The sequence below is a fragment of the Dryobates pubescens genome, chromosome 4 (genome assembly GCF_014839835.1).
Source record: "Dryobates pubescens isolate bDryPub1 chromosome 4, bDryPub1.pri, whole genome shotgun sequence".
Classification (NCBI taxonomy): domain Eukaryota; kingdom Metazoa; phylum Chordata; class Aves; order Piciformes; family Picidae; genus Dryobates; species Dryobates pubescens.
In genome coordinates this window covers 39,263,468-39,398,937 of record NC_071615.1, presented here as the reverse complement: position 1 = coordinate 39,398,937, position 135,470 = coordinate 39,263,468, and the positions used below count along the sequence as shown (strand labels likewise).

At 41.4% G+C, this 135,470-nt stretch overlaps 3 protein-coding genes across 5 annotated transcripts; 1 reads left to right on the top strand and 2 right to left on the bottom strand.

The window, feature by feature from the left end:
• Nucleotides 1-21,168: 21,168 nt before the first annotated feature.
• Nucleotides 21,169-78,499, bottom strand: BZW2 (basic leucine zipper and W2 domains 2). Of its 3 annotated transcripts, none has more exons than XM_054161150.1 (12): nt 78,399-78,499; nt 58,168-58,232; nt 53,133-53,309; nt 51,730-51,833; nt 48,171-48,236; nt 41,760-41,895; nt 38,417-38,526; nt 35,614-35,784; nt 35,003-35,149; nt 30,234-30,372; nt 23,144-23,266; nt 21,169-21,488 (listed from the first exon to the last, which is right to left on the bottom strand). In XM_054161150.1, the coding sequence occupies exons 2-12, from the start codon at nt 58,223-58,225 to the stop codon at nt 21,460-21,462; spliced, it is 1,260 nt and encodes a 419-aa protein (XP_054017125.1). In that variant the 5' UTR covers nt 58,226-58,232; nt 78,399-78,499; the 3' UTR covers nt 21,169-21,459. The 3 variants fall into 3 exon arrangements, with proteins under 3 accessions (XP_054017125.1, XP_054017126.1, XP_054017123.1); XM_054161151.1 differs by lacking the exon at nt 78,399-78,499 and adding an exon at nt 77,862-77,994; XM_054161148.1 differs by lacking the exon at nt 78,399-78,499 and adding an exon at nt 75,378-75,399.
• ANKMY2 (ankyrin repeat and MYND domain containing 2) lies at nt 78,380-100,108 on the top strand. The gene is made up of 10 exons (XM_054161147.1): nt 78,380-78,490; nt 81,637-81,701; nt 88,484-88,622; nt 90,405-90,503; nt 93,031-93,191; nt 94,324-94,538; nt 96,069-96,204; nt 98,296-98,424; nt 98,837-98,978; nt 99,521-100,108. The coding sequence occupies exons 1-10, from the start codon at nt 78,424-78,426 to the stop codon at nt 99,742-99,744; spliced, it is 1,377 nt and encodes a 458-aa protein (XP_054017122.1). The 5' UTR covers nt 78,380-78,423; the 3' UTR covers nt 99,745-100,108.
• A 3,153-nt stretch (nt 100,109-103,261) lies between these two features.
• Nucleotides 103,262-123,067, bottom strand: LRRC72 (leucine rich repeat containing 72). The gene is made up of 9 exons (XM_054161278.1): nt 122,826-123,067; nt 121,238-121,333; nt 117,784-117,853; nt 113,763-113,844; nt 113,326-113,439; nt 109,254-109,343; nt 107,079-107,243; nt 105,547-105,574; nt 103,262-103,727 (listed from the first exon to the last, which is right to left on the bottom strand). Exons 1-9 carry the CDS (start codon nt 123,065-123,067, stop codon nt 103,565-103,567), a joined length of 1,050 nt encoding a protein of 349 aa, XP_054017253.1. The 3' UTR covers nt 103,262-103,564.
• Nucleotides 123,068-135,470: the final 12,403 nt, after the last annotated feature.

Here is a 135,470-nt window from a genome sequence, read left to right as displayed (position 1 = left end):
ATTGTCTATAATCGGTGTCCAAATCCCCTGTGTAACCGAACAGAAACATACAAGGTTTTACTTTGCAAAGGCATTAAATTTTTCTAGAGTATTATTAGAGTTTTACCAGCTATTCATCCATATATTTACTTCTCAGGCTTTTTGTTGTCATGTTTTCACTGCATCTTGTTACATACTTCTGTCTGATTATTTCCTTAGTTTGGGGGTTAAATATTTGTACTTAGAGGTAGTGAAACAAAATCTTTCATCTCTCAATAATTTCCTACTAGTCAGTACTAGGTTTCTGTTGCTGTTTTTAATTGTCTTGATAGGTGTTGCCATGGGCTGGACTCTGCTGTATGATACGTTATAATAAATGCACCAGATCTAACAACTGCCAGCTCCTTCAGCATGTACACGTGTTGCAGGGTTAGTGTCCTAGATGCTTACCTTTTGCTGGGCTTCACTGAGAGATACAGAGGCGAGTTCCTAAGGGTACATAGCACGGTAGTTTTCCTTCAGTAGGGTTTGGTGCCAGAGAAGTGATGGTCAGTAAGCAGAGGAAGCCGCATCTACGTTCTGATGCGTTCACAACAATTCTCAATAGGAACTTGTCATCAAAACAATTTAAGAAGGAAATGCTGAAAGTGTTTTGTTTTATGTAATTTGGCTGGCTGCCAGCTGCTATGGGAAGCCACGGCAGGCTAATAATCCTCGCCAGCAGTGCGACAGAAAGGGACTGAACAGCAGCAGGCTTTATCTTTCCTAGTCTGTCACTCAGATACTTTATTTTTTTTTAAACTTTTTTTTTTTCTATGCTCTTTGATATTTTGCCAGAGTTCTGCAAGTAAATATAATATGCTTTGCTTTTTTTTTCCCTCCTGTTTTGTTTTGTTTTGTTGTTTACTGGTGTATACCTACCTTTCGGCTGCTAGCCGGGCAACAAATTAAAATTCGCCAGTATTTGTGACCACAAATTAAAGCTGAATGCTCAACAGCTGCTGAAGCTTCCACTTTGTTTCTAAACTTCACAGATGTAGGCTGTGTTGCTTTGTGAGGCAACAGGATGAGTGAAAAATCTGCTGTGGTTTTTTTTTCCCCCTGCTAATTAAACTGATGATTGTTGTGGCTAATTTGGTATATTGGGAATGCAGATTTACTGACTGGAGCTATTGCCTTTACTGGACATCTCTTGGGCAGAAGTCTGGCAGAGCGTAAGCCCAGTATAAGGTCACTTTCTTCGGCACAGTTTCACTAGCTGTATTTAATTTTGTTGTAAAGACTGGTTTCAGAAACTGACTGATACCTGCTCTGCAGGAGAGAGTATTTTGAGTGTATGCACTTCCCTGAACACAAGAAACCACCAGCATATCAAATGTTTTTGTTGGATTTTGTTACAAATACATCTAAAGTTACTGTACCCTTGTTCCCTTGGCTATAGTGCTGAATTATTAATATTATCATCGGTTTGCTGCCTTAATATAAGATCTGTTTCTCCATATTAATTATTAAAGGCTATACCTCCACTTTCTTAATTAATGCTGGTGTTTCTCATTAAGAGATCACAGCCTTTTGTGAGCAGGAAGTACCTATTATAGGTTTACTTCTTCAGGTAGGCATCTAACCATCTCTAATGCAATTTGCTTTGTACCAACTTCTGACCATAAGCTCTGGGGCTTATGCCAGCTGTGATGAATGTTACTGGGGGTCTAGTTCTCCCACCCCTGCGTTCCCCCTTCACCCCTTCCTCATGGTTCTGTTCACAAGAGATATTGGTATAATATGGTTTGGATTTAGAGTAATGATTTTGCTGTTACAGCATTCAGCTGCCCAGGCTGCTGTAATTTCTGGTAGTGGTCAGGTGAATATCTGTGCTCCTATTCCATACTGGGCTGCAGAATGTAGCTTGTGTTCTGGTTAGAACTAAATTGGTGTCATTTAAAAAAAATCAATAATTACAAATTTTTAACTATAAAGAGACTCTCTTGCAGTTGGAGAGAAATCTTTCCTTCTCTGTAGGGAAAGCATAGTGTTCATTTGTTGGTTTGGGTCGAGGTTTTTTAAGATTACTTAAATAGCTGGTCCAAGTGAGGATCTCACATGTTTGTCTGCTTACCCTTTGTCTCTCTAGGGCACAAATCCTGCACTCCCATCTGTTGCATGAATCCAGAGCTGCCAGACATAACCGAGAGCAGAACATGCCTTTTCCTTTTCTTCCCTCACGTTTTCCGATGATTTTTTCCCGCTTCCTTGCACAGTCTTTGTTCTGCCTTTCAATGGCACTGCTGACAACGGGAGGAGCTATGAACAGTGTGAATTAGTTGTTCTTTCATGGGAAACTGTGACAGGGGGAGAGTACAGTGGGCACTTGTAATGCTGCTGACGTGCACCGGCAGACAGTACAAACGTGTACAGGGAAACCCTCCTGCAAGGAGAGCGGGGGAGAGAAAACTCAAGAGTTACTGGGGCTTGACGCTGACATATTTCTTGCTAGTTAGAAGAGCTTCAAATTGGAGACATTTGGGTAGATTACTCTTCATTTTCCTGTTAAAATCACAGTAGCTGAGCTGTTTTCAGGAGGTTTTCTGCATGGGGCCTTCTGCTGCAACACTCTGAATGCAAACTCGGCTTGCAGGCATAGCTCTTCTCTTTGTGATCCCACATTATTGCTGCTGGTTTGTATTGTTTATTAGGTGCTAGAAGTCTTAGAGTCTGCATCACTTCTAAGGCCCAGATTTGAAATCTGAAGATTCAAGCATATCTTTAAGTTCTCTTAAATATATGCTATTAAAAGACAGTGTGACCTTTTTTCTTACTCTCTACTATTTCAGTGTGTCTAAGACATTGTAAGTGAAACATTGTTTGCAGAAATTGATTTTATTATTTTTTTTATTGCTTTATTTTTCCCAGGTTTACAATCAGCTGTTAACAGCAGTTAAGTAGTTCACTTCACTCTTGGTCTTGTAAGGTCATTTTTCTGTCCTTATTTCTGTGAAGTCTCTCATGTACATCAAATCTGGGGAGGGGGAAAACAGGGTTAAAAATATTTCCAGGTGTTCCCAGGAGCAGCAGTGCTGTACTTGTAATTATTAAAATTAGACTTGAATTTTTACTTTCTCTTCTTAAATGTGTAAGCCAAATACTTATGCTAGAAGGAAAAATAAACATTGTCTTGCAGTGGAGTTCATACAATTTAGACTCACAATTGGGTGTGTTAAAACAAATGCAAACTCCATTAGGATTATAAAGAAACTGGGAATACATCTTGCACAGTTTTCTTCTCTGGCTACACTTGTCTTGGTATTTCTTTTAAAGTCTAGCATCATTTTTTTGGCTTCCTTTGAGACACTATAGGAAAACTGCAAATTGACAGGGTTAAAATCAGTTATTTTGTACTTGTTAAAGGTCTCTTCCAACCTGGTTTATTCTATTCTATTCCTATGATGATGCAGCGTTAGGGAATTTCACATTTTCCTTTTATGTATGCAAAAAGGTCCTGGGGAATAGTTTTTAAAGCTTACTGCATCAGCTCTTAAAAGCAAGCCAAGCATCTGCTGTCTGCCTGTATTGTTTGCAAAGTATTCATTGTATACAATTGACATTTTTAGATGCTGGGATGAAGGTAAATAATGTATGTGCACAGAGGGACAGGGTTGCAGCTAGCTTATCTTGGAGTACATAAAGGACTTGTCCTGCCTTGGTTGACCATGAAAGTGTGTTCCTGTGCTTGGACTGTTAAGTGTGTCTGAAGATCGATACTGGCCGTAGGATCTGTGTTATGATCAACAAAGTCTGTGCAATAAAATGCTGTTTATAATATGTGTATGATCAGATGTATCTCTCCATGGAAAGTAGGTTCCAGTGTCCAGCCTTTTCTTGTGTCACTGAAAAGGGAAATCTGAGTCATTTTGGTCACCTGAGCCATGTCACTTATTTAGTCATGTCAATTAGTCACTTTAGCTATCAGTTACACTGCAGGTAGAGTATATTGAGTCAATGAAACATATACTTAAAATATTATCTGCAGTAATAATTGAGATTGATTTGCCTTTTTTTTTAATTTATTTTAAAGCTGGTTTCAGTGCAAATATCCTGTAGGGATGCCCCAATTGTTTACTGACTTGTTTAGTAATGAATTGGCTGTGCCATGGTGTTTGCATGCAATGATGAAGTTCTCTCCACTTCCTGGAACAAAATCAGTTTCCCAGCTGAAAAGTAGAAAATCCTTGGAGCTGATGAGCAGAAAATTCTTTAAAAATAGTTACTGAGTTTAGCAAGACAACAGAGTAAGAGAGTTGATAAGGAGATACCCAATTTAATGAAATGACAAAATTGATGAAGAACTCCCCTTATTATGGTTGGCTGGAATACAGGAGGGGGCGGATGGACCTTGAAGAGGGGAGGATCAAACAGGGACCAAGACTTTCTGTGAAATACTTCTGCCATTCTTAGGTAGATAACCTTTGTATAGATAGGAAGCACTGGGGCTTTCTGTGAAATATCAACATACCTCTGTCCTTTTAGATAGACTTTTCACATATAAGCCCGTGCTGAACTCTCTGTTGTTACACAGGCCTTTGGGAAAGATCCCTCTGTGTCCAGCACTGTAATAAAAGCATAACACATGAAACCTCCTGAGTTTCTTGTCCTTCTCTAAATCACAGCAGTGCTGTTGTGCTTGTGCCATTCAAACCCCAACCTTAAAGAAGCCTTTTCTGGCTCCAGATGCTGAGTAACTGTGTCATGACGTGTAGCTCTTGCGTGGATGTTTGCTGCCCTGTAGGTAGACACACAGGGTGTCATGTTATTACATATCAATGACCGTTACAAGCCAGACACAAGAGAGGTGATTCTGGCATAGAGAATAACTTCTCTGTGTTGTCTGGGTCAGAGATTCTTCTCTGCAGAGGGGGAAAAAAAAATGGACCAGATGGTATGGAAATTTTATTTATTCATATTTCTTTTTTTTAAGCGATGTGGAGTGATGTAGATTGAGACAGGGAAATTAGGACAAGAAAATAGACCATTTTAAGTGCAGTGGCTAGACAAAACCCACAACTAGGTCAGAAATTAGCTCCTCCAAAAGCACAAAGACGTGGCAATAGATTCGGTTTAGTAAATCTAGCCAGTGGGTTTGAATGACTGCTGATGAAATAAGGGTTCGTTCATTGTGCTTCTGGAAAGACAGGTGCTGAATGTGTTCTTGAAGAAACTTTTAAGAAACTGCTTGGATTAAGCCTGGAAAGTTAAATTGCTGTTAGAATACTACCTAGAACAGAGACTCTTTTCAAGCAAAAGCAGCTACAGGCAAGTGTGAAGCCATTGTTCAGGACAGAGTGGCTGGATATCCAGCCTCGCTTTCCAAGCCATTCTTTATAATCCCTACTGGATCTGCCATGCAGTGGGTGAAAATAACATTGGAGTGTAACAATAGCATGTCTGCTTGTTCATTCAGTTTATGTCCACATCTTTTGAATCATCCCATGAATAGCATTTGCCAGACAAAGGATAGACTTGGTGAGATTTGTCCATCTAATGTTTATAGACAGGTTGGGGGGGTGTGGAACTGACAAAACCCAAAGAAGGACACTGGCTTTAAAGGGAAAGTGTGTTTCAGAAGTTAGCTTCTAAAAATAGTAAAAGAGGACTAGAGGAAATGCTTACAAGCTGTGTCAGGGGAGGTTCAGGATGAATATTAGGAAATATTTCTTCACTGAAAGAGGTCTCAAGCATTGGAATGGTTTGCCTAGGGCAGGGGTAGAGTCACCATCCCTGGAGGTGTGCAGGCAGCGTGTGGACCTGATGCTTAGGGTCATGGCTTAGTGTCCACCCTTTGGTGCTGGGCCAAGGGTTGGACTGGATGATCTTTGATGTGTCTTCCAACCAGATATGTTCTGTGATTCCATGGGATTTTCTGAAGATCTTAACAGTCAGAATTGCTTTTTGGCACATTTAAATTTCATTTTATATATTACAGAAAGAACTGGAGGTTGAAAATAGCACTATAATGATACTTTGAGTAGTAGCACTTGAAAGGCTTGACCCAAAGTCCAGTCCTTCTGTTCAGGACCAGGATTTGATATTTGTTTTAGATAAGTTTAGAAGAGGAAAAAGGATGTGTTCTAGATCCAGGAAGCCAAGTGGTCTAATATTTCCTGCAGCCAAATCCCAACTTATTTGTGCTGTTACATACAAGGCATTTGCATGTCTCTAAATAGTTGGGTAACTGCTGGGAAGGTAGCCTCTTGAACAGTGTTACCTTAGCCTGTTCTCATGGGAACTGTGTCAGTACAGTGTGCTGGCTCTTGCTCCACTGTCACATCTGTTTCTCAGGTCTGAAGTAAAATCAGCAAACTTCAACACTGAATGTCTGTTAAGACGACAACTCTGTGACTAACAAGACATGGTAATGCCTGTGGACTAACAGTGGGATGTAAGCAGCAGGAGAATAAATAGTTTTCAGATTAACTACAGTTTTATTGGTATTACCTCTGCTGCAGGTTCTCGTTACCATCGCATCACCAAAGTTTTCATCTTTTTCAGATTGAGGTGGAATCAGTGTGAGCCTGAAGAGAAAGAGGATGCCATCTGCCAAACACCCTCACAGATGATTCCCTGAGAGAGTTCCAATGAATCCTGAAGTAATCAGCGAGCATATGCTAAGAAGCAGAAACCCAAAGTGTTTACAGGTACATAGAGCAGTAGAGGGTGGTCCAAGCAAGACTTCCTACTGTGGGAGCAGAAGGCTGGGGAGAAAGTGTGTGCACTCTAGAATTTATGAATGTATGAAAATTAACAATGTGGCAAATATGAATATTCATAAAAATATCAATAGCTTTTTATTAATAAGGAAAATTGCCCCAAACATATCAAGTAGGTTCAATGTGTGGCTGGAATATGTATTTACAGTGGCACTGTACAATATTTAGGCAATATAACAAATGTTAATGATTTTAAGCAAACCAGGAGGAATAACTGGGAAAGAGAGGATTCCCCAAGGCAAAATGGCACTCGACCACGGGGGAAGCCTCGACAAGAACCATTAAGCCAAGGAGGCAATGAATTAATTACAAAGAGTTCTACCCCAAATAGGGGGGTGCTGCTGCTGCTGTATTAGCCGTTGAGGCTCTTGGGGGCGCTGTTGTTGCCGGCAGGAATGCCATGCGATCTTTGATGCTGGTCTGGCTCCAGCGGGACAGCGGGCTGGTTATGGCGCTGTTACCGTGACAGGCTCTTGCATCTTCCTGGGTAAACTGAGGCATGGCTCGAATTCTAGTTGCAAGGGGAAGCAAGGCTTGGATCTTAAGGCTCCTGGCTTCTCTAGCTTACAGTGAGTAGGGCTTGTGGCTTCTATCCCAGGTCTTGGACCAGGCAACTTGAGGCAAGGTAGATTCAGGCAAGACAGGTCCAAGCAGGCAAGGGAAGGCAACTAGAAATCAGCCTGTATTTATCACTTGCCCAAGATTGAACTGGACCAATAGGGCAACCAAAGCCAGCAAACAGTTACCCAATGAAAAGGGACTCTGCCAGGCTGTGGCCATAAAAGGCAGAAACATAGGACTGGTCTGGGATAAGCAGTGGCCAGTACATGTGCTCTTACCCCAAAAGGAGACTTGTTTACCAGACATGTTGGGTCCTGTCCTTTTGTCCCTTTTTCAGCGTTACCCCAACTCCTGCAGCAGGGAGGGGGGAGAGGGTGACCATGTCCAGACATTCCAGGACCTGTCTGGGTTTGTGCTGGGCCCGTTTGGCCATACCATGACAGTGTGCATCACAAAGGAAGCTCGAGCACCAAGGTTTATATGTAAGCTGCTTAGCTCAGTGCTTGTCACCAGGTCTGTGTTGTCTGTCACTGTTCATGCTCTGTGTGAGAGCTGTGACAAGTTGTGTGGTGTCTTTTGCAGAACCATGGAGAGAACACAGGTTGGAAGGGACGCCTGCACATCATCTGATTGAACTTTCTGCTCAAAGCAGGGCTAATTCCTGAGCCATAACAGTTTGCTCAGGAGGGTGTTCAGTCAAGTATTGAACATCTCTGAGAATGGAGGGACATAATCTCCAGTGCTTGAGTACTCTCACTGTGAAAACTTCCATTATCAGGATTAACCTTGTTGCAACTTCTGGTCATTGTCTTTACTTTGCTGTGTCCCTCTGAGGAGAGTTTGCCTCTATTTTAACTCTATCTCCTTTTGGAGAGTGAAAGACAGCAGTCAGATCTGCCCCCCAGCCTTCTTTTTCTAGGTTAAATAAACACAGTTCCATCCTCATTTCTACATCATTTGGTCAGGAGCCAGAGCAGTTCCTTTTTTCTCCTGTGACATTATGAGTTGGCATTGTTCTCTGACTTCCTGCCAAACTGGGATGGATCATTTGTGAGAGAATAGAGACATTTGGTCTAATCCAGCAAGCAATCCCCAGGTGAAAGAAATGCACAGGAAGATGAGAAAGGAAACAACAGATACACTCAATTTTGGTATTCTTCTGTGGTTTCTGTAAAGCACAGTCAGCAATCCCACCTTGCTCCATCAACATGTCTTGTCTGTAGTAAAGTTACCTGCTGTGGTCCTGTGATGTGAGAATCTTTCACAAATGGGCAACTTGGTTGCGAGCAAAATCTTGAAAACATGAGCAGTAAAAGACTCAAAAATCAGAAGGTTAAATGTAAAGAACCCAGTTTCTTTCCTAATATCAAACCTTAAACCAGCATCATGAGTAGTCTAGAGACCTGCCTTACATTTTGAAGCACTTGGGTCAGCAATTTGTCTTTCTTTTAAATCTCTCATTCCTAGAACAACCTAACTTCTTTTCTTGGGAAGAGGAGGCCTAGAGCCATGAGCTGCTGGGAATGTGAGTGCAGTACTTTTGAATGTGCCTAAGGAGCATACAGAAAAATCTACATCTCTATCCTGTTAGGAAAACTGCCTGCCACTGCCAGCCACTTCTGCTGCATCACCACCACCCTCTGTGGGCAAGCTGGGAAGCAGTTTCATTGCTTCATCTTTTCACCAAAAGATTATCAGGCCCTTACATAAAAATGTGAAGCAACTTGAATGCTCGGGAATGTGTTCATCTATGGGCAGAGCTTGTTGTATTTCAGTAGACTTCTTGCAAGCAGATAACACTAACAGTGAAGAGGTCCTAGTAACTATGAAATTGAAGAAGCAAACCTGCATTGTTGCTTGGAGTGTCGGGTGATATCCAGAGTTTGAGAGCAAGCCCCTGAAGTCTCAGGTTTATTCCTTCTTTGCTCTTGAGCTGTATGTCCAGCTCCTCTACAGCAAGACTTTACATGGAGTGCATTTCTGGCTTTATGTAAGCTAGGCAATATATAGGCTTACACATTTAAACTTAGCTTCCTATTTTATCCTATAGGTTAGCTGTTTATTGAGTGTACTGCCAGTGCTTTCTGCTATCGGTGTCCAAAGATCTGCATCAGGGACATTACACAACCTACCACTCAGATACTGATATCTGCAATATGTAATTAATCCCTTAAGCACACAGGAATTTTCTGTCAGTTGAATTTGCTTGTTACCATTTCCCCAAAAGAAAGATAAAGGTGATAAGTCATGCCTTATTGTCCTGGTTTTGCTGGGTCAGAATTACAGGCCAGCCATGGGCTTCAGGCCATTAGCAGTTTGAGTCAGCCAGAGCAGCTGACCAGAGTTGGTCACAGGCGTATCCCAGACCATAAACATCATGCTCAGTATAAAGGGGGAAGTTTGCTGAGAGGAGAGGAGCCTTCTGCTAGGGTTACTGCTGATGTTGTTCCTACCCCTGCTCTGGAGGACTGCTTTCCCCTTTAACGTGAGTGCTGTACTTTTGCAGGGCTGAGTGTAACTTTGTATACTTTCTATTGGCACTGCAATCACTTTGGCTGTTCCGTTAAATCAATTTTCATTTCAACTTGTGGATCTTTTCTCCTTTTTCCCATCCCCTTTCTCTGCTGGGGAGGGGTCACTGGATGATGGAACAATTGCTGTAGTTTAGCCTCAGATACAGGCTAAATGTAGACACTTCTCTTTCACCAGTTTCTTCCAAGAGTTGCTGTTTCTTTCTCTTGTCTGGCTTTCCAGGCTCCATTCCCAGTTTAGGGTTTGCCCTTTTGAAGCTGTGGTTTTCCATGTTTCTGGTTGGTGCTGGTCAAGGCAGCCATCAATCAAAAATGGTGTGACATGAATTAGCCAGATAGAACTTTTGGATTGTTCAATGTTTTCTATGCAGTTGCTTTTTTTCTTTACTGTTTACATGGAGAGTATTCTGCCAGTGTGCTAACACAGTTTCCACTTAATTATGTACTTTTGTATGGGCTAAGGACCCTTGTGCAAGAGAGTAAGAGCAGCAAATGATAAGGGATGAAGAAAGGATACAGTGGATTTTATGCAGTTCTAGTCTCTAATTATTTCTTTTAAAGAAAATCAATGAGTGAAGAATCCCAAAATGAGACAAAATTTTCAGTGACTACTTTCTGTGAAGTACACTGAATTCCAAGCAAATGTCAAGGGGCAATCTAAACACAATTCTGCAGAGAGTTTTACCTTATGATAGATTTTCAAGTTCAAAATAATTTGTTTACTCCCCAGTATGTGCTGGAAAGCATTTTTGCCACAGGCTTGTGTTTTATTTCCACCTTCTATGTATGAGTGAGAGATGCCAGTGCTGGAAGCTACCAGCCTGTCACCACAGGTGTGGCTTGTCTTCTGAAAGTGCAGTGAAACTTGGTTTCCCTACGGAAGTCCAAGTCATGGCACCTTGCAGTATTCTTGGTGCTGCTTGTTGTGTGGATGCCACAAAGAAGGTAACAGTTTACAAAGCAATAAGTGGGATGCTGCTGAAAAACAAGGCTGCTTCAGCAGGAGCGATCCATTTAAAATATGAACCTACCTTTTAAAGGATCCAGCCTTGAACGAATACGATGCACTCAAAATAAAGTGCTCTTGAAGGCTGCTTTTCTCCAGGAAATATTTCTTCATGTGATTTAGCAAAAGCAAGTAATCAGTTGTGCTAGGAGCAGACAGATCTGGAGCACTGATCACCTGTGAGTGCACTGCAGGGCTTCTTTTCAGCCATTCATTGGAATTGCTGGCATGAGTGATAATAGATATTAGGAGTGCTATCAGTTTTTACAAGCAATATTATGATAGAAGCAGGGTAACAAAAATCAGGTAGGCTTTATAGCTCTGTCCTTATTTCCAGTCTCAATTCTGGAGTAGGAGTGGACTCAGGTCTCTTTCATCTGTTTCTCATTGCTGTGTCTGTATTGAAGCTGAGACTCCCAACACTTTATCCCCTTAAGTCTCTGCTGTCAGAATTCATGCAGTATTTTCAGGTGACTTGATGTCTGCCTTGAGTGTCATCTCTGTGAACCAAAGGAAAGAAAGGCCATGGGTCTAACAGGATGTCCTGGAAGGTACATTAACAAGCCAGCTAAACCTGTTTGGCCACTGCCTTTTCTCCTTCTTCCCCATTGCAGGGTCCAGGTTTGAGGTCGAGTGCCGTGAAGGCTGCCTGGAGGGGGTGGAAGCTGGCCCCCGAGCCTCACGTTTCAGAGAGGTGACTGCACGTGTCAGAGGCTGTATGAGAAGGCTTGTGCAGTTTTTCTCACCATACAGCATTTTGAACTGATTGGTGGGATTTGAATAGATAATCTGCCCTTGGGCTGTTTAGTTTTCAAAAAGGGAATTTATAGGAGAGATTTCAAAGCCCACATCTTATTTATCTTTCTTATCTATCTTTATCTCTCTCTCCTCCCCCTTCCCGTTCATTAATGGGATTCAAGGCAGTGACAAGCACCTGCTTCATGCTCCTGTCTTGAGGGCAATCAGCTTCTTTTGTCCTAGCAGCATAGTGTTTGAGTCATAGATCTCCACCACAGCAGCATGCTCTCCCACTCTCTCACTTCCTCTAATTTTGGATACTACCTTTTGGATTATTCCTTCCTTTTGGATTACAAGTATGAACTCAGAGCAGCACTTTGTTCAGCAAAGGGTTTGGTAGTTAAAGGCGGTTCGTGAGTAACTTGTGCTAATTACCATCCCTGGAGGTAATCAAGAGGGGATTGGACATGGCACTTGGTCTAGTAGTCATGAGGTCTCAGGTGACAGGTTGGACTTGATGATCTTTGAGGTCTTTTCCAACCTTATTGATTCTATGATTCTAATTTACCTGGTTATTTCTAAGGTGTAAAGCCTGTTTACCTGTTGCTTAACTCTGTTGTGGTTGATCTCGCCACCAGAGGCGGCGTTGTCATTTGTTTTTGCACATATGAGAGTTTTCTAGTTTGTTCCTCTGTATTCCAAGTTCTGATTTTCCTAGACTGTTATTCCACTGTTTATTAGCATCCTGTTGTGTGAATCAAATTGGCTCAGGAAAATAATTGTTGCTATTTAATAAATCATATTCATATTTTACCATATTTCCAGCTCATCAATTTGGTCAAGAACTACATCACAGGCAAAAATAAAGGCAAAAAAAATAAAGGCAGGAGATCCCTCAAAAGTAGAGAGTTCACACCAAACACTGGGGAAATCCTGAACTGCAGAAGCTGCTGAGACAGTTCCTCTTTCAAATTATAGGCCTCCTCTTATTTGACACTCCTGTGTCAAAGGTATGTGCCTTGCACTAACCAAGTGTCATCTGCACCTCTGTAGAGCACATTTGATCTTTTGATTCAGTTATTGGTTTTGTTTTGGTTTTGCTTGGTTTTGTTTTGTTTTGTTTTCACAGATCTTTATCAGATCTGTTTAGTAGTATTTTACTGAGTTGGGTGATTTCAGTTTGGGGTTTTTATTGTTTGCCTGTGAAGAAGAATGTATTTTTGCATGCTACAGAGGGCTGGTAAGAGGTGGGTCAGTAACATAATTACACTTCCTCAAAATACCTACTCCAAACTTTGCAGTAGTTTCTGGCTCTGATGCCTGCGTCTTGGGGGAGTGTCTGTATTTCCAGTGTTTTCATTTTAGGAGGTAGAGTGAGAACCACTGGGAATTCTAGAATATCTCTGGGTTCCTGATAATTTCAGTGACTTCTTGTGAGAAGAGTCAGCATTAATTGAATCATGGAAACAAAATCTTGGCTTAAATGTCATCTACAGCGCAGTTCAGACCCTCCCACTGTTGTAGGACTTCAGATGGAAGGTTGTTGTTCTGTTGCCATTTTCTTATTTGAGTTTGTAGAAGGCTTTTGTGCCTTGCCTCTAGTTTACTTCTAGATTCCCATCTATACTATTAAAGTTATTCCTAATGGATTCTTCCCTTGGTATGGGAAGGAATTGTCCTTTTCCTTTCCTCTCTGCAGTTTGGTATTCCTAAAACCACACTTCTCCTCTGCCTAATTCACGTTAAAAAATCAGGGTTACTTTGTGACATCAGCACCACCATGTGTTTCTCTGCAGTCAGCGGTCCATATCAGCTTACAGCTGTTTGGTGCAGAAGTGCAGTGCATGACCTTGAGTCATGCAGTTATCCTGAATTCCTTTTCTAGCCTGTATTCCTTTTCTATCCTGTTTGTTGTATTCTCTACTTCTCTCAGGACTGGGACTTCTGTCCCTTTCTTTCCACTGTTTCCAGGTGCTGGTGTTACAGCTGACAAGGCCTATTTGGGATTTCTGGAGACTGCATCCCTATAAATCTGGCCACTGTGATTGTTTTTAATACTTGATGCAGATTCCTCTGAGGATCAGAGGAACTGTGCCAGCAGATGTGGTTCATGTACTCTGCTTCCCCTGAACGTGGCAGGGAGGCTTTGAAGGCTGGAGGGTGACCAGAGTGAATCTGAAGCAATAGTCCTTAGTCCCTGTCTCAGACCCTGGGGAGGGGAAGGAGGTATCCCCCTTCCTTCCCTAAAGCAAAGGGCTGCAGGAGGTGTTGCTGCACAGGTTCTTTGGCAGCCAGGAGGACAGATGGCTCTCATTGCAGTTCCAGAAGCTGAGTCTAGAGTGGTAAAATGTTTTCCCAGTCTTTTTGGAAACCTGTGCCAAAGTGCGAGAGGAAGGTGAGCTATTGCAGCAAGTGAGAGGTGATCTGTCTGGAAGCAGAAGGTGTTTCCTTGTTAGATTTATTGGACTATGTGTGTTTTGTGAAGGGAGAGAAAATTCAGAATATTCTCATCTTGGTACAGGAGGAGATACCAACAAGGCTGATTTCTGATCAGAGGCTTTCTTCTGAAACGGCTTGGCACAGTCAGAGGTTTCTGGATTCGCTAATGACTTAAACTCAAACCAAAATACAGGAGGTATGAAGACTTTGATAGCCAGAAGAAATATGACATGGTTTCTGTTAACCCCAGAATCCTACTGCTTTGATGAAACCACAGAAAAATACTTCTGCTTTCAAAATAAGGCAAAAGTGGGATCTTTCAGGTCTGGCCATGCTCTGCTTCGTGACATGCTCACTTCTCCTGACATGAGAAATTTAGGGAAGTGTGGTTTCATCCCCAGGCTCTTTCAGATGTCTTTGCATTGGCTTTATCCCAAGGGCCTGTGTTGTAGGGACAGACAGGGACTGACTTGATGCAGAGATGGGCACCCAGCCATATGGTAAATACCATTTTTTCCCCAGCTACCGTAGTCCTGTGTTTGACCCTCGAGCAAAGGTGGAAGAGTCTGAATCTCCTATATCTGAACTTCTTTAGGTCATCAATACAATAACAGGGAGAGATTGTGGTGTCTTTTAACCTTTTCTTCTACTGACATGTCTGTCTTATTCCACAAACTGTAAACTATCAGCCTGCCCACTTCCCTTTTCAGGATATCTCTTAGTATCACAGATGCCATCTATTTTCTCCTGGGTGGTCTGACTGAGTCAAATCTAACTAAATTAGTTCTCAATTGGTTTTTATTTTTTCAAGGCTGCTGCTTCTATTTTAGCCCTGGAGAATTACTGATGTACTTGAAAGCTTATTGATTTTTCCCAGCTACAATAGTGAGTCTAATAACATAGGTCTGCCTACAAATCTTGTTTTGGTCATATCCTTGGATACTTTCACAATGCTGTTTTGTTATACCTTTTGGCATAATTCACGGCTGTCAGTGTTAGGCAAACATCCCAGCAATAACTAGTAATGGTATGTAGAGAATTAGGCCTGTCAGCAATGTTTCTGAACTTCATTAAGTAACCAGAAAAATCTCAGGCAACTGATGTGCTGGAAGAGGCTGCAACACAAAGCCATCTTAGCATGATGAAGTTGCCATGATACAGGCCTTTGTTAGTTCTGGGTCATAGCTTTCTTCCTTTTTTTTCTTTTATTCCTGTGCTTTCCTAAATCAGAGAAGTTTGGTGTTCATGGATGCATTTATCCTTGTTAGTGAAGTTCCAGAGCAGCTTGCAGTTTCCCTGCAGTCTCATAGGGTGAAGGGTGCTAGTCTGTATGGAGGCAGACATTTGAGTCTTGTAACACCATCAGCAGAAGTGCAAGTGATGAGTGTAGGATGTGGTGGCAGTTGTTAATGTTGAACTGTTAAGTGAGATACTTGGACTGAGGTAATTGAGTTTCTGGCAGCCAGCAGCCATGGGAGTGACAGATCCAAGTACTAGAATGTTACCTGTCAGTCTGCAGCTGTGTCATTTTAGCAGTTCCAGCCTTTTTCCTCATGCTGACTGGGAGAAGGTGGTTGATCTTGGCATACACAGTCCAGCAATGCCTCTCCAGTGCATAGGGGACATGTACTGTATGTCTGCAAAACTGAGCCATCTGTGTGGTCCTGCTCAGTGCCTTTCCCTCTAGCAACCCTTATGGGAGAGACAGGGAGGAAGCAAGAATGTACTCTTCACTCTCCTTCTTGTCTGGATCACCTCAGGTGGGTACTAAGGATGCTGGTCTCCCAACATGGCCTCTGATGCCCTGGGACAGCAGGGAGCAGTGGTAAGGTGAGGCTCCAGCTTGCACAGCTCCTGCTTGAAGCTTCTGAGGTCCCTTGTAAGCTTCAGGCTTTTTTCTTGCAGACAGTATCACAGTAACTACTATCACAGTATCACAGTAACTAAGGTTGGAAGAGACCCCAAGGATCATCAAGTCCAGTAACATGGTTAATCTGAAAAGAAGGCCAAAAGGGCCCAAGTGTCTGAAACCCTTGGTAGTGAGCTACCAGGTCTCTGTGGGAGGAAACTGCAGCCACTGTTGTGCTGGTAGTCAGATTTCTGTCAGGAAAAAATAGCAAGTGGGCAGGTCATCCGGGACAGCAGGGCAGCAGCTCTGTGCCAAAGGTCAAATATAGGTTATGTGCACAGCCTGGGAGTGCTTGCCTGCCTGAATCATATCTCCTGCAGGTGTTGGCATAACTTCCCCTCCCCAGAGTTGTTTCCATTTACATGAAGCCTGTGTGGCTGGTAAGGAGCAGGAATTAACTTTTCCTTAAATATCATAGCATTAAACCAAAAGCCTGGTAGAAAACTGGAAGAAGCCAGCCCTAAAGAGTTGCTGTTGTAGTTTGAGTTGGGTGCCCCCCTGGTGCATTCACTTCCTGTGTCCAGAAGTCCAGCCCAGAGGGATGGACACAGGAAATTGTGTATTTCCTACCATAATTCTTTGCACCACTATAAGATCCAGTGCGGAGTCTGGCACTTCCTCTTTCCTTCCCTCTCCGAGACTTGGTAACTGGGGGAGAGATCTCCCGGCCATGGGCCTGATTGGGCCCAAGGCCACAGGGGGATGGGCAGTCTCAGGCCTGGCCAGCTGAGACTAGCCCAGCAGAGGGAGGGGGAAGAAGGAGCCCTGGGGATTTTGGATGCACCCTCAGGTGGGGATGGGATCTTTCTTTGTCACTGCGCTTTGAGTTTTCTGTAACATTCACTGCTTTCTATTTAAACTTTCATCACCTTTGCAATCCGTTTGCCTGAGTCGTTATTTCTGCCTGTGGTGGGGAGGGGACCTGCCCCAACCCATTACAGTTGCCTTTTCCTCCTCTGTAATAAAAAAATGTGTGGTTTGGGGGGAAAATGATACTCGAGTAATTTGTCCTTAATTTGGTTCTTAATAACTGGGACAGACTGAGGCCGCTGGTGCAGCAGGCATCCAAGGCTTGCTGCGTTGTGCCACGAAGCGCTTCCTGCTGCTGCTGCGTTTTCCAGCAGATGGCTCAGCCAGCCCGCAGCCAGCCTCCCCATGCTGTGACTGCCGGTCCTTCCACAGGTGCGTTTTGTGATGTCCTCTGTGTTTTACACCTTTTGAAATCAGCCTGAGTTTTACATTATACAGAGAGGTAGTTTGAGCTACACCCAGCTGAATATTTCAGTCCCTTAGAAAACTGCAATTTTGAATTTAAAACCTTTTTAGCAATAGTGGTTCTGTACCTGTAACATCTCAATAGTTCCACTTTACAACTGCAGAGTTTGTGAAGAGGTGGTCCCAGCTCAGTTGTGGCTGGCAAATTTATTTTGAGTAGTATCAAAGACAGCAATAAAAGGCCACAGCAACCCCATGCAGAGCTACAGGCTGGGGTCAGAGTGGCTGGAGAGCTCCCAAACAGAGAGCGACCTGGGGGTGCTGATTACAGATGCCTAAACATGAGCCAGCAGTGTGCCCAGGTGGCCAAGGCAGCCTATGGCATCCTGGCCTGCATTAGGAATAGTGTGGCCAGCAGGAGCAGGGAGGTCATTGTGCCCCTGTACTCTGCATTGGTTAGGCCGCACCTTGAGTACTGTGTCCAGTTCTGGGCCCCTCAGTTTAAGAAGGACATTGAGACACTTGAACTCTGGACACCAGAGAAGGGCAACAAGGCTGGGGAGAGGCCTTGAGCACAAGCCCTATGAGGAGAGGCTGAGGGAGCTGGGATTGTTTAGCCTGGAGGAGGCTCAGGGGTGACCTCATTGCTCTCTACAACTACCTGAAGGGTGGTTGTAGCCAGGAAGGGGTTGGTCTCTTTTCCCAGGCAACCAGCACCAGAACAAGGAGACACAGTCTCAAGCTGCACCAGGGGAAGTTTAGGCTCAAGGTGAGGAGAAAGTTCTTCACTGAGAGAGTCGTTTGTCATTGGAATGGGCTGCCCAGGGAGGTGGTGGAGTCACCATCCCTGGAGGTGTTCAAGAGGGGATTGGATGTGGCACTTGGTGCCATGGTCTAGTCATGAGGTCTGTGGTGACAGGTTGGACTTGATGATCTTTGAGGTCTCCTCCAACCTTAGTGATACTGTGTGATACTGTGAAGGCATACAGCTAATGCATCACTCTTGCTTTTTTGAAGTGACTATCCTACTGTCTCCTCAGTTACTGGAGATATCTACATGATGTATTTCCCCTTCCAAAGATCAATAGCTGTTAAACAAAGAAATGCTGGCATTCGGTAGCCCTTGATTGCCACTTGCTCTTTGCTGTTGTTCCAGTAAAGCCAGATACAGCCAGAGACAAGTCCTTCACAACCTGTGAGCTGTGGTTTATCCAAAATGTTGATTGTCCTGTAGAAAAATCTGTATTATGTGCTAGCTTATTGGTTTCTAATGACAAAATAGCCTACTTCATTAGTTAATTGTGCTCTTTCAGGCTTCTCTCCCATAGGATATAAGCCCATCCCTTCTGAACCTTACAAATCTCATCACTCTTTTTGTTCATGTGGCTTTAACTCTGTTTGAAGGGAAGGATGCAGTGCTTACAGTAGGGTACTCTTTAAAGAGATGGATTGGAGCAGTGGGATGTATCGGCAAGCTGACTTGCTGCCCTAGTCATTCTGGGCCACCAGCATGGTCAGAGGTGTGGACAGCAAAGTTGGCGGGGAATAGGGCAGGAGAAGACTACTTCCAAAGTAACTGGACTTGTGAGAAATAAAAGGGCAGCAGCTACTACCTGACCAATTGCTGTGTGAAAAATAGTGCAAGTCAAGAGACAGTGTTGAGTTTGCACCCACAAGGCACAACCCAGGATTCCAGAAATTCTGATCCCAGGTGCTAGATGAGTATTCCCACAATGTCAGACCTCTAGCTCTGGGCTTGAGGCTTGCATGCATGAACAAACCTGCCTGTTGGCTCTAGGTATGCAACCCCCTAACCAGGTCCCAGGCAACAGAATTATAAATGGCATCACATCAAGGCACAAGGGGAATATAAAGAAAGCAGAATAAGTCTTGAGAAGTTTATACATTTGTGTATTTCAAATTTCACATGTAAATTTCAGATTCCACATATCATGACTTCTTATCATAGATTCCTAGAATGGTTTGGGTTGGAAGAGACCATGAAGATCATCTAGTTCCAACTCCTCTGCCATAGGCAGGGACACCTTCCAGCAGATCAGGTTGCTCAAGGCCTCATCCAGCTTGCCCGTGACCTCCCTGGGCAACCTGTTCCAGTGTCTCACCACCCTCACTGTAATGGATTTCTTCCTAATACCAAGTCCAAATCTGCCTTCCTCAAGCTTAAAGCCATTCCCTCTCATCCTATTGCAAGCTCTTGCAGAGAACCCCTTCCTGGCTTTCTTGTAAGCTTGATTCAGGTACTGAAAGGCTGCTATAAGGTCTCCTCGGAGCTGCCTTTTCAGTGTTCTCCAGGCTGAACCACCCTAACCCTTGCAGCCTGTCTCCACAAGGGTTCTCTAGTCCTCTGATCATGGCCTTCCTCTAGGCTCACTCCAGCATTTCCATCTCCCTCTTACGCTGGGGGCACAAGAACTGGATGCAGTACTCCAGGTGGGGCCTCACAAGTGCAGAATAGATGGGGACAATCACCTCCCTCTTCCTGCTGGTCACACTTCTTTGGATGCAGCCCTAGACACTGTTGGCCTTCTGGGCTGCAAGTGCACATTTCCAGCTCAGTTTGAGTTTTTAATCAACTGACACCCCCAAGTCTTCCTCCTTGAAACTGCTCTCAAGCCATTCCTCACCCAGCTGGTATTTGTGCTTGGCATCATGCATGTTTTAAAGACAGGGCTTCTAAAATGAGACGGGTTTACCTTGCAAAATTTAGCCACCACCAATATCTGAACTGAGCAGAGTATATTATTCTACTTAACCATTTGAATCAATTTTGTACATGCAAACAGCAGACTTGTTCCTGTACATTTTCTCTCTTTAACTGACCGAATCAAGATTTTCTGTGGAATGTGCTTCATCTATCTCAGGTTGTATGGGAATAAGGATTAAGACAGTGGTCCCACTTAACTGTGGATGCTATTTAAGAAGTATGAGAACAGTTTAGTGACATTCTTGTGTAATTTTCACTTGGAAAGTTGTAAAAATGACAAACCAAATGGGTATGTATCTAGCAGGCAGTGGTTAAGAAGGCTACTGGTATGGTTCTTCTAAGAAGCTTTGAGACGCTCCCCCCAGGATCAAGTTGGGCCCACCTCTTGGCCAAGCCAATCAGTGCCTCTAGGATAACACATTTAAGTGGGGCCTGTTGGGGACCTGTTGGATGAGTTCTGTTTTGGAGAGGAGTGGGATATGTGAGACAACCAACCATGCAGACAGGTCAGCCAGGGACCAACAGTTCTATTTTGGAAATGTCAGGCTGGGACCCTGCAGCCCACAGAGGGTATCTGTGGCCCATGGAGGACTTCATGCTGGAGCAGAGAACTGTTCTTGAAGAAGGATGTGACTCTTAATGGAAGCTAACACTGGAGCAATCTGTCACAGATAGGATTGCACCCTATGGAAGAGAAGTTTGTGGAGGACTGTCCCCCATGGGAGGGACACCACACTGCAGCTGCTTTTCCCCCTGATTAGGAAAGAGCTGCAGATACAACACAGGATGATAGACTGACCGCAACTCCCGTTCTCTGCCCCCTTGCACTGCTGTGAGGGAAGAGGTAGAGAGCTGGAAGAACTGGGAACAAAGCTGAGCTGAGGGAAGAAGGGAGAGGAGGGTGTGTTTTCTAAGACCTAATTGTATTTATTCCTGTCCTACTCTTATTCAGCTGGTAAATTGGTGGTGGTTGTTTTGTTTAAACTGACTGTTGCCCCAGGCTGAGTCTGTCTTTTGCCCATGACCATAATTGGTGGGAGTGAGCCCTCTCTGTCCTTTGTCTCAACCCCTTTGTTGTATTTTCTCTTCCCAGTCCCACTAGAGAGAGGCAGAAGTGCTGTGGGCTGGGTGGGTTTAGAGAACACTCAAACAGCATGAAACTAAGATACAAAAGCCATTTATTCAAAAAAATGTGGTGGTGTCAAATCACATACACAAGCCAATATTGAGCTACAAACACAGACCAAACAGTTCTAGAAACAGAAATTGGAGTGTTCATATACCATAGTACCTGAAAAAGACTGTTAATAAAAAGGAGTCCATAAATATTTCACTTCACTTTTTTTTTTTCTATATGGCTCCTTGCTGAATGTCTTTGCCTAAGTTAGTGTACAATGAGCCAGAGGTAGAGTCCCAAGAAAAGCATCTAATGCCTCAGGGCTCCATTAAAAACCTTTATTCTTCTAAACAAAAGGAAAGCCTAGCCTATAGTTTTCTGTATGACACTGAAGTAAAGCCTCTTTGCTTGAACAGTAGGGCATTCCCAAGCGCTTTTGGCATTAACCTAGATTGAGACTGTGCTTTGTTTAACCGTCTCAGTTCTCCTCCCCTTCAGACTCCGACTCTAGAAGAGAAGAAAGTAAAACATTTCATGAGTGTGGCACAAGGACAGCAATGTGAGTAGTTCTATAAAAATAACAAGATGTCCTTCCAAAACTCAAATGAAGATTTTCATCACCTCCAGTCATTCCTAGAAAAGGTTGGCAGATTAAGCAGAGCAAGCCAGAAAGAAACACACAGCTTCAGAGGACCAAGATCTATTCTTGTTACTCTCCATGATAAAGCTCCTCATTCACAGATCTGTCACTAGAGTTTTAACTCAAGTCTCTCATCTGCAGAGCCATGCAATGTGTAGCTGAGATGAGTTTAATAAAGGGTCAGCATTACTTGCTTACTCCTCTAATCTCCATGAGCAGGTTGTACTGCCATCATCCAGGAAGCAGCCTTTAAACTATTTGCTCTGTAAATACAAATCATCATCATCCTCCAGCCCATCTAGAATGGCATATGTGGTGTTACCCTACAGCAGGTATAAAATCTGCACAAGTGAAATTCTTTATGATTTGTGTAGCATCAGCTAAAAGCAATTTAGAAGTAGAAGCAGGAGAAATAAGTTTAGAAATAGGAATACACAAGGGAGGTTTTGTCAACAAAAGCTACTTTCCATCATACTGTATTTCTGTCTGTGTTCACCTGAGAGCAAAGGGCTTGCTGCCAACAAGGATTACACGCAGATCACATTTCCCAGAGCAAACATGGTCTGCGTGTTCTTACAGCAACATTTTGTCTCCGTTTGTACTGGACTTCGTAATTAAGGGCATCTGGCAGAGGGGACATGCAGGAAGTGATAAAACTGAAGAGCTACAGAAAGGCATGCAAGCAGAAGATTGAAAGAGGAAAAAAAAAAAGCTTAATTAGAGCAAGATTGCAAGTCCAAAGGGTCAAATGTGACAGGAGCTACCACTTTTATACTGCTACCTGCACATGTGAGCTGCTGCAAAGTCCTATCTGCCCCTTCACATTACTACATTTTCTCTCCAAATTTCTAAAATCAATGTTACATTAAATAGATGCAAATGAACATTAATAATTATATCTCCATCTATTACACATGGTTTGATCTTTCCAACTGACTTGGAATTGCTTTTCAAGGCAAAAAAGACAACTTACCTATTCAGTATAAACAAAAGTAACTTCCTATACAGAACATGAGAAAAAAATGTTATGGACTGCAAAGGCCAGTTCCCTCCCCAGCAGCTCTGTTAGAGCAGTACATATAGACCACATATCTTAGCTTGATCACTCAGCTACAAGCAGTTTCAGCTGCAGTGGCACAGGCAGGTTTATGCTGTGTTAAGATCCCCAGCACAGATGGCAACAGCAGAAAGACACTGATACAGGAAACTGTTAGGTCACTCATGCTAATACCAAGGTACTTCATGCTGTCATCAGTGCAGCGTTCCTCTCTGCAGGAACTTCAAGAGTTTATCTGCAAGCAAGTGGTACCTGGTGGCTTAAGGGCTTTGTAAGGACACACCACAAGCATTAAAAAGCAGAAAGTCTTGTTTAGGCTCAGGCATGGCTGGAAACAGTCTGGAGGAGTCGTGCCTACTGTTTTCTATGCAAGGTCTGTATACTTTATGCCTGGTGCAGTTAAAATCTGAAAGAAGACATGTGATTTGCAAAGAGACTACCATGGTTCTTTAAATGAACTCATACCTTCTTCAGCATTTTGCAGCCACTCCACAAATTTCTTCATCTGGTCAAGAAAAACACTTTTGCCTTTAGCAACGTGAGCTTCTTTATACCACTTGAGGATAGCTTCTTCACTCAGAACATCAGCTGAAATACAAATCAGGGTTTGTAACAAAAACACATTCTTTTTTAGAGGTTAGAAGATTTTGAACATGAAAGAAGAAATGTTACTTTATTTTAAAGGCAGCATAAAATAACTTCATAGGATCAGAGTGGAACAAGCTTTGCATAAACTGTATTAGGCTACAACTACAGCATATCTGGTGCCTAGAAGGGATTCCAGATGTGAGAACATGTGTAATATATTAGGCTTGAAGTACCAAATATTTTGCTTCTGTAAAGGAGAGTTCTCTATTCATCATCTTTTTATCCCAACATCTTACATGATGTATTGAAAAACATCTTAGAAGTTACCACAAGAAGAAATACCATGCTTTTTTTGCTGTTGCTTCACAGAACCATGTCATGGGTCTAGAAATCTGTAGTGAGAGACACCTCCTAATTGAACAGTTAAAAGACAGCCAGTGGGGACTTTCTGCAGTCATTTTCCCTCAAGCTTTTTTATTGTTCTTAGCTAATGAGTTTTAAGGTCATTATTCAGACCACCCATTTAAGGGACTGGCTCAGATGGACAGCACAGCTGACATTTTGATGTCAAGCATCAAGAATAAACCAGCTGTCAGTGAGATCCAGAATAAAGACATCTTAATAAACAGCAAGGACACTTATTTCTGACAGATGCAAATTTAGGTCTAGCAACAGACCTTTAGCCCCAGGAACAAAGCTCCTACAATCCAGCCAAGTCAAATAACTGTGTAATTGATGGCAGTGGAGACAAAATCTGGGATCCATAATGGCATTTTGGAAGTTAGGTAATGCAAGAGGCAAAGACACACAAAAAAATCCAACCCCAAAAGCCAAACAATCAAACCAAAAACCCCCAAACTGTATTTGTTCTATAAAAGGACTAAAACCAGCTTTCTACATCTCATTAGAATTTCCATTCATTTTGTCTGTGAACAAACTACCTTCCCTTGCTCTGCAAAATTAACACATTTATGTTGAGCTCTTCACTGCTTCCTTGAACTCCTTAGTGCCATCCTACCCCTTTCGCACTCGCCTGCTGCAGCACTGACCCTGACTGTCACCTTCTGATTCAGCCTAAAGGTCATAACAAATGTGGCAGGGAAGGGAAGAAGGCAAACTGAAATAAATGACAGCACAACCCCAAAGCATCTGATGAGACAAAGTAGACACATTTCACATATGCTTTTGAATAACAAACAGATGGAAGCAACCACGGATACATCTGAACTTAACCAGAACTATCCCAAGACATCCAACAGTAACTGACTGTGAAAGTCATCCTGAAAAACTGGAAGTCAGTGAGTGCATGTGGCTGAAAGCTACCTTAAGTCAGACACTTTTCCAAAATAAAACCTCTTCTGCAGCTCACTGCAACTGGCAGTAAGCTAAAAATGCAGGGAAAACAAGACTGTGCTGGCTCTGGGCTTTTTTCAGTAGCTGTGAGAGTCGTGCTTAGTGAATGGCACCTGAAAGTCCCATCTTGCTGAAATCACAACGCATCACAGCAAACTCTTCAATGCAAGCAAAACACCAGAGCTAAGGAGGAGGTTTCAAACCTTTTGCATTGAATACTCTTCATGAGTCTTCAGCAGCAGCTCAAAGGCATTTCAACATCTAATAAGCCAGGACATTCATTTAGCAAATGTGAAAACATTTGATGTGGACTCTCATGGAACTGCAGTTTAACCCCTGCATAGACAAAGCTTACGTTTACCACAGTCCTGAAGTTCACACAACTACACCTGCAGAAATAGTCATGGAGTGACACACATTGTGATTCTTAGCCAGAGAAAATCATGAGAGATTTCATGGAATAAAACCAAACCACAACACAAAAAACCAACCCAGAGTAGAGCAACCCCCAACCTGGGGCTCAAACTAGCTCTTGGGAATTGTGGACATTTAAAGACACAAAGTTGCTTTATACAAGAAGCTGCAGAAGACCACTGCTGTATTACAGTCTGTACTATGATCCTGTACAAGAATGCATCTCTTAACTATGCACAGCTCAGTCCAAGAGTAACAGGAGTTATTTTTCTGACTGAAAGCTTAAGGGGTTTGTTGCTAAAGAGGTAGAGGGAACTTCTCTGTCCCTTCCCAAACCTCCAAACATGATAACAGCAGCATGCAATCTCACCGTATGACTTGGAGATGAAAACGTTCTCAAGACAGAAGGATGAAAAATTTGCCTATATAACTCCATAGCAATAATCCTCCTACACTAACAGGGAAGAACAAAATGCATTCAACTACAAAAAGGACAACTGCCAACTCTTTTCATTTCTGAGCAATATTATTTGCAATATATTCATGCCTCTAGTGCTCACAAGAGAAGATAAGTCTGTCAGCACAGAGATGCTAAATTGAACAATCATGTAGGACAGGGTGTAGTTAATTATACCTCTAGGTTGCTTTGAAGGAGTGGGAACACTGTGGGGGGGACAGGAGGAGGAAGGGAATGATTCATTTTGTATATAGATAGTTATTCCTCATTGAAGTTGATTACAGATATGTTTTAATGGCTGAAGCTGAATGCTGTGGGTGTGTGCACAGCATTTTCGCTGCAGTCCCAGGTGATACCAGCCTGAGAGAGCTGGCTTTGCTGCAGGAACAGCCAACTGCCACTCACACTAGCCATGGCTAGTGCCTCCAGCAATGTCCCTCATGAAAGGGAGAAGCTGCAGATGAGAGAAACTGATGAGCCCCATGTCTTCACTGGAGGGCTCACTGGAAATTTACTTGAAGTTAAGTTTGTAATAAATCACCTGGTTCTAATGAATTTCTGCTTTCAACTCAAATTGCACAGCCACCGGCACTTGAGGGAAAAGCACACCCTGTCAGCTGTCACCACAGTCAATCTGTCTGCAAAATTCAACTCTATTGCAGCTAACTCAGTTGGGAGGACAAAGCCTTAAGGCAAGGGTCCCTTCAATACAAAGAATGTCACCCACAGTACAGTTACAGAGTTCATGGGTTTTGCTGGGAAAATTCTGCATCCAGTACCAAAAGCAAGTACTTGAATAATGAAGCTAGTTAAAGATAATTGTGTCCCATTGTAAAAACAAAACCTGGGTATCAAGTGCAACCTGAAGATTCAGTTCTCATAAGCACAGGATTCTTGCAGCATTTGAGAAGACTGTCTGCATGGCTTGGTTACGACATCTCTGCAGGGCAGAGGAGTATCTCTATGGCCAAGTTATGCAGCTGCAAACCACAGCATTATTTCACATGTACTTGTGGGGTTTTAACTTTTTTCCCCCCATTTCGTAAATGTTGTCTTGACTGCTAATGCACAAGTACACAGAGGCTTTCTGCCTGCTGTTGAAAGGGTGAAGTTCTGATCCTCCTGAAAGGAATGGTTGTTAATTTCAACAGCATCAAGATGTCACATTTGAGATTTCCAGGTTGGACAGAAACTAGAAGAAAGGAGATTCTGCAAATGAGTGTGGTATAGAACATGTAATCCAATGACAACAATGCTGAATTTACTTGAGGGAACAAAATGCAACATTGAAAATGCTGAAAAATCAATACATGGTGTAAGCACAAGCAGGCAAGGAGGCTGGCAAACCTCTTAGGTGTCACCAGGAGAATTTTCAGTAGTTATTACTCTGCAACTAGCTTTTAGATTATTGGTCAAAATGTGGCTCACAGATTTACAGCTGCAGTTGTTTTAAGTGACAACCAGAAAAGTAACATTATAGTCAAGGATCAGTATGGAACTGGTCAGCTTCTTTTTCTCTATAGTTTACCAGGAACACAAAAATATAATCAGAGGTTACATATGTTATAATAATATCATAGAATCATAGGCTTAGGTTGTAAGTAACCTTAGAGATCATCTACTCCAACCTCCCTGCCATAGGCAGGAACACCTCACAGATAGACTCCACTGCTCAAGGTTTCTTCCAACCTGGCCCTGAACACCCCCCAGGGATGAGGCAACCCAAACCTCCATGAGCAGCCAAGAACTTCTTCCTAAAATCCAGTCTAAACCTACTCTCCCTCAGCTTAAAACCATTCTTCCTTGTCCTATTGCTGGACACCCTTACATAAAGTCCCTCTCCAGCCTTCCCGTAGGATCCCCTCATGTACTGGAATGATATAAGGTCCCCCTGGAGTCTTCTCTAAGATAAACAGCCCCAGCTCCCTCAGCCTATCCTCATAGCAGAGGTGTTCCAGTCCTTGGATCACCTTTGTGGCTCTGTTCTGGACTTGCTTCCAACAGTTCTATGTTCTTCTTATGATGGGGACACCAGAACTGGATGCCGTATTTGAGGTAGAATCTCACAAGAGCAGAGTACAGAGGCAGAATCCAGTCTTGACCTGCTGACCACACTCCTCTTGTTGCAGCCTAGGATATGATTTGCCTTCCGGGCTGCACGAGTGCACTGGTGGCTCATGTTGAGCTTCTCAATACACCCAAGTCTCTTTCTTCAGAGCTACTCTAAACCCACTCTGCATCCAGCCTGGATTTGTGCCTGGGATTGGCCCAAATAGCAAAAGGTTTGAACTGACTACAGAACTGCTTCTGCAGTTCTACAAGCTAGTAAGAAGATGCTATCATATAAAGGAACACAGGGCTTGGGCTTTCACCAGGGGAAAAGTAGCATAAACAAAAAACCAACAACAAGGCTTTCTAGACCACCTAGGTGCCAATGACCTTCACCATTCCTGTTAATGTGTTTAGCTATTCCCAAGTAATTCCCAGGAAAGTAATCCACGGGCTACTTTATGATAGAAATAAGGGAAGGATTTAAATGCAAGATGTGGACATGCTGATGAGAATAGTCATACAACTAAATCTGTCAAAGCATGAGTGGCATTTGGCAGCTATCACCACTGTCTTCATGTCCAGGAAGTGCTCCATCATAATGAGGAATAAGCAGTTGTGTCCATATTCATACTAATAGATAACTGAACTTCTGTCTGCCCATCCATAGCTACTTCAGATGTCTGTATCTGTAACCAGAAAAAGTTCATTAGGTACCCTGAAATCCCTCCAGATTCTGTGGAGGTTGCATTTGAAGCACAGGAACACAGGAGTCTGCTGTTCCCTCACCACTGACAATGTAAGTAATAGCTCTTGAGGGTTTGTTTTTCTTGACTATGAGGAAACAGAAGACTGTTGATAGTTATGAACTGCAGAGAAGGACAGGGAGAGATCTACCAGCACTGAAATACAGCAGAGGCAGGCATTAAAGTTCAGTAACATCATGTCTGGAGGACTAGTGTTCCCAGAATCTTCAGAGTCTTCTGTGTGGTTAAGACAGTACCATGTTCTCACCTAATGGCCACTGTAACTGCAAAGCTGCTTTAAACAGAAGGAGCTGATGACTTCCTTCCTGTGACCAGTGCTCAGAAGAACCCTGTGGCTCATGGCTGTCAAGTCAGGCAAGCAGCTGCTAGTAGACAGCAGTAAGCCTGCAGAGCAGATCCAGCTTTAGCCTAAACAGGGACAGGAAAGGCTGGCAGCTGTACCATCAGATGGCAGAGAGGGAAGCACTTTGGCACACCTGTCCAAGATATTCCAGCTAGGAATATGGGCATGGTGAGTACTGAACATTCTGGACACTGAACTCACAGCTTCCACTGACAGGCCGGATGGCAACTCCAAACAGTCTTCTAGACATATGCAAATCCTAAACGATATTGTGGCACCTGTAGTGCTGAGGCTAAAGTCTTCTCAGCCTTCCTAATCTGTCTGCCTGAGTACATGTCCAAAGTGAGAACAAGAGGATATGGGGTGAGCAGAGTAGAGGGAAACTTCTCTGAGCATGTTAAGTTCTACATACAATTTCATAACTTATTTCATTTGAAGTGTCAGGGCTGCTCTTGCAGGCTAACTCAGTAATGAATTTACAACAATTCTGAAGAGAATCCTACACAAGACTATTTCTGAAGCCATCAGAAACCAACCATCCATTGTGGTCTGAGTGCACAGCAGTTAGGGCACTCATTCCCCACGCCCAAAGTGAATTTTCCTGTCCAAAGAAAATTGAATAAAGTGCCTGCTGCAGACTGCAGTTTAAAATCTGTCCTCAGTCATTAATAGTGTTTACAAATGGTAGACTTAGAGGGCAGAGGGACAAAATGTATTGCTTTTTCATTTGATCATTGAGACCAAGCTATACTGACACAAGGATGGAAATAAATCCATGTGATTTACTTACTTCAGCCTTTTGAAGCCATTAAATGATTTTAACAGCCTGAACTTGTTTGCCTTGAGCATGTACCATGTACCTGGGCACAAGATGATGAACGAAGATTGATATTGGATTTCTACCCCTGCTGATTTTTCTCCTCCAGCTATTTATAGCAAGAATGTCAGAACAAACTATTTGGCACCCAACCATCAAATGCAGTGCAAGATCATTAGTCTCTATGACAACCCGATCAGAATAAACTTGTAAAGAAGGCAACTTCCCAATAAAAATTAAACCTCTCAAACTATGGCACCTGCAAGAAACTGGCAGGGAAAGGAAAAGGGAAAGAAGAGTAAGGAAAATTCCTTCTGGCAGGGAGGGAGTAACAAAACAAACAGAAAACCTTAACCAAACTAAAAAACCACCCCAAACCCCAACCCTGAAAGTCTTACTGCTAAGACGGTTTCTTAAAATCTAATCTACTTTTTCGATCTGCCAGGAATTTTTATGAGTGTCTTCCTAGGAATGGTTTTCCACACAGACTAAACTGCACTTGAACAGACTGTGGACAGTACTTGGATCCTGATCATGCTTCCTGACTACAGGATAAACACAACAGAGAGAGAGAAGGGCTGGTTTGGCTTTCCCTGCTGCCACATGCTCCTTTGAACTATCAAAGCCCATGCTATTTCAGACCTCAACTGCAACACACCCTTCTCATACGCACTACCCAGAGAACATCTGTTTCCTGTTACATGGTAGGTGACTGGCTGGCATAAAGAATCCACACACAGTATACCACAACAGATAAAGCTTTTTACCTTTGTAAAAGAGTACCACTATCTTCTGAAAGGCTTTCATGAAGTGAATGTTGTCATAACAGTACTCCTGCACCTTCTGGAGAAGAATCAGCTCTGACTGGCCTTGAGTGCTGAACACAGCAAGCAGAGGGGCATATTGCTGGAAGGAAAATAAGATAAAAAGTAAAATACATGTCAGCATACTGAAAATAAAAATCAGTAACTTTTTCAAATGTATGCATGGTGAATGTCATCCCTGAAGATATTTCAGGGAGACATTAGATTCACTTGCCAATTACCTTTACTTAAAACACATAAAATGCATGCACATAAATATCCGTAAGCTTTTGTAAGACGTGCTGCATTCTGTGAGCAAAAATTCAGCACCGCTTACAGATACTGCATTGTGCTAGATCAGTTTATAAAGTCCACATCTTGCAGCACTGCTATTCAAACATTTCACAAGGTGGCATGCTGCTGATTCAGGAGTGATGCTTTACTGATGTTCATCTCCTAAAACATCTGAGGATGAAGTGTATGAAAAAGCAAATTTCTGATTTTCACAGTATCACAGTGTAACTAAGGTTGGAAGAGACCTCGAGGATCATTGAGTCCAACCTGTCAACATAGACCTCATGCCTAGACCATGGCACCAAGTGCCACGTCCAATCTCCTCTTGAACACCTCCAGGGACAGCTGGGCAGCCCATTCCAATGACAAACGACTCACTCGGTGAAGAACTTTTTCCTCACCTCGAGTCTAAACCTCCCCTGGCACAGCTTGAGACTGTGTCCCCTTGTTCTGGTGCTGGTTGCCTGGGAGAAGAGACCAACCCCTTCCTGGCCACAGCCACCTTTCAGGTAGTTGTAGAGGGCAATGAGGTTACCCCTGAGCCTCCTCTTCTCCAGGCTAAACAATCCCAGCTCCCTCAGCCTCTCCTCACAGGGCTGTGCTCAAGGCCTCTCCCCAGCCTTGTTGCCCTTCTCTGGACACGTTCAAGTGTCTCAATGTCCTTCTTAAACTGAGGGGCCCAGAACTGGACACAGTACTCAAGGAGAGTAGAGGTTTCAGAAGTCCCAGGAAATGGAATTAAACTTCAGATTAACTGGTGATCAAGTTGGTATTTTTTCTCATTATGACCATCAGAGGACCACCTTTGCTCTGGTAACTACCAATGTTTTCAAAGCACAGCAGTAACTGCCAGAGTTATTCTGACAAGCCAGCAGCAGTACATTCCACTGTCTTTTCCTGGAGTTTATGAATATAATAAAAGATAAACAAAAACATTTTGTGTTATGCAATCTTTTCCTCTTATTTCAGACTTTAACAATAAAAATTATGTTAAAGGACCATATATCTTGTTCATTGCTTCCTCAAAAACTACAGCATTTACAACTATATGGGGCTGTTCAGTCTGGAGAAGAGAAGGCTCCGAGGTGACCTAATTGTGGCCTTCCAGTATCTGAAGGGGGCCTACAAGAAGGCTGGGGAGGGACTTCTCAGGATATCAGGCAGTGATAGGACTAGGGGGAATGGAATGAAGCTGGAGGTGGGGAGGTTCAGGCTGGACGTGAGGAGGAAGTTCTTCACCATGAGAGTGGTGAAGCCCGGGAATGGGTTGTCCAGGGAGGTGGTTGGGGCGCCGTCCCTGGAGGTGTTTAAGCCCAGGCTGGATAAGGCTCTGGCCAGCCTGATCTAGTGTGGGGTGTCCCTGCCCATGGCAGGGGGGTTGGAACTAGATGATACTTGTGGTCCCTTCCAACCCTGACTGATACTATGATTCTATGATACTATATCTCTCCAATTTCCTTTCCTTTTAGCCACTGACAAGTCCAACTAAGACTGCATTTTTTCATTTTAAAGTAATATTAAGAGCATTTTTCAGAGCTGAAGGGAAGAGAAACTACCCTTGATCCTTCAGAGGCCCCAGCCAAATATATATTAAGGTCACTATTTAAATGTTTCTTGTACTGATCAGCTCAGACTTTCTTCATCATTTGCACTGAACGCTCTGAGTTTGGCATTTTTCAGCTGGATTTGCAATGGCTTGGGATTGGAGTTCCAGCCTGTGCAACCAGGGCTGGCAATGAATGTGGTCAGGTGAAAAAACCCACCCATCACCAGCAGCACTGATGGACACGTTCCAACATCTATATACTTCAGGTGTTCTCCCTAAGAGCCTAACACCTGAGGGTTTGTTCAACTTGATCCATGGAACAATACTAAAACACATGACAATCAACTGAAATGTGAAAGGTTGGTCCAGAACAGCTTTTGCAAAATCACTAACAGCTATTAGAGAAATCCAAGACATCACAAAGCACCTGTAACAAGAGCAGCCAAGCAGGCAGAATTACTACTTCAGGAAAAAATCCCTTACAAAATAACTATAACAAATAGTCAATAGATGTAGTCATCAGAGGGTGAGTTGTTTCCTCTTCTGGCAGGTATAGGCATATGTTTAGAAACAACCTGCAGGCTTAGGGTAGCAAGACTCCCTCCTCTTTGTCTCCTTTTAGCCCTTGAAGCATCCAGCCAGTACTTAGGAGGCAAGATGCAGGGAGGCAGGGCAATATACCCTGCAGTTTATTTAATAGCCTCAGCAGAACCCACACCCAGCCTCAGTTTTGTGAAGTGCTGCTGTCTGAGTGAAGTAATTTATGATAAAAATCCTATCTTTTCAGTTCCCAAGAAACCTTAATTTTGCCACATCTGATTGACTCCCTTCACATTCTTCTCTCACCGCTCAACTGGTACAGACAAAATTATGTTTAACTGGTGTCTGACTAAGGAACCATAAAATTAGCTTCCTCCCATTGCTGGCTGAGTTAAGTGGCCTTATTTTCCATTTGCCTCAAGTTAGGTAGCAGCGGGTCAGCAGTTGCAGTGCCATGAAGCTCACATCACAGTCTTGCCTACAGGGCCAGCTGTCTGAAGGATTTCCACCACCCACAGGGAATGTCTGCACTGGAGGAGGCCTAGGGGCTAAGCCCCAGGGTCATAGGGAGGTTACTGGGACACCGAGGAGCTTATCCTGCAAGATTCAATGTTCAATAGCTTGCCCTATCACCTCCTGCTATACAGATGGCACATACAACATGTACTGCACTGCCTGAATACACTGTCTCATGGCTGCCCATCACCTCCAATGGGAAGACTTCCACCCAGTAAGGCTTGTTAGGAGCTGTAAACTAGGTCAGTATTCTGTGCTTTGATACATCTTTTCAGAGCTGCTGTGCACACAGCTTACAAAAAACAGATCTAACAAATTAAAGAGACTGGGACCCAGATGTCCAAGCTTTGAGAACTGTACTTCATGAGAGTGATGTGTCAGGTACAACCACACGAGAGTAAAGCCCACCACAGGGTACGTTCCATAGGCAAGATGCTTTACCTAGTGTAGTGGGGTTACACACACAGCTGATAGCTTGGGTCAGTAAAATGATCAGGATTAAGCATCCAGCCAATAATATTTGTACACCAATGTTCAAATACTCCACAAAGTGTTAGTTAATTTGCCCTGCAGTACTAGACAACAAATCTCAATGGATACTCTCTTACAACTCAAAGAGATATGGTCAATTTTTACATCAAAAGAATAAGACAGACAATGCCTCTCCTCCTCCTGGAAACGATCTCATCTTTCTACTGCTATTTGGGTCACTTGAGAAGACTTCAAGGCATTCAATTTTACCATCAAAGACAACACAAGATCCCAAGAGACCAGAATGACTGATTGGGAAACTAAATTGAGATAAAAGGACAACAGCAGTAAAAGCTAAACCAGCGTGGGAACTCCAAGTATGTAGAGTCATCTAATATGAACAAGAAAGGAATTCAGATCAACCTTAAAATCCATTTTGCCATAAAGTACAAATTGGTTCTGTGCTAAGGCAAATCCTCGCAGCCCTGGCTAAGAGGCAGTATTTGCTTGCTCATGGTTTACCAGCTTAGGACTATTTCTGCTGAAAAGCCTCTCCAGCTCTGTTCTCAGTTCAAGTGTCTTGCACCACACAATTCCATCAGGCTTCAGTGAGGAATGCCACCTGCAGCACTGGCTATGATGCCTCTGCATTGTTTTTAGGGTTTGGGGTTTTTTCCCCCACTCCAAGGTCATCAGAGTTTTTGTACCAATGTGCAATAGTGACACTGCAATCTGTCGTCACTTTGCAAACTACAGTCTTCCTATGCATTCCATTCTCTCATCCACTAGAACAGTACCTGGACCACTATACAACACACATGTTCTCAAAGCCAGTGCCTGGCTTGCTAGCTGACAAGTTGCTGAGTATCCACCTCTCAGTCAACATCAGCAACAGCCATTTCACAGATTCTGAGCCCAGCAGTCCTGCCTTGATCTAACCAGCTCTGTGCAAAGCCAGCACAGGTGCCATCTCACCATTTTCTCAAAGCTTTCCTTCTGGCAACAACATTGTAAAGACAGTTACTGCAGGCTTGCTAGTCAGGTCTGAGCATGGCATTTGCTTAGAACTGTCCCCAAAGCAAGAAGACTCTCAGGATCTGGCACACTGAGAAAGCACAATGCAGAGGCACTCAGACTGACCACCTCTGGTTGCCCCGGTTCTCTGCACTGTACGCCTCAGGGCATTCATAATCTGAACTATCTCAGCTTTGCATTCATTGGACTAAAGGAGAAGGGACTACACACAATGCTTGGTGCACTCAGTGTCATCCCTCCAAACTAAATCTCCCAGATTCAAAGAGGTAAAAACTGTGAATGCGTCCTGTTAATCCACAGCAGCCCTTCCCCTCTTCACCCATGCACACACCTTTAGATGTTTGAGGGCTTGCTCTGCAACCAGCTCTTCTTTCTTGTTCCATTCCACAGCATTCATGACACAGGTCCACAGCAGACCAATCACTGCTGGCTCTGGCAGCTCATTTCTTTTCATTTCCTCTTTTACATAAAGGACTACCTGGAGCAGGAAACAAACCGCTGTCTTAAGCAACGTCTCCAATCAACCAGAAACAATGCTGATTAATCAAATTGTGGTCATTTACAAGTAACAGCACAAATAAGAAAAACCAAATTAGAACAATAACAACAAAAGGAAGCATTTAGCATGTTTCTGTTTAGTAACATTACTATGACTTGACTAGACGTTTTGCCCTTCCCCTCCAACCTAATAGTTAAGGCAGTTAACTAAAATACTTTCCCATGAAGTATAACTGATCGACCCCCCTCCCCAACCCTAAACCCAAACTCAGTTGGACTTGCAAAGCCAGAGAATGTTTTGTTGCTTTAGGAGTGAACTGATGAACAAATAAAAGCAGATTAAATCTCTTTGAGGTGCTCCTATCTGTTCCTCTGTACCCACTGTCAATTCAAGTCTTTGACTATGATTACCTGGGTAAAAATTGTGAAAACCCCACTCTTTACCTCTTTGATTGGGCATTCCTGAGACAGACGTTCTTGTAGCTCTTTTTGAAGTTCTTTACGAGTCCCCAGTGACTGCTGGACCCTAAGGAAATCTGAGAGCTCTTTTAGACCTGCTTCAGTGAAATACTTGGCAAAATGGTCCACATTCTGCCGGTTGGCTGGAAACAGTTCCTGAAAGGACAGGAATGCTCTTTGTTAAAGAAATAACCAACTATGGCTCTTATCAGAATGGAAAGGACATTCTTTTAACAATGAACAGTGGGAACCACCTGGCACTGCACCTAAAGTCAATGCTTGTCTCAGCACTGGAAAAGTCAGCACTTCCTTCACATTGTTGTGTTTCACTGTTCTGTTTCATGAGAGTGGAGGAGAAAAGTGATGGCCAGTTATGCACAAAACCCTAACACCCACTCCACACAACGTGCATGTACTTAGGAACAGCCATGATCTTCAGATGTTGATCTAAAAAGTCCTCAGAAACTGTACCTTTTTGAGACTCAAAGAGTTAGAAAGAAAGTCCAAAGGGGTAGATGGTAAAGCCATTATACATAATGCACAATTACCATGCCCTGCCAGTGTGTCCAGCCTAAGTTGCCCAGGCACCCTGGCCCAATGTCACTACTCAGCTGAGCAATGACAACCACTAATGCATCATTTAACAAAAATCACAAAATTCACTAGGCACTGTTAACATTAACTCCAGCAGTATGATTTATTAGTGTCCAGTTACTCAGAAAAGCTAAAATTGCTGCAGCAAATGCCCCATCTTGGCAAAGATTCAACAGCATTTGCTTCCCACCCAGTTCCTGGTGTCTGCTAGTGATTTGTGTGGATAGAGAGCACTTTTTTTCCTTTTTCTTCTAATAAAGAAGTGAGAGACCCTCAATCTGTTTGTTTACTGAGAATGAGATTAAGAGAAGACCTTCATGAAGGCATCTGTGCTAGACGACATCATCTGATACTTTATAGTTGTTTAATATAGCAGCATAATGAGAGGAAACAGCTGAAAGTTTGTAAGTGAAGTTTGAAATAGAAATAAGATGCAGTTTGCTTTTTTTCCCCCTAATAAACAGGGTAATTAGCCCATTTCCCAGCTTTATGGCAAATTATTTAAGACTTGGACTTTTAAAGCCAAATATAAATTGAAGGGGTGGGGGAGGCTGCTTTACTTAAGATTCCTGTTTAATCATAAATTATTGAGGTAGAAACAGGAAATGCAGCTGAAATTCTCCAGGCAGTGCTACACAGGATGTAGAGCATTTGATTGGATTATCACAGCAGCAATCTTTTTGAGGATTAAAGCACGCTATTGATCTCCAGAAAGACACTGGGAGAGGAAGGCACATGACATTGCTGCACATTCATGTATAATCTAAATACCTCAGACTGTTGCTACAAACCCACAACACAGGTTCTGAGTCCAAAGACTGAAAGCCTTCCTGCATTGCTCCTACTGGGTCTTGCTGTCATCACTACAGGACCATTTATGCTACCCAGATGGTTACTGCTGCAGAAAATCAGCTTACTGTGCTTTCACTATACTATTTTAATACTGTTGCTTTGGAAAAATTCTAATCAGAATCCTTTATATTTTATTTATAGAAGTAAAACAAGAAGAAAAAAGTTCTCATGCACAGTTGCTGGTGGTGTGTTCTGTTAGTAGGTAGAAAAAACCCAACCCATTTTGTTAATTCCCAAGCTCCATATATCCAGTGTTTCAGAGGGCATTTAAGTACAGGAAAGACAGAATGTAAAAAACACGTGGCATTTCATATTGTTGAACCTCTATCACAGTATCACTAAGGTTGGAAGAGACCTCAAAGATCATTGAGTCCAACCTGTCACCACAGACCTCATGACTAGACCATGGCACCAAGTGTCACGTCCAATCCCCTCTTGAACACCTCCAGGGATGGTGACTCCACCACCTCCCTGGGCAGCTCATTCCAATGACAAATGACTCTCTTGGTGAAGAACTTTCTCCTCACCTCGAGCCTAAACCTCCCCTGGCACAGCTTGAGACTGTGTCCCCTTGTTCTGGTGCTGGTTGCCTGGGAGAAGACAGCAACCCCTTCCTGGCCACAGCCACCTTTCAGGTAGTTGTAGAGAGCAATGAGGTCACCCCTGAGCCTCCTCTTCTCCAGGCTAAACAATCCCAGCTCCCTCAGCCTCTCCTCATAGGGCTTGTGCTCAAGGCCTCTCCCCAGCCTTGTTGCCCTTCTCTGGACACGTTCAAGTGTCTCGATGTCCTTCTTAAACTGAGGGGCCCAGAACTGGACACAGTACTCAAGGTGTGGCCTAACCAGTGCTGAGCACAGGGGCACAGGGGACTTCCCTGCTCCTGCTGGCCACACTATTCCTAATGCAGGCCAGGATGCCATTGGCCTTCTTGGCCACCTGGATACACTGCTGGCTCATGTTTAGGTGACTGTCAATCAGTACCCCCAGGTCCCTCTCTGTGTGGCAGCTCTCCAGCCACTCTGACCCCAGCCTGTAGCTCTGCATGGGGTTGCTGTGGCCAAAGTGCAGCACGCGGCACTGGGACTTGTTGAATGCCATCCCGTTGGCCTCCGCCCACCTGTCCAGTCGGTCAAGGTCCCTCTGCAGAGTCCTTCTACCCTCTAACTGAGCAACATCTGCTCCCAGTGCTACAGTCACAACAATATTGTTCTGATTCAAAATATTCAGAAAGTGCTCAGAGAGCGTTAGAAGGAGTTAATGTACTTACACCAAACTACCTGCATTTTATTTCCTTTTCTTTCCCAAGGAGAGGTAAGGATTAGTGAAAACAGATTGTACTTACTAGCAATCTCTTATCGAGGTTGGCTTTTCTTAAAGCAGAGGTAACAGAATTGGCATCTTTCTCTGCCATCCATGCTTTAAAAAGCTTTACAGCAAAGGAGGCTGCAATCCCTTTTTGAGGAAAAACACAAAACATGCTTCAGTAATTTTCAACATGAATTAGAGATGGTTATGAGAATTACAAGGTGACAAAATGACCAGAGGAATATGGAATTAAAATACATTTATGACAATGGGACCAACTAGGTAGAGCTGAACTGCTCTTTTCCTTTAGTGCAGTTCTAATCTTCTGAAGTATGCTAGACTGTTTGAAAATCTTTTCATTCTGTATTGCCCATCTCCATTCCATTGTTCAAATATTTTCCTTGCAATTATTTTTTCTTACTTCCCCAATTTACAGACCAAGTTCAGTGTAAAAGGAAAAATAGCATGTTACATCAGCTAGGAAATGAAGGCACAATATAACAAAGGCCACTCAGGAATGAGAACTAGGAAAAAAAAATTTCTTCAAAGAGCTTTTGAAAGTCCTAGAATACAGTTAAATAGCTATGCAACTTCAAGATTGTACCCCATTCTCCCAGAAGGCATTTAGTAGCTAGTTGGACCAGGAACAAACACCAGCTTGAAGTGGAAAAATTCCTTCCTGAAGGCACAACTTCGTGCATTAAATTAAATTGTACCTCGACTAGCTGTAGCTTTCCCAGGGGAGCTGACACCATTAGCCCCACACCACCTATTTCCCTCCAGCATGTGTTCCTAGAGCAGCACCACCACAGCTTTGTTTCAGCTTCTTGGCTGTGAGTGCTAAGTGCAGGGAGCTGAAGAACGCTGAAAGGTCTCCAAGATGGAGAGACAGCTCATCCTTAAGGAAGGTCCCCTGCAGGCCAGATAATTTCTCCACACTACACTCCTATCAACATTTACAGTGCTATTGAGGGTCATAATAATGACACACTATTACAGCCAATTTGCCGTTTCACCTTCAAACAATCCTGAAGCTCTTACAGTTAGATATTGGTAGGAAGTAGGTACATCATTCTTAGCTACTTCACAGATAGATATCCCTTCTTTTTATTTCTAGGATGCAGTGACTAAATGAGTCATCAGACCAGAACAGAAGCAATTACTCCCAGAGCAGTGTAAATTTCATTAACATTTTTATTACACATCTTGACTGTTATGAAAGTTTTGGCAACTCTTTTATAAAAGCTTAGTCATAAGGCATGATCCTTAAAGAAGGAACTAAATGGAACCACGGATGCACAACGTCACATCAAGAGGGACCTACAAATGCTACTTTGGGCTTGTTTTACACATTCTTTAGCAGGTTCTCTGTGAAATCAGCAGCAATCTTCAATATTGCAGGCTGCCTAGTCCAAACTGACAAAGGCTGGTCAACCAACAGGGAATCTAAGCATAACTTCCACCTGGAACTGCTAAACCTGAAACCAGTTTAGCACATCCAACATATGCTTATGTTTTATGCCAGCACTGCTATTAGAGGGAGGTTGTTCTAGGGCTTCACCACCCACATATGATTTCAAACTTACCTCTACAGCACAGATTTTTTATTGGCCAGTTCTTATACTCTATTCATGTGCTGTCACTATCTTTTCCTTTACATAGCTCTTCAGCTCTTTTTTCCCCCCCCCTTCCCCTTCAACCACTCATTTTGCTGATTAATCCCATTAGCTGCTCTTTGCATTTGCACTGGGTTTTTTTTTTAGAATGAGTGACAAGGGTACAAGCTGAGGTTCCACTGCTCCATACACTGTTCTCTCTGCTAGAAATGCATCAGCCATCACCCAAAGATATTTTTCCATCTATCACAGTAGAAGTAATGACAACACTGAAAAAGGGTAATCCTAACATGAACTGGGTATTTTCCCTCCACCTTGACAGATCTGTCCACACAATCTACCCTTAGCTCACTTCCAATTCTTGTTGCAATGCCCACACTGATCAGCAACTCCCTCAGCTCATACTTCCTCACGTATTCTAACCTCACCTGCCTGCAGCACTGCTTGGCAAATCAAATAAAGTATCCAGCTTATTCTTCTATGATTTGCCCGTTTTAAGCCTTGTTCTTTTTCCTGTTTTGCAATTATCCTTGCATCTTTAATTATTCCTCCATAGCAGATCTATTCCAGAAAACTGATTGAATAATCTTTTCCTTAAATGCTGACAGAGGTACATTTTCATGATGCATAACCCAAAAATTGCAAGTATATGTAAGCTCCTGATAAAACCTTAGGATTCCTAGAAACATAAGTTCATAATACAAATTATTCATTCTGGAACTTGTCACAATTGTATTGCCTAAATATTAAATTAAAAAATATAACAAAATTACTTGAATTTTAAAAATTTGAGTTTTTCAGATGCCTCTTGTCTTCCCATAACCAGGACCAGGCTTTGATCTAAAAACATTGCAGGCAATCAGCCAAAGACATGGATTAATGGGTTTTTTTGCATGAATTTTCTCCTGGTTTAATTCTGATTCCAAAAGCTGTGGGTGATGACAGAGCAATGCTGCAGCTGCGCCTTTTCTTTCTGAAGCATTTAGGCAAAAAAGAGATGCAATGGTTAGGGTGCTGCAAATGAGAACAAAGTTAGCATTTTCTGTTGGTGGTGTTAAAAAGGGAGAATACATTGTAACTGATAACAAAAAGAAGGCACGAAAACGGCATTTGCAATCGTTCCAGGTAGATGGTAAGTGGCAGAGAAAGACATGATTGAGCAAGAACCTGGAAAACCAGGACTCCAAGATAGATGCCTCTAAATAAACAGCTAATAAAAGCTCCCTAAATGTTGATGTTCTATTCCTAATAATGAAACAACAGTTACTTGTCATAGGGCAAATACAAGTCAATGGGAAATCATATCAATCACTGATCACTGCTGGTGTGAAGGTAAAATGGGAGCTTCAATGTATTTTTAGCCTTCTATACTATCCTGTTGGCCTGCAGGGGCTTTCTCTTCCACTGCACAATCACATGCAAAAGACACTAATGATGCATGAAAAACTGTTAGTAGACATGCCTCAGGAACAGCCATTCTATTTCACACTTGTATAGTATCACAATAATAGATCCATTCTGCAAGTTTTTACTCACATGGGTAACTTCCAAAAAACACAAATGCTTTGTGTTTGTTTCCTTTTCGTTGCTTTTTCGTATTTTTGACTGCCCTTTGATTAGATTTCACACAAGTATGTTGGCCATTGCTGTCTGTATAATGCTTCTACTTTGAAATACTGATTTTTGTTGCACACTTACGGGTTTCTAAAACGTGTTGCAATGCATCTCCTATTAAAGCTCATAAAAGAAAATATAGAAAGTTACCTTCTTTGACTATGTTGTCAGTGAAGAGGCTTGTTAAAATTGTGGCAGGAAGAGTCCCATTAGCTAACAGGATGCCAGAAAGCATTGCCAGCTTTGTCTGTTCTGTCTCAGTAAAGGCTTTGAGAAACAGCAGTAGCTGTGGGTCAGACAAGGGAGGAAAAAAAAGAATTAAGAAAAAAATCTGAGCCATAGGCAGTGATAACAGGTAGAGACAAACATTGGCTGACAGTTTAATTTCTTATTTCTCAAGAAGTCCCACTATAATTAATAGCAAATTAGTCATGTAAAAATCTCTCCTGAAGCAAAGCAGTGCCATTTCACTGATCACTTGGAATTTCACTTAAGGACTCAAGTACATGGAATATAACCCCACTCGGGGAGACAAGGCCAGTTTGCTCCAAATGTGTGTGTAAAAATAGAAGTGCTTGTTAAAGGCCTGAGACCCACAGGAATTACTGGATCACAGACTTGCTGATCTCAACAGGCTGACAAGAGCCTGCTCATTCACATCTTCAGACCAAGCTCCATAGAGTTGCAGTTCATTTTTTAGCTTAGAAAGACTATTACTCATGCAAATAATAAAAGGATGAGAAAGTTTCCTGTTTTCCTTCTGGAAAGGGAACACAGCACAATTACAATAGATTTTCTATTGGCTAAAAGAAGAAATATATTTCAAGTTCAGACATTCTCGATGAAGCTGACTAAGGGCAAACAGGGAAAAAAGGCTGCTTGAAGACCTTGCCATTTTCACTACTAATTATAAGAGGAAACAAGTAGCTTGAGAAAAAAAAATGACAAGTCCCACCATCTTAAGTGCTGGAAGATTTGACCACAGAAGCCTAAAACCCAGCAATTAAAGATATGAACATATTTACCTCTTGGAAGTCTAAAAATGGCCATGAAGTCTATTTTTGGCATGTTTTCTTAACATGTAGTTAGCAATCACAACACGGGTGATAAGAAAAAAGAGACTAGACAGCAAAGGGCAGCTTCATTCACAGCAAAAAAGCCTTCCAGCAACAGCTACTTTACAAATTGACCCTCATCACAAAAAAAAAAAAAAAAAAAGAAAAAAGAACAAACAAAAAATGACTGCAGACATCCATTTCTGGAGTTAAAAAAGAACTCTCATTTCCTTCTTCAAATACCAGCACTTTATTCAGCTACCTTCTGCTGTCATGACACCCTTTTTCCTTCTCCAAATGAGCAACAGATGCAATCAAAGCCAAACAGCTCATCCTGATGGAAAATTCCCATCCAGTTTCAAACTGAGAGTATTTCTTAATTACCAAATCCTACCCCTACAAGGAGTTACCACAGACAGTGAGAGCTCTCCTGCAGGATATCTCAGCAGCTTGTCACCAACAAAAGCTTTCTGAATGCAGTGACATTTTAAAAAGTCAGGTAAGTAATGAAGTAGTGATTACTTAAAAGTCAGGGAGTGTTTTACAAAAAGCTCTGCTCTGCATCAGTGAACAGAACAGGAAAAAACTCCTTCATACAGTAGCACTTTCATAACAGCACCAGCTTTAAATTACAGTTTACATAGGACTGAATGATTCAACCACAGAAAAGCCATTTGGGTTTTTTTAGTGGGCTTCAGCCAAGTGGTTGCAACACAGTCACAGAATGGGAAAGGTCGGAAGGGACCTCTGAATATCATCTAGTCCAACCCCTCTGCTAGAGCAGGTTGCACAGGAACCTGTCCAGGCAGGTTGCAGTGAAGGAAGGCTCCACGACCTCTCCAGGCAGCCTGTTCCAATAAAGTAACAAAGTACTCATTTTAACATTACTTTTTTCCTCAAAGGGAAAAAGGCTTTCCTCCTGCTCAGATGGAGCTTCTTGTGTTGCAGATTGTGCCTGCTGCTGGGCTCCACTGAAAAGAGTCTGGCCCCATTCTCTGGAAACCCAGCCTTTAGATATTATTGATAAGCACTGGCTTATCCTCACTGAATCTTGTCCAGGCTAAGCAGACTCAAATCTCTCAGCCTTTCCTCATAAGAAAAAAGGGAACTATAAAAATCTCAAGGTGTACTTTTATTTCAACAATCTGTGACTCACAACAAAAATGCACACAAATTTGGGATGCAGATGAATGGAATTATTATTTCTACAGATGTGGATGACAAACAAGTGAGCTGAGCTGTGACCTCCACTCCTAAGAGAAGGAAATCCAAGTATTTATCAACTCTAGCTTTGAGAAATCTGTACTTCTTCAAATGTTTTAGAAGGTCTGAAAACATGTCATTCAAGTTCACAGCCTCATCTTCTTCCCAGACTTTTGAAACATGATTCTTGGAAATCACAGCATGAATCTGAATTATGGTGTTCTTGAACTGCAGCATGTTTTGAGCAGGAAACTTGTCTTCTATTCGTCTCTCACTAGTTAGTGCTATTAGCGTAATTTTTGTTTTACTAATACTTCTGAAAAGCAGCTCAAATAAACTTACCCTTGTACAGCAGAAAATAACATGTATATTATTCTATACTTGCAAGTAATTGTGAAGCAGTTTAATTTAAGGGGAAACTGGGTTATAGGAAGAATCAAAACCTTTAATAAACCCACTTAAGAGCCATCAACAAGAACAAAACGTTCAGTTGAAAGCTGTTGTTTCAGATTTTTATTGCTGATTACTTTAAGAGCTCTTCTTTTACCATCACTATTACAAACCTCAGCAGGGAAGTCACAAAATGTCCAAGTCACTTCTGAATAGTACTAAACCACCCACAGAAAGTTCTCCAAGCTGATGCTTTCCTGCTGTTAGCCAAGCACTGGCATTACTGCTTTTGTTATAGATACAGACTGATTCCAGGCATTAAATGCACAGTTCTGGCTCACAATCCTGTATTGCTATGATAGCTATAAGAACTCCCACCTATTTAAGTAGGAGTTCAGAATGCCTAATAAGCAAAAGACCAGACCTAATGTGCTGTTCCATGCTATTTTTGTCTTTGAAAAGTCTTTTAGGTACAAATTCTGGGCATAAAAGATACGTACAAGTAAGGGCAGGCATATAACATTAAAAAGCATGCAGTAAAACCCAAGTGCTTCTGTTCTCCTCTTGCAACCTGGAAACCTTAAAAGTGAAAATTAAGAAATTCTGTCCACACAAGGAGTGTGGTGTCTTTTTGTACCTTCATTATCTTAGATGGCCTGTTGCTCTAGAATCTGCCAGTTTGTCACATTGGTAGACAGTACTGAGCCATCAGCAACACAGAAAGCAGCGCTAACATAGCATGGGTTGGGTTGGAAGGGACCAACCTGGTCAGGTTAACTCCCCTTTCAGACCTTCCACTAAATCAGGTTGCTCAAAGCCCCTTCCAGTGTGGGCTTGAACACTTGCAGGGAGAGGGTATTTACAACCTCTCTCCAGTGTTTCCCCACTCTTCTTCCTAATATCTAATCTACCCTCTTTCAGTCTGCAATCATTACCCAATCACTACACTCCACTCCCCTCCTCGTTTTTCTTGTAGGCCCCCTTTAAGTCCTGGAAGGCTGCTATAAGGTCTCCCCAGAGCCTTCTCTTATCAAGGTTAAATACCCCCAAATTCTTAGCCTGTCATAGAATCAATAAGGTTGGAAAAGACCTCAGAGATCATCAAATCCAACCTATTACCTAACACATCATGACTAACTAAACCATGGCTTCAAGTGCCATATCCAATCCTTTTTTGAACACCTCCAGGGACGGTGACTCCACCACCTGCCTGGGCAGCACATTCCAATAGCAAATTACTCTTTCTGTGAAGAACTTTCTCCTCACCTTGAGCCTGAACTTCCCCTGGAGCAGCTTGAGACTGCCTGAGACATAACACAAGCTTCACTGTAGTGTCCATTCTGACTTAAAACTCTGATGGCTGTTCCAATTTTAATATCAAGCTGGTGGATACAGTCAAACAGCTACCTTCTGCAACCTCTCATCTGCAAGAACTGCCATCACAAATTTCCCCATTACCATTACTAGAAAGAGAGAAAAAAACTACTTGCAAAGCCAAAGCCATTCTGACCTGAGAAGTATCTTTTTTGAAATAAATGCTACTTGGTTCTAGGAATTTGCACAATTCACTTCCTCTGCTCTTCCTTGACAATGTCTATTTAAGAGGAGACCTATTTATTTCTCAGCACATTTCACAGTTCCTCTTTCTAAATGAGAATTGTATTAACAAAGGGTAGAAAGATACAAACATGTCTCAAGAAAGAAGGACTGAGTTCTATAAAGTATGTACAGTGTTGTTTCCAGAGGGAAAGAACCTCCAAAATCTTCAAAGATGGGCATCAATGCAGTTAGCCTTTCAAGACATACTGATCCTACCACAAACTTGCCTTAAAGAAAACTTGTCCTTACAGGGGACAAGACACTCCAGCTTCCAGTCACCTCCATGGCCCTCCTCTGGACCTGCTCCAACACATCAACATCTGTCAGACAGAGCTGAACACAGAACTCCAAGTGGAGTCTAACCAGAGTGGAGTAGAGAGAGAGAACCATCTCCCTCAACTAACTGCAGTAGGCTTTGAACTGCTAAATCTTGCAGAAACACCTTCTGAAATGCTAACATCTATCTTCCTGACTCTTTATGAGCAGCTGCTTTCATACTTGTCACTACACACAGGGATTAAAGCAATAAATTAAACCCAGCAGCTTCAGTGGTGAGAAGATAGTCACTTGGGTGGTTCACACGAGCAGGAGGAGAAAGAAGGTAAGTAAAAAACATCTATCAAGGGGTCTGAAGGCAGTGACAGTGCAGGTGTGATACACAGGCCCAAAAAACTTCCTAAACACCTTCCCAAACACCTTCCCAGTTTCTAATTCTCAGACAAACTGCACTAACTGAGGAAGAGAGCACACCCAGCACCCACACCAAAAGGCCAGGTCTCCAGGAGCCACATCCAGATTCACACCAGCACCAAGGGTGGCTATACAAAGGCAAATGGAAAAATTTCCTCTCAGCCTAGGACCACTATGCAAATCTAATCTTCTGATTTGTTATATAAGATGTAATCTGGTAATTTTATGTAAATGCTTTTTGTATTTCCAGTGTACAAGGTGAACAAGCCCACTCTGACCCCACACTAAAATGGCTAGAATGCTTTCAATAGCTTTAAATTAACAGCATGACTCCAGTCACACTGTACCTGAAACTACTGCTTTCTCTCAAGCCAGCATATAGCCAAACTTTGCATTAGAAGCACCTGTTCCTCAGCTGAAGAGCTAAATTATATGCTAACCACAGTCTTATCTTGGCACTAAGTGTGCAAAGTGAATTCCAAGAAACTTCGAGGTTTCAAGGCCAAGCAAGTTCCAGAGAGAGAGGAGGTGGTTTGAATTGACACGGCATTTGCTTAATATGCTGAACACTCTCTGAAACTTGAATGCTATGAGTCAGCGCTTCTCATGTCAATGATTATTGTAATTAACAGCAAGAACATTGGATTTGTGTGGGAATAGAGGTAAATTTAGGTCTTTAGAATGATGCATTGAGCAATCAGCAGCAGTTAATAGGCATGCTGGCCACAAGCGCAAAAATAATTTCCTATATGAGCAAGGACTTATTAATCAGAGCCAAATTTATTCAGCCACAAGAGATGGTAGCGAGGCATCATGCTCCAGACTTACCCTCACTTGACCTTTGCAGCAATCTTTTGAATGTTTAAATAATACAGAAACACATTTTTAACAAACACAGTATTTCAGTCACGGGACAGGTTTTGCCATTATCAGCATGCCTGTCAACTTACAGCACAGCGTTTATTATTCAGGCCACTAGAAAAAGATATTTACATCTGTTGCTAGGAACACAAAACAGACAAAAGGAATCTGTGTTTTGTTTGTAAGATACTTTCTACCCAGGTTTCTCCTGTCTCCTTAGAATTCAGCATCACAAAACAGTACCCACAAATAACCACTGCAGTCTGTGCCAGTGGTGTTAACTTTCTCCTGCACGTATCTGTAGCCTCAAATACAAAAATCTTGTGGTGAGGATTCCTTCCACAATACAGGAGTATTTGAATGCTCATACATCAAGTGACATTCTGCACAGCAGATTTGCATTTTTTTTATGGAAAATCCACAGGAACTGTTCTACTGGTAGGACAGCAACACCACTTCTCACCAAGAACTATACCTCAAAGCACACTGAAGTTCTGTACAAAAAAAGCCTGGGATAAGAAGGTGAGTTTGGACAAAGCAACGGAAGGAAGCATTAATTCCGAATTACTCTACATCAACAGCTGCCAGCAGTATTCCCACAGAGCTAAATTTGCAGATTAAAGCTGCCACCTGTAGATTCCATCCTCTTTTCCAGTAGGGCTACATAAAATACATAACAGGACCATATTTGTACTTACACAATTATATTAGACACCAGGAAAAAGAGTATGAATGCTCAGAAGAAGACTGCCACCAACATTACCTTTTTGATTTCATCTTCAAATGCTTTCTCCAGATATTTGTATCTCCTGATAAGTTTATTGAAGACCTAAAGATAAACACAGATTAACTTCAAAAAATGGAACAACTGCAGCCATTCTTTTTCATAAAAAAGGTGAAAGAAAACTGGACTGCTACTACTGAATCCATAAAGAGTATCTTTGACTTAATCCATAATTACTCAACTTTTTATTATCTATTCAGCAGGAAAGAAGTAGGAAGCACTGCTGACTCTAATATTCCACTGCCCAGTTTTCCTTTAGACATTGTTTCCAGGAAATAAGCATCCAGCACAATGCTATTTCTGCAGTTGTTTGCACTGTGTCATCACAGACCACGAAACATCCTTTCCTGTAAGCTTGTTCACACGTGGAAAAATACAAGTTTTGCAATTCTTGCTTCCTAGAGCAATGTTTGAATGGTAGAACCTGCTATAGTTTAAGAGTCATCTTTTAAGAGTAAAAGTATAACATTTACATGTTATATTGAATTTTTCTTTTCACCCTAGTCATAGATCAAAAGGAGGAAAGGAGGAAGAGAAGGAAAAGGTTAACTCTGCACCTTCCCCTGGTAATGCAGCTGTCTGGGGAAGTTGTCAGGGGTAAGCTGGTGGAATGAGGCAATCAGGTGCACTGATGGGCATCTTAAGTAGATGCAGGATCACTGACAAAACCACTAATGTAAACACTTACATTAAAACACACTACTGCCAGAGAAAAAGGAAGAACATTTGACAAAGCTTTTACAAGAAGTATGATCTTGGACACAACATGTCTCCAATTTTCACCATGTGTTTTCCATTATGCAACCACTGACTATGACAGCAGAAGCAGCACAGGTACAGGGTGCACTCAGATGGATAAAGGGAGAAGTAAGATACGAGGTAAATCACTGGCCTCCCTACTGAATGAAGGGCACAAAACATGTGACTCACTGTCAGGGGTAGAGAGGTTTATATAGGGAACTAATTATACTATTGTCAGGTTGGATGGTGGGGAGGGTAGTAATTAAGCTTAAAAAGTTTCAATTCAATTTTCATAGAACATAAACAAACACCCTCAAATGGTAGCATTTTGGCTCCAAACAACTGAAAAATCAAGTTGTGGCCACGCTGAGAGGTGGAGAGATACAGAATTCGGATAAAAGAAGGTGTAAGATGAAAATGCATCTTGTTCACATGTCCCAACAACATTTTGTGTACATTTGTAAGTCCCTGTACATGACAGAAGGACACTTCACAAGCAAATAATCTGAAAAAAAAAACAAAACCACAAAACAAAAATCAAAGCTAGCTTTAGTTTGGTTTTGTAGAGGTTTTTGTTTGGATTTCTGAGGGTGGGTTTGAGGTTTCTTTGTGGGGTTTTTGTTTGTTTGCCTTCCCCTCTCCCCACCCCCCTGTCCTGAGTTTTCACTCTTTGTATTGTTTCCATAACTAAAACAACAAAACCCAGTCACACTACTGGTTGATTTGGGAGTCACAGTCAGGAGTTATCTAGAAGATAAGCTAAAATAGTGTTGTAAAGCTTCCTTAACTCCACTTTTCCATAATACAGTAAGCGCTCTATTTCTCATTAAGCATGGGGGGGAAAAAAAGCTACATCTACATAAAAGGATACACCTCTTCAGGCATCAACTACAAAATGTTGACTCATTTTGGTGGCTTTTGGTTTGAAATGCAGAGACTATATTGAAAATTTCACTGCTTCAAATCCTGAAGCCTTTCCTTCCTTTTTCCAACATGCAGTCTTTAACTTTACATTTCTCCTTGCAGGACTGCTGCTGCCAATTTTTTTAATCAAATCATTAAAATATTAAAATTCAAGGAGACAGAATCAATGTCTACCACAACAGAGATTTTCCTGAAGCAGAATATCCTATTTTTAAGAGATGGTAAAGCTGACATACAAGGTATATTAGCTCCCTTTCCAGAAACATGTCTATTTCACTTCAGATTATTAAAAACTATGCTTTTCAAGGAGCTTTCTGATATTTAGCAAACTTTCATTACCAGTGAAGATTCTGACCCCAGCACCTCTTCAATCAACCATGCACCTTTTCAGCAACTTACCTGCAACACTTTAGCAGGGACAGTGGTTTTTACACTTTCACTTATGGTCTCCAAAACCCCAATTTAAAAAGATTAATATGTCCATTAAGTAACAATAGACTTTTGGCAAATGGGGCTTTCAGTGGTATTGCATTTTTATGCAACACTGATATCCAGAACTTCATGGTGGTTTTGAACTTAGAAAAGAATTCTTAGTGTAATTTCACATATAATTATTATCTTCCATTAAGAAATTACACAACATTAGCTTCTCCTCAATGTTTTAGGCTTCACTGCTTTTTTTTGTGTTAATTTGCATTGGGTTATTCATGCAAGCCCTACTTCTACAAAAATGAATACTGTATCATATACACAGAAAAAATGAAAGCTCTTGGAATATATGCCCAGTTTCTAACAAGTTATACAACTAGAGGTTGGAGGTGTGAACTCCATAATTTTTGTCGTTCGCATACTTCATGTGTTTCTAAAAACATGTGCATACAGAAAAGGTCAACAAAAATAGAATAGAATTGAATTAACCAGGTTGGAAGAGACCTTAAAGATCATTGCGTCCAACCCATCACCCAACACCACCTAATCAACTAAACCATGCAACCAAGCACCCTATCAAGTCTCCTCCTGAACACCTCCAACGATGGTGACTCCACCACCTCCCCGGGCAGCACATTCCAATGGGCAATCACTCTCTCTCTGAAGAATTTCTTCCTGACATCCAGTCTAAACCTCCCCTGGTGCAGCTTGAGACTGTGTCCTCTTGTTCTGGTGCTGGTTGCCTGGGAGAAGAGACCAACCCCCACCTGTCCACAGCCTCCCTTCAGGTAGTTACAGACAGCAATAAGGTCACACCTGAGCCTCCTCTTCTCCAGGCTAAGAAACCCCAGCTCCCTCAGCCTCTCCTCACAGGGCTTGTGCTCCAAACCCCTCACCAACTTTGTTGCCCTTCTCTGGACAGGTTCCAGCAAGTCAACATCCTTCCTAAACTGAGGGCCCCAGAACTGGACACAGGATTCAAGGTGTGGCCTAACCAGTGCAGTGTACAGGGGCAGAATGACCTCCCTGCTCCTGCTGGCCACACTGTTCCTGATGCAGGCCAGGATGCCATTTGCCCTCCTGGCTGCCTGGGCACACTGCAGGCTCATGTTCAGTCTACCATCAACCAGTACCCCCAGGTCCCTCTCTGCCTGGCCGCTCTCCAGCCACTCTGACCCCAGCCTGTAGCACAGTGTCCAAAAATATACTGAACCAATGGCAGCCTGAAATATGCAAGACTGCTTTCTGTAAAAGAAAGCATTGTCAGCTAATTACCTTAGACATTCTATTTCCTTATCTAAAAATTATAGGTTAGGGCAGATTACCTGTTAAATAGATTTTAAGTTACCCTGTAACTAGCCTACTGCCAGCCTAGACAGACTGCAGAGGTTCCACTGCAATCCCTCTTGATAAACACATGAAAAACAACAATGCCTTTACTGACCTGAGCATAATTTCGGATGGCATCATGATCTTCATCTGCAAAAAATACACAGTGGTTGGTCATCTTGGTCTTGTCATTGTCATCTATGCGTGTGCCTCCAGGAGCTAAAAGAAAGCAAACAAACCAAAAAAAACCAAAACAGCAAGAACATTTCACTCAGAGAATATTCTATCAAATTTACTAAGTCTAATAAGTCTCATCTTCCTATCACTGAGGAAAAAGGAAAGGGTTAGAGCTAGCAGGGGAGGGAGAGAGGGAAACGGAGAGAGACCTAGCTTTCATGGAATCATAGAATCAATAAGGTTGGAAGAGACCTCAAAGAACATCAAGTCCAACCTGTCACCCAAGACCTCATGACTACTAAACCATAGCACCAAGTGCCACATATAATCCCCTCTTAAACACCTAGAGGAGCCTTTGCAAGGCTGTGGAACCTGACAGAAGGCACAAGTGGTCAATATGCTGTACCGTAGATGGCACACACCCCACAGGACTGAGACATTCAGTTCACACTATGAAATCCCAGCTGGTTTTGAAAGCACTCAGCGTGATAGAGTAACTATGGGTTGGAGCATATCCTTTGCACATATTTTAACTACTTTAAACACTACAATAGCCTAAACTCTTTCTAAAGGGAAAAATATCATCATTATGTACTAATTTGAGGACTTGGGACATCATCCTAATCCCTGTAATGCCCACCAAGCCCATGTAAATGTTCAAAACACTGCTGCAGAAGTTTTCTCCTGGCTTATCTTGTTCAGAGCTTTTTTCACCCCAAGGTATTTTCACTGGCTTTTGTTTCCTGCATTGCCTCATGTTTTACGAAGACATCATCTCTTCTTAAATACCAAGGGGCAGGAAGCAGAAATCAAACCAATGTGATCAGTAAACAGAGCCAACTAACTCAAAACTGGGAGAAAAGTGAAAGCTCTGTTTTTGCCCAAGCTGCCATTGATACCTGGGAGACATAGTCCATGAACATCCACAAAGCACTCCTCATTATCCTTCACTTCTTCTCTTAGCTAGACTTTGTTGCAGCATCTACAAAGCAAGCTTTGCAAGAGTGTATTATACTTTTTTTATGGTAATAAAAATATTTATGTATTGTTTTCCCTAGTTCATGTCTCATTTCTTTTGCTCTTGCAATTTTATGCTGTTTCAGCTCAGACTGAAGGATTATCAGAGCAGTATCCATTTTTTGTGGTATTTGCATAATGTCTCAGAGAATCCAGTCCCTAGGTATTGCTACACTACAAACAATCAACAACACAGATGCAGGAAGCATCTAGATAACTGAAACTGCAATACAGTTTATAATGTCTACTTTATAAAGGAATACAGCATCTCAAAAGAAGCAAGGCTGATCATTAAAATTCTGTCTCAGGTACACTGCAGGTTACCTAGCATGCTGCCAGCTACCAAAATATCAAAGAGAGTGTCAGCATAGCGGCGATAATCAAGGCGTGAGCCTGTTGCATCCAGAAACTTGGCTATAGCCTCCAGGTCATTCCCAGCTTCATTGAGGCCTTGGACAATTGTATCCCTGAAGACTGTGGGTTCAAATTTCTCCTTTTCATCTACAACAGAAATAAAGGAGAGAGAGTCAGTTTTAAAACTTCCTGTTAAAATCTCTTATCAGCCAGCGATTGAAATGATCACGGCATCTAAACATATTCTTCCCATGCTGGTCAACACGTCAGAAGTTTATCTGGCTCCTACGGCCTCTGGAGATTTTGCAGTGTTTACCCTTGCTGCACTCTCCTTTTCATCTCCCCAACACCAAAACACACACAAACATATGGGAATAACTAAATCAAGGGGAGCAAAAGCAACTATTGAAACTGTTCTCAAATTTCACACTCCTATTTCCCTTGCTGAAGAGATTATCAAATGTCTGTGATCATTACGCATTGCTAGATCTGAGAGCAGAGAAATGAGAAAGTCAGTTATGTGTACTTAATTCTACTGTAGGAACACCATTTTTCCTGTCTTGCTTTCTTTGAAGCACTATGGTCACATTTCTACAGCGTGTTCAAAAACACAAACCTTCAGAAAAAGAGGAGATCAACGTATTCACAAAAATAGGTTTTGTGCAAACATTTAGGACCAGCCAGGACAGCAGAACCAAGACTTTACCTTTCATAATCACAACTCTAAGCAGCCTTAGGAACACAGAAATGCAGCACTCACATTGCATTTTCTACAGCTGTCCCTGGTTGAACTCGATTAAGGCAGTCTGGCCCCCAGACAACAACCCTCTGTCAAGGCCATTAGCCACAACAGACGTAACTGCAACCTCCAGGTACAGCTAGGTAGATTTACTCATACCTCCTGCTGCTTCTCGCAAGCTGTTAAGAGCTTACCACAGACACTTGAAGCTTCTTAACAAAACAAATCCTGGCTTTATTTAAGGGTGTTTATATAAATGCTTGTTACTGTCAAAGTAACTGAACTTCAGAAACAAAGCTGCAAGCTGTTCTGTGGCACTCAACAGCAAAACTAGTTTGTTATAACGGGCTGTCACAAATGTTGATGTAAGTTCTGAAAAACCTCCACATTCCACATGTCATATCCACAGGATAAATCCAGAAATTTTAAGTTACTTGGATGAATGAGGATTAGTAAAATTCTTGTTTAAGCATGTGCCAAAGCAGAGTGAAACATGCCAGCTGCAACTCTTGCAGACTTTTTAGAAGAGGAGGTTCTGGACTTTACAACACAGCCTCTCACTGAAGTTTTTATCTCAGTCACTAACCAAAAGATGATGCTTTCTGATAGCCTTTCTTTCCCCAGTCTCTTTCCTCTGGACACAATTACAGCAATTAAATATTTCACACACAATGCCCACTTTTATTGACTTTATAATTTCTAATATAGTTAAGTTTCTCTCTCTTGTTGTTCCCAGAGATGTACCTGGGGTGCACTCATGCTACCATTTTCAGTGCATCACCCTGCACATTCTCCCCCTCCTCTTCCAAAGCATCCCCTTTCCCACATAACTCTCAGGAAGGCACAAAACAGTCCCTTCCACCCAATGTTCCAAGCCACTGCAAAGCTCAGGGAAATAGTCAACCAGTCCTTCAAAGAAGTCTGGCAGCACACAGCGAACAGCAGCTCCGAGGCTGTCAGTCTCAGGAACACTAGAAAAATGAAATATCCCTTTTTTTTCCCTCTAGGAATCCCCTGCAACACCTAGCTTTTAGTGGCTTGTTGACTCTATTAGAATAGAATTGAATTAACCCAGTTGGAAAAGACCTTCAAGATCATCAAGTCCAACTCATCACCCAACACCATCTAATCAACTAAACCATGGCACCAAGTGCCTCATCCAGTCTCTTTCTAAACACCTCCAGTGATGGCGACTCCACCACCTCCCTGGGCAGCCCATTCCAATGGCCAATCACTCTGTGAAGAACTTCTTCCCAACATCCAGCCTAAACCTCCCCTGTCACAGCTTGAGACTGTGTCCTCTTGTTCTGGTGCTGGTTGCCTGGGAGAAGAGACCAACCCCCACCTGGCTGCAATCTCCCTTCAGGTAGTTGTACTACTCACCTCCACAGGTCTTGCTGTTCTAATCCCCCTATCTGACCTCCTTGGACCAAAGCTGAGGATTACTCAGTTCCATGGATACCATATATACAGTCATGAAAACACCTGCTCCCAAACCCAGCTCATCCTGAAGGGATGCACACAGCTATAGGGCCAATCTAGCTTCTTCCCTACTGTGATTTCTTTATCTAATAAGCTACTTAATACCCTCCTTTTCTGGATTGCAAGCAACTTCTTTCCAGGCTTTTATTCCAACTCAGATCTTGGCAATAGTCAGGCTTTCAGCTGTGTTACTTGGACTTTGAGCTGTGATGAAGATGTGGAATGTGCTATTTAAGTAACCATCTCTTGTATCTGTAGGGCATGCTTGTGGTGGACAAACCAGAGAGGGCTGAGCGGGGAAACTGAAGACTGTGCCTTTGCTCTGGAGAAAAGCCTGCAGAGAAGCATAATTCTGGAATGACACCTGAGCTACCACATTAGTTACCAAATACTCACTTGCAGTTGTCTTCCAATTTGAAGTACTCAAGTAACTCAAAACAAGCTAACCAATGAAGTCACTTACAAAGACAACTTTTATTGAAGTAAGCATAATACCTTCTGTATGTGTATTCCAGATAGTTTTATTTGCATACAAGTAACCCATCTCCACCCATGAACAAGTATCTGAGTAAAATTATTCTGGTCATATTCTGTAGGTCATTGAATAAGTATGTATTATTTTTAGGGTAAAAAAAAAATTTACATATATATATAAAAGCTTAATAACTCATTAACCAGTAAGAAAGAGTTCTGTCTTAAGAGAAGGATCTAAAAAAAAAAATCCTGTTTTACTTTTCCTAATGCATTTTGTCTAAAAATTCAAGATGTTCATGTCTAAACTGAAAGGTATTTTATGCACAGTGTCATGGTTACTCAGTACAAACACAAATGCTGTGATTAATATTTCTTAGCCATTTTAAAGAGATTCTTTTCCTGCCCCAGAAGTCCTCCTCTCATCTGGAGTACCCTTTCATTTTCTTGTCTAGCAGGATCTAAAAATTTACACAGGAAGAGGAGGTGAACTCATTGCATGAGAAAATGATTTATAGTTTTATTGAAACATTTTCCTACCAAGCTAATGTACTGAAGAGGAATATGCTGATGTGGTACAACAGGGTGAGGAAGAAGCCATCATCAAGAAGTGGTGACAGCATGTTGAGCTGTCAAGTACACAATGACTAAACAAGCAGAGTTTCAATCATGGGCTAGCAGATGCAGGTGTAGCTTGCAGATGTGCTGCATACAACATCAGAGCTATACACAGCTTTTCAATTTCATCATGTTCCCAGATCCTTATTTCCTTTCTTTTGCTTCTAAAGAAATCACAAAGCACATTTATATCCCACTCCTTAATCTGGGCTCCTCAGCAGAAGGCCCACAAATATATTTCTATGGCAGCAAAATGAAATGCCCTGTTCTGGACCATGCTGGTAGAAAGCTAATCCCACTAATTACTGGAATATCATGGCACTTAATTACAAACAATATAAGTTGGTTTGTTGCTGGGGTTTTTTAATTAGTTATAGCTACAAACATTTTATGTGCATCATACCTTTTCTATTTAAGAGACTGCACCAGTCAAATGACCTGAAGAAGTGATGTGTGCAAGGGAGGCAAGACAAGGGAAAGCTGGCACTGCTTTTTCTAACATGACTGAAAACAAATTATTCTGCAATTCCCATCCAAGCTTCGTGCCCATCCTAGATCTTAAGACACTCATGTAGTTCTCCAGACTCGTGCCAGAATTTGCAATTTTCTGAGCAGGGTTACCAATTCTTTTTAGTTTTCTCTTCCACACTGAGAGAATACTCTTATTTTTACTAAGTGCTAATTTTTCATCAGCAAGTAGGAAAGTCAAGATGGAAAAAGTCTGTTATGGGACAGGCAGGAGCCCCAGATGTGTGCTATAATAATCTGTTGTTTCAACAGCCAAAGCTCCAAAAAACCACATAAGCACAGAAACCAGACTTTTCTTTTTGCCCTGAAAACAAAGGTACAAATCATTATATATATTTTTGCTCTCTGCCTCAAAGCGTTGGACATTTATCTTAGACACTTAAACCAATGCAAACTGAGTACAATGAGCAAGCATGTTAGGATGACACTCACTGAGCAGAACACGTGGATGATCAAGATAATTAGCACTTCTTAAAATTGATGCAGTAGTGTACAGAAGGGAAGACAGTGTTGGTCATGCTTACAGAAAATCAGTATCACAACGAGTAAAATGGGACATACGCAATCGTGACTGGTTTAACAATAAAAATAAAACTACAGTAACAGAGCAGAAATAAATACTTCTGACCTCTGTTGCCACAGAAAGCAGGGCCAGTGACTGACCAGCTTATGCAGAATTAAGGTGAGAGAATTCCTTTTTAGATGTGAAAGGTTCATTACTGATTTGAGTCAAAGAAATAAAGGCAAAAAACCTAACGAAAAAGGCCAGGTAACTTTCTTTACGCAGCCTTTCGACAACAGCTCACATTCTGCTTTCTGAGCCAAAAAGGACATTTTAAGAACCAGAAATAAACATCTAATAAGTTTTCTTTCACATATGTAAATATACTATAAGCTCCCTTAGAATCTGGTGGTTTTTTTCACCTGAGGCTTATACAAGACTTAACAGCTAATAAATACAAGTTTTAGAGAAAGCCCCAAGATCCATCACAAAACCCCAAAATTTATAGAGCTTGGTTAAAAATAATCTGCACTCTTACACAGTTGAAGAAGAAGGGGAGAAAAACCTTCATCTTCCTGAATTTTCAGTCATTCCACCAACCCTGTTTCTAGTCATTTCAACAAAGAGGAGAATAAAGTAAAAAAAAAAAATGTGATGTAACCTACCCCTCTTCCTAGTTTTGAACCGCTGGCCTGTTAGTACCGGCTTCTGATTCTTATTCATAAAATTTCTGGAGGAAAAAAGAAACAAACAAGAGAGAAAAATATTGTTTTACTATGGCATTTACAGACAACAGGTTAAGCCAAAGGCAAAGTAAGCATTAAGTGTGGTAGAATCCCAACATGTGAAACAAAGTTCTTGATGTATACTCAAAGAATAATTCACGCAATCTTAAAGATGAAGAGTGCTACAATCCTCAAATAACTTTGATGAGATGTGCTTCTCTCAAGAACTCCTGAAAGTTCAGATCCAACCAGGTGAGTGATGCAGCCTCTGCCCTTGCTGCTGGGGGAGGGGTATAACAGCACTGCCCATGCAGCTCCGGGGGAAGCTTGGGGGCATGCGACTGAGAACCTTTCTGGTATGGCATACCCCTATGACCAACTCAGATCAGCTGTCCTGGCTGACTCCAAACTGCTGATGGCCTGCAGGCTGGCCTATGATTCTGTCCCAGCAAAACCCAGACACTTGTATTTCTTCATTGTGGACTCTCTAGGTTTAGCTTAAAAGTACATGTTTGCCAACACTTCCTCCTTCCATGACTGAAGAGAAACTCAAGGTCTGTGACCACAACAGTAACAACAATCACAAGTTACAGTCCAAGATATGCTCTATCTAACCTTGAAAGTTCCTTCAATAACTCAGTTAATCCTCCAGCTAAAGAACACGCTCCCATTCACCAGACTACTTCTTCTAGTTTCAGCATCATTAGTTAACCACTTTTGCAGCATTTCAAACATTTAATTTGGCAAGCCACCAGTCTAGGTCTACCACTTTTCCACAGTCAAAAAACCACCCACATGCACTGGAAATAGCCAGTAAAGGTCAGAGTCAAGACTGCTTTTTCTTTGAGAGTCATTAAAAATACAAAGATGACACAAGCAGTTAAACTGAGAGGTTCACATTCATCACTGAGATTTAAAGTTATGGTTTTAAGAGACTAAAGAGCATTTTGAAACAATTGTGACACTAAATAGCCTTCTGGAGGAAAAAAAATTCTGTGCATCTGCAAAGAGACTCAAAAATGGCAAACCATAATGTCAGAGGATCTTTTAAAGCACTGCAGGATCCAAGCCTCCCTTCACAGCAGAGCTCAGGAGTCTCTTTCCTTCACTTAGCTGTCTGGTGGCAGAGGAACAGGAGGCACCTTACAAGTTAATTAAGCACTTAATCTAGCAGTCAACAGGATATACAACAGCCCAGCCTCTAGCCAGTGGCCAGCCAGATTTGACTTATTTATCTGATTTGTCTTTTTGACCACCAATATTTGACCAATTTATATTACATAATATTCACCCAGGTATTTTTTATTGTTTTCATGCTTGACCCTAACACTTTACACTTTGCTCTGGGTCTAAAAAATGTTCATTGCAACAGACTGCAGGAGCAGTCAATGAGGTTTGGAAATAAAGTGTCATGCAAGCCACACAGCAGGTAAGAATTAATCCACTTGTCCTCCTTCTGAGCACAAACATGCCGCTGGGCTGGAATCAATAATGAATAGACAGAAGTCTTAGAGGCAACGAAATTAAAGACACCTGACCTGTCAACCTAGCCATATTGGTATGGTTTCCCAGTTCCTCTAAAAGATGTAAATGTATATGGTAAATTTCTAGCTCTAGACTTCTCCTTTCCTTTGATGCAGGCTTTTTAAACTGCAAGGAGACTCGGACTCACCCGAAGCTTGACCATCAGATTTTAAAACTGCTCCCTGAGAATAAAAAAAAAAATGCCCTTTAAGACAGCTGGGAACAAGAGTAAACAAGAGTATTTTTTATTAAAAGAAAAAAAAAAGTAGCAGTGAAAGTAGGACTTGTCACTTGTGGCAGACATGATGACTACAGGTTCAGCGCAACAGAAGAGACTCTTGAATACTTAGTAAGAATACAAGATCTGCCTCCTCCTATATTTAGATACACTGCACTCATCTGCTGGAGTGAGGGTCAGGCTTTCTAAGGCACTCCCCTCAAACGCTGGCCCAGGGACAGCACAAGCACTTGCATCAAGAAACTGCAGCATGAGCCTGAGCAAAACCAATCCACGGATCTATCGAACAGGCCAGGATGTATCTGCACTACAATGACACCAGCTGCTGCAGATGAGATTTTAAACTGCTGCTGACACCACAACAGGTGCAATGCAAAAACCCATTTCATTTTTATAATGAAGAATGCTCTGAAAACAGCACACAGGTGATGGCTGAAAGCTGTACATTTGGGGTGGCAGCACATAAACTTGCACAGCACCTTTGATTGCACTGCAGTGCAATCGGCCTCTCGGGTGTTACATAGCTATAAAGCCTTGAAATCATAAAAGATGTTGAAATATTACTTATATTGTCCAATTTGAAAGCTACAGGACATGAGTAGGTCAAAGCCTAAGGCAAATCGTGAAATGCCACCTACAGAAGTCATCATGGTTTCAGAGGAGCAAAGATCTTAAGGGTGGGTACATGTAGGAATGAAGTATCATAATATCAGTCAGGGTTGGAAGGGACCACAAGGATCATCTAGTTCCAACTCCCCTGCCATGGGCAGGGACACTCCACACTAGATCAGGCTGGCCAGAGCCTCATCCAGCCTGGGCTTAAACACCTCCAGGGATGGTGTCCCAACCACCTCCCTGGACAACCCATTCCAGGGCTTCACCACTCTCATGGTGAAGAACTTCCTCCTCACATCCAGCCTGAAATCTCCCCACCTCCAGCTTCATTTCATTCCCCCTAGTCCTATCACTACCTGATATCCTGAGAAGTCCCTCCCCAGCCTTCTTGTAGGCCCCCTTCAGATACTGGAAGGCCACAATTAGGTCACCTCGGAGCCTTCTCTTCTCCAGACTGTAATTTGTAAGTAATTTGAAAAGGCAAAAACTTAAACCAGTTGACACCAGTCAAACTTGTATCTTGTAGCTCAACATCCTCCTGGATTCATACAAATTGCCACCAGGAAAGAGAGAAAGAAAGGTGGAAATGATAGCTCCTTAACACACTCCTTTCACAGACTCTTCTACAGAATCAAGGAATCATAGAACTGATGAGGCTAGAACAGACCTTTGAGATCATCAAGTACTACCACTTACCTAGAGGCTTGTAATCCCACTACTGCTAGGCCATTGTAGCTAAACCATGTCCTTAAGCACCACATCCACATAGCTTTTAAATACCTCCACAGATGGTGACTTCACAACTTCCCTAGGCAGCCTGCTCCAATGCTTGAGAAGATAGGACAGGCTCAGCAATAGATGCTTTATTCTTGATTCTCCCTTTAGGATCCAGAAAACCTCTAGGAAAAAACTCATGTGTTCAAATTCCATATCCAAGTACTTATTATTTTAAGCAGGTAAATCAGAAGCTGGGCTGGGCTGCCTCAATCAGGAGAAACCAGAGAGCAGGTACTACACACTCCAGAAGAGGCTCATTTTCCACACAAAGCTCAGAGAGTCTAAGCCTGCTGATACCTGACTTGCAGCCACAAAAGTCAAGAGACAAAATTAAAAATGCATGACTTCAAAACATCTTCCCCAATTCCACTCCCCTTCTTGTAAACAGGCTTCGACAAAACAGTCACACTTTGAAAATGCATCAGTTGAGTTGGGACATTCTCCTGAGAGTCTTTGAAGTCCACAACTTAAGCTTCCTCTACAACTGCTTCTCATTTACATGCTAAACAGAGTAAAACTGAGGGACATCTAAAGTTGTAGATACCTAGACACAGATGATAGCAAGTTTCTATAATTGACCAATCCTTCTCACACAATTAATAAAAACTGTAACAGATCTAATTAATAAACCAAACATTAATTCATAAAATCAACTTATAAAACCAGCAACAGGTGAAGTAAAAGCTTCAGCAAGTTTGAACTTGCTTAACAAGTTAGGAAAATGCAGTCTTTTATCCATACCACAGGGAAATTCTTCTGATGATTAACTCCTAAATTATTAAAAGCCTTAACAAGGCTGAAGTTTCTACCAAGCTAAAATACTGGTAATGTTTGCTCTTGGAAACATACTATTTGAATGGAAAATCAAAAATAAATATAAAAATACTGAAAAACCTTTATCCAAACCCATACTGGTTTTCTAAGCATCATTTTATACATTTCTTTCAACCAAAAATCTCAGAATCATCTCAGATTCTTCACCATTAACACGCTCATGATGAATTCAAGAACAGTTGCTTCACAGTGGTGAAACTTCACTGCCCTAGTTAGGGAGAGAGAGAAATCAGTGCCAGGCAACATCAAAAGAAGAACAACTGTTTAATGAAACTCCCTGGCTCTCTGTACACAAAGCACTGTAGCAAGCGAGGAAGCCCACAGGGGCAGGTGGCAACCCACCAATGGGCTCCAGGGGCACTGCTCCACTGGATGCTGGTGCTACTGAAGGGACTCACCCCAATGGCATTTGACAGGGTGCTAAACAGAGCTGCCAGAGCACCACCACCAACACAGCACCACCAGCTTTCACAGGAACAGATGCTTGGCAGGAATCATTTCCATCTCCTTCTCTTGCTCAGACATCATGCAAGACAGGAGCACTCATCACCAAGTCAAATAAAATAAAAGCACAGATGGGAAGAGTTTCTATGAAGGAAAAACTCCAGCCCACATACCACAGAATCACAGAATGTTAGGGGCTGGAAGGGACCTCAAGAGATCATCTAGTCCAACCCTGAGGTCAATCTTTTTCTGCTGCAAAAAAGTGGAATATCCAGGACATAAGTCTTTATTGAGCCTTTTTCATCCCTTATTGTTAGCAACAATAGGCATTTTCATCCTCTTGCTGCTGCAGTTCCAGGCTTAGTACAAGAACCCGAAGAGAGTTTTCCTCTTCTTTTAGCAGCAACCTAAACTGTTATGTTAAAAGCAAATTCCCATACTCCAACAACATGGAGGAAGAGCTGCCCTTGCAATTCTGCTGGAGAACTAGCATATCAGCACACAGCCAGCAGCTGTCTGCTCCCTGGGAAGGCACCAGGCAGCCAGATTATGAGCTAACAGAATCTGTAGGTGGAAAACTCATAAATCATTACCAGCACAGAGAAACAGAGCAATGTAAGGTAACAACAGGACAGAGTGGATGCGATGCAACCACCAGTTAACTGCCATTTCCTTCTCGGGCTTCCCACTTTCCACCCAAACACCGAGTCCTTGCAAGGACTCTCGCAGCTCCTCCATTTCCACAGGCACTTCCCAGCACCCAGGCGCAGCAAGAAGCGAGCAACCGCAATGCACGCTGGTCACGCAGCCTCAGCAGTTGCTGCAGCATTTACTGCCGTGACAGCTGTGAAGCATCTTCTGCTTTAACGGTTTTCACACCCTCTGAGGCTAGGAGAGCCACCTCAGCTGCTGACATTTCCCAGGTTTGGTCAGCCTGAAGGGAAAGTGCTTTATTTGCATAACCAAGACAGAACGGTGATTTAGGCTGCAACGTGAAGAGCGGTAGTGATGCTCACTACCTGCTGCTACAGCTTACTCTGATACGGTGAAAAGCAAGGAAATGAGCAGCACTATTTGCTGCTTCTCAAAGTCTCAAGTGCTGTGAATAGGACCAGAGCCACCTTTCCTCTCTCCTTCATTCCACACCTTGGGAACTGACAAGACCAAGCCCTTGCACTTACCGAGACACGTTGGGTTCTGTGCTATTTCATCACCATTTTTCAGTGCTTGCCTTCCATTCCTAAAACAGTTGTGGGGTTTTTGGTGGTTTGTTGGTGTTTTGCTTTTTTTTATTAAGAAGTGACTAATAACCTAGAGGTTGGTAACTTCAACCATGATAGAAACCAGCAAGGGCAGAACTGGCAACTGGTAGGTTTATCTTTCACCCACAGAGGCCACCAACAGCATTACAACGTTTATCCCAAAGGTCCCACTGATTCCAAACAGCAAAGCCAGAGCCAAGCTCTCACCACATTAAAATCTCCTCACTGAACTAATAACCTCAATGGCACTGTGCCACAACTAAGCAGTCACTTACATGTGTGCAGGGCAAATACAATCAACCCCATGTTTTAATATTTACATGGAAAAAGGATATTGGTAATCCACATAGAATCATAGTATCAGTCAGGGTTGGAAGGGACCACAAGGATCATCTAGTTCCAACCCCCCTGCCATGGGCAGGGACACCCCACACTAGATCAGGCTGGCCAGAGCCTCATCCAGCCTGGGCTTAAACACCTCCAGGGACGGCACCCCAACCACCTCCCTGGACAACCCATTCCAGGGTTTCACTACTCTCACGGTGAAGAACTTCTTCCTCACGTCCAGTCTGAATCTCCCCACCTCCAGCTTCATTCCATTCCCCCTAGTCCTATCGCTACCTGATATCCTGAGAAGTCCCTCCCCAGCCTTCTTGTAGGCCCCCTTCAGATACTGGAAGGCCACAATAAGGTCACCTCGGAGCCTTTTCTCCAGACTGAACAGCCCCAACTCCTTCAGTCTGTCCTCATAGGAGAGGTGCTCCAGCCCTCCAATCATCCTCATGGCCCTTCTCTGGACACCTTCCAGCACCTCCAGATCCCTCTTGTAACAGGGGCTCCAGAACAGGACGCAGTACTCCAGGTGGGGTCTCACCACATACTTACTGCTGAAAAATAAATATTCTGTAATGGATTCATTTTGCTGATGACATTTCAGTACATGAAGCAACTAGATCCCAACCTTTGAATTTCATACTTGGAAGCATGCCCTAGTCATCAGTATCTACCGCGTGCAGTATCTTAAGACAGTGTCACAGCAAGTTTTTAACATACTGAACACCCTGTCTTTCCTTGAATAGCCTTCCAGAAACTCTTAAGGCACCTTTTTTTTTTTTAATTACAGAACAGCATTTTTCCACAATAAAGAGTAAGTGTCCACTCCAATAAAAGTACCTCTCCTTTATTAGTATGCCTAGTGGGAGAGAGAAAACAAAGAGATCAAACGCATGGGACTGGTTTCATTCTGCAGCAAGTACAAACAAATACCAGAAGAAAATGAAACTTACCACACATCTACGAAAAAACTGAAAAGTGTGCTCATGCAAGACTCTCCAGCCAAGAATTGTGAAACCTGTGAGTAGTTATCCAGCTGAGAACTAAGTAAACCCAGACACACACAAAAAAAACCAATCAGAAGACAAACTCAAAATTTGTACCATAAATCCCACTCACCTAATTGCTAAACTGGGATGCACAGGAAGATGATTCTTGAAAAACAGTCAAAACCCCTACAGCTACCAATTAATGGACAATCATACACTGCACTAGAGACCCAGCTCACTGTGTGCATTTCAGAAGAGCAGGTCTTTTTTAGGTCACTAACCACGAATTTCTACAGAGGCAGCTCAGCTGAATAAGACGATAATAACAAGACAGAAAGCTCTCATGACCAAAGCACTCCAGATGCACTTCATAAGGTCAAGAGCACTGTAAAGTGAACCACTGGGGCAATGGATTTGTGTCTTGTAATCAGCAGCCATGTGGAAAATGCATAACTCATGGCAGTCAGTGGAAACAAAAAAAAAAAAAGAACAAGAGAAAAATGCCTAATCATTGACAGGTGAAAATACTAGTCAAGAAAATAAAGTCATACACTTAAGCTGACACACATTAAAAGTCATCTTTTGATAAAAAGGTTTCTTTGAGAAACTGGGAGGAGGAATTAGATACAACTCTTCAAGGACAGGATATTAGTATGAGCTTTCCTCACTCTTGAGAGCTCTCTTAGGTTGTTGTGCTTCTAGCTGGAGTACCCTGAGATAATGGAAACGGTGTATTGCTACAGATCGGTTCATGCCCAATTAACATTCATTTTAAGGTGATGACTAGTCATCCAACTCCAAGCTTGCTTGCTTTGCCAGCAGGAAAACCTCTTAGAAGGGGATAAAAAGGATCAGCAGAGATCAGAGTCAGGTAAGCTTAGAAAACAAGCAGAAGACTCTTTCAAAGACTGCAAGACTTTTTTCTTTTATACAAGACCCCAACTTCTATGGACTGCATGTGTTAGAACAGGATTCTTGAATTCAGAAGGACACTGGATGTGTTGTTTATCCTGAAAAATAAAGCCATCCCAGCAATTGCTGTAAGGGATGACATTGCTGAAGGAAAATGGTGCAGCTGAAATTCTGCAAAAAAACTATTTTAAAAGTACTGTTGCAATTTAGCTCAATCCTCCATTAATGTTTGGCAGAGACAGTTGTACCAGCCACCGCTCACAGTACACCTGCAAGAAATCTTTAATGGTCATACTTTATACTGTTCCACGAACCAGGTCTTCAATAAACCAATGAGCAGTCAGGCTGAGAGGGACCTGGGGGTGCTGGTCGACGGTAGACTGAACATGAGCCTGCAGTGTGCCCAGGCAGCTAAGAGGGCCAATGGCATCCTGGCCTGCATCAGGAACAGTGTGGCCAGCAGGAGCAGGGAGGTCATTCTGCCCCTGTACACTGCACTGGTTAGGCCGCACCTCGAGTACTGTGTCCAGTTCTGGGCCCCTCAGTTTAGGAAGGATGTTGACTTGCTGGAACGAGTCCAGAGAAGAGCAACAAAGTTGGTGAGGGGTTTGGAACATAAGCCCTACGAGGAGAGGCTGAGGGAGCTGGGGTTGCTTAGCCTGGAGAAGAGGAGACTCAGGGGTGACCTTATTACTCTCTACAACTACCTGAAGGGAGGTTGTAGACAGACGGATGTTGGTCTCTTCTCCCAGGCAAGCAGTACCAGAACAAGAGGACACAGTCTCAGGCTGCGCCAGGGGAGATACAGGCTGGATGTTAGAAAAAAGTTCTATACAGAAAGAGTGATTGCACATTGGAATGGGCTGCCTGGGGAGGTGGTGGAGTCACCATCACTGGAGGTTTTTAGGAGAAGACTTGACGGGGTACTTGGTGCTGTGGGTTAGTTGCTTGGGCGGAGTTGGATTGGTGATGGGTTGGACGCGATGATCTTGAAGGTCTCTTCCAACCTGGTTCATTCTATGTATTCTATGTATTCTATGTATTCAATAAATGCAACTATCTGAAAGAAAATGTGTTTTTAAAAAATTACCAATTCCTAACAGGGAAGTCTGTCAACCATAACAAACCAGCTCACTACTGAAGGCCAGTGCAGGGAGAGCAGCTTTATCATGTAGCGCACCACTCCTCTGTGCGAAGTTTACTCTGCTTCTCTTTTTTCAACCTATCAGCCCACTGAAAGTTTTTCCAACAGCAAAATCTAAAGAGGTCCTGCTGCCATTTTTCTTGCTACCTCAAAGCCCTGAGCAGCAGCTGCACAAACCAGTGTCTCCAGGATACAGTGCTGCAGCTTCTCAAAACCCATGAGCTGTCTTCAGAATTACAAGGGCTAAGCTTAAGGATAATTAATTAAAAAATGAAGTGTGCATTCTCGAGAAAGCAATGCCCCTCCATTGCTAACAGTTTATTATTTCATGAACTAAGAACAGTAATCTGAGGAGGGAAGTATTAATAGCCAGCACTTCCCACACACTTGCAAGCAGTGAAGGCCTTGGCTATAATGGAACGACAACTGCTGTAAGCAGAAAAGCAAGTTTTAACTTAGAACTCCCTAATTATTTCTTCAAAGCATGTGCAAGGGAAAGGAGTTCATCAAGTTGACACATGACAGGAAAGTGAATCAGCTTCCAGATACTTGAATTTGGGTATTTCTGACTAAAAAGAGATGGCACAAAGAGCCAGCACTGGAAAGGCACAAAGCTTTGCACCATGTCAGCTATTCCAAACATACCAGCTAATACTGATTATGCTGTTAGCAGCATTCACTTGGATCGAAAGGGAGACCATAACTGACTTCTATCACCCTGCATCCAAAAAGCAGTACTGTGTTCCCTGAAGATTTCTCCTGCTCTTCAGAGCTGGGTGAACATTTTAACAGAACACATTAGTTTTGGTGAACAAATTCTTGGGGTATGGTATAAAAGAATTCAATGCTAGGATTGCTTCAACCTGCTAACTGTTATTTTCTAGGCAGTGATGGATACAAGTCCTCTCAGACCAAGCCAAGGCAATAGATATTGATTCACATACACAGGTTGGCTGTTGGGGAAAAAAAAAACCAGCAAAACCCACCCAATAGTTTATGCCATGGGGTGCCTAAACAGTCAGTTGTTAACCTGGATGAGTCAGAAAAATAGCTATTGCAGACTGAACATGCAGAGAAGAGGCACACACTTGCCATCCTACCAGTGCTCTCAGTCTTACTTCAGAAAGGCATCTCCTCACCTCTGTGCAGAAGCCTGAAAGCTCTTAGGTGAATTAATGGGAGAGTCTATTATGAGATATTAAAGACAGTGAAGGTACAACATTTTTACAACACAACCTTTTCCCTCCTTTCCTTCTCCCTCTTTGGGGGGTTTGTTTGGTTGTGGTTTTTTTTGGCTTTGTTTTGTTTTTTAATGGGGGGGGGGGGTGGGGGCATGTGGTGGTTTTGGTTTGTTAGATTTGCCTTTTTTGACACCTGCACAACTCTGCAGGCTGCTTTCATACCCCAGACTCTAGACCAGAGGCAAATTTCTCCCGGTAAGTCAAGCTTTGTGGTCAAGTAACACAATCATCATGTAACCCACATAGCTCCTTCTCACTCTGTACTTCCAGAAAGCCTGTCTCTTAAATCCACAAATGTACAAGACAAGCATTACTCACCCATGACAGCATACTCCACTTAAGAGTACTATGACAGTAGCACCGAGAGCTGAGTGGCAATTCTGTTAAGGCCAGGTGAGGAGGAGAAGTGAACAAAAATCCCAAGATGACAAGTCTGTGTCAGTATGCTCTGTTACTAATTTTATAGGAGGACTTTAGAGGTTGCTTCTTTTAAGAAGCGTGCAACGCTTATCTGAAAATATAATTGCATAAAGCCAAGAGTATGTCTTTGCTGGCACTCCAGATTCAGAAGACTTTAAAGCCCATCAAATTAACCAGAAGAATTCAATTCTATCTATAAATAGAGCATTGCAAGCAATGGCTATTATGAGCACTATGAATGCAAACTGTGCTGCTCATCAAAAAGATATATTTATAAGCAATTTTGATCAAATTTGCAATCAGATGAAAACTCAGTTGTCTGAAATATATTTATATACACAGGTGGCCAAAACCTCAGAACTAAGAAACACTGCCATGGAAAGAAGTCAGATAAAGCAGCAGTATAAATTACCCAAGCTAGAAAAAAATATAATTAGCCTGTTGCTTCACCAATTTGTATCTATTTTCCAGCATTAACAACATATGCTAACAGCATAGTCACATTAGAAAGAGCTGGTAGAATTTATGGAGGAAGACACAACTGTTTCACCCAGATGTAGACCAGAGCAGGTACATAGTATTTCAACTCACTCCATCATGAGGCTGATCAGCTCAATTCAAGGCAAAACCCCCCAATTTAATTGATGCTATTGGTTGTAAGGATCCCTACCTCATTTCAGAAGGCAATCAGCTAAGCTACAACCAACATCCACTCTTCTTGACTAAACAGCTAACTCTTAGAACTCCAAAAAGGTGTGCATTTGACCTAAGTTTAAAAATTAATGACAAGAGACACCTAAGCCTGACCCTGTGATCCTTCCCTCTTTTCAACATCCATGGAGAAATGTAAACATTTCTAGAAAGCACTTTATCTAAAATCCTCCTCTTACCCATCTTAGGGTGAGATCTTAAGAGAGTCTCTTGTGGACAGCTTCAGAGATTCAGCTTTAGGCATTTTGTATATATTTCAACTAGATCAAGCTCCCTCCATCAGTTTCTACAACAGAAATTCACACCTGCAGACTGGCAACGTGTTCTGAAGTCTATAGCTCAGTAACACCTAAAAACATCTCAGCCAGAATTAAGAGTTTAATTACACACCCTAAACTAACAATAGGACAATTACTAGTGGCATATTATTCAGTTCTATAGTTAATTCAGCAGATCTGCCTGTTTATTTTTCTGAAATGATTCACACAACTTCCATTGTTGGCTGAGAAGTTACGACATCCAACACACCACAAACACGCTGAGAGAATAGGCGCAGTGTCACACCACAACAACCCACCCACACTCAACCCAGTTTCTGAAGCAAAGCATTACTGCAGGAGTTCTGGATTTCAAAGTAGCAAATGTTGAGTATCTTTTTAAAAGAGAGGGGGAAAAAAATAATTAAAAAAATCACTAGGGCAGCCAGCTGGGCTTCCTTCAGCAGAAAAAGCAGACATCTGCTTTGCAGTCGCATGGGCTGTGTCAATGTCAGCACAGCACAGTGATATTTGACACTATTAATAGGGAAATCTGGGGGGTTTTTTGTTTATGGCATCATTGTTCATGCAGTGGAAAGACCAATACCAGCAACCTACTTCTGTAGAGAAACTAATAAAGATTCCACGGGATGCATATCTGTTGGTGTATGCACACATACGTACACACAGGAGAGTAACACCACTAAAATCTTTCTTATGAGGATGGAAGATGCGACAGATTTAAAAGATATACTAACGAGACAGCTGGAAGAATTTATGTTGGGGACTTTTCTGTATTGGGAAACAATGAAAGGCTTGGCTGGTTTCTCTGGGGACTTTATAAAGGCATACCAGCTAACCTAGGGCTCTTGAATGTGGACCTAGAAAAGAATTCTACATTAACTTTTATCAAAAAAGGGGTATATACCATACCGGGGTACACCTCCTATCTTTTTGAAAGACACAGAAGCTCTTCAATAGACAAAAAAAAGCAGCTCCTGGTTTTAAGCAATGAAGAAAAAAAAACCCAACTAAAATCCTAATTTAAAGAAATGAACTGATGCTGAACCCCCAAAAATAAATCACTTCAGCCAAACTCTCAAAGTCAATGAACTGACTGTTGGAGCCCATGCAGAACAACACCTTTGTATCTTGGATGCTGCTCTGCCTGGTTTGATATGCTCTCTAAGGTTGAAGAACTAGAAAATCTGGCATATGAGAAAATGAAAAGGTAGCAGAAATGCCAATCTAAATTTATTTTTTTTTAAAGAATAATCTACTCAATATAACTTTCAATCAGGGGCTTTACAATAGGTGACATTTTTCCTGGATTCTTGATGATGCTGTAAAACCGGAGTTGATATTTCCAATTAAAAATATGTTGATATGAACCTTCATTAATCTATTGTTGAGAACGCCAATTAAGGTAGCTATTCATTAATCCAACAGTGTAGTTGTTAACAGGAACTGAATAATTTACACTGGGATTTAAAAAAAAAAAAAGTAACAAGGATGTAGAAAAGGATAAATGGAGAACATCTTCGACTGCTTTAGGAAGACAGTGCCCTTTTCCCCAGTATGGACACCGTGCTCTCCCTCAGCTTCAAAAGATTTTTTTGTGTTGTCTCCTCATACCCCACTAACACTGCGTTTGCAGCAGCTACCAGGTCAGACTGAAAAGGTCAACAACTGTTTAAACTGACAAGACAAGAGGAAGGAAAGGGGTAACAAATCAGGCCTTCCTATAACCCAGGAAACAAAACAACTCCAGGAGGGCACCAAGCTAGTGAACTAATGCTAGCATCAAACATGCTTTGGCTTAACACATTTGGCTTCAGGGTGGTGTGGACCACTGCTTACAAACAAAAGTTGAAGAATTACACAACTTCATCACAGGAGGGACCAGAGGGTCTGATGCCTTTATGATTTGGCAGTGTAGGTCACAAAACAACCGGTCCACTATCTCAACAGAGGATTATGGCAGCACAAGAGCAATGCAAATAAATTGCCATACTGATAGGCAGGACACACTGGGAAGAAGGCACTTCTCAGGACACACCAGTAAACATTTTAAAAGGAATAAACCAACTGAAAATACAGAGCCCTTTCTTTTGATCCTTCAAAAAAGTAAATTATGTTTCCCTTTCTCTAAGTAAAGGAAAAGTCTTCTAACAATGTTCTGCAAAACAAAGAGCCCAACCCCAAAACTGTCAAAAAACCTCATCCATGTACTTCAGCACAGGAGAAGTAGGCATCTCCCTGTGCTAGCAAGGGAGCTGAGACTGGTGCACTAGGATGGTGAATCTCAAGGGCAGAGCCCCTTAAGGATTCACATGGCCCTGATAACCTGCTGACTGGGGCCTCTTCTTGCCATAAAACGTTGGGAACAAACACCTCTGAGACAGAAAACGGGATTCAACACCAAGCTTCCACAGCACTGGCTGATGGTTTGGGGATCCTGAAGTCTGTGTCACACCAAATCACGCATTAAGATAATACAGTCAAAGCAGATGAAAAGAGATGAAATTTCACAGCACAGGCCTCAGCACTAACCTCAGAGAAGTGCAGAAACACAGGACAAAACCACCACAGGGCTCTAACCAAATTCATACCAACATCAGCACACACAGATTAGGTTGTAGATTGAAAAGAAACTTACCATCCCCTCTTCTTTTTAAAGGGTATTTAAAAACTTCTTGAGTATTTAAAACAAGTAACATGCTTGGGTTTTCTAATTTTCTGATACTTATGGCACAAACCAGTTGTGAAAATAAATGACAAGCCCTGTACCTGCTAATGCTCGGCAACATGTTCCTAAGGTTTCACTCCTGTGCCTTACCAGAAGAAAAATGGCTAATGTGTAACCTGAATGCACTGAATGAATTTTCCCTCTTAAAACATGTCTAGAGAAGTAGAGGATTTTAATTTTGGAAATAAAACTTAAAATGAAAAGGTCACTTATGCTTGCAAATTACAAACTGTTGAATTGCTTAGATTTTTTTCTGCATGAAAACACATGTAAGGAAAACACATCAAATAGTGGTTATTACAATGAAGTACAACCCCAAAGCCATATTTAATTGTTCAGCCTTCAATAGTTGAAGGAGTTGTAGAAGGGTGTAACTCGCTGGGATTCAAGACATCACAGAAGATGCTTCCTTCCTGTGTCCCTGACCAACCTCCCTGTCCCAGACAATGTCTAGCATTTTCCTTGCCTGACCCATCTGTACCCAAGCCTAATTCTCACCAGAGGTAATCCATCCCTCTTACAGGCTGACTAAAAGCAATAATCTTCGTCCACTACTATGACCCTGCAATAACTGCAAGCAATCTCTATATGAAACTTCTCCATCTGACATAAGAATAACTCCAATTTTTCAGAGCAACTCCTCATACAAGTCTCCAAAACATGCCTATGAAGGAAGTACTTGGTGAACTTGAACATTTGTACGGAAAACCCTACAGGTTCTGAGCCAGGAAAAAAAAAATATTTTTCCTTTCAAAAGCTGTTAGATGCATACCAACAGTTCTCAAAGTCCCTACTACAGTAGGAATTACTACTGGAAATATTTTCATGTATTTTGGTTTCTCCAGAAGTCAGATCTTAGCAAAAGATTATTCAATTTTTATATGGAAAATATGAGGATTTTTGTCTTACTACCTAAAAACATACTTGGTGATAAAAGCACATTTCAAGAGGGAGTGGGAATAGAACTGGAAAAAAGCATTAAAAAAAATAAATAAAGCTTTTACCATGTGTATCAACCATTACCCAGCTTCTGGACTGACTCATAGCCAGCTTATCTCTTACTTTCCCTTCACCTAGGAAGCATGCACCAAGTACATCCTAGACTTGGAATCTGATCTACACAAGCTGCCATTTGTACTTACCCAACCCCACTGCAAAACTGTCATCCAAGTTGGACCACCCATATGTCACAAACACATGATTTCCCTTTATTGTGCCTGCACTATACAACCACATGATTTCCCTTTATTGTGTCTGCACTATACAACCACACTTTATAGAACACCAAAGCTATTAAACCCTGAAGCTCTAGTGTTTCTTTCTGCTCTCAGCTTTACAGCACATAAAAATCCTGACGAGCACTATGGTGCCATAAATATGGTCACTACACCATTGTATCCATTCCCTTGGTCACTGGACTCTTTATTTTGCTTTTTGTTTTGGAATAGCTTTTATTTTGACATTTGCAGTCTCTTGCAAGATCTGCAGCTAGATTTAAGTAGTATGGTACAAGAAGTTCTAAAGTGTTTTCAGGCTTTGTTAGAATATTACTGCTTTCCACTGACTTCTCTCTAGGGAGAAGCAATAGATTTTCTTCAATCTGCCAATTTTCCTTTCATACACCAGGATTACCCTTGAGTGATTCTCCAGAATTTTAGTTGTCTTTGAATGGATAACTACTGTATTAAATTAATAAGTACATACTGCTGTGTGGAGAAGTAATATTTAATCAAAAATGGATAACATAGAAAAAGATACAGTATCAGAAATAAAATCCACAATCTTATGAGTTGTTGCCCACAGCTATTCACAGGTGGCATTTAATGCACCAGATACCAGAATTACTTTATCCGTAGGCTCAGGCAGCAAGACAGATATAGGTGACAGCCTACAGCCTTATGTGCAACACTGACATAAGAATTCTTGAATTTGACAAAAACACATTTTGCCAAAACACACTAGAGAACCATATGAAATGGCTTTTATATAGGAACCACTAGACAGACCTAAGATTTCAGCCTGCCAAAGAGACAGTGACAGGGGATAACACAGGTCTGTAGAGGCATGACAGCACATCCAGGCTTTTCCTGCCTACAAAAAACCCACCGCATTGTCTCCTAAAACAGGAACTGGAGGCTGAGGGTGGGGAATCAAATGAAACCATGAAATGGCAGGTTCAAAAACAAGTTAGAAGAGGGTTGGGTTTTTTTGAGCAGCTGTGAAAGTTATAATCACAGGATGCTGCAGGCACAATGTTTACATAAAGTCAAAATAACCACCACAGCCTATCAAATACAAAGCTAAATACAAAGACGCCACTTTATGCTAAGGAAGTCCTCAGCTATGAGCCAGAGAGATGGAGCTAGGAGAGTAAGTCATAGGAAAATCAGTACTTCCTTGGCCTACTCTTCTATTTTTCTCTAGCTAAAATGTAGTGGATCAGACCAAACTTTGGATCATGCCAAGCTCAGACACAGAAAGATTTTTGACCCATGCTATCATTAGCAAAGCACGCTGCCATAATTCAACCAAGCCTCTAAGACATAAAGTAAAGGTTACTCATTTGAGAGAAAACAGCTTGGAACCAGTTCAGCATTTCCTTTCCCACTCTTCCATATTCAAAGACAGAGTGCACTCTCTAAGGCATAAGGCACTATCCTCTCCCCTAGCTTGACCCAAGAAGTTTATTTTTACACTCACCAAAAGTCAATGTTACTCAATTGAAGAAATCCTTGTTATTTTCTCACACAAATCTTGCTCTCAACAACTGCAAAAAACATCAGGTGTTTAGGATCACCTACACATCCATTACAATAGCCATCATAAATTCCCATAAGCACACCTACACACTAAAACCAGCAAGCCCCAAGGGAAAAATGGTACCTTCTGGTATCTGCTTCGCAAGTCAAAAGCACCAGAGGTATCACCTGAAGAGCAAACAGGGATATTTTTTATATATACATATGTAATACTTATCATTTGAGATCTAAACAATATATTGAGACAGTGAAGGAAACATTTCCTTCTCCCTCTGTAACACCCCGAACTTAAATTACTAATTACCATATAGCAATATCCACAACCTAATTATATGAAACAAACATATACAGTAGATTAAAAAAAATGCATTAAAGGGCAAGACACAAAGGTACAGAAACTGCATTTTCACATTCCCTGCCCTGACACAGGCTCCCTACACTGCTTTGGAAAAATCATTTGCTGGCTCCATCCTTCAGTTCCATACATAAAATGGATGCAACACCACTGCATTACCTCATCACAACTCAGAGCAATAAACCAAAGACTACGAAGCATCCACATACTACAGGACTGAAGGTCACAGAAAAGACTTTCATAGACAAGAGCAAGAAACATTTTTAACTGGTGTTCAAGTATTTTATTACCCTTGCAGATGGAGCACTCCTGTAGCCTTAGTCACCAAGTGAGCTCCAGTGAGGCTGCCAAGGAAAAATTGTGTTTGGCTGTTCACTCTGTGAACTAGGGTGCAGTGACAGTACTGACAGTCTCACATAAAAGAAGGAATGTAATATGCGTACTTTTGAACACTGAATGCCTGACAGGGGTTTTTTTTAATATGTAAAGAAGCCAGTAACCTCTTGTTATTTAATAGTGCTATAGAGATTATCAGCATATTATAGTATCAGAAAATTTGTTCACAGCGGGTAAAACTCACACCCTGCAGTGAACGAACAAAAGGCCACTTAAACCCTAATTTCAGCCTGCATGGTTAAGCCAGTAACAGACTTCTGTTAGTGCTACACGGGGGTCTCTTTCTGGATCAGAAAAAATAAATAAGTATTTGAGGGCATTTCCTTCAAGGCATTGTTGGTGTTCCCAAAAGAAAAAAAAAGAAGAAAAAAAAGTGAATGGAATTTGTTATCATCTGAAGTCCAAAGCAATTTATCTAGTTTGCACTTGTTGACTCAAGTTAAACTATATTGTGGTACAACCCTGTACTTCCGTGATTTTTTAAAATCAGGAAAACAGACAGTTTGCTGGTTTATGAAAATAAAAACATATCACAATTCGATTTTGTACTCAAATCCTTCCGAAGATACACTACATTCATAGAACCAGGAAGCAAAAAAACAGTACTGCACCATTCCTGAAAGTCAGTCATGAAACTGACAAATGTGAAACTAGAGAATAAGGCTGGTATGAGTGAGCGATTCCAACACATCAGCAGCGGTAAGTACCTGTGAGTACTAAGCAAAGAAATCAGTTTTCTAATAAACCTAAGCCTTAAAAAATCAGTTACAGGAAAAAATACCTTCCTTGTAAAAAGATACCAAGAAAAAAAAACACAAAACATTGAAGAACAAGACAAAGGAAGGTAAACAGTCAGCACCAAGTACTATGGCTCTGCTTATCCCTCTCGTGCAAGCACATGCAGAAATCAAGGATGTTAAACCTCTGCCTCCCTTCCTTGCTGGGGATCTGTAAGATCATCCCTGTGCCTACAGAGCTTCAGCTGGAGGAGTGGAAAGTTGGAGCCGTAACAAAGATCATTTTTCCACCGACGGTTTAATTTTAGAAAGGCGCTAACAAAAGGCACCATTCTCAATACTCCAAATGCGCTATTTCCCTTCCCAATCCATCAAAGTCTGTTTCCTTTTGGAGACACAACGCCGTGACACAAACAGGGCTTTATTCGGCCACTGTAGCCGAACAAACAGCTTTTCCTGCCTACCAAAAACCCACCCCACAAACCGATGCCAAAAAAAGGCAAGGCAGCTCTCCCAGAAGCACGGGCTGCGGGGCACCAGGGCTGGCTAGCCAGCGCCGGGTACCAGCCCGCACCGTCACCCGTTCCAGGGACCTCGGGGCTTCAGCCGGACTCCCCGTGCCCGCAGCTGACGCCCAGCCACTCGGCCCTCGTTGCGGTCGGGGAGACGAGAGTGGCCGGGGAGAGCAAACCAGCGCACGGCGGCACTTCCAAGAGCCGGCTTCCTCTGCGGGCATCTCCTGCCCGGACCCGCGATGGCCGCCGTGCACAAGGCCCCGCGCCTCGCCCGCCCGGTGCTGCCCCGCAGCAGCCCACAGATGCCGCCCGCCAGGGCAGCCCCGCTGCGGAGCTGAGGCGCCGCTCCCGCCCGACAGCGGCCGCGCTCTCCGCGGGGCGAAGCGGCCAGGTCGTGAGAAGCGCCTGCTCGCTTGCCGCACCTGTCAGGTGGTTGCGCGATCCGGGGAGGGGAGGACAGGCGCGGCAACGGCGACGAAGGCAGCGGCAAACAATGGAGGAGTGAAGGACGGACACATTGACACACGGGCGCCTCTGCGGCCGCCTCCTCCGCCCGGCTGCACCAATCCCGCCATCTCCCCGGGGGGGCACGGAGGAGGAGCCTTATGGAAGTCAGAAAATAGGGGTAAAATGAAAGCAAAATCCGTTTCCTCACTTCAAAGTTAAGGCAACAGAGAAAAAAAACCTCTTTCTGTCCGGCAGCGCCGAGCTGGGAAGTAGGTGAAGCGGGACAATCGGCACCCGATTCCCCCACGCCTGGGCAGGAATGGTTTACCCCGCTCCCGGCCCCGGCAGGGCGGAGCAGTGGGAGGAAGTCGACATGAGGAGCCGGGTGGGGGTGGGTGTTGCTAGGCTTGCCGTGGGGAGGGGGTGTCTGGGCGGTGTTCTCTGGTCCGGGTTGTCGTTGCAACCGGGCTGAGCTTGTTTCGTCGGGAGGTACCGTCCCGAGTTCGCCTTACCGTCTGCGGGAGGCAGGGGGCTGTGATGGCTCCCCCAAGGAAAGGTGACCTGAGCCCGGAGGAGAAGGATTTGCTGGGAGTGATCGCCGCAGGTGAGCCCGGCCTGGTCCTCGCCCCTCCGCGGCGGTGGGCGGTAGTGCTGCCCCGGCAGGCCTGGCCCCGGCGCCTTCACCTTCTTGTCGCCGGCGCTGCGCTCGGCGGATGGTGTGCAGCGCTGTGTCCTCGCCTGCCGCGTGCTGGGCCGTGTTGTGTCGCAGCTTCGGTTGGCCGGTGGCGACGGGCAGGCTGCGGCCCTTCGGCGGGAGCGCTGGCGGCCGTTACCGGCTGCGCTGTCGCCTCGGCCCCGGGCGCTGGCACCTTCCCCTAAAGAGAAGGCGGCTGTGCCTCTGGCAGCGAGTGTGCGCTTCTTTCGCTGCGGCCCTGTGTGGGGCTGGCCTGTGTCACCCAAAGGGGTCTGCTTGCCAGGCGTGGCGGGGGTTGGAACTAGACGATCCTTGAGGTCCTTTCCAACCCTAACAATTCTATGATACGCATTGCTACACAGTTCGGGCTGAGGAGGCCCAACTCTGAGGGTTTAAGACTGCCAAGGAAAGCTTACATCCTTCCTACGCGTATCCATATTAGTAAAGTACGTTGACATTTAACGGCTTGTGTTGCTGTGCTCTGCAGAAAAAAAGCACATGTTTTCCTGGGGATAATCCAGTTCTTTAGCCTGTTACAGTGCTTCTGCCAGAGCAGGATGTCCTTGCACACAGGATGTTCTTACATGAACAGAAGTTGAGCTTGTCCAGAGTGTTGTACACCTCTTAAGCATTCGAGGTTTATTTTGCATTTTATGTGAGTGTTGCAGTTTTGCCACGTTATGTGGTGCATATGCTTATTGCTGAGGGGCTTTCTTTAAGGCTTATTGTAACAGTTGAGTTTCATGGTCCACCAGTACCGATTTCACAGCCGTCTAGATGCTTATACTCCAAAGGGTATTTGAGAAGTGTTGAGTGTGGATTGTTAGTTAGAGGTAAGCTGAAAACACGTGGTATGCTCCATGCATATCTATATGTAGTTTTGAGGCAATTTGAACCCATATGGAATTTTGTTTGGGGCTTCATTCTCAATTACCTTAAAACGTTTCGATGTGTCAAAGATGCATGCATAGGACAGCAATAAATTTATTGTGGGTCAGAGTCAGTTTGATTCACTTTAATCAGACACCTTTATCTAACTCACGATTAAGGTCATGCGGTAATTTGGGTTGGAAAGGACCTCAGGAGTTCTCTAGGCCAAGCTGCTGCTCAAAGCAGGTCATCTGTGAGGTAAAACAAGATTGCTCAGGGCTTTATCCTATCAGGCCTTGAAAACCTCCAAGGATGAAGACAGCATGGTGTCTCTGGGTAACCCGTTTTGCTGCCTGCCTGGGTGCATAGTGGAAATGTTTTTCCTTATCCAGTCTAAAGCTTAGCCTTAGCCTTCTACCACGGCACCATTATGCACAGCCTGCTGCCAACTTAAAGCTTTAGCCAAGTCTGACTTCCTTCCATGTAGTGTCTTATTTGGAAATCCTTCAGTGTCTTATTGTACAGGAATTTTAACTTGTAAATGCAACTTTGCTTTGCTTTACTTGTGTGAAAGTTTACTCTGAAGATCACCCCTTGAAGACTTGCTCTTTCTGATGTTTATTCTTTTGCTGAGATAGTCTTCTGAAAACTATTCCAAGTCTGACAAAGTTCCTCATATTTAAAATATATGTATCTGTTTGGGGCAGTAAGCTAGTTGGCAGTGCCCTGACTGTCAGTGTATTTTATTGGGCCTGTCAAGTGTGTGAGGTGACTTTTTCAAAGGGTAGAGAAATGTGTTAGTTAAGTAACACCAAAAGCTTTATGAAAAGAAATTATTTCTGGTATTTGTAATGGGGTTTTTCTTGAAATAAAATGATCCAAAACTGCAGCTGGGAGAGATACTTTGCTGAAAATTTGCTAGAAGAGCATCTTGTGACTTAGTGAAGGCGAAGATGAAGCCTGTCTTTAAAATGAGGATCTGTTGCTTAACTGGAGGGATTCTTTTAGCAACTTGACAAATAAAAAAGTTATGCCTGTTTTTCTTTTCCTTGCCCAGATTTTTGTTTTTTCAGGCTTAGTCTGCTTATGCATTTGGCAATTTTGTGAAATATCAATGATCAGTCCATGTCCTTCCCACCTCTGTATTACCTAAAGTAAATTCCTTCCACTTAGAATAGAATAGAATTAACTAGGTTGGAAAAGACCTTTGAGATCATCATGTCCAACCTATCACCCCACACCATCTAATCAACTAAACCATGGCACCAAGTGCCCCATCCAGTCTCTTCCTAAACACCTCCAGTGATGGTGACTCCACCACCTCCCTGGGCAGCCCATTCCAAACGCCAATCACTCTTTCTGTGAAGAACTTCTTAACATCCAGCCTAAATCTCCCCTGTTGCAGCTTGAGACTGTCCTCTTGTGCTGGTGCTGGTTGCTTGGGAGAAGAGACCAACCCCTCCCTGTCTACAACCTCCCTTCAGGTAGTTGTACATAACAATAAGGTCTCCCCTGAGCCTTCTCCAGGCTAAGCAACCCCAGCTCCCTCAGCCTCTCTTCATAGGGCTTATGCTCCAAACCCCTCCCCAGCTTTGTTGCCCTTCTCTGGACATGTTCCAGCAACTCAACATCTTTCCTAAACTGAGGGGCCCAGAACTGGACTCATTATTTGAGGTGGACCCGGGAGATAGAGTTTTGCTTATTTCAAATTTAAAGGGGAAAGGAGATGTGAGTAAGCTGTAAAGCATGTTTTATTCAGACCAGAAAAGTCAAATTGGATAACTTTCTTTTGTGAGATAAACTCTTTTAAACATGAGATGCTCCAAAATAGGTCAAAGTACAGAATGTTTTAAAATGCTCAGCATCATTTTACTAACTCAGAATTGTTTTGGTGCTATTATGAACAGACATATTTGTGTCCTGTTCCTGAATGTGTTGCTTACAAAAAATGGATGTTTACTTCTAGTGCATGCTCTCAAGGCTGTTCTTTGATGTTGTGACTTCTTGGCTTTTAGCTTTTAGAACAGAACACTATTCACTTCTAAGCTTCTTCACTAAGTGTATTTGACTTATTGGTGGTTATCTGCATTCCAAGTAACTAATCTACAGAGATTTTAATTCTCCATGTGTTCACTTTCTCACCCATCGTTTTTCTCTCTGTGTCTTGTTTTGTTTTCTAACTAAAGGAAACACCGAGGAGGCTGGGAGGCTACTGGGCAGCAAGAATGTCCGTGTCAATTGCTTGGATGAGGTACAGCAAACCTGTACAAGCATTATGCTGTGTTTAGCAAGGAAAATACTAGGTCTGAAGGTGGTCTTTTTATTTAATAACATTTCTACACAGCTTCATGGAAATCAGAGTTATTTTTAAGATATTTCCAGCCTGCAGCTGAGTAATGAACTTCTGAACAGCTCTTAATTTATTTTGAACAGGTCCTTATTTATTTATTTTTTTTAAGTTTAAAGATTAGTGCTTCTTAAAGTACTGGGCTGATTGTATTATCTCTCAAGTTCTAGCATGAATTCTGGTGTAAGGTAGGATGAACTCTCAGCAAGACACAGGACCTTGTCACCTCCACCAAGCTGTACTCCGTCTGCTTAAATAGCAGCAGACAGCTTGGGTGTAGACTACTTGTCTCTATCTCATGCTTGCACCTCATCAGTCAAAGCCTTGCTTTTGCAGAACTATAAACATACTTGGAGAGGGACCAGCCAGGTCAGAAGCAGAAAACACACTTTGTTTTGCAAGAGGCAAATGTGATAGAAAAGTAGAAGATAAAATCCTTAAGTGCTACCTGAAGGTAGGAGGAAGTTTGTGGAGAAAGGAAGCACATTTGCAAGTGTACCTTATTGTATGGATTTCAAAAGCTTTTATTTTAGTGTAGTTGCTGAACTAGTGAAGAAAAAGGAATAATTTTCTTCACTAAAGTGAGAATCCAGAGAATCAGCACAGGTTTAATGTAATTCTCTCTTCTATTTGTGGTACAGCAAACTTGCAGTCACGATTTAGTAATTTCCACAAGCTGGACAAGGCATAGCATCCAGAAGTAGACTGAGATTCTGCACCTCCTGGTTTTAAGAAATAAACACATAAGCTGTCCCTTTAATTTTTTTTTTTTACTTGACCATATATTCTAACTAAGTACTTAGATGTGCTTTCTTCTAGGTTAGAAACTACTTACAGACATCAGTCTTTAGGTACCTTTAGACAAGAACCAAGGCACATTTTAGCATCTTCCAAATGCGTTGACTTTTGAAGTATTTTGCTGAAAGTTGTGTTTCTTCAGCAACTGAGCTATAATCTGGCTTTTTCCTGAATCCTTTCCAGTTGTTCCAGTTTCTTCCTTAAAGATAGGGGCATGAGCTTGACACAGTATTTCAGTATTGCGTCTGCTGATACATGTATTAAAAAACAATTGAAAAAAGCGCCTCTAAGTCTGTTTGCTTTTCCTGCCCATGTGCCAAGATTCACTGACCCTTCACCTCTGCCTATCTGCAGTGGTCCACTGGGAGTAGCAGATCACTTGAAAGCAGAGTAAGAGCCATGTATTCAAATCAGTTTCACAGATGCTGAAGGGCAGCAGATACAGTCCTTTTTTTACCCCAGCATCTTTTCTTACCAAATCTATTTTTTTTTTTTTGATGTTTCTTTATGGGTTTAGGTAGTTGAAAAAAGGAAAGGTATTTTGGCTTAATTGTTGTCTTTATGAAAACAAAGAAATACACAGCTCTTCCACAAAACTTTAATAATTTGACTCTGGCAACTTTAAAGGGGATTTAAGCTCAGGTATCCCACATTATTGGGACAAATAGATAGACAAAATAAACATGTATTTCAAAGGCACACCACTTAGACCTCTTTTTTGGTCAATATTTTAGCTGGAGTGGCTGCTAGTTTTGGAATGTAGTATGGAAGAAAGTGTTCAGGGTTTTTCTTTCCCCCGGGAAAGGAGACTAGTAAATAGTGTTGTGACTTCGTGTTGGCAGTTTGGTGACTAGCTCCATCCCTTTGCAGGGTGTGGCTGAAATCGTGCAGATTATTATGGAAAGGCAGTCTGGAGAAAGCTTGTGGATTTTCTAGCTGTGGAAGTTTCCTCCTGCCTCGTTGGTAGTTAAAGTTGCAGAGGAGCACTGTAGTACTACTACAGTTCTCTGTTTTCTGCAGATCAAGCAGAGAGGCTTGACCCGAAAAAGGCTTCACACTTTTTCTGAATTTAATTTCACAGCCGTTCATAATCTTCTTATATACAGAACTATCACTTGGCATTAGCAGCAGTACTTTTATCTCTAGGTGGGTAATTCAGCTGTTCACTTCTGTAATAAAATGTCTTTCAGAACCAGTCCACTTCTCTGCTAATTACAGAATGGAATACTTTGGAGGAATTACAGCAGCAACCCGCTTATTAGTGTAGGAGATATGTTTAGCTTTACTCACACTGATTATGTTCAGTGGAGGATTCTTCAGTTAATCTATCTTGCTATTCCAGGATGAATTTCCTGTGCTAGCAGAAAATGCCCAGATCCTTGGCCTTCACTGAGGAAAAAGTAGTGCCTTTGATGGTTTTTACATATTATTTCAAAATACACAAGCCAAAGAAAATTCAACAGCTATTAAGAGCTATCTGGTTTCAATTCAGGTTGCTGACTGATGTAAACTTAACTTTTCATCACTGCAGATGAACAGAAAGATCATCAGAGGGATCTGTGTTACATATGTGAAACTAACAGTGTAGCAGGATGACTGTGAAGGAGGAGAACTATGCTGTGATCAACATTCACTGAACAGTATTTCATATTCTAATTAGCTCATACTTGGCTATAGCTAAAATTATTCATGCATGTAACTATTGACTACCTTCCAAATCATGCTTGCTATAAGTTTAAGACAGGTAAGGGCAATCCTACTCAAAAACTTTAAAGGTGAAATTTCTAAAGGTTTTCATCCAATGAAAATTTAAGTAACTTATTTCTAGACTAGTACCATTTCTGTTAAAAGCCAGAGATATTTTTGCAGTCTAATTCCGAAGACCTACCTGAACCAGTCGCAGTGAGTTAGTCTGAATTCAGTAGTGCTCTTCCTTTTTTATTCAGGAGAGCTGATTTTGAAGTCATACATCAAGTAGTGTTCCTTGTGGCACCTGCTCTTTTTGCATCACTTGTTTCTTTTTTAATAGCTTCCCAAATATTCTCTCAAATAAAAGGCAAACCTTCAGTCTGTGTTTAGTTTGTAATTTTCTGGATGAATAGAACTGGTATCATTGCCTGAATCTAAAGAATAGTCTGAGGCACTCCTGCCATGGTAATGAGGGATGGATTCCTTCTTGCAAAATGAGCTGGGAGAGGGAGATGCTTTGGCATTGTCAGCATGCAAGTGCCTACAGTGCTCTAGCTGGGGTTTTTACAGCTCTTCCCCTTTCTCACGAGGTAGCTGGCATTCACACATGCAATGTGGTGGTGTACCCTAATACCTGAGGTGGCTGCCTCAGTGTGTTTTAGCCTGTGTGTGCCACATCTTGTCCAAGTTTCCACAGTTGAGAAAATGGGTGAAGTGAGCATGACCACTGTAAAACACTAGGAATGTTAGTCCCACTTGGATTCCTCTTTTCTCTTAACACACATCTGTATGGCTACTTCAGTAGCAAACCAGCAGCATGTTACCCACAAAACAATAGCTTTAAAAAGTAGACATGTATTGTGTCTGTGTGCTTGCACAGTCAGCTTGAGTGTTTCAATGCTCACAATAGTATGTTTCCTGCCAAACATGAACAAGCCACTGAATGTGACATGGTCTGTGTATTGTGTTTTATTTTTCTTGTCTTGACTCTTGTACCCTGGCCACCCCACACTCCCAGTTCCTCTGGTCAACAGAGGTTGAGAAATAGTGTTGTTGAAAACTTCCTCCATAGTTCCTGGAAGACACAAGGTTGCTTTGTCAGTTTATAAATTTGATTTTATTCTTCCTGTGGAAGCACAACTCTTCCAGGTGCTAAAGAGACATAGACTGACCTGCCTTTTTCTTCCCCTGCTTCACACAGTGGAGTCCAACACCTCCCTGTTCTGGTGTACTCATCTGCCCCTTCTGCATCCCCATGCATCCTTTTCTTCCCTTGTTGGCTGATTCAGCTCACTGACCCCTAGTATTACTGTTTCCTCAACTGGCTCTCTCACCATGGCAGCATTAGGGCACCTTAGCTCTTGGAATCCCATCCCTCTGTCTGCTTCTGGTATGTTTCCAATTTCAGACATGGGAAGGGTGGTACCTAATAGCTGGGTTAGCTCTGCCATGAGGTGCAACTCCATTATGCCTGGAACTCATTGTTGGTCAGTGGCAAGCAATTTCTGAAAGCACCACAACCTCTACCCCTTGTACAGTCACAGAGAACACTTAGACAAGAGATGTTAATTTTGCTGCCTTTAAACTATGTAACATCCCTGCAAAGTAAGCAAGAACATGCTCATTTTTGCCCTAGGGAATGAGGTTAAAAGACTGGATTTTTGGTCAGAAGAATGTTACATAGTAGCTGCTAGAAAATGGATTTTTTTACCCTATGTTCCATAGTGGAACACTAAACAATGTTTCATCTGTATAGTTAGTTTAGTTAGTGTAGTTACAAGACTAAACTAGCAGTTTAACTAAGTAAGTTGTATTGTCACCTGCCAGTAAACAGGCTGTTGCTGGACCTGGCTTTGATGTTCAGCCTGAGAAAAGTATTTACAGTCAGTTCAGCTTCTGCATAGAGATGTAATACAGCATCCCAAGTTTTTCCTGTTCCTTTTCTGTTTGCTGTGAATGTGGAAGGCTGACATTAGTGTGACTTCAAGTCCCAGTTTTCTAATAACTATCATCATGTTTTCTGCTTGGTATGATTATTTTTTTTGATGTACACCACCACAGCCTGACACTTCCATAATTCAATTAAAGGCTTGGTTGTCTCCTCTCCCGGGAGGAGACAATGACAAAAATACACAAAGCTTTTCTTTTGTCCTATAATCTTCAGATTTTTTTAATTGAAACAACTGGTCTTCAAAATACTTAAAGTCATTGTTTTCTTAAAGTTCCTTCTCCAGTCAAAAAGCTTACTGTGTTCATTTCCCTGTACAGTGGAACTTTAATGCACTGCTGAAGGAGGCAGATCTCTGATTCCAGTCTGGGACTGGCCCTGGCAAGTTGCTGTCAACAGATATACAGCATAACTTCATATATTAGGACACAAAGCCTTTATTTAACCTTTATAGAGCCACAAATAAAACCTAGCTAAAACAATGACAAATTTGTTTCATGTTTTTGAAGCTATCTCTTCAGGTCTGTCTTTAGTGGCATATCTTGGGTTTCCAAAATAATATCACAGAAACATTCAGGCTGGAAAAGACGATAAGTCCAACCATTATTAACTCTACAGAGTTCATCCCTAAACCATATCCCCAAGTACTACATCTCAGTGATTTTTGAATACATCCAGGGATGGTAACTCAACCGCCTCTGTGGGCAGCCCATTCCAATGCCAGACCACTCTTTCTGTGAAAAAGTTTTTCCTAATGTCCATTCTAAACCTACCCTGTTGTAGTGTGAGGCCATTCCTTCTTGTTCTCTCAGTGATGACCTGTGAGAAGAGACCAGCACCAACCCTCTCCACAACGTTCTTTGAGGTAGTTATAGAGAGCAATGAGGTCTCCCCTTCTCTTTTTCAAACTAAACAGCCCCAACACCTTCGGTCACTCTTCATAAGATTTACTCTCCAAGTAATCATTTGTAATTATTTTCAGTTAGGCTGGGGAATAATGAAAATGTAATGCTTAAAACTGTTACTATTATTTTAACTTCCCCAGTTTTCCTTATCTTTAGGAGGGTTTTTTAATTGTATTGATAGATTTGGGTTTTTTTAATCATAAATTGAAACAAAAAATACATTAAGGCTCAGACTGACAGTTACAGTATTTCAGAGTATCTCATTAGCATGCAGTTACAGAGCTGCAGTAATCATGTATATGAGTGTTGCCTTAACCTGAAAAAAAGATGATACCATTTTCTGCAGGGACACGCTAGAGCACATTCCCTTGTATTCAGTGTTAGAGAAGTGTTCTTGGGCAATTACTATGTCTTGGCAGATAGCATGAATCCTGGCTGTGTTAAGTGGAAATAAACAGCATATTGGAAAAAGTGTATCAAATTCTAAAAATGGAATGTCATGCAGTTTTCTCACCAAGAGATATGCTTTTCCCTGCCCTGGGAGAGGGGGAGAGCCTGCACTAATAGGTCATCTGACTTCTGAAAGTTTCCACTAGGGTTTGCCCAGGTTTGCATGTGTAATTATACCAGAGCAGCTCTAATGAAAACTCAGTGCCTCCCTTGCTGCAGCTAATCCTTCTTGTACTGGTGCAGCTTAGCAAAAAGGCATGGTTTGAGACTGTGGTTGTTAATGTCTCATTAGAGCTGTGCATCTTTACAAAGGGCTTTCGGAGCTCTGCCTCTGACATCACGGACTCAGTACCAAAAATGATGGGTAAAGAGGGGAGGGTAGCACAATTACCAGTTACTGTGACTAAACCAAAGCAGGATGGGTTTCAGAAACGGCAAAGCTTTGTAACAGCAAAACCAACAAGAGCCTATTCCTAGTTTTATTGTTGATTAGCATACGAAGCAGGAGAGAAAGGAACTAACTTAGGAACCTAACAAATTCTCCAGACCAAGCTTTTCCTGCATTAGTTGTCTTTAACCTTAATGTTCTGTACAAGAGATGAATGACAAATGGGTGATCAATGGTTTCCAATTATTCAGCACTGGTCTGTTTTCAAATCTAATGCACAGCACAGCCAGAGAAGTGATGTGGACGTTTCAGTTCTGCTGCATATTGGTAACCATTTTGCTTCATGAAGATTTCATGAGGTTTGTTGCTGTTGCTAACTTAACTGCTATGCAAGGCTTTGGTAGTTAACACTGAGTGTGTATGTCCAAGTTATCAATGGTATGAAGATATGAAGATACAACTAATTATATTTTTTTACATGCTACTTCTGTCCTCTTTCTTCTGTTAGCATGGCATGACCCCTCTGATGCACGCAGCCTACAAAGGCAAGGTAGACATGTGCCGGCTGCTCTTGCGACATGGAGCGGACGTTAACTGCAATGAACACGAGCACGGCTATACTGCCTTGATGTTTGCTGGGCTTTCAGGTAACTATGCACCCAACTTAGCTCACTGATTTTTTTTCTGACATTGGTGGGCACAATTTGCCATAAGTCAATAATTTAGAGAAAAACTTTGACGTGTTTGTATTTTGGGGGTTTGCTGTTCTTTCTCTGAGCCATGTGGATATGCTGAGGCCAGTAGAATCAGCAGGCCAGTGGGATTACTGTCCAGGCTTGGTATGTCTTTTTTCATGTAAGAATTGATTTTGTTCAGTGTTTTGAGGCATGTAGTGTGTCTGGGCTTTGTCCTGTTTGTTACAGATTGCAAAATTTAGTCTCCTGTGGTAGTTCTCTTGTGCAGTGGGATACATTCGGTTTAATTGTGCTGTGCGCTCAAAAAGATGCTACAACAAACTGCCAGGTTTGGGACTACAAATCGGTAGCATTTAGCAGTGTTTGAGCCTTGTCAAATCAATCCAGTTTTCAAATTTTGCCTGTCTCCTGTGTTATTTTTGCAATTATTTTGTGGGGTTTTTAAAATGTGTAGGTTTTACAAATGTGGTTTCTCACGTTGATTTCCTCCCCTCTTCTTTTTCATTCTAGCTGTGTATATCTTCTGTCTCAGGTGTTGGTTTGCAGCTTTCATTTGGCTGTGCTTTTGCCCTGATGAAAGAAAGAATAATTTTCCATGAGTGAGAAAAAGACACTACATAAAAAAAAAAACATTCTTCCTTCAGGGGAAAAGATGAGGTTGAGGTATATTAGATCTTCTTTACTAGGCTGCTTGCATCTTCCCAGGTAGAGGTTAAACTCTGTGTTCTTTTATCATAAGTATGAAAAAAAGAAAGGCATGTGTGTGTAGATGAACCTTAACTGGATCATCAGATTTTTCTGCTAAAACCTTGCTAAAAATATTTGGGAAATTTCACTCTTCTGTGGTATTGAGCAGAGCTCAGCAGATAGATGGGAACAAGCTTCTAGAGGTTGTTAAATCACTGCAGCTTCATGGAAAATGCTGGGGTTTTTACCAATTTCTAACAGCTAAGCTTTTAACCTGTCATCCTGGGTGTGAATGCTTCTGAATGTTGACTTTAAGGTCTGTTATCTGCGAGTGCAAAAGGTACACAAGCACTGCTGATGCAATGCTTTTGTTTTTAAATCAGAAACAGTAATTTCCATCCACCACCCCCTTTTTTTATATTCACTTTTCTGTACTTAGCATGTGCACAAAACCTGCCAAAGTAAGAATACCTCTGAAAGCAGAACCAGCATGAGTAGTGACAAGTGTCCTTGTTAGTCTCTGAAGGGCACCAATTAAATCATCTAATCTTCCCATCAAATTTTAGCTTCATTTTACTTGGTATTTAGCCCAGTCTGAACACCCAGTTCCCACTGTGGAGAAAGGAACAATCTGTTCTCTTCTCTATGCTCCTGCTTCATAATAGTACTGGGTTTGTTTTTCTTCTTAGAATAGCAAATGTTGAACTGTCAAACTAGATTAGTAGAATTTGCTTCTATACTGCTATCCAGATGGACCAATCCCTGGCGTAGTTACATGCATATGACTCCCATAAGCTCCATGGGGAGAATTACAGAGAGCAGTGTTATACCCAGCCTCAATTTAGGTTTCACTTTGGTTTGACCCTCTGGAACCATAAATTAGGAGGCAGCACCATGCCTTTCTGTTAATCCATTCTTAAAATAATGACATTAAGAACTTTCATTTCCACAGTCCTGTTCCTGGTCTTTAAGAAATTCACTCTTTCTTTGTCTGCAGAAGGTCTGGTTTATTCTCTCTGATTCCCCATGTTTTACCCCCAAATTCAGGAAACAAAGAAATCACTTGGATGATGTTAGAGGCTGGAGCAGAGACTGACGTTGTCAACTCTGTGGGGAGAACAGCAGCTCAGATGGCAGCTTTTGTGGGTAAGGTGAAAGTCTATTATCATTTCTTAAATTCCTAGAGAAGTAAAAAGTTAGATTTTGATGCTTTTTATTGGAAAAGTGTTATTGGATGACCTGCTCTGAACTGATGCAGTCGTTCAGCTTTTTTCCACATCCCATCCTGTAAGACAGTCAATTCACATTCTGTTCCCATGTTTTGTTTCATAAAAGCACAATTGATCTTACTGGCGAGAGCAGATGCTGCTCTTCTCCGAGGCTGCAGGTTTTTGCAGTGTCATCACTTTTCAGACAGCAAGAGGAAGCTGGTAGCATTTGAGGTGTCTGAAGTGCGGTACAAAGTGCATGCTTGGAGCTGCCTTTGCGGGAAGTAATGAACATAGCACCAGGAGTCAGGAGCTCTCATCTGAGTTTGCTGCTAGCACACTGTGCTCGCAATGAGTCACCTCCTGCCCTTCTCCCTCTGCATTTCAGGGAACAGGAGGTCTCAGAACCAGTTTTGAGGCAGTCTGTACTTACTGGCCTGAGCTTGACTAGAGCACAGTAAAAGATTTGCCATTCGAGTATGCTGGGTGATTCTGGGCAAAATATGCAACCAGGCCTTTTTGTGGGGTTATGTTTCTTTTTCTTGTCTTTTTAGTTTTTTTCCTAAACTTTTTTTCTCCTTTACCCATTTTGACACTGCTAGGAGACTCCTGGATTAATGTTCCCCAAATATGCCACTTCTTCTCTATTTCTGGCAAGGAGAAAAGTGGAGTAATTTAAATGACTCAGATATTGCTGTCCAGATGACCTTCCCAAAACCCAGAAATGAAGACCTGTACTTTTACTTCAACACAACCTTCTCATAGTCTTTAAATGTTTGAGAACTCCCTTGCAAGGTGTTCTGGATTCAAGAGCCTGCCTTGCCATTTAGATTTACTTCCTTGAATAGTGAGTTATTGCAGTTTGAATTTCAATCCTACTCAGCTCTTTTAAAGAGGAACAGATTGCCATTGCTCACTTGAGGTTCAAGCAGCAAAACCTTAACTATTCACTTAATACGTCAGAGAAGTCCACTCTTACTAATCGTACTTGGGGTTAGGAGATTCTCTTCCACTGTGATGCTGACTTACTAGTGAATGGGAAATGTTATCTACAACATAACTTTGGAGAATTCTGGTTTAAAATCTTGACATGTCACCAAGAGAGAATAAATATTTTCAGGCATGATGATAATATGCTACTCTGTGAGTCTGAACATTGGAATCCATTCCTGTTCTGTTTTTATTCTCTGTCCAATAAACATGAATTCATCTGTCCGTGTGGGAAGTGAGGATACTTCTTCCCCTGTCATTTGTCTTAGGCTGTGCTCTATTAGCTCAGAACAGTCTCTTCTAAAACAGTGGAGAGTTTAAAAGTGCTGGGCTTTGGTTGGCTGTGTCTTCCGTTATTGATTAATAGGATTAGTGCCAAGATAAATCCATCAATTTAAAGAATGTGGTCTTGAACTAGAGAAGCTAAATTTTACTTTCCTTTTAGCCAAGTAATCCATCATATTGTCAGATGTAGAAAACGAGAAGGGGGTGTATCTTTTCTCATCCTGTTACTTTTATCACAGTCCTTTTTCTCTTTTTTTGTGGTTTTTTTGGTCAATTTTAAGCATGTTCTGCTCATGTAGAATAGAAGAATAGAATAGAATAGAATAGAATAGAATAGAATAGAATAGAATAGAATAGAATAGAATAGAATAGAATAGAATAGAATAGAATAGAATAGAATAGAATAGGAGTAAACCAGGTTGGAAGAGACCTTCAAGATCATTGTGTCCAACCTATCATCCAACACCACCTAATCAACTAAACCATGCAACCAAGCACCCTATCAAGTCTCCTCCTGAACACCTCCAATGATGGTGACTCCACCACCTCCCCGGGCAGCACATTCCAATGGGCAATCACTCTCTCTCTGAAGAATTTCTTCCTGACATCCAGTCTAAACCTCCCCTGGGCAATCACTGTCTCTGTGTAAAACTTCCTCCTAACCTCTGACCAACCTCTGCCTGTCTACAACCTCCCTCCCACTTTAGGTTAACACAGTGCTTTCTGTTTCAGGTTTGAAAACTTTTAAGTGTCAAGGCAAACACAATTTTTGAAATTGCACAGTGGAGAGAACTTCTCTTGAAAAGACTTCACTCCAATCTACTAGCACAGTCTATCTTTGGAGATGAATACCTGTTCTCTTAGTTCGGGCTTACCAAGGAAAGAGGACGTGGGAGTGGGATAAAGTTCTCAAAATGAAATGCCATTAAGTCAGTCCCTGTTGAGAGTCTTTTAGACAGTTTGGACTGAACATAAAATTTCCAATGAAAAGAAGAGCAGGAGTTGCCCATTGCCAGCGCAAAGCATATCTGGCTAAGCTCCTTTGTGGGTCATTCTCACCTACATTACTTAGATTAGATTTGGGTTGGGTTTTTTGTTTGAGTTTTTGTTTAGTGGGGTTTAGCTGTTCTCTTACTTATTTATTCTGTTTCATTCTTGTTTTGTTTTTTCTTCTAATTCTCTGCCTTTAGGTCAACATGACTGTGTGACTGTCATCAACAACTTCTTTCCACGTGAAAGGTTGGATTACTACACTAAGCCACAAGGCTTAGATAAAGAACCAAAACTGCCAGTGAAATTAGCTGGACCTCTACATAAAATTATTACTACTACTAATATGCATCCTGTAAAGGTGGAGTAATACTAAAGTTGTAATTTATTTATTTTTTTGCATGGGAATTGTTTCTTTATGTCAGAAAGCTCTCAGCTTTTCTGAGAGTCCATCTAAGACTAAGAGCATTATCCACTATTTCAGGTGCTTTTGAAAATGAGAAAGAATCAGGCTCAACATTTAGACATGATGAAAAAATGAAGCTATTTCAGCATTTATATAAACCAGAATCTTGAGCTAACACCTTTTAAGTGGAGAGAGTGTTATTTTTAACATCCATAACCATAACTAGCTTTCTTTTTTGGCTTTCTTTTTTTCCTAACCTCACTTGGAGACATAAAGTAACTTCGTATCTTAATAAAACCTCAGTGTTCTTTCAATGCTTGTCTCAGCAATGTATATTCTTAACCTTCAGCACTTCTTCACCATAGTAACAGCCACTGTTGCTGCTGTTTCTGAAAGTGTGTGCAAGAGATGTTTACTTTCTAAAATGATGATGTTTATTTCCTAAAAGAGATGTTTACTTCCTAAAAAAATACCTTTTATGGTTTGCTTCTCCAGTATAGTTCAGAGAAATGAATACACTTAAATTCAAAGACAAGTTCCTTGGGCTCGCCATTCAAAGCCAGGAGTTTGTCAAGTTGCCAACCAGGTGTCTGTGGTACATGCAAGCTGTAATGCAGCTGATTTAGTGTGCAGAGTATAAAGTTTCTTCTTAAAATGGTTAGTTCAGTGCTTGACTAGTCTGCCTGAAGTACTCCAGGATTATGTGAGGTTGATGTGTACCTCGAAACTGTTTAAGTCAGACAAGTCCAGTTTATTTTGGATGTACAAAGGGAAAGAGATTTCAGGACAGCATATGGTAGTTTCTGTAACTGTTTCATTTGAAATGGTTTTACTTCCTCAGGTTCTTGGTCTGAACAAAATCTTTACTATTTTTAATATCAGTCTTAATTGTAAATGTTTCTTGTGTGGGAACTGTGAATTACAGTGTACTAAATAATGACTGAAAAAAGAAGGGGAAGGCTCTGTAAGGTGGAAGCAGAGAAAATATCCCTGAAAAGTAGCTACAATGAGCTGTGCAACCTTTAATGCACAAGTTTAAAAACATCAGTTCCTGATTGGGTTACATTTTCTTCAATCTTTCTCATAGATTGTGTTGCTGGTAAAAGAGAACCCTCTGTTGGCTGAAGTGGAAGCACTGCAGAAATGCTACAGGGTTCTGGATCTCATTTGTGAGAAATGTATGAAGCAGAAAGATATGAATGAAGTCCTTGCTTTGAAAATGCACTACATCAGCTGCATCTTCCAGAAGTGCATTACGTTTTTAAAAGAGCGAGAGGATAAACTAGATGGATTGATCAAGAGGTAAGTGTTTCTACAGAGTGCTCTGAACCATTTTACAGAGGACAGAAGACAACTGTACTCATAGATTGCATTGTCTTGGATAAAAGCTATGCCAGGTAAATGTTGAAATAACCCCAGCTGCAGTCACTTTAGGGTGGCACTGATGCCCTTTCTTCTGTCTGAAGTGACATTGTCCTTTCCTGGGGTCCAAAGGAAACATTCCTAGAGCTTCAGCTCCCTGCTGGAAGTGTTTAGAGCTTGGCAATCACATCTACAGCAGCAGAGCGCAACATGTGTTGCGTTAAAATAGGAGTAATAAGCTTGAAAAGAATGTGTCCAGTATGGATCATCTGGGAGCATTTCTCTTGACGTTTTGCTCTCCAGCAGTCGAGCAGGGTGAGATTGTTTTTTCAAAAACACAGAGGCAGCTGAGAACTGCAGATCCCACTGGCTCTGAATGAGACTTGGACGCTTAAAGTCACTTCGATCTTCAGAACCCTCTCAGAGTTAAAAAACTTAAGTACCAAAGCGGCCTGGCTTTTAGAAGGATCACTTTGCCCACAGGCTTCTGTGGGTTTCTACACAGAAAATAAATTTTGAAGTCAGCTTTCACTTACTGAGATCAGTGATCCATAGTAAAAAGAGGGAGCTAACCCGACAGAGACATTGGAACTATAAGAATACATAGAATACATAGAATAAACCAGGTTGGAAGAGACCTCCAAGATCATCGCGTCCAACCCATCAACCAATCCACCACCACCCAAACATCTAACCCACGGCACCAAGCACCCCATCAAGTCTTCTCCTGAAAACCTCCAATGATGGCGACCCCACCACCTCCACAGGCAGCCCATTCCAATGGCCAATCACTCTCTCTGTATAGAACTTTTTCCTAACATCCAGCCTGAACCTCCCCTGGCACAGCCTGAGACTGTGCCCTCTTGTTCTGGTACTGGCCACCTGGGAGAAGAGACCAACAACCGTCTGTCTACAACTTCCCTTCAGGTAGTTGTAGAGAGTAATAAGGTCACCCCTGAGTCTCCTCTTCTCCAGGCTAAGCAACCCCAGCTCCCTCAGCCTCTCCTCGTAGGGCTTATGCTCCAAACCCCTCACCAACTTTGTTGCTCTTCTCTGGCGTTGTTAAACGTGAGTAAAGCAGAATGTGTATCCTCAAGTATTGTATGTTCTTCGGTGTTCAGTTCTACAATGCTCATTTTCATGTACAGCAAAGCTGCCACAGTCTGATGTAGATACTGGTCTGCCTGCAGATCATTCTTTTTCTCTGTGTGGTTGAATTAGTAAGTAGCAGTTTTAGAGCATACATTTAGTAATTTTATATTTCAAAATGCTTGTATGGTAGAATTAAAGGATTTTTCTTTGCATTTTCACTCTTTTATGTATGAAGCTACCTGATTATTTTGAATTATAATTCTTCTCTATAGTTTGAAATAGGACCGAGTCTTCAGAAGAGAGGCAAGCATGCTGTGCATTTGTTCGTGAACATTTACTATGGGGTTTCTTATTTCAATCTGTTGTTTGAAATTTTAGTCTCTTAAAGGGGAGAGAGAAGGATGGCTTCCCTGTATACCAAGAGAAGCTAATTCGAGAAAGCATCCGGAAGTTCCCTTACTGTGAAGCCACATTGCTGCAGCAGCTCGTCAGAAGTATTGCCCCTGTTGAAATAGTAAGTTTTTCCTATCAACAAAATGCTTTCTAAACAGCTTGTAGAGGAAATTCACTTTCAACTAAGCTGTCTTTCTGTTTCTCAGTTTCTGCAGTGTGTTACATTAAGAAAACTTTCTGATGTCCCTGAACTCTCTGGCAGACTGGCATTTTATTTTATTGCAGGAAGATGATCTGAAATACTTCAGTAGTTTTTTCCTGTGCCCATCATGAACCCTTAAATATCACAGCTTTTAAAGAGAATTCAAACAATTTGTTTCTGTGTCAGAGCTTTCTTTGTTTTTTTCCCTACCCTGGCATGCCTGTTCAGTTTTTCTTTGCCAATTCACTTCTACAAATTTAGATTCAGACACAGATGAAACTCATTTTGGACTCTTCACAATGCCTAAATTCAATTTAAGATGGAATCATTTCCTAGGTTTAATGCATTCATGATTTCTAGTGCACATGAAAAGTTAGTAACATATGAGGGTAGAAAAGAAAAAAAACACCAACATTCTGTGGAGCTGCTTTAATCACAGGGTGAGGCAAGATGATGTAATGTAGAGCACTGTATATCTGAATGAGGAAATCAAAGTTACAAGTGAAAAAACTAACTTCATTTTTCCTTATGTGCCTTTGCTAACACTCTCTTCATTATAGTACTATTAATTACTTCATAAATCTGCACAGGAGTTACTGTTCTCTTTTGAGAATATCCTTCCTGGTCTCTGATTGCTGGCTGTTGTATGCACTAACACAAGGGAAGTGGAACAATTTTGTGACATGTTTGGTTTATGCTAAATGAATTAAAAATAGTCTCCATTTCAAGTGGCTCCAAGTGTACTAAAAGGTCCTGAGGCTTAATGCAATCCCTACTGTTTGTCTAAGCCAGAAAAATAAACTCAGTGTGAAAACATAAGCCATCATGATGCATTATGACTTGCTTTAGAGCAAACATTTTCCTTTCTGTCCCTTTTTGTCTTAGAAGAGCTTGCAGTCTTTTCTGCCTTTAAAGAAATACTGTTTGTTGCATTGGATTTCTATACAATATGAAGATCTGGAAAGGAGGAGATGCTATAAATTCTTATTTCTCTGGAAGCCTTTGCCCTTTGGCATGCACAATTACTCAGATTCAGGCTGACCATCTCATTATAGTCATAGTAGTTATGGGCATGCATGTTTAAGAATTTACTTAGAGCTGGAGGAACTTGGTGGGTTTTCTCTCTGACGCTTACATCATTGCCCAAAAGAATAGTCTTAATTCCTGGTTGCCAGTAAAGTATACTAAGTCTTACTGCTTGCAGTGCATGGGAGAGGTGCTACAAATAATCTCTAAATAATTATATACAAGTAATTGTTTTGAAGATGCTGAGTTTTGTAGCATCTGAGTACGCTGGGCAAAATAATGTATACATATATACGTGTGTGTGTGTGTGTATGTATGTGTGATAGAGTACATATAAAATACATTTCTGTGTGCTGTCACAGAGACCAATCTGCAATAACCTGCTCTATGATCTACAGGCAGGTGACAGTGTGTAAAGAACACTGAGTTCATTAATAGCACTATTAATAATCTGCAGAGTAGGAAAATGGTAATTTTTATCCTCCCTTCGACAGAATCTAAAGGACTAAGTTATTTTTATGTACAAAAATGGATCTAACTCAACGAATGTTAAGTTGTGCATGATAGTTGAAGGTCTATGATTTAGAATCATAGAACAGTCTGGGCTGGAAGGGACCTCTAAAGGTCATCTAGTCCAGCCCCCTCTGCAGTAAGCAGGGGCATCCTCAACTAGAGCAGGTTGCCCAGAGCCCTGTCAAGCCTCACCTTGAATATCTCCGGGGATGAGGCCTCAGCTACCTCTCTGGGCAACCTGTTCCAGTGCTCAACCACCCTCATTGTAAAGAACTTTCTCCTAACATCTCATCTAAATGTTCTCTAATTCCAAACTACTGATTTAGTTTTATGTTCTTGCTGCTCTGGCATCTGCAGTGGGACTGCATCTGGATGGTTGGAAGCTTGCATTGGTTGTTTTGTTCTTGCAAGTGCCTCTTTGTGACAGTGTTGGTTTTAAATCTCATTGCTGCCTCTTGTCGTACTTTGCAGGGTTCTGATCCTACAGCTTTTTCTGTACTTACACAAGCTATTACTGGCCAAGTGGGTTTTGTGGATGCTGAATTCTGTACAACTTGTGGAGGAAAAGGAGCAGACAAAAGATGTTCAGTATGTAAAATGGTAAGAATACATAAATAGCTCTAATGAATCACAAAATACAGTGCCACCGAGGTGCAGAGGAAACTGAATGCTTCACTGTTTGCTGCGTAGCCTCAGGAGGAATGGCATGCATGCCTACACCAAAAATACCCAAACTGCTTCTGGGAGAGATGTCTGAAATTCAAGTAAGAGCCCTTGGATTTCCAAGTGTCTGTCTCTGAGAATGAGAGTAAAATTTCTGTATGTTCAGAGTTAACAAACTGGTTTTTATAGATTTTTTTTATATATTAGAATCATTCCATGTGACCTTACAAATCACTTTAAAATACCAGTAAATGCTTTATATAGAAAGATTTAACTTGGCACACTAATAAATGCTGTAATATTGTGCATTTGTTTTAGAAGATCAGTTGACAGCTCTGGTAACTTTCAGGTGATGTACTGCGACCAAAACTGCCAGAAAACACACTGGTTTACCCACAAAAAAGTCTGCAAGACCCTGAAGGAAATTCATGAGAAACAAGAACTAGAAGCTGCCAAAGAAAAAAAGAAGCAAGAAAAAAGGCAAAAGAAAGGTTAGGAATTATAATTTACTTGCTGAAACTAATGCTGCCTTAGCTGCACCACAAGGACAGTAGTAAGAGGTCACAGCAGAGGCTGAAAGCAAAATTGTTTGTAACATAGTAGCACACCTGTGTGGGTTGGAATTCCAGTCTTCCAGGTTCCAAATGCTGTGTACTGTTGTCTAGGATCTGTGTTTCAATACCGGGATACCCAGGTTTCTACAGCTAAAGCATTCTGAGCTACACTGCACTGTTCCAGAATCCAACTCTTTCACCAAGATGATGCAGAAGTGTCCTGGTACTCCACCTTTCTTCGGGAAGTGTTGGGACAAGTTGGATAATAAGCAAGCTGAAGATGAGTCAGTGAGAGCTTTGTCTAGGATTATTGTCAGAGTGATCTTACACCAAGTCGGAATTCCTTTGTTGATTTGGTTTTGGTGAAGCTTCTGCAACTGATGCAAGGTTTCCTGGTGTTTATTACTCTTCGATAGCAAAAATGTCTGCTTGCAGATGAATTCAGTGTTTACTGATGATGCAATTTCTCTTTTGTTTAGAAGAGGCACAACTAGCAGAGGGTGGTTCTACAAGGGAAGAACAGTCAGATCCTGGTCCAGATGCTACCAAAGAAGTAGACCCAAATCACGCTACTGACCAAAAGGAAGAAGCTGAATGTACCAAAGAGATGGAAGCACTATCTCTGAATGCTGAGAGCCCACAGGAAAGTGAGACTGGCTTAGATGACATTGCTCTTCAGAAAGCTCAAGATTCTGAGGAGTAAGAAGAGGGTAGGAAAGGACTAAAAGCATTGGAAAGCCAACTGTCAAATTGCTTTTTTACACCATTTTAGGAAGCTTTATCTGAAGGAATTCAGTAGCAGTTAAGTTTCTGAAGATAACTCATCTGAATTCTGAACTTGTCATGACATTACTGTAAATGTTTTTGACTCGTGGGTGCACAACGATAGTGTCTATTTTGTGGCAGTTTTATTCAATGGTACAGCTGTTTCAGTTGTCTCAAGCTGACTGTGAAATGTGTGTTTCAGCAGAATTATGTCAGCACTGGTTTGGTCAGAAATATTCCAAATTTGTCAAAGTCTAATGAAGGGAAGAGCAGAATTGCTTACAGTGTTTTGAGTGGGGAGAATAATGCTTTTTAAGTCTCCTCTTTCAGGTAAAGATGCAGAGAAAACTGGGATACTGCTTAAGAATTATGTCATAAACATAAAAACTGCTTAATATTGTTCACGCAGAACCTCCTCACAACAAGTAAGATGGGAAACCTCATGTGTGAATTCACGTGGGATTTCACTTAGGCCTCCAATTAAAACCATAGTTAGAAAATAGTTTCCCTTAACTGTGCTGTTTTCACTCAGATTTGCTACTATCTCATGAAACCAATGGGAATGCCACAACCAAAAGCATCGCTTGCTGCATAAGGAGGGAAAAAGTTGAAATTCTGTAGTTGCTAGATGAATAAGTGGTGTTTTGAACATGGCAGTGTCCTGTAACGTAGAGGAATAAGAACCATCCTCAGAGGGAAGAATACTGTTAATTTGGTACTATTTAATATATTGAAAGTTTTTGTCTAAAATCATGAAAACTGTGAGGATACATAAACACACCTGTGCAGGGAATGGTCCTGTGTTCTCACCTCAAGGATCAGCAAACGTTGAGGAATAAAGGGAGGTTTTTTACAAGAAGGGAGCTGCATGGCAATTCTGTTCACTGCATCTGTGACACCTCTGGGGACATGGCAATGGTCTCATTGGACAGGCGTGGGCCTCCTGAGGTGTGTGCGTTTCATTTCACACCAGTTGGGATGCAAAAGATGCATGCCTGGAACTTGGAGGTGGGTCATGATGTAGTCACCATCCACCCTTGGAGTGCAGAAGTGCCGCTGGTACTGTGTTCTGCGTGTGGTGTTTGGGGTTCACAGGGCCTGTGTTGCTCTTCAGGGTGCCTGTGAAAATGCTCACCCTTTAGGAGCAACAATTCAGGAGTTCAGAGGTGTGGTAAGATCCACAGCACAAATCCTGCTTTTGTTCTGCCAGCCAATGCTTTTCTCCTGGTAATGGAAAGCCCAAGCAATAGGCAAAAAGTATGAAGGTTGGAAATAAGTGTGAAGCATGGGATGGTTGGTGCAGATCATGGAGTTGCATTTGCTCTCATTCTAACTTGAAAAGGTTTTAAAGTTGTAAGGACAGGCTACAACACAGCCCTGTCTTTGCAGCATGTCTCAGAAGAGGGCAATTGCAATCCAAGTTAAGGTCCTGGTTCACACTGGGGCTCCAGAGCTGCCTTTCTCAGCTTGAGCTGGTGACAGCTCTCCTATTGGAAGATGGTGATTGATAGTTCATACATGAACCTGGGGTAGTGAGTAGCTCTTGCATAACCATGAATTAGAAGAAACATCTCAGGACATTACCTAAAAGAAACTTACAGTAGAATGAAAATTCATGTGCAATTTATTGCTTTCTTAAGCAAGGTTTTAATTGACAAGACAGCAAAGCCTACAGACACACTCTTGCACCTTCATGGCTGTGTGATTCAAAACACTTTTCTCCCCTCCACTAGGAAAAGTGGAATTCTCACTTCTTCTGCAGATGTCTTGCTAGATACCAGAACATAGCAGCTGTGAATCTGCCTGGCCTGCAGCATCATAGCTCTTGCTCTCTAGCTTGCTTTTATGCTAAGTGCTTTTTTAATATTGACTCTCTCTTCACCCTGGGAAATCTGATTGAATTAAGGATATGTAAAAGCTTCTGAAAGTACCTGAGCAAGTCTTCTAGTGAACTAAATGTTGTGTGTTCAGATCACTTCAGATTTTTGATACCGGTAGATATTCAAGGTGTTTCATCATCTAACTAAAGGGAATTCTCAGCAAAATTTGAAATGACCTCTGTGATTTGACTGTTTCTTTGTGTATAAATAGCCAACATCACTAATGGCTCAAAAATAGACTCAAACCTATTGACAAAGCTCCAATGGAGGAGGATATGGAAAGTGTTGCCTTTAAAGTGGACCTGTTCACAGCGGGTGGTTCTACTGACAGGGGGGCTTGTTGGACAGCACCCAGCACAAATGTGAGCAGGTAGCAAACATTACAAAGAAAAGCTTCTGGATGCCATGGGGTGGGGAGGGGGATCATTTAATCTGTATTTTCTTGGGGTACTTCTGTGCCACACTGGGAGAGCCAAAACATCCGAGAGGTTTTGACGGACTTTTCACCATCACAGATTCTATATGCATAAATCAACTCCCTCTCTTCTCTGAGCCCATCTATGCACTCAAAAAGACTACAAGAAGTCACGTTAAAATTCTTTAACGATTATAAAATGCATTCTTTTTTATTTAAAATGGATATTCTGGGGGGAAAACGTTTAATTAGTTGTTTAAAAAGATTCTGTAATAAAATTATGTTGAAAGATTGTGTTGCAGCCTTCTCTAAACAGAAAACTGAAGCAATTCTTCACTTGAATTTTTCTATTTTAATCAAAAGAAGACAAAAGGAGAAAAATATCCCAGGCCAGAAATATTGTGCCTCTGATTTGATCCAAAATTTTGAAACCAGTTAAATTTACTCTGCAACAGCATTGCTCGCTAATTTAGTCTAGCCCCAGGTTCCAAGTGCCGTCTGCTTTCTGTGAAAAGCTTTTAAATTCAACTTTCTGTGTAAAATCTACAGCTTCCAGGACTGTGAAATGGCTCCTATATCCATGAGCTTTGTCAAAAGCTGGTAACAGCAGATAACGTTGGCTTTAAGTGTTTGGCAGAACAGAGGGAGGAGGATGAGAGGAAATTGATTATTTTCCATCTACATGCACAAGTCCCTCTAGCTTCCTTAGCGGTAAGAGGCTTTAGAAGCTGAAAGTGACAAGTTCTACAGCACTGTACAACCCACGTGGTTATAAAACAGTGTATTAAAGGCAGTCAGCAATCTTGGGGCAGTGCACTGTGTATGGCAAGTCCTGTCTCTCCAGAAAGACCATTTAGCAGAGGCCTGCATCCTGGAGAGTACCAGCAGCCACAGACAACAGCTAGGTATCAGCATGCTTGAGAGCTTACGGTTCCACCGCATTGAGGCCAAATGAGTATCCTCATAAAACTAAGAGTTTTCAGTGCATTTGTGCAACACACAAATTAGCAGATGGAAACTTTAACCCCCTCAGAAATGAGAAAAGCTCAAGTGTTGCTTTATCATCTCTCTTTTGATGGAGGAAGAGAAATCGCTGGTAATTCTCCAGCAGAAACTAAGGAGTGAAATCCTTTATCCTTCGTTTGGGTTGTGTTTGTTTGTTTTAAACTAGCTTGCAGTTTAGCTTTAATAATTTCTGGTAACAAAATTCTGTTAAGAATGAGATTTCAAGCAACTTTAATTGTAACACTGCCACTATTTATCATTTGGTTTTGTAATGTCTTCATTCTCCATATTAGATATCTGATGGTAAAAGGAACATTACACTGATACTCATTATGCTGGAAGCTCATTTAATGAGATGCATGTTTTAGTGAATGTGTTTTACTGAGATAATAACTTAGTTAAGAGGCTTATCTCCACTCTAGAGAGAGGAATAATTCTTTTCCTAAGGAAGAAAGCACTCATGTAAATCGGACAGTCAGCCTCTCATGGGGTGCTGCTTTGCTCCCACAATGTCGTTCTTGACAGGTGGCTACTGTGTTCCAGTCAACAGTGGAAAATTCCATTAGAGATCTTCTCATTGCCCTTGCTGAAACAGCATCTTCAGGGTTCTCAAGTAGTACTCTGCAAAAGAAACAAAGAAATGTGCATTATCTGAATGTTTCTGAGCTACTTTGGAGCTAATTTACCACATGCACTCTGTGTAGAAGGTGAAGTCGCAATGACACTAACAGGGTTTGAACAGTTTTAAATTTTGGAGGGTTTCCTTCTACGAAATAAAGCAAAACAAAGTGGGAAAAGGTCAGAATCACAGGATATTAAGAAAACAATTATGCTAAAAATGATTTCAAATACATTTATGGTAGACTTTAAAATCTTGCTTTCACTGCTTTCCCCCCTTGCCCCCCCAAAAAATAAAATTAATTATAATTGTATACTTCTACTGCTCTGCTGCAATGGAAATGATACCACTAATGTCATGATTTCATAGTGATGTGAGGCCCACTCACGTGAATGCACATTCATTTCACCAGGCAAACAGCCCTTCTCCAACCTCCAAATGCAGAACCTGTGAGCTTGTGTTGTTCACACGTCCTACCCCAGCTGCAAGCTGGGAGACAAAAGTGGCAGACACACAACATTGCACTGCAGAGATGACAAGATCTCTCTGTGAGAGAAAACCTTTTAACTCTGCTACAATATCATTCATTTCATAAATGCTGCAACAGACACCTAAGACAAACGATGTGGCTGTCCCCAGCAAGGAAAATACTTTGTCACATGCTCAGGCACCTTGCAAAGCCCAAGTATCTACATAAACAAGATGGATCGTGCATCCACCGCTTCAGTGAGGACACCTAACATCACTGAAAGCAGGAAAGAATTCATTTCTAAACATAAATTAGCTTGATTGTAAGGAGCTGTGCTCACAGAATTACAGAATGGTCTGGGTTCCATTGTTCCACTACCCTCATGGTAAAGAACGTGTGCCTAACATCCAATCTAAATCTACTCTTCTCTAGTTTGAAGCCCTCGTCCTATCACTGCAGGCCTTTGTAAACAGTCTGTCTCTCCGCCCTTCTTGTAGGCCCCCTTCAGGTACCGGAAGGTTGCTATTAGGTCTCCCCTGAGCATTCTCCAGGCTGAAGGCCCCCAGCTCCTTCAGCCTGTCTTTGTAGCAGAGGTGCTCCAAACCCCCTGATCATTTTCGTGGCCAAAGTGCTCAAAGTGAGTAGCTATATAAAATCTCGTTGTTAAAGGATATCATTGTATGTAGGCTTTTATTATTTCCTTTAATAAATCTCTGAAATGTTTTCATAGGTAAAACCAGAAAGTACAAAATAGCCTGAAATCTGATGTTGGGAAATTTACTCTTATAAAAACAGCATCTAAAAATGTCATCACATTAAAATGCAGCCTTTATAGTGCCTCACTCCGGACACAGAGATGACAGAGCTAAGTTTTGCCTTTATTTCTATGACTTTGAAATCAAAGAGAGTAAAAATAACATGAAGCTCAGACTAAAAATGTTTCATTCTGTAAGTCAATAATAGTTTCCAGAGAATATGTCTTTTTGAACAGCTAGTCAGGAGCAAGTGGTTTGGACCATAACACAGAACAGCCATTCTGATGCTTTAATACTTAAAGGATGTCTTTTCTAGTGATCAGCATTTGATCTTACAAATAAATAGCATTTTTATATGCCCATTTCCAAATGTGGGGAATACCTTTCCACATTGAACTTCAGACAGCTGCCAGGTAGGTTGTCCCACCAGACTGGCACGGAGTTGAAACTATGTTGAACACAAAAGAATGGGGCATTTGTCAAAAGCTCCTTTATACTTGACATTTTCTCTGGTTAAGGTATGTTTTTAGGCATGAGAAGAGGAAATTAAGAGCTTCAGGGATAAAAAAAGTTTTCTTAGAAGAAAAGAGTACTTACTTATTTGTCTGATTTCCAAATTTATGACCTGTAACAAAAGTTCAAATTAAGACAATCAGCTGTACAGCACTTTGGTTAGCTGACCCTGAACAAACTATCAACTAGCAGACGATTTTAAATGCTCAAGATCATCTTCTCTTAGATGACTGTGGGAAAAGTATCTGCTGGTGTTTTCTAAGTTTATGTAGTTCTTGTATTCCATTTCCCACAGACTTACACTTTCATGCCTTTTTTTGGTTTTCTTTATTTCTTTCACTGAAAATGATGCCACTGCCTATACAAGTGAATGATTGCATGGTAGAGATGAAGTGAATTGTACACCTTACATTGACAAAAATCAGTAAAACAAATAAATTATCACATAGGGTTAAGCTATCCTTTCTTTTCCCCAATATGATTAAACTATGGGTTTTTTCCAAACCTTTTCAGTTGTTGTATACACTGATTTCAGCTTCACTATTGTGACATATACATTAAAAAACCCCACAAAAGTAATTCACTTATTACTGTTCCAAACTTTTATCTGCTCTACTATTTAAAATGCTACCATTTCAGTCATCATAGAACAAGGGGACACAGTCTCAAGCTGCGCCAGGGGAAGTTTAGGCTGGAGGTGAGGAGAAAGTTCTTCACTGAGCGAGTTGTTTGTCTTTGGAATGTGCTGCTCAGGGATGTGGTGGAGTCACCGTCCCTGGAGGCGTTCAAGAGGGGATTGGACGTGGCACTTGGTGCCATGGTCTAGTCATGAGGTCTGTGGTGACAGGTTGGACTCGATGATCTTTGAGGTCTCTTCCAACCTTAGTGACACTGTGATACCGTGATCTGTGCACAATATTGATTTTCTTATCTTTAAAACATTATAAAAAAAGGCAGATGAAATTGTATGGATTTCAAAGTTTGTTCTACATTGGCAGTGTTAGAAATCATAAGGTTCCAGGTGGTATTCATCTGCTTTCTTGTGCCAGGATCCTGCTGTCTTCCAGATCTGAATTTTTAAGAACTCTAAAAATTACTTGATATGGTATTATAGATGGTTACAACACCTTGTATATGGTTAAAATACCTTCAGCTTGTAAAGCATAGAAAGGAATCTGCTTACAAAAGTAGGCAAGATACATAAAGTGTGAAACAGTACTTTGAAGGCAATGCTTTCTTTCAGAGATTATATTATTATAAAAGCACTAGAGGGCATCAAAACTCTATGATGCTGATCACTGTCTGAGAGCCTAGAAGTCTACTGAGATGTTTTTAATTAAACAAAATAAAACTTAGCATTCACACGACATGCATTGGAAAAAAAAGATCAGTTTGTTCAGCTATCTTGGTATTTTTATAGACAGTCCTGTAACTAATATTTGCCACAGTACTCTCAGCAGAAAGATTCATTCGTTGCATGTTGCTGCTATTACTAGTAATTTATGAAGCAATTTGCCTGAGTTCCTGATGTATTTATACTAATTTATGAAACAGTTTTGGTGAATTCCTGATGTATTTATACTTATTAGTAAAACAAGTCATTTTCTATCGGTTACCTGAGGGCATCATCAGTTTTCTGGCTGGTTGAGTCCATTTGCTAGACCCCACTGTAGTCCTCATGGGTGTATTTATTCTCTTTCCAAAGGCTATTGACTGCACAATATGAGACCTTTCAGAGTTATACTGATGAAACGCTGACTCCCTTTCTCTTTGTGTAACTGCTGTTAAAAGGCAAATACAAAATACTGTTTTCTTCTACTGCCTGAGCAGGCTGCTGTTATCTATCTGCATGCAGAACATGAGCCACTTTGTGTGCTGAGTTTTGTAAAAGTAGTGTAAATCTGCGTGAATTCACAACGATTCAAAATGTGAACATGGGAGTGATACTTTCTAAGGCTTTAGGGTGAAGCTCTTTACGATACAATAGTTATTTTTAGCTTCTGGGTGCAGTAGGATCAGAAGTTTTAGACCAAGAAACTAGAAAGAAAGACTTTTCATCATGCTTAAACCAGATCTACTGGAGAAGTCAGCAACGATTTGGTTGCTTCTCTGCGACGAGCAAGACCAAGCCTTTGTTCAAGGCCAGTTCAATTCCCATGGCTCACTTATAGAGAAAATAAAAGCCTTAGATTTTTCTGCTTTGCATTTTAATTAAGAAAAAAAATAAAAAAGAGCTTTAAATTTTAAACAAAGAGTTTGAGACTGCTAAATCAAATAGAGGCTATTGATTTCAATGACATGAACTGCATACTAATCTAGTACTTTGGCTGTGGAACAGAAGTGAGCTAAAGGCTTAGACCAAGTAACTCCAGCAGAAACATTTTGAATTTAGGGAAGTTTTTAAGCCATGGTGTCTAGGGGACCAATTAGAAAGGAACTGCAGTAGTCATGCCTGGAGGTAACAGAAGTGTGAGCACATGTCTTGAGTAAAGCAGGCAGCCAGGGCTATGCTGTGGTAATGTTCCACAGATGGTGAAGAAGCTTTGTAATTCTGAGAAACAGTTCAACAAATAAAAAGTCCAGGGTACAGCCTGATACAAATTAATGCCTCAAGCCTTAATCCAGGACTGATTACACTACAACTGTATTTAGGAGATTACGTCCAGGAAGGTTCATGGAAGTGTTTCTAGAGCTGTAAATGCAACACATATTTTCCAGCACATTAAGCTTCAGTCATCACTCCTTAGTCAAAAAGGGTCATTAGTAACAGTCTGGCAGACGTGCTAAGCACAGGTGTAACACAAGACCAAATATCCAAGAGACTGGAGGTAGCAGTGAAAATGAGTGTGTAGGGCTATGACTATGTGGTCAGATCCAGCAGTTCCTCATCAACTCCTGACACATGCTGTGGCCCAACCACCAGCTTTCCTTCAGGACAGAACTATGAAGTCTGGCAGCAACTGAAGATGTTCTGTGGCTGCCTTCTCCTGCATTCTCCTAGGGACTGGGAGCAGGGTTTCAAGATGACATTGCTTTTCCACATTACTTTCTTACACAGCAGAGCTGGGGCAGGAATCAACACCTCACTCAGTGCTTTCAAGTAATCTGCAGTCCCCTGCCAGTCACATAGCTCTCCAAACACCAGAGACAAAAATCAAAGCTGGTTTCCTGAGTCCACTATGGCATGTTTAGAGACTGATTAATCACCTGGCCATTTTTAGGACAACTTGGGGTGGTTGTTTGTTTGTTTGTTTGTTTGTTTGTTTGTTTGTTTTTCTGTAGAATTTACACTAGACAAGCTGTGAGAGATCTCTTGACGATTTATGAAGATTTATATTAGAGACCTTGGCCAGGATGTACCTCAACTAGAAACATGCATATACATATTTATATTGTACAGAAAAGTGTAGATAGCTGAGGCTATTTTTTGTATCTAAGTAGGCATGGTCACTCATGTGAATACATCAGTGCACAAATTTAGGCAGACATTTCTAAGCACAGGTTTTTCACCTGTCTTACCTAAAAAGAGATACACCAAGATACAATTCAGCCATATGCAACTTGAGAAAAAGACTGAAATCAAAACTATTTGGCAAAGTAAACTGTTTATGCCATGCTAACTCTATTTGCTTGGGACACATCTTGGGAACAAAAGGGCTACCTGTTCATTACGTCTTTTGTTATTCAACAAATGCATGCAAAAGAACAGGCAAGATTAATTCACTTCTGTTTCCAAACGGATTAAAATCAAAGGCAATTCATGCTTTGTGAGAAGAGGGATCAATCCTTACACTTCCTGTCAAGGAGCTGTACTGAAGGAAGGAAATATATCACATGAAGCCGGTAGCCTGTGTCTTGCGCCAGAGGGTTATGGAATAAGTCTGCAAAACATACACAATAAAAACAACAGCACAAAAACCAAACCCAGCAAAAGCAACACAACTACTTTAGAAAGGCAAGAAAATTAAAGATGTGGCCAAAGATTCTGTGCAAAGTATTATCACATTTAAATTGCTCTTATGCTGGGCAAACAAAGCAGAGTCTCTTTACCCATGCAGAACTACTCACCCAGGCATGGACTGCAAGAACTGGCTTATTGCATAGCATGCAAAGTACCACAGGCAAGAACTGACTCCAGATGTCCTTGTGCAGTCCAATCTTTTTTTTCCATTTTTTCATGAGATATAGATTTTTTGAGAGACAGATTTTTGATTTTATGTTTGTGGGGTTTTTTTAGGTAATTCCTATTTTAAATAATAGTAATATTTTAGGTGTCACAACTTAAAGATACAAGGAAAAAGAGTTCTTAAAGCTTGAAGAGCTTCAGAACACCTAAGGCTTTGTCACAGCTGATATGAAGTTTCTATCCCATAGGCACAATATAAAATGCAAATACCCAATTTTCTGATATTTTTATGGATGATGAGGTTAAAACCCCAAGAAACTTTGAGAATGCAATGTTTAAGAGGGCCTGCGTTCCAGAGAACCTCAGTCCCACTGACCTTCACTGAGGCTTGAGGTACTAAGCTCCAAAAGCCTATTAGCAACTTGACTAAAATACTTACGTTCAGGTTCACACTACCTGAATAACCAAACCTTTGCAACACAGACAGGTATCAATCCTCCTTGCACAAATGCTGTTCTTCTGAGACAGTAAAAATAATCAGAAGGCTGCTACCTTCAGACCAGCACAGAGAAAAAGAAATCTTAAATTAATAATTTTGACAACTTCTGCCAAGGTTTATGCTGGTCTACTTTTCTCCTTTTGAGGAAAGGCTGTGGCTAATGGCCACTCTAGCACAAAGAATCCTGTTCTAAGCTTTAGTAGTCAAGGAGGGAAAGATTGTATTACAGAAGCAAGGAAGAGATAGTAGAAGAAGAACATAGTTTCAAATATTCCACAGATTTGTAAACTACAAGATAGCATTTTATGTTCTTCAAGGTTAAGTATGACTGCCAAAGAGGACCTGGTGCTTGATGGGTTTCACCAGTTATTTTGAGGGTGCAATAAGGCTGGAATGGGCATTTGGTATCTCCTACACAGAGGAGAACTTGAAATATTTTAATTCTTTAACAAATTTATAAAATTCCCTGTACCCAGAAGCAGTTAGAGGCCCACAAGGTGGCAGCAAAAGAAAGTTCCTTTTTTACCAAAGCAGTCTACAGCTGTTTTTTCCAGAAAGTGTTAATCAGAAAACATTTTAGCTGTAAATCTGATAAGACTGTTCTTGAGTCACGAAAATATGTGCTAGCATTCCAGAGAGAGAAAAAGGCTTCATAAAGATCTGGAAAAGCAGGTACATTTAGTAGTGGAATGGAATGATGATTCAAGAGAGAGATTTTTTCCAACAAACAAGGGAGATTTTTTTTCCAAGGCACAACTCAGGGTTTGTACTAAGTTTATTTTAGAGTATATGAATTTTCCTACTGCTCCTCCTTACAGTAAATCCCACCGTTGTACAGATCAAGATGGTCTTATTTACAGAACACCTGGAATCAATTATTGGTTTTGCTATCTATTTTCTTGTCAAGGTCATGCAATCTTATTTCTACAAATTAGGGATAAGGCTTTCTTCCTCCACAGTTTTGTCTGTTTTCTCTATTTGGAGAGGAAAACAGTGTGCCTATCCCACATGGGGCAGACAGTAACTACTGTGGTATAAACACAGTGAAGGACAAAAAAGAGTTTTTTGAGGTCTAGCAGCAAGATGTTATCAGCAGCAGATAATAAATCAGGTGAGGCAATTTACAGAGTACATAACAAAAAACCCTGAATTCCAACAGGGAGATGTAAGCAAGGTGAGCCCATAAAGAAACCTTCCATATCTCCCAAAAGGCTGAAGTTGTGAGCAACCAGACAGTAAATCCAGAAGCTGAATGTTTTCCCTAAATGCCTGATGGAGATCAGTGAAGATCGGTGTTAGGCTACAAATCCAGCGCAGGGCAGTGGCCAAAAATCAGAAGAGAGACTTAAGGAAGAGAAATGCAGCATTTTGGCAGCTGGGTGCTGCTTCTGAAGTGAACAATAACAGCGTCTTAGACTGCCCCATTTTAATGGTTCTAATGTGCCCAAGAGCTACTAAGTAATCAAAACTCTATTGAAAGCTAGGAAAAGGGTTTTGTTGTTTGTTTGTTTGTTTTAATGGCACTGTCCAGCCTTAAAAGAAGCTCTGCCTCACAAGAAGAACATCCCCTTTCCCAAAACAATTCTGATTTTATAAAGGTGAGTTATAGGCAGAGCCCTTTTCAAAGCTACACACGTTGCACATTTCTTGATATTACAAGGAGGCATCTAAATGATACAGTAATATGATATGATATAGGACATGACTTTGAACATTTATTCTGTTCATTTACTGCTGTAATTTACTTCAAATACGACAGCACATAGAGTTCTGTTAATTTGAGAACTCATTTAAAACAAACACACTGACAATGCTTTCACAACTGAAAAGGCCCAAAAGGAATGACTGAAAACTTAAGGTTTCTTCCACTCAGTAGCATTTACTCTCATATCTTTGAACTAAAGAACAATTCTTCTCCCTCCCCAGGGTAGATTGGTATATTCTATACATTGCTTGACAGTTCTCTTAAACACTTGCACTTCAATGGTGGTAGCCAGTCCAACAGGCACCCAGTTTTCACTATGTCTTTGTGACTGCCATGCATAATAACTCAGCAGCATTTTAACTACTTCCTATTTATCTTTATTTCCTTCAGATGGTTGCAACAAGTACAACAAACTCCTTGTGTTTGCTGAAGCTCCTTACGTTAATTTGTAGGGCTACAAAATCCTATTTAAGTGACTGCACCATTCATACATAACATTTCTGTCTGGGCTTTGCATAATCACTTCAGACAGCTCCATTCTTAAATGGATCACTTCATCCATCTTGCACATAATGAAAAAAAATACAGTCATTGGGTGTCATGTTGTCTTCCTAAACACTTGATTTGGTTTTTAGTTTTGGCCCAATGTTAACTTCACCTAAAAGTGTACTTTTCAAGTCATATTTTCCTTTCTTGAAATCAGACATTTGGTTTTCTGAATGGATAAAGTGGGTTGATTATATTCACCTCCATTAACTGTTTTGTCTGAGTACTGAGTGCTTGGCATGACCTATCATGACATTCCTTTAGGAACTATGGAAAAAGACTGCTTACATTTTTCACCTTCAAGAGGTTAATAGCATATACTCCTACTTTCCCTGGAGGCTACTTCTTACATTCTAACTTACTGGTGCCAACTCTGTCTTGTATAATTTAATTTGACATTTCAGAGCCCATACTACTTCAATTTCCAGGCAGTGTATCAAAAAGTATAACACTTAGGAGATACTGTTATAGTGTCTAAACTATAGCTACTCTTAGACTCTTAAGTGACCCACAGCCTGCCCAAAAAAGATGCAGAAAGTAAGTTCTATGAGCAACAGAATTAACGAGGCAGGAATTTGGGTTCTAAAACCTATCACTCCCACCCTCAATAGCAGTAACACCTATTTCATGACTCCACCTCTATGACAATCGCACTGCACTCCCATGTTCCTACAAAAAAGCAGCAGTAAGCTGCTTTGACTGCCTCCAAGGTACACATCCAGGAGACTGGCTAGCCAGCAGAAAGAGTTAACTTCTGAAATAATTTGGCAGTTTTTTCTTAGTTGAGGTACTCTCTGTGGAATTTTCATGTCTTAGAGAGCTCTTTCTTCTGTCAAATTTAGTTGAAATGGATAATTAGCTTCAAAAGCCATTGGCAAATGATGCGGAAACAGACAAGAAACATCCTGATAAGAAACATTAAAAAACCTACTGCTTGCTGTTCTGGAAAAAAAAAAAAAAGGAAAGAAAAGGAAAAAAAGGTATTACTTAGAGTCTGCAAGCTTTTAATTCCTTTCAGTTCCTTCACTGTTCTGTCAAGTGATATTAACTGGTTGTTGTGAAGCAACAGAATCTGTAATACATGTAAGTGTTTCAGAGCACCTGAAATAAAATGAAATGTAATTAATTATTCTCACCATACCTGACTGCCTTTATTAGGCAATTATTTTGCCATGCTGCACACAGAATTTGACATTCTAGTTATACATCTATGCCTTTTGCTAGCACACAGCTTTCCTTCCTCCCTCCTTTCCTCCCTTTATCCCTCCCTCCCTCTCTTCCCTCCTTCCCTTCTTCCCTTTCCTCCTTCCAACTTTTCAGCCACTAAGTTACTTGTTGCTGTCCAGGTTTATACATTTGAGTGCCCATACACAGAAAAGGAAATACAGCCTCTGCTCAGCATTCTAAGCAGCAAAGAATGGTACCTGAGATATCTGTCAGTTTGTTATTGTGGAGATAGAGCTCAGTCAAACAGTAGTTCTTGCTCAAAAAAGTTAAATCTGGAATCTGAAATTAGAGTTAGGAAAACTGTTATATGTGAGTCTAACTTTGGAAAAGCATAAACACAGCTTCCTGAAAGCTACAGGTAGTTTCTTATATTTAAGACTTCTGGTGTAAGGATTCCTTGACAGCAGAACCTTCATCAGAAATATTAATTACACATCAAATACAAGTAGTACAGCCTTACCCTAATTATTTGAACTACACATTTGTATTTGGAAACAGATTTTACTGAATTACTGGTCTTCATATTTTTTCTCCTATTCACATTTGAAATATTTTTAATTGTGAGGACACCCTTGTAGGATCTAAGAATTCTCTGTTGATTTAAGAGTATTTCTGAAATATATCCTTGGAATGAAAACAACACCTAGTTTTAAAATTATTTCTTCACCAGCAGGTCCAAAGAGCACATAATTGTCCTAAATTTCCCCAAATGACATTTAATCAGATTTACAGAATCAATTACAATTACAGGGGGGGAAATGTTGTATGTATGTATTTCCCCATAGCCACCTATCTTCAGTCCCTATGAGCCAGCAGTGTGCCCAGGTGGCCAAGAAGGCCAATGGCATCCTGGCCTGCATTATGAATAGTGTGGCCAGCAGGAGCAGGGAAGTCATTGTGCCCCTGTACTCAGCACTGGTTAGGCCACACCTTGAGTACTGTGTCCAGTTCTGGGGCCCTCAGTTTAAAAATGACATCAAGACACTTGAACATGTCCAGAGAAGAGCAACAAGGCTGGGGAGAGGCCTTGAGCACAAGCCCTATGAGGAGAGGCTGAGGGAGCTGGGATTGTTTAGCCTGGAGAAGAGGAGGCTCAGGGGTGACCTCATTGCTCTCTACAACTACCTGAAAGGTGGTTGTAGCCAGGAAGGGGTTGGTCTCTTCTCCCAGGCAACCAGCACCAGAACAAGAGGACACAGTCTCAAGCTGCACCAGGGGAAGTTTAGTCTCAAGGTGAGGAGAGAGTTCTTCACTGAGAGAGTCGTTCGTCATTGCAATGGGCTGCCCAGGGAGGTGGTGGAGTCACTGTCCCTGGAGGTGTTCAAGAGGGGATTGGACGTGGCACTTGGTGCCATGGTCTAGTCATGAGGTCTGTGGTGATGGGTTGGACTTGATGATCTTTAAGGTCTCTTTCAAACTTTGTGATACTGTGATACTGTGAAATCTCATCTCGCCTGATTTCAGTGCAAGGCAATGTCTGTGCTGTGGGATACCAAGCTGACCATAACAGTAGCTGAGAACTGGGAGTACTAATGGTACCTAAGTATTTACCCTGCAGTTTAAATGTAAACCAAACAAACAGAATTTTGTTCCTGACACTACTTTGATTTCTGTGATGCAGAGTAATTTGTTAGGGGGGAATTATTTCAGTCCTTGACTTGCACCATGGATTTTAAAACAGATGTGCTTTGCTCTGTGTATTAACAGTATGTGAAAGTTGAAAGGAGAATAAGACAGAGGTTTTTCCATTCCTAAGGTGCTCTGAAATCCTTTGAGAAAAGAAACTTCAAAACTGTACCATTCCCTGAGTCTTGCTTCACCTCAGGACTACCTGGTTCAGAGAAAACAGCAATATTCTACACACTGAAAAATTCTCTTCCTGTGTAGTTTGAAGCTGACACATACTGTATATAGAGACATTTATCTCTACATGAAAAAATGTAGGGGTTTAAGGACCATCTGAAATTTACTTTTTTGTGATAAAATCATTGTGATGCATTTTTAAATTAATGGAAAAAAATCTTTGATGCGAGTTCAAGAAAATATGCTCCTCCTATTACAGCACTTAGCTGGTACTCCTCCTTGAAAGCTACTGAGTGGCTTCTCCACACAGGTGACATAAAAAAATTGCATTTCCATAACTGTTATACAGAACAAGAGAAGAACAGCCTTTGTTACTTCTCAGATAGGAGAGTGAGATCTCTGCAAAAATCAGGTTTATTTCTCTTTTATGGTTAGCAAGATCAGTTCTGCTTAGTTCATCAGGCTATTTCTTTGTTTTCTTCAGTGGCCTTTAGGAACACAAGAGAAAGCCTTACAATACCTGTGATTTTAGTTCAACCTTTTAATGTAGCCACATTTTTACTCTTTTTGAAAATAGCTGGATAAGCACAGGTCTTTCACTTAAGATGGCTTAAGATGCTTTATAATTGATGTTAGCCTGGGGCAGCACATACACATGTGCTCCTAAGTGACATGGAATATAATTTATTTTATTTTTCTGCTGCTCACAGAGCTACTTATTTACTTGAGCAAATAATTCTGTTGTTTTAAGAACCTGGGCTCATTGTGAAAGTCATATAAATGACTGTACAGCAAGTTATTTTAAAGCATGTTAGAAGTTCCTGGGGTTTAATACTTTTTTTACTTTCCCATTATCAGTGAAGGCTCATGTTGAAGGTCTGGAATGAATTCAAATGTTTAATAATGGTTGGCTATGTATTTGGAGATTTCTAAATCAGACAGTTCTCCTGTCAAGTAGGTTGATTTTGTGTAAGATACAATGTGTTTAGACTTGGCTGGGAACTGTTGTGTCCAGAGATTTTGACAGCATTGTCTTAAACCCCTACAGGGAATAGAATAGAATAGAATAGAATAGAATAGAATAGAATAGAATAGAATAGAATAGAATAGAATAGACCAGGTTGGAAGGGACCTTCAAGATCATTGCGTCCAACCTATCATCCAACACCACCTAATCAACTAAACCATGCAACCAAGCACCTTATCAAGTCTCCTCCTGAACACTTCCAATGATGGTGACTCCACCACCTCCATGGGCAGCCCATTCCAATGGGCTTTCTGTGTAGAACTTCTTCCTAACCTCCAGCCTGAACCCCCCTGCCGCAGCTTGAGACTGTGTCCTCTTGTTCTGGTGCTGGTTGCCTGGGAGAAGAGACCAACCTCCGCCTGTCTGCAACCTCCCTTAAGGTAGTTGTGGAGAGCAAGAAGGTCACCCCTGAGTCTCCTCTTCTCCAGGCTAAGCAACCCCAGCTCCCTCAGTCTCTCCTCATAGGGCTTGTGTTTCAAATCCCTCACCAACTTTGTTGCCCTTCTCTGGACACGTTCCAGCAAGTCAACATCCTTCCTATAATAAACATGACAATGGGGATTTGCACAGATGCAGAAAGGAAGGCACATGGTTTGTGTAACTGATTTATGACCATGCAGTGCACTGGAAATCAGAGAAATTCATGTGACCCACTGTCAAACTCTAATGATTCACCTGGAAATCTTTCATAACTTGAACACAATGGCCTGCAGAGAGGCAGAAGGTACCCCACCAGCTCTAGCATTGCAGTTGTATTTCCTGTGCACAGTGAGAAGCACTGTTAATGAGTTCTACTTCACTCGTGTGTATTAAGGCAAAAGGGAGTCTTGCCTCAACCACCCACCTACAAGGAAATAAACTATGCCTGTTTGCAAGGGAATAAAAACATAAGCTACCCATTTCCTGCAGTCCAGTTCTTTCCTGAAACATGAAACTGTAACAGAAGCCCAGAAGTCGGCATAAGAATACCATATAGCCATATCACTGCTTGGTCCAGTTCCAAGAGCTGCCCACTCTAGTGGGCAGGGCACACTTGCTGTGAGTTATAATGGAAACCACAATCCCAGACTTCAGCTGTCAGTATGCTACCAGGCAATTTTGCCAATAGCTTGGTTCTAAATATATTCATCCTTTCTTTCATTGTTATGGTAGCACAAAACCTGTTTCTTCACTACACGGGGTTTATGAACGTGGTGTGAATCTAAAGGCAAACGTATCTGCTTACACTGTGTAATGTAAACCAAAACACTGCTTTTCAAAATTCATCTGGAAATCAAAACCAACTTACTAGCTTGACAATTATATAATACCTTATGTTACAAAAATGATGGAATAATAATCAGGGAGTATGGATGTATTGTTCTGCTCTTAAAGGAATATATTATTACCTTATTATTGTTAATCCACAAATACCTTAACCTACGAAACTGTGATAGACTTGGGACGCTTCTTAGTTCTCTGGTGGAAGAAAAAAAAGAGTAACAAATATCTTAACATTAATGGTGCATAATCACTTCATACTTTTTTTTCAAGAATATGATAGAAGCACTAAAAAGCCACATTGGTGTAAAAATCACAGCAGAGAAAGATGCAAAAAAAACATTAAGACAGGCAGCGTAAGCATTCTATGCACCCAAAAATGGAACAAAGCAACAGGTGGTAAAGAAATGAGAATAAACCGAGTGATAAATTGATATCTTTTTCCCCACACAACAGCATTTATTTTCCCAGGAAGTATGAGTCCCGTATGTACTGTGCAGTTTGTAGAAATCCTGCTCAGAATACAAGGTTTGGCATGCTGGCAACACAAACAAACCTAAAGAGAAAATTGCTTTGAAGGTGCAGCATGGACTGTCCAGCTGCAGTGCCAGAGAAGCCAACAGAAGTCAGACACGAAGCACATCAATGGACATTTCTTATTATTGTTTGTATTAGTGCATAGTGTGCGTTTTCTTGTCCATTTTTTTCCTCCCTGTTCTCTCCTGTCCTCATACAAACTTAGTATTTACTCATATTCTTCAGCAGTCTTGTTTTAGATCAACATGCTCACCCACTAAAGCTGGAACCATCTCCTAAGTGCTGGTAGATTTTTTTTATTTGATTGTGTGTCTAGCACTTTGAGCTTTCCACAGTACTACAGATAGCAAATTACCTGCTAACCAGAGAGTATCAGTGAGCTGCCAAGTAATTTTCACTAATTGTTCCTCCTTATTTTTCATTGCTGGAAATAAACGTTCTTGATTTCCACTAGAATAATTGCAGATGGCCTCTACGTGAGAAATTTTAATTGACATAATAAAACATTCCTTGTGGATCTCTACACGTTGCAAGTCTAGGGACAGTATTTCAGAAAGAACTAAAAGGATTGATAAAAATTAACCTCACACTATCAGCCTAAAATGATTTGCTTGTCTTCCAGCTGTGAAGACTAGCTTTTGTCTTCCTTTGACAGACACAAATACAGACAAAGGGGTTGAGTGGGCACCTTTTCTGATCTTGTATTCGAAAAGAAAGTCTGTCAAGATCAAACCCTGAGGTGCTGTCCTTTTATTCTTCTGCATTTCTGAAAATCATCTAGATTATCCCACGCTGCTACTTTGTTAAACTTGCTTTTTGGCTTTCTCAAATAATCCACAAAATCAAGCCCTGCAAGTACATATTTTCGCGTCCATTGTCACAAGTAACCAGAAAATACCTCACTACAAGCAGCAAGCACAAGCAGATGAATGTTGGCAGGACACTGAGAGCTCTTACAGAGCTACTATCCAATTCCTCTGTATAGTTCTACCTGCATACCTTTGAACTATATTTCAGGCAGCAAAGCCAAAATTTCCCTCATGTTCTTTGTCACTGCCATTCTATACCTAGCTTACAGATTTGCATTTTAACTGGCTCTACTTGCTTGGTAGTAAGAGCCTCATCTTGATTATCTCCAAGTCTTGATCTGTTTTGGTTTTTTGTTTTGTTTTGCTTTTTTTTTCTTTTTCTAGTATTAAAGCATTTAATTTGCCCCAGGTAGAGCTTAATTCCTCTAACATTTTAAAAGAGCTTGGCCCTGTCTGTATGCCTTCTAGACTTAGCTTGTCTCCTATGAACTGATCCTCCTTGGCCTGCAGCACTCTTTTCCTACCTACTGCTAAGTTAATCAGTTTTCCTAGGATGACAGTTTTCGTGTCCAAAAGTACACTTTCTTTCATGTCACTTCAACAGTAGTGGTTTAAGAATACAAACTCATTCCCTCTTATTTGATTGACTTTACCTTTATTTTTTTTTCCATTTTCTTATTTGAACCAGCAGAAAATTATGTCAGACCAACAGTTAAGGAGGAATGATCTGATACTGAGACTGGCTGAGGTTGAAGGCTTATATAAACTTGTATAGAATACAAAGAATTCACTTCTCTCCAGTCATCAAAGAAGCCAGCTCGCATCATCTTTCTCAACATGGTTTCATGAAAAGACATATCACTCCTGTATCTGCCATCTGAACATTTCTTTTAATCCAAACCAAAAAATACTTCAAAGCCAGTGAGGGCACACATCTAAGTGTTTAAAAATCAGAAAATGCGTCTGTAAAGACTGTATATACAATCTTAATTCTTTTACACATACCCACGATAATTGTCTTGCATTGTTTAGAAAATAGACTTATGCATCTTGTAACTGTCTCATTATCTAAACTTCTCCCTTAGATTTTATGAATGTTTTCTTATTTTTACAATACACATTTTCATAATTTTGACAGTGACTCTATGGTTTACATTTTCTTTTCACGATGAGTTGAACATTTTCTTGGTGTAAATTAGGAGATGTGCTATGGAATTTAGGGATATGAGTGGGCACACAGATTTTCAAGACCATCTGATTTCCACTAAAACCAGGCTAGACAACAGTGAAATCCTCTGACACCTTCTTTTTGGTTTTTTTGCATCCATAGGACCACGAGACCTTGACAACCCTGTCTCTGGAGGTATTAAACTTCACTAGATCTTTATATGTGATATCAGCTGTACAAACAGTAAATGCAGTTGTGAGGCTGCAGACAGGTATGTAACACTTGGAATTATGCCCTGGCCAGAAATTCTAAGTATGCTTTCCAAAAACTTTGAAGTATGCCCTGTCACATACCATCTTTCCATGGTAGCCTCTCAGCATTTTCATCCTACAACATACACCTCTATCAGCCTAGATCACCCACAAGTTCATGAAAGCTTTGCCTTCCTTCACTTAGCATGGTTTGTTCTCCTCATCTGCCCTACATCTTAAGTGTTTCATCAAGCTCTCAGAGATCAGTTTTCTGATCACTACTGCCAGATTCAAACAAGTGTTCTTTTACTCCATGCTGCCCTGCCCACCCTTCAGCTCTTAATAGCAGAGACGCAGGTAATTTCAAAGGTGCTGCCAGTGAGTTTTACTGTTAAAAACATGAGATTTCTTCAGGGAGGTCAGAAATTTGGCAGTTCTTAAGACTGGGCAGATCCTACATTTTTTTGATTTACCACCTTGATGCTCTTCCCACCCAGCTTTACAAGCCAGTTAGGCAGAGATCAGTCCATTAAACCTCACTTCTCAGCTCCTATGGTAGAAGTTCATGCACAACTTTGATAACTTACAGATCCTGGAACCATTCTGGGTTGCTGGAGCAGGACTGCACATCAAGGGCTGAAGTTGTTAACTGAGTGTATCTCCGTTAACATGTATGAACTACAGATAAATATGATTTACTGATATTTCACATAAAAAGGATGTTCAGAGAGTATTCAATACAAAGCACTACAAAACATTACCATTTACTGTGTGCTCTACTTTTACCGACAGCCAAACCAAGAAACATTTTACTTACTGTCCAGCCAGATACAACACTAAGACATCCACATTCCTCTTAAAGCCACAGATCTTCAGCTGTTTTTCTATTGCCTGACAGTGAACAGTACATATGCTGAATAATTATAAATTCATTACATTTTGACATATGCATATTCAAGTGTCCAAATTAATATGCACAACAAAATCTATGCATCACAGAACCTTGCAAACTGTAACAGAGCAACAGAGTCTTAAGAAAGATAAAGAGGTGTTAAATTAGCAGGCTCTATTTTAAACTTGATAAAAGTACTACAAAAATTATGTTACACTACTTTTCTTGGGGAGAATCATAATTCATAGGCATGGAGTGAAAAAGTAAAGTATGTTGTCTGGAGAATGGGGCTTTTCAGTCAGGTCAGCCAGCCCAGTGCATGCATTTGAAACTTATACACCCAGACACTTGTGCTTGCATGTTTAATGTTGAAAAATGTAGACACAATTTTGATTTGCAGAGTACATTACTGATGTGCTGCAGTTTGTAAAAGCAATGAATACTGGCAACATGATTATAGATCTCACTAGTGGCTGATAAGAAATGTCTATCAAACAAATAACACTTTTAATGTATGAGTTACTATGCCCAACATTATTAAGATCACTATTATGTAAAACATATAAAATATATAACTTTGCAAATACAAAATGGCTTGGAAGCCATGACACGCACATCTAGAGTGGCCTGTACTGGTTGCACAACCACTCCAGCATGTTCTGGGCACACTTAATATACATAAAATAACTGTGAGCACACTTGCAAACATACTGTACTTGTGACTCTTTCCAAATGGCTGAGGAAAGGAGCTTGTGGGACTTGCATTGTGCATGAACCCCTTATTTCACATAACTGATGTTAGGTGGGTGGCCAGTTGCGCAGGAACTTGATATGGCAAACAGCCATTTGGTCCCAGCCAAACCTGGCACAAATGGCCATATTTTTCTTTCTACACAGAAAAAAATCTGCAGATGGCACAAGAAGTGGAGCAAAGCAGGCAAGCAACAACCCCAAGCGTGCTGACATCAGTCTCTGGAAATGCTGAAGGCATAGGGCTGCCTGCCACGCCAATGGGGAATGCACATCCACTGCAGAGATCAGAGAGCCAGATTCTGATCTCGACAGTCAAGAAGACTGTGCTCCAAGACCTGTGTTTCTCAAGCCCTGTGATTTGAGATCTCATCATCCCTGGAGGTGTTCAAAAAGGGACTGGACATGGCGCTTGAGGCCATGGTTTAGTGGTCATGAGGTGTTGGGTGACAGGTCGGACTTGATGATCTCTGAGGTCTTTTCCATCCTTATTGATTCTATGATTCTGTGACACTCTCCCCACCCTGAGCGCTCCTCTGTCAGCCCCCGCAGAGGTCAGGTGTGGGGGTTCTCCCAAATCCTTCCAAGAAGGGGAGTCTGTCCCGCAGGGGCTGCGGACGGTTCTCTCGAAGGAGCCCACGCCCCAGGACAGACCCGCTCTGCCAGGGCGAGTGGGAGAGGTTAGATCCTATTGCCGCCGCGGGAGGACCTCAGCACGCCTTCACTCGGTCCCTAGTGCCGTGCCTTCCCCTCTCCTTCCCACCCCCAGCCCGGCAGAGCGAGGGGGCGAGGCCGGCGCCGCCCGCCTGTGGGGCTGGGCCGGGGGCGCTGCGGGGGCGGGCGAGCTGCGAGGGGCCGCGCAAGGGGCGGCCGCGGTTCAGAGCGGTGGCGGGTGGCGGGCGCCAGCAGAGCACTGCGGGAGCTGGCGGAGCGCCGGGGCGGGGTGAGGGGAGAGGCCGCCGCTCCGCTCACCTGTCCACCGGTGCTGGCCGCCTCCGCCGCCATTTTAGGGTCCCGTTCCTAGGCGGCCGCGGGCACGGAGCGCGAGCTGCGGGGGTGTCAGAGGGTGGCCTGGCCGTCGGTGCCACGCGAACACCGAAACGGCAGCCCGAACCTGGGCGGCCATCAAGGCAGGGCTTCCCGTAGGGGAAGCAGGTCGATGGCAAGCGAGGGTCGCTTTCCCGGAGAGCTGGGGCTCAGGAAGAAGGGCTCTGGGTGTCCCCGGGGAAACCTAGAGACGACGCCGGCTGAGGGAAATTGGGAGGCACCTGGGGGTTTTTTAAAACAAAACATTCATGTCTAGGTTTGGGGATTTGGATGGGGGGGTGGGTGGGTGTTGTTTGTTTGTTTTTGTTGGTTTGGGTTTTTGTTTTTTGTTTTTTTTTTGTTGTTTTGGGGTTGGTTTTAAGCACAACTCCTATGCACCTGAACGTGTATATGTCACTTACAAAGAAAAACACGTGTGACTTGGCGTTGCAACTAATCTACACCGTGTGCAGTAGTCATTTGTAACTGGCAAATCACCTTGGTGCCTGAGAAAACGTCTCCCATGCCTGCTTCTGGAACAGGCCCGCTGCCACCATAGTGTGTTTGATTGAGCTTGGTTGTAAAATAACACAAAATGTTTATGACATCCACATGTGCAAACAACTGTTGCTGTGTTATTTTTATAACCATTTTACTGTGTAGCACAAGCTGAAAAACAGGAAAAAGCCTTTTCCAGTGTGTGCATGTGCACTTACGTTTGCATAGGACAACAGAAAATGTTTGATCAAGCTACGATAAAAATACGTCTGAAAATTTGGAGCTTTATTTAGGACTGAATTTACACAGACTACTCAATTTATCAGAAATACTCATTGCAAATTATGTGCAACTGATACACAAAGAGCGAGAGTGCTGTGTGTGAACATACGAATGAGCTGCCCCTCATGGAATTAATTATGTGCATGCCTTTGCTTGTTCAGACCACTGAAACGAGATGTAATGTGCATGATGGAGGAATGGAACTACAGTACAAGTATTATATTGCAAATATCTAATTTTCATGGAAAAAAAAATATGTGGGTGGCTTCCATTTCAGCTAGGTAACGTTAAGCAAATAGAAACCACAAATGAGAAAGACATCTTAAAAGTATAAAACTGACAACAGAAATGTTTTTAATCACTTATTTTAGCTTCTGAAAACTATCTAGAGTATTCCATGATAAAAAGGGGAAATAGAATAGAATAGAATAGAATAGAATAGAATAGAATAGAATAGAATAGAATAGAATAGAATAGACCAGACCAGACCAGACCAGGTTGGAAGAGACCTTCAAGATCATCACATCCAACCTATCATCCAACACCACCTAATCAACTAGACCATGAAACCAAGCACCCTATCAAGTCTTCTCCTGAACACCTCCAATGATGGTGACTTCACCACCTCCCTGGGCAGCCCATTCCAATGGGCAATCACTCTCTCTGTGTAGAACTTCCTCCTAACCTCCAGCCTAAACCTCCCCTGGCGCAGCTTGAGACTGTGTCTTCTTGTTCTGGTGCTGTTTGCCTGGGAGTAGAGACCAACCTCCACCTGTCTACAACCTACCTTAAGGTAGTGCCAGAGAAGAAGAAACTGGCACACAAAACAATTTCTTTTTTCATTTTACTTTAATAATAAAATTGTCTTATCAGCTAGTCCAATTAAAATGATATGACAAGCAAATTCAGTAAAGTATGGAGAAGGAACCTGTAGAAGATAGCGTGTTGCATTCCAACACAGGTGTGTGACATAAAAGCAGATTGAGGTTTGTTTTGATATGTTTTGGGGGTTTGAGTTGCTTGTGTCTATTAATAACTGGTAGCTACAAACTCAGCCTGGATGCCTAAATAGAAACTGTTTAAAATTCAATACAGTACTTTTCTTTTTATTTCTGTGTCAGCAAGTTGACACCATCTCCACAAAGTATAAAGAAACTTGGGCAGAAAATTAATATTTATGTCTTCAGGCTGAACTATCACCATGTTTTACACTGACTAGATGTCCTTTTCCAAATTATGTAACCTATCACCTATTTAATCCTATTCCTGGATTGCTGTGCGTGAATGAATAAATGATCACTTGTCCTTTGGGATATTCAGAAGAATGACTTACTTGCTATACGTGCCTTTTGGAAAAGTTCTCATTATTCTTCTGCACTAAAACCAATTTGCTTATATGTAGATACACAGTTGCAACATGACAAAATGATCTTAAAGTCTGGGATAACAGAAAAATAGGGAGAGCACAGATCTCCTGGTTTTATGGACAAAGGTGCTAGCATACAATACCTTGCTGAGCCCCTGTCTATCATGGAATTGTAGAATGGTGTAAGTTAGAAGGGGCCTTAGAGATCATCTACTCCAACCTCCCTGCCATGGGCAGGGATGTCTTTCAACTAGACTCAGCTGCTCAAGGCCTCATCCAGCCTGGCCTTGAAGACCTCCAGGGAGGAGGCATCCACAACCTCTATGGGCAGCCTATTCCAGAGTCCCACCACCCTCATACTGAAGAACTTCCTAAGATCCAGTCTAAACCTACTCTCGCTCAGCTGAAAAACATTTCCCCTTGTCCTATTGCTAGACACCCTTATGAAAAGTCCCTCTCCAGCCATCCTGTAGGGTCCCTTCAGGTATTGGAATGTCCCCCCAGAGTCTTCTCTAGACTGAACAACCCCAGCTCTCTCAGCCTATCCTCATAGCAATATTGTTCCAGCCGTTGGATGATCTTTGTGGCCCTCCTCTGGACTCGCTCCAACAGCTCTGCATTCTTATGACTGGGACACCAGAACTGGACGCAGTATTTGCAGTGGGGTTCTCAGAAGAGCAGAGAAAGGGGAAGAATCACTTCTCTCGACCTGCTGGCCACACCCATCTTGATGCAGCCTAGCATATGGACTCATATATGGACTTGGATGCTTTCTAGTTCGGTCTCCCACATTCTCCATCCTCTCTGGGGAAAATCTGGTGGGAAGAGTTTTATGGCAGTCTGGCAAGTGACACTTGGACAACAAGTAGGTGATGGGCTAAATCATTCTACTTCCCGATACAATAGGGTTTGCTGAAAACCTGATAGCATGATGGCTCTTTGTAACTTAACCTGATCAACAGCTGTGAAAGATGCAACATGATAAAATCAATGTCTGATACACAACATTTGTAATCACTAAAGTTTATAATCTTCAAACCTCAGTTCTTTGCCTATGATTTTAAAACAACATTGTTTATTTGTCAGGCTTTATATTCAATTTCTGTTTCTCATGTCCTGTATAATTTCTAAAAATTACAGCTTTGAAAGTCTCAATTTCTCTCTCTGTTATCATGGTAAGATTTTTGTTTCATGCAACGTCCCAAATATTGTAAGTAAAATCTATTTTCATTTTTGCACAGGTAATTTAAACTACTTGCATACTAGTCTTATCCCTGTAATCTTGTTGACTCCTGATTTAATGTTGTTTCAGTGCACCTCCCCAACAAGGCCTGTATTTTTAAAGCATATTTATGTACTGTAACAAAGAAAAATATTTAATAATGAAAAACAAAACACTAAGATGGCACTGACCCCTTATATGGATAGGGATACAATATACGCCACTACAGTATGGTGCTTGCACAGTGCTGTCCTTTACTGTCTTCTATAATCAAATACTTACCAAAGGTACTGTGCTTTATGGCTTTTTCATTGAGAATATTTTTAAAACCTGCATCTTCATTTTATAGAATCAATTAATTCATGTTGGAAGTGATCTCTGGAGGCTATCTAAAGCAATCTCACCAAAGCAAGCAGATCATACTACAGCATTATTTTCCATCTGACACGTTTGTACAGTTCTGCGTACTTACAGAACATCTATCAACAAAAAGAGAATTATCTGGGACAAATTTTTAATTGCCTGCATTATTACTAATGCTATAGAAACTAGTACAATTAACTTGCTTTTGAGGTTGTAAATAATTTTCTCTTGGGAAGGTGTGAAGTGAATGCAAAATGCTGCAGATAAATGCATATTTCCTTTTTTCTTCTTGTTACCGGAAATATTTTATCAGTGTTTATCAGGCGCCTGAGGAAAGATCAGTAGGATATCCCACCTGGATTCCAGCTATTGTTCCAGCAGAGTGCAGGACTCCCGTAGGTCCAGTAGCTGCAAGCCCTGTGCAGATGTTTCAAATACTCCACCCTGTGTAAAGCATTCAGGTATTTGAAACACTTCTCTCACTCATGCTATTAATCTTGCTGATGGCACTGACAACTTCCCATTGACCTTAACAAGTTCAGGAGCAGGATTTTGGGACAACGTGTTTGGTTTGAAGCTGGCGATCAACTTGAATGGTTAGAGTTTTGACAAAACATATTATGTGTAAGACTTTTAATACTGCTTCCTAACAAAACTGACCACCTTAGCCTTTAAGTAATAACTGGTTTTGAAAGAATACTGTCTGCAGAGCACTCTACATGTAGAAGTCAATGCTGTTCTTATTGATGCCTGATAGCAGTGTGTCTATTAATCCAGAGGATTCTTTGTCACTGGGCTGATTTCATAACCTCCACAAATAATTTCCATTTTGTGATGGCTGCCAAAGTAATTTCCAGACACAACCTTCTGGTATTCTGCCTTCTTAATATGTTGGCAATGAGGCTATGTTTACATGGTGCAAGACTGTTCCGTGCAGAGATGCACAAAAAAAGTTCTAAATTAATTATCTTGGGTATTGGATGGTGTGTATCAATTGCTGGCCCTAAACACTGCCTGTGGAACCATGAGGGTTTTGGGGAACATGTTCAGAGAGCACAGGCATTCTCAGTAACAACAGAAAGTATAATAAGGCAATTGTTCAGTTAATGCCATCAAGATATAACATGGCAAATGCATATCCTGTGGTGAATTTATATTGTAATGTGAAATACATGCAAATGATCATATGCAAATATAAAATAAAGCCGAGGTCTGAGCTTTACCTACCTAAGCTGTGAGAATTAATTACATGCACACTATTTTTATTCTCTTAATTATTACCATATACTCAGTACTGTATCTAAGCTACAGATTCTAAAAATTAGCTAAAACTAGTAAAAGAGTTAAGATCAAATGGCACCTGGACACTGTAGCAGTGTAGCAAAGGCAGTTGATGGATTAATTCTTAGTTGTCTCTCAAATCCGTGCACATGGCAGAAGCCACCATTACAATAATGTCCCACACAGAAAATAGGACCTAGGCCTGAGACAGACCATCTAGATCTGTCTAGTGTTTTTCTTGTATGTTCATATAATTACATTCATAAATTTATGTTATTGTCAATTAACAGTGCAATGAAAATAGCATAATTATGTTTCACAGCTGTTTCTGATTCTGTTTCTTACTCATATCTGGGAGCAAAGGAGCACAAAACATTGAGTCATGATGGGCTGGAGAAGGTGCTTGAAGAGCACTTGCAAGAGAGAACTGCAAGATTCTCACCAACTACATAGTTTTGATTGACTTTAGAGGTCATGGCTGGTAGCCATGGTGATTTCACTGTCTTGTAGAAACAGTTTAATAATTTTACATTAAAGTTTTCTTATGCCCATTTTCTCATTTCTCCTAGTATTATCTTGCAATGATATGTAGAGGCATGGTATGTACATAGAGAGGTAGTGACATTATTTATGCCCTAACCCTAAGCTTAACTGTAATACCTTCAAAGGAGTCCTAATTTTAAAGAGCTATTCTGCCTTCATATAGTTTGCTGTACAAACACTGCTTTACTCCATAATGCAGTTTTCTCCTCTTCTTTATGTAGTTGATAATTGCTCCAACACACATTAAGCTAACTTCTGGTGAGTTCTAGAATTTTATTAGCAAAGAGTAGTACTTCATGACTATACAATTCTGAGCACCACCTGTAGTATTTTCAATCCATTTACTGTTTTTATGTTTCCCCTGCATCCTGTTAGTTTGATTCCTTCTTAGATGTTTCCAGTAGCTGCAGGTGTCAAAGCTACCTGATTGCTTGCCTTGAGGAAACAGGAGATTTGCTGTTGGTTGATGGTTATTCATACAAGGAAGCTCCCTGGTTTGTATGTCTGCTTATTGATAAGTAGGAATAACTTTCCATTACAATGTGTATGCCCAATTAATGTTGAAAAATTTGATTGATTAAGAAAACTGGTTCATGCTGTGTGCTTTGGAAGGTGACATTAGGCACTTGTTCATAATTGTAGACATCTGAATAGCTTTGAAATCTATTCTCTAGTTTCAGCTTAAAAGGCAAAAAAAAATATTTTCTGAAAGAAACAAAACCATTTTCTGAAACTCGACTTTATATATGTAAATGCCTTGATTAAAATATTATCTTAGAATTGTTTAGGCTGAAAAAGACCTCTAAGATCATTGAGTCCAACTGTTAACCTAGAACTGCCAAGCCCACCACTAAATGATGTCCCTAAGCACTACAGTCTTAATACCTCCACTACAGTCTTAATATCTCCAGGGAAGGTGACTCAACCCCTCTTTTGGGCAGCCTTGACAACCCTTTCCATGAAGAAATTTTTCCAGTATCCAATATAAACCTCCCCTGGGACAGCTTGAGGCTGTTTCTTCTTGGGCTGTCACTTGTTATTTGGGAAAAGAGACTGGCCCCTTGCTTTGCTACAGCTCCCTTTCAGGCAGTTGCAGATAGTGAGAAAGTCTCACCTCAGCCTCCTTTTCCAAGCTAAACAACCCCAGTTCCTTCAGCAGCTCCTCACAAGATCCTTGCTGTAGAACCCTCACCATCTTTTTTGCCCTTTGGACATGCTCCAGTCCCTCTTGTAGTAAGGCACCCAAAACTGAACCCAGTATTTGAGGTGGAACTCAGTATTTGAGGTGAGTTCTGTAGGGCCATGAATAAATATTGGCCAGTCTGCACTGGGATAGTTTTATCAAGATTTCCTATGTCTGACAGTGCATTGGTCAGACTTTACTGGAGTTGGATATGTATCTGCAAACTTTTTATTCTGCCCCATCTTAACTCTCAGAACAGTCTAACACATCCGTTATTAGAACATTAATAGCTGACAGTAAATCTTACAGTTTTTAATGCTAGTGCTAGGTTACTAGTAAGCAGTGTGAAATATTTAACTTTTGGGTAGACAGGATTGTAGTTAAATACTGCTTTATCCTGAAAAATCACTAGCAAAAAAACCCCACCACAAATAAGAACAAGCTAAACTGCCATTCATTGCAACTGGCTTTCTGGTTTGTTTTTGTGTTTTGTTTTTGGTGTGTGTGTGTTTTGATTCTTTTTCACCTTTCTATTACCACACTAACCACATACATAAACAGCTTTGGCATATAATGTATGCACTAAAATTAAACAGCATATCCTGAACAATTTTCTCTGATCTTCTCCCATGCTGCCTAAAAAACTCAAAAGTCTTAATTAGTGTTTTAGAAATAACTACAACAAAGGTAGAGAGCAGTTCTGGGAAATTCTCACAGAAGTTCAAAAATGATACAAATTAATATTTGGACCTGGTATCTGCCGTGTCCCATGGTAACATTGCAAAATGGTGCTCTGTGACCTTAAAGCATCTTGTCACCTCAGCAAGGCAGTCAGACCTCATGGCCCTTACAGAACAGTCAGTGTGCATGTGCCTTTGCAGCTCTCCTGACAACACCACAGTGTGACACTTCTACCCTCAGTGCACTGATTGCTTTAAAGGTCCCTTCCAACCCAACCCAGTCTATGATTCTGTGATTCCTGCTGGACTGGGACACTCACAGAATATAGGGATTGCTTCCATGGTCCTGAAATTCTGAAATAACTTCTTCCAAATTTTGGCTGATGAGTGGATGTTTTTCAGAGACAGAACATATTCTCCCTCAGCCTATGCTTTGTCAAAGTCAATCTGTCTTCTTGAAAGATGTCTCTGTATTTAAGGCTGACTTTTGAGACAATATTTAAATGGGAACATTGTTTTATTGTCTCAGCCTCACAAAGAATCGTAGAATGGTTTGGGTTGGAAAGAACCTTAAAGATCCTCTAGTTTCAAACTCCCTGCCATGGGCAGGGACACCTTCCACTAGATCAGGTCAGTCAAGGCCCCATCCAGCCTGTCCTTGAGTACTTGCAGGCTTGGAGCCTCCAAAACTTCTCTAGGCAACATGTTCCAGTGCTTCACCACCCTCACAGTGAACAATTTCTTCCTAATATGTAAATCTACACTTTTTCAGTTTGAAACCATTACCCCTTGTCCTATTATTGTATGAATTTTCTTTATATCTAATTTTGAGAGGGCGTTTAGCTGACTATAAGAACATAAAAGACATACAGACTGGAAGTTGAACTGAGTCCCAAGTCCATTCAGTGAGGATGTGTTTTCATAATTATATGGCAAAGACATAACTTATACAAATTAGCAATTTTAATTGAAAAATGCTGACAAAATCCTAAGTATGTGGATTGTGCAATCTGTTTTTTATTTTTGACATAAAAGAGTCTTTATGTTATAGAAAAGATGTGATGGGACTATGTATTATTCAAAGGTCTCAATTGTCAATATAAATGTTATGATCTTGTTCAACAGTGAAGGGATTGTATTCATTTTGGCAATATTCAAAATGTAATCAACCATATTTATGAATGCCTTTAGACACTGTGCAATGGTGCATAAAGCCAATCAATTATCCTTTCTCTCTGTGCTTATCTGGCACTCAGACTGGAAACCTGTTCTATTGTGAGTTCTATGCACTTCAAAAATACATACACACTATTTTCTTGTTTCTGTTCGCTTAATTAGTATACATGACATTCCTGGTTGTCCTGGGCATGGGAATCTTTACCATCCAGTATTCACATATGTGTCCTACTTCTATGAAATGTATCTAGAAATTAAACAGAATCAGTTTATCACTCTTTAGAACCTTGTTGTGTGTATCTTCTTGTCTCACTCTGATGTGGTACCTCGCCACGCTATTACTCAACATGTGCAGCAGGGAACTCACAATTGTGTGGGATACTGTGAGCTTTTTGCAGCATTTTGAACTCCACATGAAAGGACTAAATGTGTTTGCACTATGATCCCTGAATAATTACTCAAATTATTCCACAAGTATAGGTCAGTTTGAATCTTTGCCACCCCTGCTATTTGTAATAGACAATTGTGCCAAACTGTGCATCCTGTCAATCTACTCATATAAAACTCAGCAGCATCAAGGAATTTCCTTGAATGCTATACAGTGGCCTCCCACAGAGGAACAAAGAAGCCAAAGAAGGATATTATATTCTCTGGGCTTTCTGCACATCACTCTGCTTTATTAAAAATGTCAAAACCCTTCTCTTCTTGGCTAAATAAGCCATTCATTTAGGACTTGATTCCAATCAGGAATCCAGTTCACCATTACATTAAAAATGACACATCCCATTTTATCACAACTGTAAGGCATGGAAGTTTTCTGCACATTCCTTAGTACATGTTGCATTTAGAGGGTGCTCTCTTCAATCATACTATTACTGTCTTGACAGTTTAGTAATTGTTATTCAGGAGCACTTCTTGATGCTTATCTGCAAGTTGTTCAAAGAAGATCACATAGTGATGACCTTGAAATGAGAATGAATGAGGCCTTTGTGTTCTATACATCAGTAACAGTCAGCACAATACTTGTATTTTCCTCCTGGGAGAAAAGAAGATAGCTACCTGTGGCCTTAAGCTTCTGTAGTTGTATGTAATACTTGTTACTAATGCAAAATTAAACCTCTAACATATGAGGTGAATAAAATACCTCTCAAATGAGAGCGATAAGGAAAGTTTTCTAAACCAATATTCAGCCTAAGTAGCTAAAGGAGGAGAAATACTGAGTGTCAGAGAAGGCAATGAATATATATGGTTCAGAGTCTTTGAGGAAAACTTTAAAGACATTCCAGAGGAGCCTAACATAATTAAAGGAGCTGTAGGTAGACAAATGCATTAAAGGAATAACCAAATGGCACATTAGAGGAAAGTGTTTTACTGAAGCACAGCTAAATGTCTTAGCCTGCTGCAGCAAAAATAAGGTTCTCAAAAATTTGGAGTTAATGAGTAGCATTATATATCAGATAGTAAATTAAAATTAGCAAGGAGAAAAGGCAAACTATATCCTCCAGATTTTTTTTTTAAATTTTATTTTAAACTTTAGAAATAAGCAGTAAGTAAGTTGTCATACTAGAACTATCAGACTGAGAATATGGCAACCTTCTGTTTTCTTTTCAGCAGGAAGGCAGTAGGATTCCAGAATTTGCTAAGAAGTTCTCAACTTTTTTCTTTTTCTTTTTATGTCTTGGCAGTGTCTTGGTGTGTGAAAACATGTAACGCTAAGGGCAACTTAAACAAATAAGGGATTGAACCTTACGAGGTTTTGAGTATCCAGCAGTGAAAAGTGAAGGCTGTGAAGGAAATTAATGAAGGGTTATGAAGTCATGAAAATAGTGAATAAGGTAGAGGGAGAACTTATGTTGACTATATCCTGCAATATAAAAACTTAATATAAGTAATAGAACATCAGCGATAAAACAAAAGATTTCTTTAAACACACATTCTGGTTTTGGCTGAGATAGAGTGAATTTTCTTCCTAGTAGCTGGTACAGTGCTCTGTTTTGGATTTAGTGTGAGAGTAATGCCAGTAACACACTGGTGTTGCAATGTAGTGCTTATCCTAAATTAAAGGTTTTCCAGTTTGCATAATCTGCTAGCAAGCAGGTGCACAAGAAGCTGGGAGGGGACACGGCCAAGACAGCTGACCTAAACTAAGCCAAAGGGATACTCAGTACCATAGAATGTCATGCTCAGTATATACACTGGGGAGAGCTGGCCATGAGAGGCAGATCACTGCCTGGGCATCAGTCAGTGAGTGGTGAGTGATTGCATTGTGCATCAAATCAGGATTTTATTTCTCTTTCTTGGTTTTCTAGATTCATTTTCATTAATATTAGTAGCTATTAAACTGTTCTTGTCTGACAAATTTTACATTTTTTTGTCAATTCTCTTCCCCATCCCACTGAGATGGAGGAGGAGTGAGTGGGTGGCTCTGTGGTGCTTGGCTGCAAGCTGAGGTTAAACCACAACACAAGGTAGAGGGCTGCTGGCACTTGTTATCACATGAGTATCAACAGGTTCAAAAATGGATTAGACAAATAGCTGGGCAGTATCACCACTAGGCAGGGATGTACTTCCACATCCCTAATGCAGCAGTCATGTTCCATGGGAAATCAATACACTCTGAAAACACCTAGGCTGATTATTCCCTGTTAATAGGCTCTTCTGCTGCCACTCCTGGAGACAGAAAACTGGGCTGGATATACCAATGGTGTGACCCAGTAAAGTCTTTCTTACATTCTTAAAATAAAATCAAAAGCTCTATTTAAATGCAAGCATCAATCTGAGGCAATACTGATCCTAATAGTGACTGCAAAGCTGGAATAGTTAAGTTTGATGTTAAAACAACTGAAGAAATCTTGGCCTCATAAGAATAAAAATTGGGTGTGCCTAGAGAAAACTTTTTCATTGTGTGCTGTCCCTTCTTTACAGGTATACTGCTTTTCTCTGAATTGCAACAATTTGTGATTCCTTTGGTTTAAACATACAGATTATATATTTTAAGATTCTGTATTGTATCATATAAGGTGAAGTTCTTCACTGAGAGAGTCGTTAGCCATTGGAATGGGCTGCCCGGGGAGGTGGTGGAGTCACCATCCCTGGAGGTGTTCAAGAGGGGATTGGATGTGGCACTTGATGCCATGGTATAGTCATGAGGTCTGTGGTGACAGGTTGGACTTGATGATCTTTGAGGTCTCTTCTAACCTTGGTGATTCTGTGATTCTGAGACAGTTATACATGGCTGTGTATGCTTACAAATTTACAGCCATGTTTAACCTAGAAACCAGCTTACAGCAGTGTATCATAGCTCAGTAGAGATATAGTGATGCTGATAAGAGTTCCTAACACACTGCCTGAGTTTTACATTTAGGATGTAGGAAAGTCCAGACTATAAGACTAATTTTCTGCACATCAGCTATAATTCTACATAGATATGATTCCCTCTCTCTCTCTTCTTTTCTTTTTTTTCTTTTTTTTTTTTTTTTAGACACTATCTATTTGTTTGCTTCATGAGAAATAGAAAAGTAGCAGACAAAATGCAATTTTTGAAGCAAATGTGTAGCATACACAAAGGCCATCTAGGTTGTCCCTGCTCTGCTGGTAGGTTCAAGTGAACCAGATGAATGATAGCGAAGTTAGTAAGTAGGGGAGTCGAATGGGAAAGGATTTGTGGCATGAAAGAGTTAGTGCTGAGAGCCTAACATCCACACCACACCTTTCGGGAAGGTTTCCTGAGAAGTATTTCTAGCCTGGTCCTGTGGCTGGAGAGCATTAGGTGTGCTTTTGGAGCATAT

Excerpts from the sequence above, each read along its gene's own strand:
- BZW2 (XM_054161150.1), bottom strand. The coding sequence starts at position 58,225 with ATGAATAAGAATCAGAAGCCGGTACTAACAGGCCAGCGGTTCAAAACT. Across the intron at positions 38,527-41,759 it reads TGACAACATAGTCAAAGAAG|GGATTGCAGCCTCCTTTGCT; the intron begins GTAACTTTCTAT and ends TTCCTCAAAAAG. Across the intron at positions 30,373-35,002 it reads AAGCCCTCAAACATCTAAAG|CAATATGCCCCTCTGCTTGC; the intron begins GTGTGTGCATGG and ends TTTTCCTTCCAG.
- ANKMY2 (XM_054161147.1), top strand. The coding sequence starts at position 78,424 with ATGGCTCCCCCAAGGAAAGGTGACCTGAGCCCGGAGGAGAAGGATTTG. Across the intron at positions 78,491-81,636 it reads GCTGGGAGTGATCGCCGCAG|GAAACACCGAGGAGGCTGGG; the intron begins GTGAGCCCGGCC and ends TTCTAACTAAAG. Across the intron at positions 88,623-90,404 it reads GATGTTTGCTGGGCTTTCAG|GAAACAAAGAAATCACTTGG; the intron begins GTAACTATGCAC and ends CCCCAAATTCAG.
- LRRC72 (XM_054161278.1), bottom strand. The coding sequence starts at position 123,067 with ATGGCGGCGGAGGCGGCCAGCACCGGTGGACAGGTGAGCGGAGCGGCG. Across the intron at positions 121,334-122,825 it reads CTCGCTCTGCCGGGCTGGGG|CATATGTACTGTTCACTGTC; the intron begins GTGGGAAGGAGA and ends ATAATTATTCAG. Across the intron at positions 103,728-105,546 it reads TTTGGAAATCAGACAAATAA|AGTACTACTTGAGAACCCTG; the intron begins GTAAGTACTCTT and ends TTTCTTTTGCAG.